Source organism: Ochotona curzoniae, unplaced genomic scaffold (genome assembly GCF_017591425.1).
Source record: "Ochotona curzoniae isolate NIBS_2020 unplaced genomic scaffold, NIBS_Ocur_1.0 contig_293, whole genome shotgun sequence".
Lineage (NCBI taxonomy): Eukaryota > Metazoa > Chordata > Mammalia > Lagomorpha > Ochotonidae > Ochotona > Ochotona curzoniae.
Genome location: NW_024465655.1, coordinates 1020784 through 1163257, shown reverse-complemented (window position 1 = coordinate 1163257; position 142474 = coordinate 1020784). Strand labels below are relative to the sequence as shown.

At 48.2% G+C, this 142474-nt stretch overlaps 3 protein-coding genes across 9 annotated transcripts; all 3 read left to right on the top strand.

The window, feature by feature from the left end:
• The first annotated feature begins 77605 nt into the window (after positions 1 to 77605).
• Positions 77606 to 104902, top strand: SLC30A5 (solute carrier family 30 member 5). 2 transcript variants are annotated; one of them, XM_040979068.1, is made up of 16 exons: positions 77608 to 77874; positions 85712 to 85834; positions 86823 to 86889; positions 88427 to 88512; positions 90154 to 90241; positions 92067 to 92154; positions 94053 to 94129; positions 94974 to 95144; positions 95649 to 95937; positions 96049 to 96257; positions 97670 to 97827; positions 98543 to 98672; positions 100797 to 101013; positions 101930 to 102156; positions 103452 to 103580; positions 104122 to 104902. In XM_040979068.1, exons 1-16 carry the CDS (start codon positions 77792 to 77794, stop codon positions 104290 to 104292), a joined length of 2313 nt encoding a protein of 770 aa, XP_040835002.1. In that variant the 5' UTR covers positions 77608 to 77791; the 3' UTR covers positions 104293 to 104902. The 2 variants fall into 2 exon arrangements, with proteins under 2 accessions (XP_040835004.1, XP_040835002.1); XM_040979070.1 differs by lacking the exon at positions 94974 to 95144 and having other exon boundaries at positions 77606 to 77874.
• A 7295-nt stretch (positions 104903 to 112197) lies between these two features.
• Positions 112198 to 118033, top strand: CCNB1 (cyclin B1). Of its 3 annotated transcripts, XM_040979089.1 has the most exons (9): positions 112198 to 112314; positions 112818 to 112988; positions 113088 to 113276; positions 114125 to 114310; positions 115562 to 115720; positions 115882 to 116118; positions 116319 to 116459; positions 116880 to 116990; positions 117087 to 118033. In XM_040979089.1, the coding sequence occupies exons 1-9, from the start codon at positions 112294 to 112296 to the stop codon at positions 117192 to 117194; spliced, it is 1323 nt and encodes a 440-aa protein (XP_040835023.1). In that variant the 5' UTR covers positions 112198 to 112293; the 3' UTR covers positions 117195 to 118033. The 3 variants fall into 3 exon arrangements, with proteins under 3 accessions (XP_040835023.1, XP_040835022.1, XP_040835021.1); XM_040979088.1 differs by lacking the exon at positions 115562 to 115720; XM_040979087.1 differs by lacking the exon at positions 116880 to 116990.
• A 4760-nt stretch (positions 118034 to 122793) lies between these two features.
• Positions 122794 to 138894, top strand: CENPH (centromere protein H). 4 transcript variants are annotated; one of them, XM_040979065.1, is made up of 9 exons: positions 122794 to 122949; positions 123520 to 123575; positions 126036 to 126081; positions 126708 to 126782; positions 127630 to 127686; positions 133135 to 133198; positions 133511 to 133562; positions 134189 to 134352; positions 138407 to 138894. In XM_040979065.1, exons 1-9 carry the CDS (start codon positions 122837 to 122839, stop codon positions 138497 to 138499), a joined length of 720 nt encoding a protein of 239 aa, XP_040834999.1. In that variant the 5' UTR covers positions 122794 to 122836; the 3' UTR covers positions 138500 to 138894. The 4 variants fall into 4 exon arrangements, with proteins under 4 accessions (XP_040834999.1, XP_040835001.1, XP_040834998.1 ...); XM_040979064.1 differs by lacking the exon at positions 122794 to 122949 and having other exon boundaries at positions 122978 to 123575; XM_040979067.1 differs by lacking the exons at positions 122794 to 122949; positions 138407 to 138894 and having other exon boundaries at positions 122964 to 123575; positions 134117 to 134226.
• The last annotated feature ends 3580 nt before the right edge of the window (positions 138895 to 142474 follow it).

Here is a 142474-nt window from a genome sequence, read left to right as displayed (position 1 = left end):
AACGTCTGTAATCAGTACGCAGCGCCAGCTCCTGCCTCCAGCTCACTGCTAAGGCAGGCCCTGGAAGGCAGCACTAACACTGCAGATGATGGGTCCCTGTTGCCCTCTCGGGAGAGCCGGATTAGCTGGATTAGATTTCCCTGCTGCCAGGATTTGGGCCCCGGACTAGCCCCTACCAATGCAGGGAAGCATTTGGAGTGTTCACCAGGGTAAAGAAATGTTCTCTCAATCCCTCTCTCTCTCTCTCTCATTTTGCTTTCCAGTTTTTTTTTTAAAGACTCTTGTAGGCCCCTGAGTCCAGCCCTCAACTTGAGCCCCATCATTCAGTGTCCTTCTACAACCCATGTGGGGCTTTTCCCTGCAGACCTGGGAACAATTTATAGGAAATGCTGGAGGGACCAAGTGGATCCCACACAATAAGGCTGAAAATCATATCCCTGACAGCCACAGGGAAGAGGCTCCAGGGCCATAGGCTAGCTGGAGCAAGGCAGACACAGCAATGCATGGCATGGTTTCCCTTCTATGTGGCAAGTATTCAAGGAGGGAGACAGGAAGGATGGATGGCAGGCAGGGAAACGCACAGAAGCAGGTTACAGGGATGGGAGAGACAGGATAAAGGCTGCTGGCTGTGACAACACAGGGCTACAGACAGCCTCTAGATCTAACGCACAGCTCGAGGAGGGTAGTTAATAATAATACTGTGTGCCAGAAACTTGTTAAGACAGATTTTGAGATACTTTGATCACGTGTTTCACATTGACACCAGTTTGATTCAACGTTGTCAGGCAGAGAAAGGGGGTGGAGGGTTTGCTGACTGCAGTTGCCATTGGCCTTACACAGGCGAGAGCTGATTGTTTGGCAGCCTGTGATTGGCTGAAGCTCAACTGCCGTGATTGGCTGCCTTGCTTGGTTACAAGCATATACTCTTAAGTTAGGTTATCGCTTCTTCATACTTCAAGCTAGGTTGCAGTTCACTATATCCAGAGGCCAAATTTACCATTCCAGTATGGAGGCTGGTTTAGGCCAAACTTATCTTAGCTGATTAGATGTGCATACACGCATACACACACACACACACACACACACACACACACACACACACACACACAGAGGAAACTATATAAGACGATGGGTGTGCCCATTTTCTTGACTGTAATGTATCAAAATATGAATCTGGATAGCCCAGAGTTCTACAATTGAGAAAAAAAGAATAAATGTGGCAGTAGGGCCAATACCATGGCTCAACAGACTAATCCTCCACCCTGTGGTGCTAGCATCCCATATGAGCACCAGCTCATGTCCCAGCTGCTCCAGTTCTGACCCAGCTCCCTGTGTGTGGCCTGGAAAAGCAGAGGAGGACAGCCCAAGCCCTTGAAACCCCACAGCCACATGGGAGACCTGGAAGAGGCTCCTGGCTTCATATCAACTCAACTCCAGTCATTGTGACCTTATATGGATAGAAGTCGTGCTACTGTTCAGGCAGGAACTAAGCCTCTTAGACTAAGTCACCTGCGAGGCCAGGCAGGAAGATGGCAAGGGTGATTGGTTTTCCAATTCTCAGCCGGCACAGGCTGGTCAACTGAAACAGAGTGATGGCTTGTTCTTCTGTAAGTCTTATCTGGCTGTCCCCCGTTGTCTTAGAATAAGGCTTCAGGAGGCTTAGTCACTACCAGAAGTGGAAAAGGGGAAAGTCACCTAACCACCCCCCCAGGATGAGCTGGGACAGCAGGATGGGTGATGTGCTTTGTGCCAAAGGAGTGCACCCTGCACGCCAGAAGCAGCACAGCCAAGGTTCCGAGTCGTCCCTGTCCCCAACCCTGCGCCCAACTTCAAGGCAACAGAGAAACCACTTGCAGAGCACAGCCTGGAGGAAACTGCACAGAGAAACCACTTGCAGAGCACAGCCTGGAGGAAACTGCGAGAGACTCTGAGCTGCGGGAACCTGACAGAAGGATGAGCAGCCCGCGAATGGTTAACAAACAGGGCACTCCTGCCACCCAGTGCCCAGTGTCCTCATCTTTCCTCCCTCCGGGCCAGCTGCCCTGTGTCCTAACCCTACAGGAACGAGCCCTGGCTTTCCCAGGGCAGCACCTAGCTAATCTAATAGGACCTAATCTAGAGGAGTCCGTGTGCATTACTGGATGAATGCACTAACGCTCCTAGATAATACAGCTTACCTTCTGGAGACAGGCAGCCTGGAACCAAAGGGGCAGGAATTTCCTTTAGCCTGGCAGACCGGGAAGGAAGATAACTTTGCAAGGGCTTGGAATTCCATGGCCACATTGGAGAACATGCAACACGCCCGCCTGTTCCTACAGCAGGAAAGTTTTACATTTCTTTTTTTTTTTCTGGCCCACCACCCTACAGCTCTATCCATACCCCTTTTTCTAACCCCTCCCTCTGTCCCCATGCTGTTGAGTTCCAAGGCTAGGAGCCTTCTTGGGATCCCAGGTAGAAATAATGGTTGATCATGCCAGAGCTATATTTCATTAGCAGATTTTTTATGTAACAATAATACGACCTCCCTAGTTATTTAAAAGTAGCCATGCCCTACATTTAGGTCTTTCTGTTCTGGTAAATCTAATAAGCCACTTCAAAGATAAGCAAGACTTCTCAAAAGAGTTACTATTTATTATGTATATGTCCTATATATCAGTATAGATTCATATGTGTTAACCAGGTATACACAAGAGATCATGAAATTAAAAGAAAATGCATATTTAAAAACTGAGAGAATCTCTAAAATAATTTGTACCAAGTACATCTACCTTTAAAAAATGATTTATGGGCTCAGTGTGGTAGCCTAGCAGCAAAGGTCCTCACTGTGCATGTGCTGGTATCCCATATGGGCACCAGTTCTAATCCCGGAAGCCCCTCTTTCCAGCCAGCTCCCTGCTTGTGGCCTGGGAAAGCAGTCGAGGACGGCCCAAAGCATTGGGACCCTGCACCCACGTGGGAGACCCAGAAGAAGTTCCTGGCTTCAGATAGGTACAGCTCCAGCCATTGCAGCTGCTTGGGGAATGAATCATTGGACGGAAGATCTTCCTCTCTATCTCTCATCCTCTCTGTATATCTGACATTCCAATAAAAGTATTTTTAATGACTTATTTGTTTGAAAGTCAGAAGTAAAAAGGTAGAGGTAGAAGAGAGAAGTTGAAGCAAAGAACAATCCTCTATTGGTTTGTTCATCCCCAAATGAGCAGCATAGCCAGGGCTGGGTTGACCCAAACCAGGAGCCAGGAGCTTCTATCAGGTCTCTTCACTTATGCCCCCCTCCGCTGCTTTCCCAGGCCGTTGGCAGGGAGCTGGATGGGAAGTAGGCAGTCAGGTCCCAAATCGATGCCTATGTGGGATGCTGGCAATCGCAGGTGGCCATCCATGGGCTACACCACGGTGTTGGCCCCCTAAACCTTTCTTTTCATTCCATTTTTTCACAAACTACTAAGCAAGTCTATGCACTGAAAGTTAGTCTTTCCATTTTTCAGATGAGAAAATGGAGGTGCTGCAAAGTTCAACAAATCTAGCCAAGCTCACATAGCTGAAAGTGTTCGAGAAAGAATCCAGATACAACCCTTGCTCCTCCAGAGCCTGCTCCAACACTGCCTTCTCCGACCCGCCAAGGAGAGAAGCAACAGCATTTCTGCTATCTTAAGCTTGTCCATCTTTTTTTTCCTGACAATAGCTAAGTCATCCTCAAAGTGTGGTCCCTACGGCAGTAGCAGCAGCAACCCCCAGGAAGCTCGTTGAAAATTACAAAATTCCAGGTAGACACTGGGCACAGCTGTTAAGATTTCACTCACGTCGCCTGCAACCCTATCACAGGCGTGGGATTGGTTCCTGCCTCTGCACCCGAGTCCAGCTTCCTGCTGATGTATACCCTGGGAGGCAGCAGAGCAGGACTCACATAGGAGACCCTCTGCCGTCCACAAGGACGACATGGTTGACATCTGATCTCCCGGCTTCTACTTGGCCCAGCAGCAGCTATTGTGGGCACTTGGGGATGAACCAGCAAATGAACAAATTCGTTCTTTCTCTCATAAATGAAATAAATCTTCACAATTTCCATAAAATGGCAAAAGGCAGGGCCACCCCAATCTTGGAGACTTTGAAATGTTGTAGTTAGTGCCCAGCATTTTGTGTTTACGCAAGTCCTCTAAGTGATTCATTTGATTAATGCATTTTTGAAAATCAACGGACTGGGGCCGCTGAGGTGGCATATCAGAGTAAGCTTCCACCCTGCAGCGTCAGCATCCTACATGGGTGCCAGTTCAAGTCCAGGCTTCTCCACTTCTAATAAGCTCCCTGCCTATGTCCTGGGGAAAAAAGCCAACCCAAGTCTTTGAGTCCATGCACCTATGTGGCAGACTTAAAGGAAACAGCTTCTGGTTCCTGGCTGTGGACCAACCCAGCTCCAGATGTTGTGGCCAGCTGAGGAGTAAAACAGCATTTGGAAGATACCTCTCTCTCCTTCTTTCCCTGTAACTCTGCTTTTCCAATAAAGATAAAGAAATCTAAAAAGAAGGAAAGAAAGAGAGAAACAGAGAGGGAGCAAGAGGAATAGGTAAGAAGGAAGAAAAGAAAGAAGAAGAAAAAAAGAAAGCAGGGAAGGAAGGAAGGAAGGAAGCCAATTAGGTAAACATGGATTCTTAGCGTCTGGGGAGTGGGTCGGCATAAGTCCTTCTTAGTATTCATTTCTGTCCTCCTCATCTCCCTTGCACACCAAAGGATAAAAAAGCTCCTGATGCCCCAGGAATTCTTCAGGAATGTCATAGAGCTGAAGATCAAGTACCTGAGAAAGAATTTGACCCCCAAAATGTTTTGCAAGACAAGGAATAAACTTACTTATTTGAAAAGCTAAGCACTATCACAGGATTTATAGGTGGCAATGAGATGCCAGTGGCTAGCAAGGCAAGTAAAGCTAGCAACCCCAAACTGGCACTTGTCATCGGGATGGGAGGTGTCAAGTGGAATGAGCGGCAAGGTTGGTCAGCAAGGTGTTGCAGCATTTGGCAGCTCTCCAACAGCACGTTCGTGAGGCTCAGCAAGGCTCCAGTTAACGTGCTGAGAATCGTGGAACCAGAGATCGGATGGGGCACCCAAACCTGAAATCAATCAATGCACCAACACAGGAGTGTACTGTCAACACCATGAATTGCTGGCGCAGCCGAATCTGATCGGCTCTCTGCTGCTAAGCAAGGCACCAACTGCAAGAAGGATCGGATGGATGACGTCCACACTGTTGGAAATGCTTCAAGAAGCAGGTTAACTTCCATGTGTCCATCTTATAGAAGATTGAGGTGATGGGTGCAAGGAAGAAAAGATCAACAAGCTTAACAGAAGGATGAACAAAAGTGTCTATCATGGCATTTTGTAGGCTGGCACATTAATAAACAGCAGCTGCTCTCAAACCAAAAAAGAGGTAGTGTTGTGGCATAGCCAGCAAAGGCATAGCCTGTGATGTTGGCGTCCCATACAGATGCAGTGTGCCGGCTGCTCCACTTCTGATCCGGCTCGCTGCTATTGGCCTGGGAAAGTAGCAGAGGATGGTCCACATGGGAGACCTGAGAAAGCTACTGGCTTCAGACGTGCCCAGCTCCAGCCGTTGCAGCTATCTGCGGGATGAGCTAGATGGAAAATCTTTGTCTATCTCTTCCTCTGGAACTCTGCTTTTCAAAAAATAAAATAAATCTTTTATTTAAAAGACATCTAGTCCCTGAATGATTCCTTTTCAGTTAGAAACATGCACATTATTTTCGTTATCACTCCACAGAGATACGGAAATGGCTGACGCATGCTTGACAGGTGTGTAGCACTAAATGAAAATGAAGTGATCGATGCAAAAAAAAAATTCTCAAAATCCTACAAAGAGTTTATTAAGACTAAATTCAAAAACAGAATAACAAATGTTTTTGAGTTTAAAAAGGAAGGGAAAGGTTATCTAAGACATATTTTCCTAATCCCTTCCCATTAGTCTACTCCCTGTTTGTGCAAACCTTGACAGAACACCTTAGAGCACCTGCAGGGTTCATTCGACTAACATCCAAGTAGCATGCTTCGGCTTTGTTCCTCATGCCGCACTGCTGTTTCCTTAACTTCACTTGAGAGTCTGAGAGCTCTTGTCTTCTGGCTTGCTCCCAAAATGTCCTCCACCTCCCCAGCGGGGGCCACAGCAAGGAGTCAGATCAGGAATTCGAGCGAGATCTGCCGTGTGGGTGGCAGGGAGCCAGGCTCTTGAATATCATCGATGCCCATAGGGCCTGCACCAGCGAGAAGGTGGGTGTTGAGCCCAGGCCCACCGTGGAGGGACGCAGGCATCCTACCCACAAGGCTGGGTACTTGTCGTGTCTCCCTGGCCAACCAGAATAAGGCAAGGCACTCAGTTCTGGCCTGACTCCCGCTCAGCATGGCAGGGCCTCCCCCACGGGCTGGCTGCTGGCCCTCTGAGCAGAGGGCAAGAAGAGCTCCGTGGGCAGCAAAGTTGTGCACCTGCCCTTGTGACAGAACAGGCCACTCCGCAGGAAGCAGGTTCTGCACGTAGTTTCTTGAACCTTCTTGTCTCCCGTTTCCTGAGTTCGCTCAGTAGCAGCAAAGGAGTACAAGCAGAAATCCGGGGCCATCGTTCTCTTCATTTAAAAAAGAAATAGGATTTGGGTTGTTTCTCAGACCGGACCAGATGTCAGCAACGAGAGGAAACATCCTCACCAAGACCAGTAGAGTCAGGGACCTTGACCTTGTCAGACCAGGACTGAACCCTTCGCACCCAACCAGGAGGGTCCTCTTCTGGTTGAAAACAGCCTGAACCTGGGAATCATGTTGGCCTGTGGTGTCAACCCCGCCCCAGCACGGGGGTGGCTCCCAGGCCATAGTTGCTGCCCCTGTGACTTGGGGCAGCCTGCTGCGCCTGGTACAGAAGCAGTGGGCAGCAGGCTCGTTCCTCTTTGAAAGGAGAACAGCCAGCAGGGGGACTGGTTATATAAACAGGGGCCTGCAAAGACGCCGAGGTGAAAGAGTCTGTTCCCAGGTCACAGAGTATGTCCCCACGGAGCCTGTCTTTGTAATCCTGAAACACGGGGCCAGACTGGGGTGCCTGGCATCCTAAGGAAGGGAAAATCTGGAACCCCTCGTCTGAATCAGACCACAAGCCTTCTCCTGAAATCCCTAGGACGTGCTGGAGTTCCTCCACCTCACAGCTTCCGGACAGAAAGCACATGCAAATGCAAGTTCAGGGTAACCACGCGTGGACCAACCGCACACACATCCCGCACCCCTCAGCTTAAAGCCTCTCCCAGAAATGCTGTTTCCCAAAAGGAGGGCGCCCTCTACTGGTGGATCTGCGCTCTGTCGGACCTGCTTCTGGACTGTCCATAGCGGAACGTGGCCCTGCCGGCCACTCTTAAGCCTTTACTGTCAGCTGACTGCGTTTCAGCCGTGGTCGCTCCAGAGGACAGGATGAACCACAACGGCTGATAATGTAAAACCCACAATCAAGTTTCTGCTGACTACAGGTGACTGCAGCAAGCACAGGGCAGAGAACAGAGGAAGCCGTTTCCTTTCCTGTCCTTTCCTGCATGGGCCGTGGACCATCTCCTGGGAGGGCCTCGTGCAGGGGGCTTTGCCCTGTCTGTAGGCTGCAAAGACACCAGGCAGTTTCAAAAAATATTCCAAGCAATCCACGCACCCACCCGGAGGAGACGAGCAGAGAATGTATGGGGTAGCCAAACATTGGAATACTCTTGACCTTAAAACAATTGAAAAAGAGAGAGAATTAAATAAAACAAATATGCAGTTCATTCTGAACTCAATCTCCACCTCTTCAATGATGCAGCAAGTTAAGCCCTCAGTGGGGATTTCACTCCCATGTCAGTGCCAGTTCGCTCCAGTCCAACTCCCTAATGACAGAGCTGGGAAGCAGCCGACGATGGCCCAAGTACTGCCTCTCTGCCAACCGCATGGGAGACCCAGATGGGTTCCTTGGCTCTAGGCTTCAGCCTGGGCCAACCCAAGCTGTTGCAGCGCTTTGTGGAGCACTGGTTCAGAAGCTGCTCTGCTTCCCATCCTGCTCCCTGCTTGTGGCCTGGGAAAGCAGTCGAGGACGGCCCAAAGCCTTGGGACCCTGCACCCACGTGGGAGACTCAGAAGAGACTCCTGGCTCCTGGCTTCGAAACGGCACAGCACCAGCCATTGTGGTCACTTGGGGAGTGAATCATTGGATGGAAGATCTCCCTCTCTGTCTCTCCTCCTCTCTGTATATCTAACTTTGCAATAAAAGTAAATAATTAAAAGAAGGAAAAGATAAAGCCTAGAAAGAAGGAAAGGAATATCCCTAAAGTTCTATGATTAAAAGAAATTGAAATCCATGCAGTTTTTTTTTTTTAATGCTCACTTTGTAGGAAGTTTCTGAAGACCTCCTCATGTCCTGACCTTAAATATGAGCATTTTCAATGGGTCAGAACCACAAGGATATGGTTTCTTAAAGGACAGCCAGGATGGGTGTCTGGTTTGCCCTTGCCGGTTGACCTTGTCAATGGTGAACTTTTACTTAGCACTCGTAATGCGTACTGATCCATGTACTCAACAACACCTGTCAAGATTAGAACTACCCTTGCCACCCACGTTCTAGAAACAAACTAAGGGGCAGATATGTTCATTGGCTGGTCCACAGCCTCCAGAATTCAGAGTGGTCCATGAACTCTACCGCCCCCCCGAGTTTCTCTAATAAAGCTGACGTATCAGGGAAAGTAGTGAGTTAAAAGCCCAGGAAACCTAACCACCAGTTGGAAGAAGACCTTCATCAATGGCCTGAAACATGAGATTTCCTTTAAGCAAACATCCCTTACACGCACTCACAGGAACACAGCCATATATTCTCACACAGTCTCTTCCAGAGCCCCCTGTCTTTGCAGTCATGGGGTGCCCATATTTCTCTCCCCGCAGCCCCTTAATACCTCCTAAACATGCCCCGCACTTTTCAATTCAATCATTAGTTTACTCTCATGTCCTCGGGGCCCGAAAAGACAAAATTGCTTTTGCATTCTACTTCTGCTTCCAGCTCCTCCGTTTGCACAGGGAATGAAGAATCCTGTGCAATTTTGATTTTTCACAAGAAAGAGACACAACCTTCCCCTTCTCTAACAAGACACACAGCCTGCCAGAACCAGCGTGAACTCATATTCTCCCTAGCACGAGAGGACATCACACCACCCTAAGACCAACCTGCTGTGCTGCCAGCAAGCCATGGAGTGTCCCGGCAGCACTGAGCTGCAGGCGCTCTAGATGCAAGATGATCTTAAAGCGAGAATGCAATAGAGCCTGTGACGTGTTCCTTCCATTCCCTGTTGGGTTCACCTTCACCTTGGAACGTAACAGTCTTGAACATTTTCCTGCCGTCCCAGAACCCCCTGCTACTCTTGCCGTTTCGGATGCTGGAGACCAAAGGCTCTTTGTATCTAGGCATTGCTTTACTTTGTCAGCATTTGACTGTGAATCAAAATACCAGGCTCCATTTATACTAATTAACGGACCATCAAAATGGCTCCACATTCCTTGTGCCATTTCTTCTTGGAGTCACTGATTCTATTAGAATTCCCATTTTACAGTTGAGAAAACTGGAATCACAAAAGGGGAAGTGACTGGACCATGTCCATATTGCCTATAATTAGCAGAGCCAGGAACTGAAGACGGATCTATGTCACCTGTCCCTTGGCGCCTGACCCAAGCAACCTTAGGAGCCCAGTTCACACATAGCCAGATGTGGCAATCAACACCCTGGAAGGGCTCTCTCCACAGCATGCCACCATGGGCTACTGCTTATTTCCAATGGTTCGGAGGTTTGGGGGGGGGGGAGGTTGCATTGCACTGTGCTACCCATAACATTCATCGCATGGTGAGAGCCTTGCACTCCAAGAACGCATCTCCATCTTTGGACCATGCACTTAGAAGACTCTTGCCTAGCTAGATGATTCCTAGATCATCTTGGAATAGCAATAACTTTCCGCCTCTCGGGGCTTAAAATCTCCACCCAGACCAAGCTTTCCAGTCTGTGAAGATATGATACACACATGTCTCAATTGATGGTTAAACAAGCTACAAGATATCTGCAGGAAGCAATGTTACGCAACTCTGAGAAATCATGTTTTCAGAAGCTACAGAACAACACAGGGAAATGTTTGCCAAATATGCTTTTTCGTATCTATAGCAAAAAGGGGGAAAAAAGGCTTATAGAAAATGCATCAAATTGTCAGCATTTGTTATCTCTGAAAGAGGAGGCAAGACCCAGAAAACTTTTCTCTCTTCTTTTGGGACATTCACTGCTTTCCCAGTAACCCCCAGGGTCCTTGGTTCAGTCTTGTAAGCTTCATTTTCCCATCTATAAAAACAGTAGTCATGCTGGTTGCCTCACAAGGCTTACAAGTAGCTCACATTTTTCCAATAAGAAGCGGTTTGTAAATGGAAAATGATGACATTAGATTATACAATGTAATCTTTGAGCCATTTTCCAAACAAAGGCTGTGGGGTGGCATGGGGCCCTGTCCACTAACATGGGAGGTTTAATGGAATTTGTTTTTGTAAATGCCACAAATCTGACTGGGGGACATTACGTTAAGTGAATAAGCCAGACATACAAAGACAAATGCCACATATTCTTGCTCCTAGGCGAGAGCTAAAGAAGTTAGCAGAAGAAGCAGGGAGTGAAAAACAGTGATGGGAGGCAAGAAGGAATGAGCAAGAGAGGAACTAGAGCAAAACTGGCTAACCAAGGGTAAATTCTAGTATTGTTCAGCACAGCAGCTTAACTATAATTCACAAAAATGTATTACATATTTTACAAAGAAATGATGTGTTCTAAGGAGACGAGGATTCTAACAACCCCGTGTTATGAACAGAGCAGGTTTGTCTCCTCCAAAACGCATGCAGCTGTTTAAACACTGATGTCTTCATGGTTGGCTGGTTGAGGGTGAAGAGTCGATCTAACTGTGACATCTAGGAGATGGAGCCCATTAGAGCTCTTTGGCCATTGGAGGCATGCCCTTGGAAGCTGTTTCTCATGAAAGACTTGATTTTTAAGATCTCTCTCTCTCTTTTTTTTAATCTAAAAAAAACCAGATTTACAGAAAGGACAGACAGAATGGGAAAGATCTTCCATCCGCTGGGTCACTCCCGAAATGGTCACAATGAAAGGAGCAGGGCTTGTCCACAAAGACAGAGGGGAAAAGAGAGAGAATGAATCATCTACTGGTTCTCTCCCCAGAACTCCATAACGGCCAGGGCTGGGCCAAACTAAAGCCAGGAGTTTCATCTGGATCTCCCATATGGGTGCAAGGGCCCAAACATTCAGCCCAACCTTTCCCAGGTGCATTAACAGGGAGCTGGAACAGAAGTGAAGCACCTTGGGCTTGAACCAGTGTTCATATGGGATGCAGACAAAACAAGCAGTGAATTACCCTGAGGCAACACAGCACCAGTCCCTGTTCTATTCTTTTAAGCAGCAAAAACGCTAGGACAGTTCAGTTTTGCCTGGTTTCACTTTTGAGGGGCAGAAAAAGAGCTCCCACCTACTGGCTTGCTCTCTAAGTGCTGGAACAACCAGGACGGGGCCAGGCTGAAACCAGGAACTAGGGACTCAACCCAGGCCTCCCCTGTAGGCGGCAGGTACCAAAGTACTGGGGCCACGACCTGCTCCCTCCCATCTTGTAGGAAGCCTGAACTGAACATGAAGACCAAGGTGCAAAGCCAGGAACTCCAGTGTAGGATGTGACCATCCTAAGCACTGAGCTCAAGGCCACCCCTCAACTTTCAGTGCAAACCCACCCACTGCGAAATGTACTCTTTGTTTTCTTAAACAGATCACACTGGATTTAGTACCTTCTTGTTGGCTCATTTCATTGCTTTGTCTTCTAGCTGGCCAATTGCTCCACATTTGCAAATATTTGTCCACCCTCTATGCCTAACTGTAATTAGAGGATTAAAAAGAAAATAGTACACAATGGAAAACTCGGAAGATTCATCTTGAGCTGAGGTAATCAACGTGGAAAAAGATGATTCAGAACCCATTTGGTCACTTTGACCTAAACACATGGTATTTTTTTGTTTTGGTTTTGGGGGGAGCGTTTGTTTGTTTGGTTTGTTTAGTTCAGGGACTAACTAGCACAGGAAGGCATGTTGCTATGACTTATACCTCTGGATAGTTTCACAAAAATCTTTTCTTAGTGACAAAGTTGTATCTCCAAGTGGTCTCCTTAAGGTCTTCAGATTTTTCGTTCCACTCACCTTATCAGATCCCCAGGTGGTACTTTATCCACCTGACACCAGGCATGATACTGATGCCCATCTGTGATGCTGGCATTTGCAGACAATGGCTGAGCTCACTGCAACCCAATGCCACCCTCAGTCTCTGGACTGTTGCTGTTGGAATCCTTTCTAACAAGGGGCTTGAGGGTGTGGGCTTACAGGGGACTGAGGAGTGGCACCGGCGGGGACATGGGAGGACCTGGGACTCACGTCCAGGCAGATGGAGCAAGCCTGGAGATTTCCTCACGCATGGGCGGTGGATAGGGAAGCTCTAGGTTAGCACGCTAGCAAGGAGTGATGGTGGACGGGGCTTGGGGAAATCTGAATGTACTTGGATCTTGAGTGAGCTGAGGGGTAGGACCCCAGGTCAGCACGCATGCCAGGAGCTTGGGATCCTAGTGGGTGGGCAGAGCTCCAGGCCAACACACCACTCCACTGGAAGCCTGAGCTTGGTAAGACCAGGCTGAGGAAACTAAGCGTTCCTGGGTGCAGGGACTGTGGCTCGCTCGGGGAAGGGTAGTAAGGAGATGTGTGGGTGGGAGTATGTTGTAGAGTGAGGAATGACTTCTGAAGACTTCCATCGACAGGTAAGCAAGGGGGCTGAAACCAAGCAGTTTGGAGTGAGGAAGCTGGAGGACCTTTCTGGATCAAACTGATGCACCAGCCCACATGGGAGATCTGAGCTGGACTATTTAGTATCAACCACCACCAACGACCACACTAAAACTAGGGGTTGGGGACCTACCTGGCAGGGCTAGATCACACTACTCACTTCTGAGTGTCGGAACAGGGGACTTGTCACATTAGGCTGGGTGTGACACTAACCAGCATGCAACAGAATCAGATATTTGGGGCAGATTCTGTGGGGCATTATTTGGGTCATCCCTGTGGAACTGCAATTTCTGCTGGTTTGCTCAAGAACTGGGGTTAGTGAAGGGCTGAGCTAGGCATGACCATGGAATCCTTCAACATTCATGGGTATTGGGGTTGGGGACAGGCTGAGCTGGTATAGGCTGCAGCACCTGTAGATACAGCCAAAGAGAGGATGTGGGGCAGGCCAGGCTGCAACATTCACCAGCCCATACAAAGGCTGAGACAGAGGGAGAAGGCTATGCCAGGTAAGGGCCTAACACCTGCTGATACATTTAAGATCTGAGTCTGTGAGTGGGCCTGGTCAGGAACTTGGAAAACTCCCCTGGTGGGCTGTAGCTCCCACAAGTCAGTCCCCTGTGATTCATGCCTGAATGTTGGTCAGGAAGGACCAACACTTCCTGGGCAAGGAAGCTCCACTTGTCAGCAAGTCGTGTGTGTGTGTGTGTGTGTGTGTGTGTGTGTGTGTGTGCGTGTGTGCGTGTGATGTGCAGAAGCCAGGCTGGAGTACAGGTCGTGCTGGTCTAGGCTATGACATCTACCAGTTTTCATGAGCCAGGGAAGGGGGCAAACTGCTCAGGGCTAGGATGCAATACACACCAGCAAGAGCTGGGACTGGGGGTGTGCCAGGCCAGGTCAGGCTGCAGCATCTGATGGTAAAGGCCAAGACAAGGGATGGGCTATGCCAGGTTGGATCAGAGCAACCCTGGCACACACAAAATTTATGGCTGGTAATAGGCCTAGTTGGGGAGCTAAGTGGATGCCCCAGCTGGATTGTAGTTCCCACTTGTGCACGTGAGAACTGGAATGGAGATGGCGACCTGGGCTGAACATAACTGCAGTGTCCCTCAGCTTGGATGTGCACTGGGTCTGAGGTGTCCCAGACTCGGCAAGGCATCAACACCCGCTGGTGCTCATAAGAGCCAGGAATGGTGTAGTGCAAGCTGGACGAGATCTCAGTACCCACTGAACCACTTGAATGTTGTGTCCAGGCATGGACCAGACAGGGCTGAGCTGTAGCACCCAGCAATAAGAACCAGAATGGGTATGGGCCAATCAGGGAAGGCCACTGTTCCTACCAGGACATGAAGTGGACTAAGTCAAGCTGGGCCAAGGACCCACCAGTGTGTGAGAGATCTGCCACAGGGAGGAAATCTGATAGAGGAGCTTGGGGAACTCCTCTGTAAAGACACAGTCCCTGCAGATGAACACAAGAACCAAGGCTGGGAGCAGCCCAGATCAGGCCAGGTTACAGTAGCCACAGGCATACGTGTGAGTCAGGACTGGAGGCAGGTCAGGCTGGAACAGTACATAACACCCACTGGCAGATGTGAAAAACAGGATAGGGTGCAGGACAGGCTGGGTTGGACCAAACACCAGCCAGTTCACAGTAGGGCCTGGGGGCCATTCAAGCTGGTCTAGGTTGCAGCACCCCCTAACTTGAGCTGGAAGTAGGAGCAGACTGGACTGGGCCAGGTTACAGCACCCAGCAGCAAATACCAAGATGAGACAGGTCATGCCAGATTGGGCCACAGCATCCACCAGCATACCTAAGACCTGGTGGTTGCGAGGTGGAGATTTGGGGGTTAAGCCCTGTAGAGGGCAGTGAGGACTCCCCTGCAGGACCACTGCTCCCACTGGTGACTGGGACTGAGGGTAGACCAGGACAGGCCTGACTGCAACACCCATTGGCCTGCAAGGAAGCAAGTTTAGGGGAGATCCAGGCTGAGCTAAACAACCATACTCACTCTTGCATGCAGGAGCCAGAATGGGGTCAGGCTGGTCGAACTTTGCCACAGCATCAGCTGACAAGTGCTCGGAAAATGGGCAAATCTTGTCAAGCCAGACTACAGAACCACCTAGAAAGTGCAAGATACAGGACTGGGAGTGGCCTTGTGGGGAAACTGTGGGCACCTCCCTGATGGGTTGCAGCTCATGTCCACCACTGAACATGAGAACCCAGGTTGGGGGTGAACCAGGATGGACAAGCAGTAGTATCCGTCAGCATAAGTGCAGGCCAGTGGTGGCGTGGCCTAGCGGCTAAAGTCCTCACCTTGAACGCACCAGGATCCCATCTGGCGCTGGTTCTAATCCCAGTGGTTCCACTTCCCATCCAGCTCCCTGCTTGTGGCCTGGAAAGCAGTAGAAGACGGCCCAAAGCCTTGGGACCCTACACCCGCATGGGAGACCTAGAAGAAGCTCCTAACTCCTGGCTGGATAGGAAATGGAGCAGACAGGACACAAACTGACACCCACATGGGATCCTGGTGCTTACAAGGTGACAGGTCACTGAGCCATCGTACCAGGCCCCCCAGAAAAGAAAAGAATCGGATGAATCATCAGACCAGTGCAATCCAAATGCTGACACCAAACCCAGAAGCAGACAGCAAAGCTCAAGAACAGTCTTAAAACCTTACTGGAGGGGAAATACACAAAACCTAAAAGAGAGTAACAGTGGTACTGACTGTAGACGCCTTGTAGTAAAGGCAGATATTAGAAGTTAATGAAATAACGCCTTGAGAGTGCAGAGAAGTGATGATGTAAGATGTTAAGGAGTGAGGAATACACAAAACGTTCCATATGATCTTTGCTTCTTTTCTGTAAATCTAAATTAGTTCCCAACATAGCTTCTTTTTCATGCAATGAAAAGAGAAAAATGTGTTAAGTTGGAATTGTATAGCCTGCTAATCCACCTGTCAACAATATGAATGTCATCATTAAGGATATTCCTCAGCAAGAAGTACATCAAACACAAAGTCGAAAGTTGCAGGATCACAAAAAGCCGATGAACCCAGAAACGGGCCATGTCTCTCCTTTCCTCCTTCCCACCCACCATCTTTGGTTTATGAATAATTCAGTCCCAAATCCATTAGGTGGGATGAAGGAAGGTGAGGCTGTGGGGAGCGAAGCAGCAGCAGCCGCTCAGCATGGGGTTTGAGCTGCAGCAAAATGAGATCATCCGCGTGGCTTCCTAGTGGCTGTTAAGGCTGGAACAAAGCAAGAGCTTGTCTACTCAGAGCAGAGTCCGTCACAGCCCAGCACAAAGACCAGGCATGGTGAAGGAGACCATTCGGGTGTGCTGCGGGGGACACTGCTGTGGAGAAAGTCTGGTTGTAACAAACGTATGTACTGAGAAAATAGAAGCCAGCTTTTCATTATATCAGAGTCACAAGCAAAAGGGGAAAGCTAGAATGAACTCTGTGATGCTGGTGTGTAATTGGAGGCATTGTTGTAAACTCACAGCTCTGTGTGTATGTGTGTGTATTCTTTTCCCCCTATAACTTTTAAATAAATAGTTCAGCTGATTGAATTATCCCTTTTCCTGAAGAAAAATAAAGGGCAAAAAAAGCTCATAAAAAGATGTTCAACTTATCGGTCATTAGAGAAATACAAAGCAGAACTACAGTAAGATACTATTTCACACTCACAGGCGTGAAAAGGAGGTGGCGGGAGAGGGGGGTTGTTTAGCCCAGCTGTTAAGATGCCATGCTTCATTTCAGGGTACCTGGGTTTGATCCCCAGCCCTGGATTCCAGCCCCAACGTCCTGCCAATGTAGACGCCAAAGGCAGCAGCAATGGCCCAGGCAGTTGGGTTCCTCTCTAGCACTTGGGAAACCTGGGTAGCGTTCTGGTTCCTAGTTCCAACCCAACCCTTTGGGGCATGAACCAGCATATGCAGGATGTCTGTCGCTCCCTCCCTCTGTTTCTCTGCCGCTCCAAGTGTGGTGGAAGGCCAGCGAAGAGGTAAAGAAATTACAACTCTCACGTAATGCTAGTGAAGACACGGCACAATCACTGTGGAGATGTTCAAAGATGCCTCAACACAGTAAGTACAGAATCATCAAGGGATCCAGCAACTTTGTTTCTGTAATTAGAGTTGCAGATACAGACGCATACCAAAATACTTGGAAACAAGTTTTCAAACAAAAGCCTTCCTGTGAGTCTTCATAGCAACAGGAAACTCCTGGCTCCTGGCTTCACCCCAGCCCATCTCTGGCTGACTGCAGCCATTTGGAGAGAGAACCAGTGGATGAAAGATTCTCTCTCTCTCCTCTCTCTCCCTATTCCCATAACTGGGAATTTATTCCCAAACGAATAAAATGAATCTCTTAAAAAGAAGTAAGTATAACCTAATGAAAAAAATAGAAGTCAGTGAGTTCAAACCAACTGGAGTCCAAATGAAGAATAACAAGCCTTCCTTATGGTAAAATTCTAATTAATCTTTATAGAAGGAAGGATGGAATTAGAAAACATCATTTGCAGGCATCAGACTGAAACTAATTCAGTCGAGGCAGTCCGGCATTGCAGCTGAGAGCCACCTGTAACGCCTGCAGTTCACACCACAACTTCAGGTTGGAGTCCCAGCTCCACTTCTGCTTCCGGCTTTCTGCTGACGTGCCATCGGAGGGGTGCAGCAGGTGATGGATCAAATACCTGAGTTCTGTATTTATACTGAGATCTGGATTTGAGTTCTGGGCACCCAGATTCAACCAGGCATACCGTTGGCCATTCTGGACCCTTGGGGAATGAAAGAGATTGCAGAAGATCTTTGTGTGTGTGTGTGTGTGTGTGCGCGTGCGCGCGCGCATGCCCTACAAATAGAAATAAAAAAGTAACTTCCTTATAAAAGTTTAATTCTACCCAGACTCATCAGTGGACAATAGTCAATAAGTTTTGATGAGAAAAGAAATATGTAGCTGACCTAAAGAATCTCCCCCATAACAATAATTACAAAAGAAAAAGGAATAGTTTTGTAGGAGAAAAAAAGAAGGAATGAAGGAGAAAAGAAAGCAGACAACAAAGAGAAAGAGAGAGAGAGACAAGAAAGAAAGTTGTCAGAGTGAACCTCACCACTTTGGATGAGGATTCTGTGACACCTGACACGGTATTGAGAACAGCGTGTCTGTGCCATTCATTAGATGCAGGAACTTGGCTAAATAGCTTAACTCTTTACACCTCTGTTCCCTCAGCTGAAAAAGGAAAGGCAGTTAAATACACAAAATCTAATTTCTGATCCAGCTATAAACTCCAACTATTATAGTACTCGTCTGAATATACATCACCATCTCTGGGTGTTGGCAGGGGAGAAGTAGACGCTTTTGTCTTCGTTTGAAGTGTAAGGGTAGGAAGAATGCCGTTTAGTTAGACAGGAAAGAATGGTTCTACACAAATACTCAACCCCTCATAAGAAAGTCAAATGATCAGCAAGCTCATAGACAAATTAAGTCACATCAGAATTCAACCAGCAGCCCATCAAAAACAGAAGTCTGAACTGGTCTCATATCATTTGGCTTTAGCTATTGGCTTTTATGAGAATAGAAACACATCAATTGGTTGATCAGTAGCAACCTTTCAAAGTTAGAACAGCCAAATCACTTTAATACTAAATTTTGTCTGTTTTGTCAAGATACAAAACAAAGTATATAAATTAAAATGATCAGAGTGACTAACAGTTCTGGTCAAGAAAGAGTTACTAGCTTATAGATTTTTTAAATTATTCTTCCTTCCTACAATAAAAACATAATAATAATACCCTTGAGTCTTATCTCTCCCTCACCACCTACATTCAACCAGACACAGTATTCTGGCCAATCCTCCACTCCCACGTCCATCCTTAGGCCAGATCTGTAACATACAATTCTCGGATTAAGACAGGAGATTTCTAACTACAGCACTTCTTTGGGTTTTCCAGGTTTTCCAAAATCTGCCAAGCAATTTGATATGATAACTCTCTCCATCTTTGCATCACAGCAAATGCAATCAAACTTCTTTTATTCAAGAGGTTTTTAACTAGATTCATGACCAGAGTCCAGAGCTGAGGTCCTCTCTTACAGTGCTGCTTCAGGCTCCCACTAGTCCATTTGGCACTATAGCACTATGGTACACATGATCCCAGCCCATCCACCTGCCCTGCTAGCCAGCCACATCCTTCTGGATCCCATTCTTCCATGATAACTGGTCCTGATAAACTGTTTGCTAAAACCCCCGTAACCTGCATCTTCCCATATTTCTTCCCATGAGGAATTCTTGGGTTTCATTTGCTGACATCCTTTTCCTCTGCTAGTCCTCTAAAAGATGGAGTACTCTCGACTCAGTCCAAACCTTTCTCCTCCTATTTTCATTCCATCCGTAGATGATCTCATCCAGTCCCATAAATATCTTTATACTGACAACTCCCAGATTTATACCTTTAGCTTGGTCTCTTTCTTATGCTCCAAACTCAAATATCCAACTCTACCCTCATTTTCCTGGGCACATCAAATATAGCCCGTTTAAAGGCTTCCCCATCCCAGTAAACAATACAACCTTTCACCCTCAAGACTCCAATCAAAAATTTGGATTCACTTGCTTCTCTAGACCCAATACAATCATATATCCTTCTTTCTCCCCAAAATGTATCCCAAACACAACCTCTGCAACCACCTCTTTCACTGCCATCCTGATCCTGCGTCACTGAGTTAGATTCCACACTGGAGTGGGGAGGGCCCATCACTCACTCACAATGAAAGAACTTCTTCAAAAAGCAAGATCATTTAGAGCACTGACAGTGTGGTGAGAGTTAAGCCTCGGCCTGGGAAACCAGCACCTCCGCTTTCCTCCTCTTCTTCCCAATCTCTCGTTTCTCTCTCTTGTCCATGCTGTTATCCTAACTAGCAGCAAACACACTATATTGTAGCAACACATTAGCAGTTAACCAGAAGTAGAGAAATTTCTCCTGTGGGACGCCACGGTCGGAGAGGGCAAACGTCATGTCAGTTTATGTTGCTGACCCTCAGGTCTCTCTATGTACCAAATAAAGAAACGCCACTGGGCGGTCTCTAAGGCCCCTTAAAGATCCAGAAATCTATTCAAGTTATTTACTGCGTAAAGTACAGTGCCCTCTGTTCTTAAAAGTAAGGAAATTCTGTATTTTAGAGTTCCCAGAGGGGAAGGAAAAAAAAAGCAAATTAGGTTGTTGTTTTTCTTTTTTTCTTTTTCTTTTTTTTTTTTTGGCAAGGTCTTCAATTGATCCCTTTCTATTAGGGTCAGTGGTTCTCAATGGGGAAAAAAAAAAGCTTTACTTCTCCCTTGACACAGCCTGAATGTTCAATACCTCTCTAGCTACTTCTGTCTGGGGCTCATCTTGGGATGAGGAGCTTCCAAGAAGAGGCCGATAGGTCACTTACCATAAGAGCTATCATTTATTCGGCATTTACTATAGACCTAGCTCTGTGCTAAGAGCTCTTTTTTCATCTCTTCCTCGAGATAAGTCTACCTAGGGACAGGATTATGTTATCATGCATGCTTTATAGGGGAAGCAGCTAAGATATAAAGAAGTGTTCCTAAGAGGCTGCAGTCAATGGATGATGATGCCAAAATCTGAATCCAGATCTGTTTGACTTCAAAGCTTGTGCAGTGCAAGATTCTCCTATGCGACGTACACCCTATGAGCCTCAACCCCAGAATCTACCTTACGAGGAAATACGTGCTGTCCGGGACAACGTGCCTTAGCCACTGCCGGCTTCGCTACACATGTTTTAGAAGCAGACTCGGGATGTTCATGCTCTCTGGTACCAGCCACAGGGGAACTCAGTAAGTGCTGCCGACCAAGGAAAGCCATGCCAAGAATCAACTTACAGAACCAGACCTGGCTAACGCAGAGGCTGGGGCTGTAAAGCAGAGGCTCAGGGTAGACAGACGGATAGAGCTGGGAGGCAGGCAGGCTGCCCATAAAAGCTAGTTTCTATAATCTTAGTACAAAAAAGAGCTACTGACACCCTGAAAGAATCCCTTCAGAAAAAGCAGAAAATTTGATTTAATTAAGACTGGTGAAACATCAGGTCAGCTTATTTAGGGAAGAATTCTTTCCAACATACTTCAAAAGCTCTTCAGAAGTAGAATTCAGTTTTCATCATCATTTCCTGAGCAACATCAAGACAGACTCAGCTCTCTGAGCATTTCAGAACCCTGAGGAATGTAGGGATTCCCTGGCCAAGAGGACTGGTTGGCAAAGTCCCCAACACTCTGCCCCCGGAAAAGGTCTCATCAAAGTGTCTTTAGACACAAGAAAATTCTCCCTGAAATACGAGACGACTCAAGGACCCAGATGTTCTCCGCGGAACCACTCCGTGTAGCCAGCCCAGTCTCGGGGTTCGTTGTGTAAAGCGGTTAAGTCAGTTGTAGCAGCACATGGGAAGCGACTAGGTTCCCAGGGCGGGCGGGGGTGGGGGCCTCTTCACTGAGACAACAGTAGCAGCGGTGAGGAAAGAGAGTGAGCGGATCAGCACACACAACCAAGCAAGGTCAGCATGTTGGTGGGTGTGAACTCCCCGCTGAGACCACCCATCCTCAAACCACGAAAGCAGCCTTGCTAACAGTGCACCAGATGAATGAGTGGTGGAGAGCCTGTGGGCACTTCCTGTGCGTCAAGCAGGACGAGATCAAAGAAAGGAGAAAGGCTTAGAAGGTGGACAAGGAAGGGAGGCGTAGAATCGTCCTGGTTCTGGCTAGAAAGAAGTGATGGAGACAGCAACGGCGCCCATCGCCCTGGCTCAGCCGTCTCAGCCTGGTCCCTCGGCAGGATGCCATCTGCACACAGGGAGGCCAGTGGCAGCATTACATCTGCAGACAGCCCATCGCTTCCTCTGACCATGAAAGTGGTGGCACCAATTGAGTCTGCTTCTGATTTCTTTTATCTAGCCAACTTCAATACACTGCTAAAATTAAAATATTCTACACCTTCCAAAACAAAAAGAATAACCATAAAACAACATACGGGTAACAAATGCACTGCTTCTTGCTTTCCAAAGGTGAAACCAATGGCTCTAACCACCAAAAAGACTACGAAGCACATTACCCACCCCGCAGAACTCATTCTCTTTTCTTCCTTATTTCCAAGACAAACTTTGCACCTCTGTCTTTTTGACAGTTTATCAAGACGTGACATCCCAAGCAGTCAATGGGAAGTATCAAGGAAAGAAAATTATTCCCACTAACTCCATGGATACACAAGACAGGCTTAAAAACCTCATAGAAGGGGCCAATTGTGCTGGAAGGCTGCTCTGCAGGGTATTTGTCAAAAGGATACAGAAAATACACTGCAGTGCCTCTTTGAAAAGAAAATCACCTCCTGGAATAATGAAAAATCGTGCAACCAGTAGACAACATCACATGAGGTGCAGAGTGGAGATAAAATGATGAAGCACATTTTCCACGAGGCCAGCCTGGCACAGACACACAGAGCAACCACAAGAGCATGCACACACACACAGCACCACACGAGGATGCACACACAGAGCACCACACGAGCATGCACACAAACACACGAGGATGCACACACACAGAGCACACACACAGAGCACCACACGAGGATGCACACACACAGAGCACCCACACGAGGATGCACACACACAGAGGATGCACACACACAGAGGATGCACACACACAGAGCACCACACAAGGATGCACACACACAGAGCACCACACGAGGATGCACACACACACAGAGCACCACACGAGGATGCACACACACAGAGCACCCACACGAGGATGCACACACACAGAGGATGCACACACACAGAGGATGCACACACACAGAGCACCACACGAGGATGCACACACACAGAGCACCCACACGAGGATGCACACACACAGAGCACCCACACGAGGATGCACACACACAGAGCACCACACGAGGATGCACACACACAGAGCACCCACACGAGGATGCACACACACAGAGCACCCACATGAGGATGCACACACACACAGCATCCTAAATTCTGACAACATCCACATCCCTGGAAAGCTCAGAAATGCAGCTCTCCCATGAGAAAAGCCCATTTTGCTCCTGACCTCACAGTTCAAAGTGAAATTACCATGGGAAGCTGAAATATGTTTATTCTTATTTTTCAGGGTTTTTAAAATGTATATAAAACACCCTTCCTCTTGTTTCCTTCTTAATTTTTTTTTAATTCTTGCAATGACATCCTTCCCATTTGCTTTGAAATAATCACATCATAAAGAATTTAAAGGTAGAAAAACATTGTTCCTCAGGAATATAGACTGTAAGTAATAATAAAATCTCAAAATCAATTCCACCTACATCTGCTACGTTTTTATGCTCTATATGTCAGAGGGAAAAGATATGCTCTTTGCTTTGGAGGCCTGGCTTATTTCACTAGGCATAGTGATATCCAATTGCAACCAATTTGTATAAAAGATGGGATTTCATTGTTTTTATGCCTGAGTAGTATTCCACTGCGTTTATCTGCCTCTGTTTCTTAATTCACTCAGTTGATGGTCATCCAGATTGACCCTATGTTAGCTACCGTGAGTTGAGCTGCGATCAATGTGGGTGTGCAGATAGCTTCTTCGTATGCTTATTTCACTTCCTTTGAATACATTCCCAGGAGTGGGATGACTGGGTAATCAGGTTTCTGGGAGCTCCTGGCTTTCTTCCAAAGTGAATGAACCCTTTCCAATCCCACCAACAGGATCCTAGGATACTTTTGTCCTGTATCTTTGCCAGCATTCGTTACTGTTTAATTTTTGGATGATAGCCGTTCTGCCTGGTGCAAGGTGAAATCTCACTGTGGTTTTTATTTCTACTGCCCTGATGGTTGGCGATTCCTGAGCGGCTTTGTCCTGTGTCTGTTCATTGTATTTCAGCCTTTGAAACTATCCATAACCCACTCCTGAACTGGCTAGTTTGCTATTGTTGTGTTACTTGAGCTCCTTGTGTATTCCAAATACTAATCCTCTATCAGACGTACAGCTTGTACATTTTCTCGCGTTCTATCAGTTTTCTCCTTACTTAGTTTAGTGTTTCCGTTTTTGTCAAGAAGCTGCTTTGCGTGAAGTCACCCCATTTGTCTGCTTTGGCCTTTAATGACTGCGCTTCTGAGGTCTTATCCAAGAAACGGATGCCTCCATCAATGCACACAGGGTTCACATAGATTCCCATTTGTGACTCTTTGGTTCCTCTGTTCATGTCTAATGACTCTGGCTAACATTTCCAGAACTGTGCTGAGTAATAATGGTGAGAATCTTGTCTAGCTCTGAATCTTAGTGGAAATGCTTCCAGCTTTGGTGGATTCAATATGATGCCGACTGTGTGTTTCTCATATATTGCCTCGGTTGTGTTGAGGTATGTTCCTTCTTCTTTTTAAGATTTATTTATTTTTCTTGCAAAGACATATTTACAGAGGAAAAAGAGATACAGAAAGATCTATCCACTGGTTCACTCCCTAAGTGGTCGCAACAGCTAGAGCTGAGCTGATCTAAAACCAGGAGCCAGGAGCTTCTGGGTCTCCCACACAGGTGCAGGGTTCCAAAGCTTTGGGCCATCCTCTACTGCTTTTCCAGGCCACAAACAGGGAACTGGAAGGAAAGTGAGAAAGCCGGTACACGAACTGGTGCCCGTATGGGATTCTGTCATTTGAAAGAAGAGAATTTAGCCATTGAGCCATCACGCAGGGTCCAAGGTATATTCCTACTATACCCAACATGTTTAAAGTTTTTACTCATGAGACTGTTTCGTTTTTTATAAAATGCTTACTCTTCATCTATTGAGAGTATCATATTTCTTCTTCTTCAATTTGTTAACATATATCATATTTGCTGATTTGCAAATGTTGAACCACCCGTTAATCTCAGATACAAATCCCATTTGGACTGAGTGGATGATCTTTTCAATTTGTTGTTGGATTCAACTGGTTCAGGACTTTCACATCTTTGATCATAAAAAATTTTGGTCTGTAATACTCTTTCTTTTTTGTATCTTAACCTAGCTTTGGAAATAAGGTGATGTCAAACTTGTAGAAAAAGCTTGGGAGTATTTCCCTACCTTTTATTTGTTTTTTATAGTTTAAGAAGAATTGAGAATATTTTATTTTATTTTATTTTAATAATGTTTACGCAGTTAAGAAGGATGCACGCCCACGTGGAGCACCATTTAGAGTGGAGAGGGTCAAGAAATGGGAGAAAGTGAATGAGAAAACTGCTTTCAATCTCCTTTTTTCTTCTGGTATCTGCGGAAAGTGGGGGAAGAAGGGGGGAGAGCCACTCCCAGCAGCCCAACTGCTTTAGTACCTAGGAATGGGAGATGGCCACCCAATGTCACCCCGGAGTCCCTGATGTGGAGCATGTTCCAAGTGTACTGATCAAGTGGTTTAGACAGCTCTGAGATATTGATGATTTCATTGACCCAAGGATGAGAAAAGCTTCCAAGGTACATTGGCTGACATAGTCTACTTTAGAGTCACCACTCATCCAGAAACTCACTGTCAAACTGTGGCCAGGAGAATTATCCAATTTGTTCTGCCTTCCATGATTCTAGACATCCTCTGCAGGTCTCAATAAACTCATTGTTCCATCTCCCATGAGCATATGGGAGTGGCGTCTGCTGCACAAACTTCGACAACCAAGGAGACCCAGTTCTGATATGTGCACTCCACAATCCTATGATTTTCACCGTGTTTGGAGTTACAAGTCCGATGATCCAGTTGGGAACATCCCCAAAGAAACTTCACCACAGGTGATCCAGGACCTAATTCCTGTGTGTGCCAGATGGTACAGGGTATGGCTCAATCCATCTCTCTCTCTCTCACACACACACACACACACACGGTTGCAGTTGTTCTGTCAGTTCTGTCCCCAGCCCTAGTTTATATGCCATCCCTGCCCATCACATTTTTTGCCCTTGTGCACACCAGTGGGAACTGTAGCCTAGACAGACTAACCCCCAATAACCCTTACTAGGCTTGCCCCTAGCCCCAGTTCCTGTGAATAACAGTGTATGTAGCAAAATGGTCCAGTCTGTCCCACATTCCATTCAGCTCTTATACACATCAATGGGTTTTAATGCCCAGCTCAGCCTGACCAACCCCACACTCTAGCCCACACTCATGTCAGTGGGTGTCATCGCCTGGTCCATCCAGGCCTGCCCCCAGTCCTAGTTCTCATGCTCACTGGTGAGAGCTGCAGACTAACAGAGATGTATCCACAGTTTCCCTTATAGGCTCAGTCCAAGCCCCAGATCTTACATTTGCCAGGGGGTTCTGGACTTAGCTCAGCCTAAGCTAAGCTAGCTACCCACTAGTACAACTGCTTAGCCAATGCTGTGGTAAAATCCAACCAGCCTGCACTTACTCTGGCTCATGCAAGCACCAGTGGATATGGTCATTTAGTACAGCCTGGATATCCCCCTATCCCTACTCACATGCAGGCCAAGGGGTTTTGTAATGCTGCATATTCTGATCTCCCACCAGTCCTGGCTCTCAGGCTCACCAGTGGGAGCAGCAACCCAGCAGAGGAATCCTCACAGCCCCTCTAACTGGCTCACCACTTCCCCCAGGTCTTACGTGTGCTGGTGGATGCTGTGGCCCAATCTGGCAGGTCTTGCCTCACCTCAGCATTTGTTGCTGGGTGTTGTAGCCTGGCTTGGCCCAGCCCGACCCCAGTCCCAGCCCATGCTGGTGGCTGCTACTGCCTAGCCCAGCCTGGACTGCCCCCAGTCCCGGCACTACTGTGAACTGGATGGTGTCGTGGCCCAACCTGGCCTGTCCAACACTCTGTCCTGGATCTCACATCTGCCAGTGGGTGTTATAAACTGGCCCACCCTGGCCTGCCTCCAGTCCTGACCCACACGTATGCCTGTGGCTACTGTAATCTGCCTGGTCAGGACTGCTCCCAGGCTTGATTCTTGTGCTCACCTACAGAGACTGTGTCCTGATAGAGGAGTTCCCTAAGCTCCTCTATCTGGTCAACTCCCAGTGGCAGATCTTTGACATACCAGTGGGTACTTGGCACAGCCTGAATTGGCTCACATCCTGTTCAAGCAGGTATAGTGACCTTGCCTGACCAATCCACACTCATTGAGACCTAGCTCAGCCTACTGTACACCCACACTGGCTCTTGTGAGCACCAGTGGGTGCTGATGCCTTGCCCAGTCTGGGACACCTCAGACCCAGTCCACACCCATGCCAAAGGGGCTACAACCATGTCCAACCCAGTTCCCCACCCCCATTTTAGCTGCCACACTCACTAGCGAGAACCACAGCCCACACAGGGCATCCCCTTAGCTCCCTAACCAGGCTTGTTCCCAGCCACAGGTCTTACGCATGCCTATGGTTACTCCAACCCAGCCTGGCATAACCCATCACCCAGCTTGTCCTTTGCCATCAGAGCTACAGCCTGATCTGGCCTGGCCTTGCCCCATCTAACTTTCGCTGGTAAATGTTGTAGCCTAGCCCTGCCCAGCCTGTCCTTATCCCTGACTTTTATGCAAACCAGTAGGTGTGATAACCTAGCCTAGCATGACATGTCCCACTTCCCATCCTGGTTCCTGCACATGCCAGAATGCTACAGTATGGCCTAACCCTGCCCAGTCTACCCCCAAGAGCCAATCCACACACCCACTGACAAGTGAAACAACCCTGCTCAGCCTGACCAACACCCAGCCAACCCACATTCTATGGCCACCAGAGGAGTTCCCTAAGTTCTCCCACCAGGCCCACACTCTGACCCAGATCTCTTGTGTGCCAGCATATGTTAGGCCATTACCTGGCACAGTCCATGCTTCCCCCACCCCAGTGTTAACCTTTTTGTGTGCTGACAGATGTTGTAGCGGGCCCACTGTACATCCGATTCTTGGATGCGCCTGAGGGGTACTACAGCCTGGACCTGCCAAACCTATTCCCAACTTCAGCACCCATGAGTGTTAGTGAGATCCATGGTCATGCCCAGCTCGGGCCATCAACACTCCCAGGCTTTAAGCAAACCAGCTGATGTGGTAGTCCCACAGGGGTGAGCCCACAAATCCCCCTCAGAATCTGCTCCTACACCTGTCTCTCTCACATGCTGGCTAGTACGGCCCAGCCTGACATGGTCTATTCCCTGCCTTGACACTCACTGGCAGGTACTGTGGTCAAGCCCTGTCTTTTGTGTGCGCCATTAAGCAGTGGTTGATACCAACAAACCCAGCTCAGGACTCCCATGCAGGTGGATGTATTGGTCTATCCCTGAAATGTTCTCCAGTTTCCCTCCTCCAAACCACTTGATCTCAGCCCCTTTGTTTACTTCAAGTACTCCAGCCTGGTTTGTGGAAGTTCCTCAGAAATCACTCCTCACCTATCACATTCTCCCTCAGTAATCCTTCCCCCCACACATCCCCAGAACCTGCTCCCCATTCCCACCAGTGCACAGATCCCCAAGCCTAGTCCTGCAGCAGTGAGCCAGACAAGCCTGGAGCCCTGCCCTCCTGCTTGGGTCCCACACACATTAAGTCATGGGTCTGCAGACCCTATCTGCTGGCATCCCAGCTTGTGTCCCACGGAATAGGAAACTATGCTGGCACACTGCTATAGTTCACACAAATTTGGCATTAACCAGGCCCAGAATCCCTACCAGCTATTAACTGCTTTTCTCCCAGCAATGTAACACTTGCTTAGGTACAATGCAACCTAGACCGTTGCCTACCACTGGGCAAGGGGAGGTGGGCAGGGCAGGGTCTGTATTTCTGACTGAATCATCATCTTGGTTTTTGATCCGTGTAAGTGTTCAATGTCTCCGAAACTCCACTTGGCAAATTTTATGTGTCCAAGAATGTATCCATTCCTCTGTATCTTTCAGTAGTCATTCCTGAAGAACAATTCCACATTTTCTTTAAAATGAAGCCGGACTCTTTACACTGGAACATATCTCTAAGTGACAAGCCAGCGTGTGCAGTATCATCCCATTTCCTTTTTATTTATCTTTTTTTTTTTTGCAAACTTGCACATATGTGTATATTAGATGTGAAAAGTGTGCATACAAAGGAAACAAGCAATTGTCACCTCTTGGGAGGGGAGGAAAGCTCAGAAGGGAGGAAGTTCTGAGATGTTTATCTTTTTTTTTTCTTATTTTCTTGTTTGATCCATTTGCAACCAGGCTAAAATGGAGGCAGGGCAAACTTTGTAAAAAGAAACACCCCCCCTCCAAAATCATCCATACCTCTCATTCCTCATGGCCTCTGGAATTCCTTACAATTTATGCCTAGTTATGCCATATACTGATATTTCCTTTAATCCATAAATTGTCTTCAGTCTTGGTCCGCCCCAGGCCATGTGAGTCCATCGGGGGCCATGCCCAGCCTCTTCTGTACTGCAGGGAACCTCCGCTCTCAGCAACTGCAGCCTCACAGGAGGCGGGAGACTGGCACGGCACCCAAGAACACCCTGTGTCCTATTTATGCCACTTATTCCCTTCTCCTTGAGGAGTTTTCAGAGGAAACCACGATTCTGTAGAAGCAGGCAATGTTCGGTGACAGGTCTATATTCGGTTGTGAATGACATGACATTGCCTCATCATTGAGCATGCGGGCTGTGAGACATGTGAGTATCTGAGGATGTGCTCATAACCAAGTTGGAACCAGATCACTTCTTCTAGAGGTCAGGGTGGCCAACTAACATGAGTGCCTCTGTGTGCCAGGAACTGGATGCTTCCTTCATCTCTGGCTTTCCAGGGACAAGCAGGATCAAAGAGATCGGAATCCTTGCCCTCCCCTCTGCCATTGCCATGCTATGCTGTGACTCTGAGGGTCCATTTTATTGGCAGTCTTTGTAATGCCCAATGAAGCGACATTCTTCTGGACCACCCCAGCCCTTTTTCTATTAATGCTGAAGCCTTCTGAGATTTGAGTACACAGGGGCAGGTGTTCAGTGCAACAGTCAGATGTTTCTTGGCTTAGCATAGCCCATGTCACCTGGGTTTGAATCCTGGCCCCATTTCCCATTCAGGCACATTACTAATGCACACCCCAGAGGGCAGCAGGTGATGGCTTAAGTAGTGGGGTCCCTGCCACCTACATGGGAAACCTGGATTGAGTTCCTAGCTCCAAGGCATTCTCAGCATCAACCAATAGATGGAAGATTTATTCCCTTCTCTCTCTCTTTCTTTCCAGTTGTACCTTTTAAATAAATCTTTTTTTTAAAAGATGAGTGGTGTATATGCAGCTACCACCTGCAGCACCAGCATCCCATATGGGCGGAGGTTCAAGTCCCAGCTAATCCACTTCTGATCCAGCTCCCCAGCTAATACACTGAGAAAGCAGCTGAAGATGGTCTAAGTGTTTGCGGGCATGCCACCCACACAGGAAACCCGGATGAAGCTCCTGACTCCTGTCTTCAGCCTCACCCAGACTTGGCTATTGCAGTTATTTGGGAAGTGAACCAGTGGATTTAAGATCTCTCCCTGGAAGCCAGTGCCATGTCATAATAGGCTAAACCTCCACCTGCGGGAGCAGAATCCCCAGTGGGTGCTGGTCTGATCCTGGCTGCTCCACTTCCCATCCAGCTCCCTGCTTATGGGCTGAGAAAAACACCAGAAGATGGCTCAAGTCCCTGGACCCCTGCACCTACATGGGAGACTTGGAAGAAGCCCCTGCTTCCTGTTTTGGATCCATTCCCCTGCCATTACAGCCGTCTGGGGAGTGAACCAATAGATGGAAGATTTCTTTCTCTGCCTCTCCTTCTCTCTGTGACTCTGTCTTCCAAATAAAAATAAAATAAAATTTTTGAAATATAACTCTCTATGCCTCTCTCTCAATAATTCTTTTTAAAATAAGCTTTTTTTAAATGAACATTAAAAAAAACAAAATATGCTTTACATAAGCAGTGTAGTATTACAATAATACATGGAAGGAGGGCTACCTCTGCATTATAACACATCTCTGTGTTATAATGGGAAAAACAGACATAGATTTCTGGAAGTCACAGCAGCATGAACTGGGAAATATTTCCAAGCTTGTTTTCCCTTGTTTCATGTGCAAAATCATTGGCAGTGCACGGCTCCGGCACACTCCCATCCATGGTCATTGCCCCAGCCAGACACAGGCTCCAGGCAGTCCCTGCACAGAAGCTGAGGCTCTCACCAAGATGCCCAGGGGGTGCTGGCAGCATGCAACTGGCGCCTCAGGTGAGGATGAATGGATACGCCAAGGTTTTCACTTGGCTTCCCTTCCAGTCCCAAATCCCACCCCCACTCCCCAAACCCAATCAGGGCATCCAGGCAAGCAGAAGGACCCCATGTCATATTTCATTTCAGTTGAGCAGTTTGTTTTCTTGGCCCACCCCAGAAGCACAGCTGACCCCTCCCCTGCCAAGAGGTTCCTGTGAGGAAGAGGAGCACTCAGCATCCTATTTCCCATGCTGCAGGGTTCACTGATCCCAGCGGGATTTACACGCTGGGGATCCATTTTGCCAGATTCAGCCTCGTGTGCCTTGCCTTGTAGAAGCAGGTGCCCATATGTCATCCTAAGTAATGCACCCACATACCACAGATTTTAATGAATCCTAGAGGGGAAATTGCTGTCAGCGTAAATGATATGCCATTCTTTGCAAAATTAGTTGACCATTCGTCTGAAGACCAACAGAGTCAGCCTCTACTGAACCATGAAAGAGAGTGGAAAGTACCAAATACTTACAAGGACATTCTATAATTAGGGGTAGGGAAAGAACTACAAAGGAATTCTGTCTCTGGCATGGAACCTGCAGATCTCCAGAGGTCTTTTAGTCCCACGTCTGCCTCAGCCTGCTGCAGGCTCCAGAGATCCATTAGCCTGGCCCAACAGAAAGAAAAAGATAGACATCAAGAAATGTGTGCTTTGTTGCACACTTGACAGGGATATTTTCCTAGGGCTACTCCTCTGGAAACAGAACAAGATGTCAAGAATAACTTCACAGGGCCCGGCGCAGTGGCGCAGTGGTTAAGGTCCTCGCCTTGCACGCCCAGGATCCCATATGAGCGCCGGTTCTAATCCTGGCAGCCCCACTTCCCTTCCAGCTTCCTGCCTGTGGCCCAGGAAAGCAGTGGAGGACGGCCCAAGGCTTTGGGGACCCTGCACCTGCGTGGGAGACCCAGAAGAGGCTCCTGGCTTCGGATCAGCATAGCATCGGCCGTTGCGCTCACTTGGGGAGTGAATCGTCGGACGGAAGTTCTTCCTCTCTGTCTCTCCTCTCTGTATATCCACCTTTCCAATATAAAAAATAATAACTTCACAGAAGATAAGGGAAAAAAAACTCTATCCTAAGGATACATATAGAAGTTGAGAAGTCTAGGCACAAGTAAAACCAGCAGGAAAAAGATGGAAGGCTCTCACTCAGAGAGCTCAGACCTCCTGTCACCCATCTAAGCAGTGCAGGCCACCTGGCCCACTGATTCCGACGCAAATCAAAGTAAGAAGAGCTTTAGATTGTTGGTTCCTTCCAACATGGCTCAATGGTGACTAGGCCAAAGCTAAGGTCTGTTATAAATCTGAGTCCATTCTGCTCACTGGGTTGAATATGGAAGTAAATTCGTTTAGGCTCTCTCTCCATTCATGAGGTCTCACTGCTCAGTTACACGTGGTAATATGGGCGCTTCCTCCTTTCACTGCTCACCCAGCCCTACCCCGGCCGAGCCCTAATCACCGATTCAGCTGGCTGACCCCATCCATGTTTCTCAGCTCGGATTCCCCAGAGTGTCAAGAGGTAATTACTTTTTAATCAAAATTTGTTTATTTTTATTGGAAAGGCAATTTTTTTTTACCAGCCATTAGTTCACTCCCCAAATGACTACAACAGCCAGTGTTGGGCCAGTCTGAAACTAGGAACCAGAAGCTTCTTCTGGGTCTCCCACATTGGGAGGGACCCAAGGACATGGGCCATCCTCTGCTGCTTTCCCAGTTGCATTAGCAGGAAGTTGGACTGGAAGTAGAGTAGGGACTCTTACTGCCACCACAGGTGGAGGCTTAACCTACTATGCCATGGCTCTGGTCCCAAGATAATTACTGAACTTCCATTGGTCAGCACTTTCCTATCAGTCCACCCTATAACCTAGTGGACAGCCTATGTACCAACTGCCCTTTCATCCGGTGGCTGCCTCTGGTTCAATCAGCAGATGACCTTCATACAAAACATACTTCTGGAGAACATTCTTCACCCAGGGGCTATGGCCAAGACAGCTATCAGTTAGAAAAGAATGATGACGTCTCAAGCACGTGTTTGCATCAAGCATCCACCAGGTGCGTCAGTAAAGTCCCTCATTTGGAGACAGGCATTATCCTAGGAGCAGAAGCTTCGGGAGCTTGGCATCTGTGCTGTTGCACAGGAGCCCTGCCCTTACAAGAGCTCACCCTTGGTTTAGTGCTATACCAAAGCCATCTTGAAATCCTCATGCTTTCAACAAACGTGTTTTTGTTTCACAGAGAGGCTTGCAAAGCATGTGACTGTTCCTGTGTGGAGCTTATTATCCTATGATAAAAACAGAATGGAATTTCATAGAATCAAATACTCTTGATTTCATAGGAGCAAATAAACTTGGAGCCAAGGATTTTGCTGAGATTATCTACTGCAAATATTCATTGGACAAACACAAAAACTGGAGTCAAAGAAAGGATAGCTGGCTTACTCAAGAGCCTACAGTGAGGACAGACAATGCTGGACTGGAAACAAATCCTTACTACTCAGAAGCCAGGCTTCTCATTCCCCTCTTGGCAGGCTTCCTCCTGGCCAGAATATTCGATAAACTACTTAGAAATCTCATAAAGTGAAAGCTGGTATAAAAGCACAGACGCCAATCTTCCCCTCGATCCATCTTAATGTCTGACCACTCCAGAATAAATTCCACTGAAAATCCCAAGAATCTAAAATAAAATCTGAGGCAGGGGGATGGTGTGAATATGATAGAATCTCCATGAAAGATCATTTGGTAACAGATATCAAAATTATAATGTCCATAGCCCTCATTCCCACGGTTCTATGTCTAAACAGAGTTCCACATACACATAAACACACATGCCCAACACCATGCATTGCAGTGTTGGTTGCAATAGCAAAGATTAGAAAAAGTTAAGTATGCATCAACAGGAGACTACTCTAACAAAAACAAAAAAGATAACACCATGTTGATGCAACATAATAGTATGTAGCTCTTGGGGAAAGAGAAGTTCATTATATTTATTAGCACAGTATATTGTTTTATATAAAAGAGTAAAGTATAAGAAAGTATAGACCTTGCTTCTGTTTGTAGCGGGTAAGCAACATACCGATCCACATCCTATAATTATACATACACAGTGGGTGCTTTATGAAGAGGATTCATCAGTCTGGAAGGATACCCAAAGCCAGCACACATCTCTGAGGAAAGGATATGAGGAACTCAAGAATAAGAGTGTGATGGGAGAGGGCAGCGGCATTGTGGCATAGTGGCTTAAGCTTCAGCCTGCAATGCCAGCATCTCCTGTTGGTACCCATTTCGGGTCCCAGGTGCTCCACTTCCGATCCAGCTCCCTGCTTGTGTGTCTGGCAAAGCAGCAAAGGATGGCCTAAATGCTTGGGCTCCTGCACCCACATGAAAGACTTGGAGGAAGCCATTGTCTTCCGGCTTCACCCAGGCCTGATCCCAGCTCTTGTAGCCATTTGGGAAGTGAACCAGAAGGTGGAAGACCCTCTCTCTCTTTTTGTATCTCTGCCTTTGAAACAAAAAAACCAAAAATAAATGTTTAAAATAAAAGAAAGTGACATAGTCTTATTCTGCATCCTATTCATCTCATAAAATCTGTGCTATGTGCTATCATCTTTTCAAAGTTGATCAGTCCCTTCAATTAGTTCTTTCAAGGGGTGCTATGACACTGTCAGTATTACACCACAGCTATAATAATGAGTAACACACTATTGTAATTTTATTAAAATATTGATGGGATCATGAATACTAAATTGAATGAGATTGAATGCAGTGAAATGGGACAGAAAGCATCCTTCTCTCAGACAACCCTATAACCCACTGAACAGCCAATACACTGATTGCCCTTGAATCAGGTGTTTGCCTCTGGTCCAATCAACGGGTGACCCTCCTGCAAGACAGACCTCCAAAGAGCATCCTTTGGCCAGGGGCTGCCCTGTCCTACACAGAAATGAAAACTCTGTAAAGGTCCCCAAATCTGCACAACTCATTCCCTGTCTAGTCATGGGCACAACTATGCGACCTAGTGGAGAAAGAGGAATGTTCCAGACTCTTCGTTTGGAAACATGTTGATAGCATCCCCAAAGCGCACTTCTGGTATGTTTTTGCCAGTGTGCTTGTCATCGGAGCTTTCATCACACAAGGCTCGGCTTTGGAACCACAGCCAGAGGAAGGACCTCAACCACGGCATTCCCTTGGCTTGGCAGAACACTCTTCTTGGGTGACAGCAAAAGGAAGCTCAGCTCCGCCGACGCCCCCACTTCCCTTAGGAAATTGGGACTGCCTGTGACGATAGAAAGTCAGGGGAGGCTTTCCCCACACATCCTCTGAGCCGCTCTGCCTCCAGGTTTTCTGTATTTGTACATCACACCCCCCCCCATGGGTGGGGCAAAGAGCCACAAACTCTCTGACTCATCTCCTGTGGCAGAGAGATCTTGGATCCAGGCTGCCTGTTGGACCAGGGGAATGTGACAGAACTGGTGCTGTACCAACTCCAAACCCATCTGTGAGAGAACTGGCAGAGCTCTGCCTAAAAACACCTGGAACCACTCTAAGACTTCGTGGAGAGGGCAAGGACCACAGAGCCGCTCTGATGAAAAGGTGGTTGTTTTAAGACACTCAGTTCAGGGGTGGTATGTTCTATAGCAATACACAACCAAGACACTGCACTACCAGATGTTAAAAACCTGCAAACTTTTTGTGCTCAAAACTTATTCCTCTTAAATTACTTTAAAATAACAATAATGCTATCTCCTGCTACTAAAAAAAGGAACCAGGTGCAAGGGAAGAGAGAATTCCTCCAACACTTGCTTCCCAGGGGGCCAGTGATAAGTCTACCTCGGCTCAGGTGGCCATCCCTGCCACCCAGGACTCTGGCCAGAGAACTTGGAGTTAGCCGGCTCATACGAAGAAACCAGTAGCTCAGGGAGTGTCCTTGGGCCAACCCCAAACACCCCAGCACTCCACCCATGTCCATTCACTGAACGAAGGTCTGTTAGTACCATGTCCATCAGCTCTTGGGGGTTCCACTAGAGAAAATTTTGGGAATCCAGCAAGAATAATACAGTCTATTCCAGCCTTGGCCCCTTTAGGCTGATCTGAGAGAAGAGCTAAGTCTTGGAAAGAGATATTCCTGGACAAACTTCCCCCACCCACAACGACTGGCAGTTGCCACCCACTGCAGCCCATGCGCCTGTTCTCACCCACCTACAGGGTTGCCAAGGCCTGAGGGAGGTAGAACTGGCAGAAGCCATAATTAGGGATTTCATCATAGACTTTAGCTCCCAGAGAACAAATTCTTCCTTATGACATCTAACTCCATTGTTCAACTTTCCAACTAACTTTCAAACGTAGTTGGGAACTCATCAGAGACAAAACTCAAACATGACCTCTTCACGTAGACCTGTCCTTGAAATTCGGAAAAGGGAATTTCCAGGAAGGCAGTAAGGACAGAAGATTGGGAAAGCAGCTGATGATGGAGAGAAGTCTGTGGATGTGGCTCAGCAAGGTCACAGCACACCCAGGCAGGCACAGACGGCAGAGGGAGTCTGTACTCCTTGGATCCCCGGCTCCAAAGAAGTGAGCTGCCATGTAAGTTGAGAGCAGGACACTCCCCTTGCCTGGGTAGACAGACTGGAGGGCCAAGCATTTCGAATAACCTAGGGCTGACACATCAAGCCTGCTTGTGGCTGGGGAAGTAGTTTGGGGGAAGCTTTTTTCTTAAAGGCTAAAGGAACACATTTTAGGATGTTCCCAAATTATCTCAATACTTTTCGACTCTCACTTGAGACAAAATATTTAGGGAGAAATTATTTCCATGGTATTCGTGGGTCAGGACTAAACTCCCAGAGCGAGAGAAGCAAGGGGAAGGGTGGAGGGGGAGGGGAGAGCCACCCACACTACCGGCCTGACTGGCTAGCCCGGTCCTGTTTCACTAAGAATCACAAGCTCCTTCATTCGTGCTGCTTTGTTCACCTGACCTTTTGCAATCTCTTTTGCCTTTCTCCATTACCCTAAGAGTCATCTAGCTATTATGGCTTCCTTTTGCATGCAAAATGTAACAGTTCCTTTTTTTTTTTCTTCTCCCTCCTCTTGCAGATAAAGGCAGGCTCCGGAGAGCCAGAGCGCAGCGCCTGGCTTCTTCAAATTAGCTCTGAAATCAAAGTCGCTGCCAGATGTTATATAAAAGGTGACGTAATCCGAAAGTACTTCATTACATATGCAGCTCAGCTCTGCAGCCCAGAAGGAGTTTATTACATTTTGTCCATCCCATTTTCTATACCCACATCATTTTTACATAATTTTTCCTGCCTGACAGACATCTTCACATTTGCGCAGCAACCCATCAAGCTAGCGTTCCAGCAGCCCGGGGAACCAGGTTCGCAGTTTACAAATTAGCAGTGCTAATAAGTCAGATCTGTCCCTGAGTTACAAATCAAGGCTAAATGGTCTATGCATGCGTGTGAGAAGCACATCTATTTCAGAAATAATAGGGAAGAAAGCGGAGCACCATTTCGGCTGACGCCGTGTTCTTTCCGAACGCGTACCAAATCTAATCTACAAGTAGGAAAAGCGGGGGCGTGCCAATTGCAACAGATCCTTGCAAATTCAGTTTGTTTTCCTAATAAATCCCCGGCCCGTCATGAAATCGATAGCCATGGCAAATGCAGCAGGCTCAAACTTACTGCCTTTTTGGACGGGCACAAGATTTAGAAGAACGCACACACCGTTTGTACCAATCAAATATCCAGCGACAGAGATGCGGGAAGCGCCAACACAGAGACGTTTCCTCCCACCCGCCAGGTGCTCAGCGCGCTCCTTCCCGGCTGCTCAGGGCACCCACTGCCCTCTCTCGGTGAAGAGCAGACGTGCAGGATGGAGCCTCCTCGAGGGTTAAGCTGGGCCGAGTGTGAAAGGCCAGCCAGCTTCACTCACTTCTCAGTCACCAGTCAGAAACGCACTGAGCTGACACAGAAAGGAGCGTGCTTGTGAGCGCCCCCCAAGCGCAAGGCGACGTGCACGCCTATGGCTGCATCCCTCCCGAGTCCAGGAGCAGAGTGTTCTCCACAACCCAACTACGCCCCAAAACAAGCGCCCCAGCTTCTTGCTTTTCCTCACTCAGTGCAGGCCTCCGTTCGCAAGCAATTTGCTTCACAGGTTCCTATTGGCTTCTTCCTAAAGCAGTTTTTCCTTCACGGCAAAGCGATTCGAGCACATTCTTTGCAGTCAAGCAGTTCTGCAAGTCTTGTTTTGAAACAACAGCCATCCACACAGCCTCTCCCCCCTGCTCTCTGCTCCCAGGAGGCGGCTTTTCTCCAACTCTGTCAGCTCCATCCATCCTTTTTGGTTTGCCTTTCTGGCTCTAAACAACCTGTTCTTATTATTGATGCTTCTTGGTTTTCCAGTGGAAGTATCAAAGATGGGCTTACACTATGGAAGCACGCATACAGAAAGAACTCAAGTTCACAGAAAATTGAATTAAAAGCTTATTGAAGTGTGAACATTTTTTTTTGCAAGCCCTGTGTAGCTTCTTCCTAATCCGTACATGGCCCATGAACATGTTTCATGCCTCTTATATGCACAGATTTCAAAAATGTTCTCAAAAAAGTAAACTTGATATCTTAACTCTATTTTCCATGAAATTTCTGAAGAAACCTCCTACACTCCTCCAGGGTGATTTTGGCTAGAAAAATAATCAATAGTTATGGTCTTATGAATATTAAATTCTTTTTTTAATTGGAAAATCAAATATACAAAGAGGAGGAGAGACAGAGAGGAAGATCTTCCATCTGTTGATCCACTCCCCGAGCAGCCACAACGACCAGAGCTGAGTCGATCCAAAGCCAGGAGCCAGGAGCCTCTTCTGGGTCTCCCACACACAGGCTTCGGGCCATCCTCGACTGCTTTCCCAGGCCACAAGCAGAGAGCTGGATGGGAAGTAGGGCCCCCGGAATACAAACCAGAGCCCATATGGGATCCCAGCAGGTGCAAAGTGAGGACTTTAGCCACTAGGCTACCGTGCCAGGCCCTCCTGGACAATTTCTATTTTCCCTAGAATTAAATAGAAATGTCCTTTTCGTTCACATGTTCAGTTTTCTAGCTAGTTCATTCTTTCCTAGAACTGCCCTAACAAGGGACTACGAACTGGGCTGCTGTATACTCCAGCAGCCCTTGTCTGGTGGTTTGGGAGATTCGCGTCTTTGTTTACAGCATCTCTGCACCACTATGATCTAAGGGCTCTTCCGGGTTTGTCATCAGCCCTTGGCTGGTGGCTGCATCACTCCAGGCCTCCTGCAAGACCTGAGTGACCATCAGGTGGACAGCCTCGTCACACCTGCAGAGGGCCCGCACCCACCCCCCAGTGCCAAGGACCAGGCCTCTAACACAGCTGTGAGGGGAGTCAGGAGGGAGTCACAACTGGCCCACCCCAGTGGTCTTTATCCACCTCTGCCCGTCTCTGCCTCATTGTCCAAACCTCCATGTCAGTCCACTCTCAAATGGGCTTTGCTTTGTGCTTCCCCCAGCCTCCTCCTGCTTCCTGGCAAGACAAGAAGTGGGGTGTGCCTCCCTCTCAACAGCCTATGGGGATTAAGAGGATCACATGGTGCCTCATTAGAAGTAGAAGAGGGACCTGCACAGTGACATGCAGGCTAATCCTCTGCCTGCAGTGCTGCCGTTCCCTATGGGTATTGGTTCATGTCCCAGCTGCTCTACCTCCAACCCTGTTAATGACCTACAAAATGGAGTGTGGCTCAGATCCTTGGGGCCTGTACCTACGTGGGAGACCCGGCTCCTGGCTTCAGATCAGCTCAGCTTCAGATGCTGTGGCCATTTGGAGAGTGAACCAACCGATGAAAGATCTCTCTCTCTCTCTCTGTCTCTCTCTCCTTCTCTCTGTGACTCTGCCTTTCCAATTAAAGTAAGATAAGCATGAGGAAGCCGCAGGATGAGGAGAGCTCCAAGCACACCTCAGCTTAAGCCCGGTCACAGGGTACATTGTGCTATGAGAGCCGGCGTGGACCAGCTTTGCCTTCAGCCCAGGGCTGGGGAAGAGCAAGAGACGACACTGGGCATCACACACAACTTGCAGGCCCGGCTACAGCCTCTTAGGAAACGCTGCAAGAGGGGCCGGTTCTCCTGCTCCCGGGCACAGTACGGGGATGTTTGTGCCTTTCAGAGAATTTCATCATCTGTTCGTGCCAAGAAACTTAGGAAAACAAAAAGACATTGAACAGAAATACACAGACATCTACACTGCAGCCTTTTCTTGCTTGCATCAACGATGAAACTGGCAATACCCAAGGGAAAAGGTATGTCACTTCCCCCCCCCCCACCAGCATCCTAAAACATTTGACCATGCAAAATGAAAGGAAATTTTCTCAGGTAAAAGTTCCATGATTTGAAATAGAATGATGCAGAGCATTGCAACCAGGCAGGCAATGACCATGCTGTTGCTAAATCTCACACACACACACACACACACACACACACACACGCACACGTCCTCCTGCTGGGAATCCATGAGGCATTTGCATCTAAAGAAAGCTCGCACTGCAGTCTAGAGGTCTGACGTCATCTGTGGGACTTTGGGGGATGGAAGTCCCCTGTCCCCTCCAACAGACAGCCTCCACCTCTGGGAAGAGGTTCAGAAAGGGTGAACTTTCAATTTCCTTTTCTCCGATTTCCTACTAAATTTTTTCCCTGCTTTTTGATCTAATTTATTGTGGGGGCTTTTTGTAGAGGCTTTTTTTTTTCAGATGTATTTATAATTTTATCAGAAAGTCAGATTTACAGAGAGAAGGAGAGACAGAGAGAAAAATCTTCCATCTGCTGATTCATTCCCCCAGGTGGCCACAACAGCTGGAGCTGAGCCAATCCAAAGCTAGGAACCAGGAGCTTCTTCCAGATCCCAAGGCTTTGGGCCGTGCTTGACTGCCTTCCCAGGCCACAAGCAGGGAGCTTGATGGGAAGTGGAGTAGGCGGGGCAAAGGCATTACCAGGGAAGGAAAGTCATAGATCGGGAAAGGCTGAAAATGTGGGACAGAAGATGTGATGCCACTAGGGTGCCCACCTCCCATTTCGGGGTCTCTGGTGCGAGTGCCAGCCCCAGTCCCATCCCAGGAGGCAGCAGATGATGATGGAGGCATTGGGGTCCTTGACACGCTCCTGCACTTAAGTTCCAGCCTCCTGACTTCAGCCTGGCCCAGTCCCAGCTGTCACTGCGGAAATACACAACTGGACAGGATCCTTCTCCCTATCCCCTTTTTCAAATAAATTATATTTTTAAAGAAATAAAATAGGGGCCAGCACTGTGACATAGTGGGCAAAGCCACACTGCCCACAGGCACCAGCTGCTCCACTTCCCATCCAGCTTCTTGCTTAAGGCACCTGGGAAAGCAGCAGAAGATGGCCCCGCCCCACAGACCCCCCAACTGTCAAATAGATCAATAAATCTTTAAAAAACAAGGAAAGAGAACAGAAAGGGCACAGCCCACCTCTGCACCTCTCTGCTCCCCAGCCCCTCTCTCCCTCACAGAGCCCACTGCTCCAACAGGCCTCTCACGTCCTCCACCGGCAACACGCTGCCATCCTGCCTCCAACCCTGCGACATTAACTCTCCTGTGACGGTGCCTACCTGGGAGGGTAGTCGTGGTCACCTGGTGAGGCTGACCAGCAGGCAGCTGGCTGCAGGGCTCATGGTTAAGTGCAGCCTCCCGACGACCCTCTGCGATGTGGAGGAAGGGTCCCCCGGGGACGTGGGCTCGACCTCCTGACATCCAATCCCCCGAACCCACCACCTTACCTACAAGGTGGGTTAATGCTTTAAATAAATAAATAAATTTATTTTTAAAATCTTTTTTTTGTGTGAAACTTCAGAAACAATTTTTTAATTGGTCCCGTCCCCGTCCCCAACCCAGGTGATTTCATTATGAGGCCAGTCAGGGAGCCTACCTGCTCGGGGACCACCGGGTTTCCCTGCCGACTCTAAGCAGCAGGGAAGCCTCTGACACACCTGTTTTACATTCCCCGTATTTTAAAGCCAGAATTGGTAACAGAAGGGATCCACCCACATCCGCCGTGGAGGGTTTGTATTTTGGTCTGGTTGCTGTCGCCCCCAGAGAGCCTGTAACCGGTACAGACATCCCCCCAGGCAAGCAGCAGTCCTAGCACAGTTAAGAAAACCACAAACTCTTGCTACACAGGAGCCCTGCCGAGCTCTGGTGGGACTCACACAGCCGGGCCCAAGCCTGGCGGGTTGGATCAGAGACCATCAGGGCCACACCGTGTGGCGTCCTAACACGTTCTTCTGTGACGCCTCAGCTCTGGCCGGCAGAGGGATACAGACCGAGTCCATATGCTCCCGAAAAGCAAAGTTTCTACAACATTCCAAAAAGTCTGTCTCTCCATGGAGTTTGAAAGAGCTCTAGCTCTCTGTTTTTATCACTAGATCACAGTTTATTTTACAGGTCTTTTTTTTTTTAAGGTATATATATATATATATATTTTTTTTTTTTTTAATTTCAAGGCCAAGTTTCAGAGAGCAGGAGAGACAGAAATCTTCCATCTACTGATTTACTTCCCAAATGATGGCTAGAACTGAGTTAATCTGAAACCAGAAGCCAGGAGCTTCTTCCCAGTGTCCTAAGTGGGTGCAGGACCCCAGGGATTTGGGCCATCCTCTGCTGGTCTCCCAGGCACATTAGCAGAGAGCTGGATCAGAAATGGAGCAGCTTGGATGCAAACTGGTGCCCATAGGCGATGCCACCGCAGTTGGAGACCTCATTTTAGCACACCACAGCAACGGCCCCTGTTGTAAAGGTTTAAAGGAAATGATCCAGCTGCTATGACCATTCGTTTTTGCTTTGTGAAATCGAACTATAATAACCTCACCATAGTCCCTTGCATGTTTATCCCTGATAAAATGGCAGACACTCAGATGTCAGTCACCTGTCATCTAGAGCATCCCTAACCCGTGGGAGAACCCTGCACAACAATCGCAAGCTTCACAAGGTTACAGGTGAGGGGCCTTCCAGCCAGGAACTGTTAGAGCTGAGGCTGAATCCTTTTACAATGTTCGCTGTCCACAAAAAAAGTCAGTAACTGTCATGTACAACAGAGTAATGTTTGCATAGCAAAAGATACAATCACCCCAAAGTTCCCTCCCGCCCTGAACCATGCAGCAAAAATCTGACTTTGAAGCCAAGTCTTTAATGCAGTCAAGTTCTCTGAGAATGGAAATACTTCCTAATGAATGTGTGGACTTGTTAGAAGGTCACTACCAAACCACGGCATAACCAGATCCTACAGACATTTCATGATCAAGAAGAACAGGGGTCTGGCATGGTAGCCCAGTGGCTCAAGTCCTTGCCCTACATGCGCTGGGATCCTATTTGTGCACCAATTCATATCTTAGCTACTCCTCCACTTCCCCTATCTCTGCTACTCTACTTTCCATCCAACTCCCTGCTTGCAACCTGGAAAGCAATAGAGAATGGCCCAAAGTCTTGGGACCCAGCACCCTCATGGGAGACCCAGAAGAAGCTCCTGGCTCCTGGCTTTGGATCAGCTCAGCTCCAGCCATTACGGTCACTTGGGGAGTGAATCAGTGGGTGGAATATCTTTCTCTCTCTCTCTCTCCTTCCTTCTGTAAATCTGACTTTTCAATGAAAATAAATAAATCTTTACCAAAAAATAACAGCAGAACAGGAATCAAAGGTCCAAGAGCCAGTGGGACATCTTTTGTAGGAAAGTAGGAGAAACTATCTCCAGGTCAGGCTCCTCAAGAGAGAGAGAAAGAATTTGGGGCAAAAATCGGGAATCCTTATCCAACCATATTGAAAACATGCACACCCTCAGTCCCAGCCCTTGCAAGACTTCTAACATAGTGCAGTTATTATCCAAGTGTTACATTAGTCAACTTTGTTACTATAATGAAAACACTTGACATAAGCTACTTATGAAGGGAAGAGGTTTTTCTTAGCTCCTTACTTTGGGGCTTCACAGCCTAAGATGGAGTAGGCCTCCCTAGTTAGGTGTCTGGTGGAACCGAGGGTGGACATGGTAGGACAAATGCAGAGGAGAGATCAGCTAGTAAACCAGGAGGCAGAGCAAGTGGCCAAGCTCAGCTCAGGCTTCTTTTTATTCTGAGTCAGAGACAATGACAAATCCTCCATCTGCTGGTTTACTTCCCAAATGCCCACAATGGCTGGACCAGGAGTCAGACCACAGCCAGCAGCTGGGAACTCAGCACCTTGCACCATCACCTGCTACTGCCCAGGGTGCCCAGCGACAGGGAAATGGAATAGGAAGTGGAGCTAGGACTCAAATCCAGACACTACAATCCGAGTTGCAAGCGTCCCAGCCAGGCTGTTAACCACTGGACCCCTGCCCTCCAACTCGGGCCTTGGTTGTTTTAAAGATTTATCTACAGAAAGCCAGAATTACAAAGAAGGAGGAACAGACAGAAAGAGACAGATATTATCCCTCCACTAGTTCACTCCCCAAATAGCCACAATAGCTAGAGCTGGAATGCCACAAAGCCAGCAGCCTGGAGCTTCATCTGGGTCTTCCGCATGAGTGCAGGCGCACAAGAATGTGGGCCATCTCCTGCTGCTTTCCCAGGTGCATTAGCAGGGAGCTGGATAGGAAGTGGAGCAGCTGAGCCTCAAAACAGCAGTTTAAATCACTACACTACAAGACTGGCACCATTCCCCTCCACATACAGACTGTTATAACCAGCCCTGTGCCAAGAACTGCCTCCAAGGGCATGCCTCCAATGATCATGAATCACTTCCCACTAGGCTCACTTCCCAAACACAGTTGGACTAATCCTCTGCCCCCTTAATGCCATTGAAAGAGTTTAAAGTATAGATATTTGCATGAAATCCAAGTGCTATATCCTACTGAAGCCAAAGAAGCCATAATTGTGTAAACATGATTATGTAAGAAGTGCTAAAGAGAAAAGGAACGGAGTTCTCTAATAACATATGACAGGACACCTGATCTAACTGGGGGCAGATGGGTGGAAGGCACAGTGGACAACCTTCCCTGCAGGACTTTCTATTTTTCCAGCCAGAATATTGTTGCCAAGTGAGCTGAGGTTACGTTCTGAGCTGAATAGCAATGACAGATATGAGCCTCTGTCCAACCTGGATCTTCAAAGTCGTCAACTAAACTCAGAAGGTAGCAGATATGAGCCACCTTGTCAGCACCTTCTGCTTCTCCTGGCCTTCCCCACTTCCACTGTTGGGATGTCTTGGTTTTAGTCCCCATAGCACAAATCCAACCCCCTCCCTTTTCTTCTCCAAATGTTCTCTTCCTCCCTCCTTCTTTACTCCCAGTCCAGGGACTTCACATACCCATGGACTTGTAGCAGTTCTTCTATCTCTTCAAAGGCATGGAAATTAGGCTCCTGGGTGACCTTTTTGAAACGAAGAACATTGCCCCCAGCTCCGCATAGGCCAAGTGAATTCCTTATGTGCCTACAATGTTTGATCTGCCACATTCATCCACATTTGTCTTCATTCACCAGAAAAAGTTGCACCTCGATGCACCTGCTGGTCCCTCACTTGGTAGGCCTTACATTAGTGGGGAAAAGGTCAGATTCTGAAGATTTAGATTTGGATGGAGTTGTCCCTTCTTTCTCGAGAGCTGGTTCAGACGTAAAGCAGGGCTCTCACTAGCCCTCTCTTCTCAGCTTTTGGTAGGCAGTAACTGCCTCGCCATCCCTTCCATGAGGCTATTATCCACCTCATGGATTTAGCGAAGCAAAAAGAAGTTTGATTTCTTTTCAGATAAAAGAGAAGATGCAAATGAGGATTTTATCTTGCATGGAGGAGTGACAAAGGAGGAGAATGAATCCTTCTTGATTATAATCTTCCATCATTCTGATTTTATAATTACTGAATGGAATCAATCAGCTTTCAATTGTTACCTTGGTGAAAGATTAAAGCATCATTACTTGTCCTACATATTTCACACTTTAGCAAATTTTAATAAACTGAATGCATGAGAAATGGTTATATTATCTCTCATGATATTGGGATGCTAATGACATTTCTATTGATCCTAATTCACATTTGTTGGTCAGAATGCAGTGAAGCATGACATCTTCTAATCAACAGTAACAAATGAAGACCACTGAACGCTGAAATAGCCCAAATGAAATCATTCATCAGAAATATCGTAAAATGATTGCCCAAAAACCGGGGAGGTCTGATCTGCTAACGAACATCATTTACAGTATATTGGTTCATTTGTAACTTTTGCACACTGGTGATTTGTCTATTAAACTTTTTTTCTTAAATAAGTAGGTCGAAAACACTTCCAAATAGCCAAACGGGGAAGGGGAACACACGAATTCATCCTCGGAGGAGATCGTGAGCACCTTCCCAAGAAGGTGGGAATGACTGCAGGTGACACCCTTCCTTGACGACACACAGGACCCACAGTGTGAGCAGCTGAAGCAGTGTAGCTTTGTAGTTGCACTTCACAGCTCACATGACTCAGGCGAATTTGCACCTTGGAGCCTCAGTCATCAAACAGGTGTATAATGATACCACCCACTTCAGAGTAAAAGATAATTCTAATTCATACTACTCCAAGCTGTGTATTCTCATGGTTAGAAACAGTACTAAATTCCACATGTGTGAAACTCTGGTATTGGGGCTCCAAATTCTTTGTTTACCTTTTTTTTTTTTTCCAGCATTTGTTCTCTTCATTAAGCAGTAAACCAGAGGACACCGCCCTCCCCCCCCCCCCCCCCCAGGGTCAGATAGTCTGGAAGGAGTCTTCTTCGCCAAGTTCAGACGTGCAGGAGGTGAGAGCAGAGTGGAAAAGAAGATAAGAAGGTACCACTGTTCAATGTCCTGCAGAGTGCATACATTCCCCCACAGCCCCTGCCTTTAACAGGGCTATAAAAACCGTGATAAATGCTTTCCACTGGGTTCAATTTCTTGTAAAAGGTGGAAAAGGCAGAGCTTGTTTCAAGAGGATATAAAAGATAAACTACAGATGACCCTGAAAGACCTGAGCATGGAGCCCACAGATCCCAGTGTGATAGGAGCAAGAATGGACCCAGAGCAGCAGGAAGGTACAAAGGGCTGAGCTGAACTGGCTTGAATCCCTAAGACACCAGGGCAGAGGAATGGAAATAGAAGTCCCAGGTGATGCCACTGAAGATTTCAGTGGGAAATCCACTTGCAAAAGACCCTCTTTCTCCATTTAAAATTTATTAAATAAAGCCAGCACCATGCTATAGTAGGTTAAGCCTCTGCCTGTGGTGCTGACATCCCATACAGGCTCCAGTTCAAGCCCTGGCTGTTTCACTTCTGCTCCAGCTCCCTGATAACACGCTGGGAAAGCAGCAGAAGATGGTCCACGTCCTTGGGCCCCTGCACGCACAAGGGAGACCCAGAAGAAGCTCCTGGCTCCTGGCTTCAAACCAGGCCAGACCTGGCCATTACAGCCATTTGAGGAGTGAACCAATGCATGGAAAATCTCTCTCTCTCTCTCTCTCTCTCTCTCTCTCTCATTCTTTCTCTGTCTCTCCTTTTCTCTCTGTAATTTTGCCTTTCAAGTAAAAATAAATAAACCTCTTTCAAAAAGAGATTCATTAAAGTTCTTTGGATTTTGTAAGAACCTCATGACACCAATTCAGCATACTACCCCTAAAGTTTCAGTTAAAGCTATTTTTGCCATCTTTTTAGTCAACTTATTATTTCCACATAATCCTTTACAGTTATTTAAAATTTTTTAATCATGTAACATTGAGGTCTTTCTCTAATCAAATCACTAGAACATAGACCCCCTTGTATCTGATGTGGAAAAAATAATAATAAAATAACCCATCCATGCCTAGAGCCCAATGCTAACAAAACCAGCCATTGTTTCTGGAGAGCAAACCACGAGCCAGGCCTCGCGCAAATCACTTCACCTACGTGAATGCATTTAGTCCCACGACAGCCTGATGAAGTAGGCTCTGTTAGAGATGAAGAAACTGGAAAGAAATGGTTTATCTTAGGTCAGGTCATCAAGTTAGTGGTGAAACCTATATTGGTTCATTCTTTCAACAATCCTACAACAAGGGTATAACACTTTAAATATGCCACATTTCATCTAGATTAAAGAAAAGAGACATGCAATTGTTTTTGAAACATATCTATTCACAAGAACTATGAAAGTAAATTGAGAACAATCACAAATAAGTGGAGTGCTTCATTGCAAGGACCTTGGGGTAAATGTCCTTTTTTTAACTTTTTTTTAAGATTTTTTTTTTTTTTTTTTTTAGTTGGGAAGTCAGATTTGCTGAGAGAAGGAGAGACAGAGAGAAAAATCTTCCATCTGCTAATTCACTCCCAAGTGATCACATCAGCTGGAGCTGAGCCGATCCAACGCCAGAAACCAGGAGCTTCTTCCAGGTCTCCCATATGGGTGCAGGGTTCCAACACTTTGGGCTGTCCTCCACTGCTTTCCCAGGTCACAAGCAGGGAGCTGGAAGGGAAACTGGACAGCAGCCAGGAAATGAACCAGGGCCCATATGAGATCCCAGCACATGCTCGGCTAGGACTTTAGCCATTAGGCTACCACGCTGGGCCCAGGTAGATGTCATTTTTTAACACTAGCCACACCATCCCTCCCAACTTACATGCCATCAACATGATTTCAGCTCTACTGACATTAAGATATAGTGTTCTAGTTCCTCTCCCTTAAACCCAGCCGGACTTACGACTTTGGAGAAAACGGCACTGTGTATTTCCAAAAATGGTTTATAACAGATTCACAGCTTCTGCCTTGTTCTCTTAGGATGCTGCTCCTGGGCCCCACTACCAGCCTCCAAGGAAGCTCAACAATCAAGAGGCCGGCTCCAGGTGTTGCAGCTGCGGCCCAGCTAAGGTCTCAGCCAACAGTGAGCATCAACTTGCAGACACATTGAGTGAAAGATTTTGGATGGTTTCAGACCACATCACACTAACCCCCAGTCTTCTTGCCTTTCCAGCTGAAACCCCAGAGATAAGATATGGCTATAGTGCTAAATTCCTGATCTACAGCATCTGTGAGTAGCATAAAATGATTGCTGATTTATGAGTTTCAAAGATACTCTACACAGCAACCAATGATGAAACAGTGCTCACCCAACATCATTGGTGCTTGCTCATCCAGCACCCAAGCACAGAAACAACCAAATGCAAACAGCCTGCATAATTAAGTAGACCTCTTCCTCAACTTATCCAGGAAGATCACCTCTAAGTTCTTCCCAAAAAAGACTCTAAAGCCTAATGGAGCATTTCCAAGGTGTTCTTTTAAAAGATTATAGTGGATTTCCCTGAAGTACAAGTAAAAGCTTTCTGATAGTTAGTAAATCAAAGTAAAACAGGACACCAATTCTTAATGTACGTTATGATTGCTCTAGCTGAAGGATGTAAATTAACATGGAAAAAAAAGTCAAGAAGTCAAAGTGCAAATCACAAACTATCCTGATATTGGGGGCTGGCATTGTGGCACATAGGGTTAAGCTTCCACCTGCAGTGCTGGCATGCTATATGGGTTCCAGTTCAAATCCTGACTGCTCCACTTTTGATCCAGCTTCCTGCTAATGTGCTGGGAAAGAAGCAGATGATTCAAATAGGTAGAATCCTGCATCCATGTGGGAGCTGTAAATGGAGCTCCTGGCTGCTGCAGCCATGTGGAAATTAAACCAGCAGATGGACTCTCTCTCTCTCAACTCTGCCTTTCAAATAAATATATTTTCCAAAGTCTAGTGCATTTTTTTTCTCCCAACTGGCATAATAATGTCTATGTTGCAACTGAAAATAAAGTCACAGTGAAAGAAATTGGGTAAATTTTCACTCCTCTCCTAGAAACTGATTCATCTGATGATTCTGTGCATCACTTTTCTTTCCTACAAAATCATGGCCCCTATTTCAGAGTGTTGTGAGAAGTGAATGAGTGAGTTAATTTGGTAAAGCCATTAACAGAACTTGACATAAAATCAGTGAGTGTTAACTTTCATCATTACTCAGAAAAAATCCTACTAGTAAATCCTGCCTTTAACTCCCAACCCCACTGCTCACAGGCACAAAAGGACTAGGCTAGGAGTTGGGAGATCTCTATGTCAATTAAAGAAAGGAGCCATGAGACCTTGGCCATGTCTGTTGGCTTCCATTTCTACACATGGACGATGATGCTGAGATCTATGTTTCCAAGCACCCAACTGATGTCAGTGCCTAAACAAAGGCTTCATCACAGTGCAAAACCAACATTGCTTGTGCAGCTTCTCATTTTCCTAGTTGTATCTGTCTGTGAAGGCTGGGGAAAAAAAAAAAAAAAAAAAAACATGCCAGCAGCTGAGCTCTTAAAGCCTCGTGGTGAAGGTGTGGCTGGCAGGGACAGTACGCTCTGAGGTCTGTGAGGGAGTAATTAGTTCTGTCCTCCTGGTCTGCTGGCCATCTCTGACCATCCCCTGTTCAAACTGTCTTACCATTGCCACTGTGTGTATGCCTGTGTCCAAATATCCCTTTATTTCATAGACAGCAAATGAACACTGTCAAATGAACACTCACACAATGACTTCACATGAACTTGATGACCTCTGTAATGACCTTCTTTCCTTATAAGGTCACGTTCTAAAGTCCTAGGGGCTAGGACTTCAACACATGAATTCAGGGAGGAATACAATGCCTAACATCAGTGAAGACATAACACACCAAAACTGGCAGTGAGGTTATCTAGGGAGAATAGGACATGAACTCGCAGAGTATGATAACTGGCTTCAGGTGTAGAGAAAAACGTGAGAAGCACTGAAAATCCCAGACTCAGCGACTCTGGCTAGATCACTTTACGAACCTCAAACTGGGCTCAGATTCATAAATGCTGAAAGAAAACCCAAGCCATTTTGGGGGTTTCTGACAAACTCCAAAAGGTTGAATGGATCAGACAGTATTCCACTTGGTGTTTAGGATTATGGAGTCTAACTTGAAACTTAACGCACATTGACAGAACACAGACTCCTTACAAATCGTAAGGAAGTGAATACAAAGGGCCCCTGAGCCATCTGGAATGCACATGCTGAACACTGAGGCTTTCCCATTGCAGTCACATAAGCAACAGGGAGGGCCAAACCGGCATGATCTCACCACCGGCAATTGTGTAATAAGGTACATTTACATCTCATATGAACGTTAATTATTTCAATCATACAATACATACAAAGTTGTGAGATTAAACTCTCACGCCGAGCAAGATTTAAAACAAAATGAAACTCCTTAAATGGGAGCATTTGTCAAAATTTCAGTTTGAGAGGCTGAGACCTTTGCCAGTGGCGTTTTTATTCATACACTACAAGTCACTATAACTGGTCCTCTGCCACCCTCGGTCAGTCCCTATGCATGTGAACCCAGACTTTGGCCAGCAGTCTTAGTACCTGTTGTGCTCTCATTGTTGATAGTTGTTCAGGATTAAAATCTGCTGATAAGTCTAGAATAGAGTCATCTATGTGTTGGTGAAAGGGGATGACCCTGTTGTTGAAAAAGATGCCAGAAGGTCAAGAGCTTTAGATTAGGGTTTAAATGTAATGGGAAAAAATAAGTTACAAGAGAAGTCAGACAACAGCCTCAACAGACTCTGTTATTAAATGAGGAGAAGGCAGTGTGTCGAAGACGTGGGGTTGGGACCATGGCTGTGGCACAGCAAATTCAGGCCTGCAGTGCCAGCATCCCATGAGGATGTCAGTTGAAGTCCTGGCTGCTCCACTTCTGATCCAGCTCCCTGCCAAAGGCCCAGGCAAGCAACAGAGGATCATCCCAGTCCTCAGGCCCCTTTACCTATGTGGGAGATCTGAAAAAGGGACCTGGCTTCAGAGTCTAGGTCCAGCTCTTGCCATTGCAGCCATTTGGGGAGTAAATCAGAAGATGGAAGATCTCTGTGTGTGTGTGTGTGCTTGTCTCTCTCCTCATATCTTTCTCTCTCTCTCTGCAACTCTGCCTTTCAAATGAAAATAAATAAATATTTTTCAAATAAAATTTAAAAAAGAATAAAGGTACAAGGCTGTGAAGACGAAAGGCAGTTAAGGCAAAATAGGCCACCGTAGGTTTGGGGTTCGGCATTTTGAGAATACATCCCCTGTACTTTACATTTATTCCTATGGGAAAAAAAAAATCTTAAATCATGAAAAATCTGAGTTAGACAAGGTCTTCGGGAACATGCCTTTTGAAGTAAAGGCCACCATCCCGCACTTTCTTAGCAGCTTCATTGAAACATAATCGACGTGTCATAAGATTCACACTTCCTAAGTATACCATCTAACAACTAAACTCACTGAATTGCATAACCAGCTACATTAACAGCAGTTGAAGAGCGTTTTCATCACCTCAGAAAAAGCTCTCATTTCCCTGTATGACTGTCATTCTTACTTCCAGCCCAGGTGGCTACAAATCACCTTTTGGTCCTCTTAGAGTTGGCTCCTCCAGACATTCCTGACACACGGATACCTATATTACTACAAGCATATAGTCTTTTCTGTCTGTCCATGCATCAGGATTTTTTTTTCTTTTATTAGCAATACAGCTTCGTGAATTCTCTAGTTGATTGCAGCCTTAAATGAGGATGGCCCCAAGACAAAGCCACGTCATACTGTGCAAGCCAGATGTAACCACGAACATAGGTAGAGACTACCACACTATGGTCCCCAGCCATCCTTCCCCGCCTTGCACACACTCCTTCTGTGGATAGGAAAGTCTGTTTCTTCTTCCTTCCACTCTGAGCTGGCCCTGTCACCCTGCAGGACACAGAAACGGTGACAATGTGAGGCTCCTAAGCCCTGAACTTACGAGAACTGGAAACTTTTCCTTCCTTCTGGAAACTAGACGTCGTGCTGCAAAGATGCTAGGTCTAGACTACTGGATGGTGAGCCATCACAAGGGGAAAGTTACAGCCATCTCAGTCATTCCAGTTCCAGCCACGCTCTCACTTGAATCACTTGAATACAGCTGCAAAGATCACCAATGCTAAGTCACATGTAGCTGAGAAACTACCCAGTTTAGCCCAGTCAACCCACCACCAGAAGAAAGGACACACTTTGGGGTTTCAAACCATTCAATCCTGGGCTGCATGGACAGCCTTAAGTAACTGAAACCCCGATTTAACTGCAGTCTTTCCCTTCCTTTTCAATTCTATTGAATGTTGTTCTTTTTCAGTTTTTCTAGTTATATTCTACCTCCAGAGATTTCTAATAGGTCCTGATGTAATATCACTCCTTTGCTGTTTGTGTAATTGAAAAGTTTTGCGGCATCCAATCTATTTTCTGAAATGAGTATAAAAATATTTGAGACAACCAAGAGGATTACCTGAGGGAATTAATGAGAATGGATTCTCCATCCTCCCCTCCATTGCCTCATCATGACGGATAAGAAATTCACATTCAAATGCTCCCACAACAGTGTACAAGTTAATTTAATAATCTCACCAGGAAAATCATTTCAGAAATTCAATTAAGCAGTTCCTGATTACTGATTAGAGGAAAATTGGCATGCTAGACTACACAGAAGGACAACTATTTATATAATCCTTACTCTTAAAAATTTGAATTCAGTTGCCAAAAGAGCAAAAAGCAAGATTAGGGTAACATTCAGTCAGCCTTCCCCCCAAGTTACACAAATCCAGAGGTTACCATTCACTAAGATTACAATGGGAACGCGTCTCCCTGACCCACTTACCAGGCTGCATTTGAGCATCAAGGTGGTCAGGGCCATGGCTCTTCCTTCAAGAGCCGGAATCTTGTGGCTCATCTTTGTTGAGCCATATTCTCCCACCCAGCATCTGGCACCATACAGAGACTGAATAGAATTAATTCAGTGACCACCACACTGAATGACAAAATCGCTATGAGCAGTGGTCATCAAGGAAGACCACCATTAAAGAAGGAGACTGAGAACCAATGCTGTGGCACAGCCAGTAAAGCTGCCACCTGCAACTGGCATCCTATATAAGTGCATTGGAGATCTGGACTGGATTCCAGTCCAGCTTCATGATGACACACCTGTGAAAGCAGCAGAGGATGGCCCAAGTGCTTGGGCCCCTGCACCCATATGGGAGACCCAGAAGCTCTTGGCCCAGCATCAGGTGCTGCGGCCATTTGGGGAGAAAACAAATAAATGAAAGATTTTCTCTCTGTCTCTCTCTCTCTCTCTCTCTCTCACTATGCCTTTCAAATAAATCTTTCAAAATAAATAAAGGGCGGGGGGGGGGGGGAGACTGAAGTCAGACCTTAGGAAAAGGAGTCTGTGGAAAAGGCAGGCACTGTAGAAGTTAAATGTGCCTAATCAAGTGTCTCCTGTCAATTAGGAAGAAATCCTTAAAGTGGAGTTAGATGACCATGCAGGTCAGCACATCCCACTGGATTCATGTTTGTAGTCCATGTGTCTTAAAAACCGCCCTCCTTAACTCCCATCACCCATGTGCACCTGCGATAAATTATAAACGTAAAGAAGACCCCATACCCCAGGCTCCACATTCCATACGACAGGGCCTGGCTCCTGCCTCAAGGGACTCAACTATCCAAAACCACAGAGAAAGGGAACCCAAACACTTTATAGATGGCACCTTAAACGGGAGTAGCAAGAACCACAGAGCCCCAACACTGCTTCTCCGTAGTCATGCTCGACCTGAATAAAGCAGGAATGAAGATTCCCTCCTAGCAGACAACTCTTGATTTCTTCTCAACTTCTGAGATCTTCAGGGTCTTCAGATTCCGAAGGGGTCAGCAGACTGAGAAACTGAGAGAGGCCCGAAGAAGCTGTATGCTAAAGGCAGGAAGAGTCCCCCTCAAATGATCACAGTTTTATCAGGAATCCCCTGACATCTAGAGGTGAAACACATCTCCTCTTGCTGGCTTGGAGGGCTTCTCAGGCGTAGGTCAGAAGGAAGACGTATTTCATGAAAACAGATGAATTTGAAGATCAAACTTATTTCATGACATGAGACTCTGTGTGCAGATTCATGGGCCCCTTGCCAGGTCAGGTCAGAGCACAAGGTTTGGAGGAAGATCCAAAGGGAAATACAGGACTACTCCTCAGAGACCAAGGAGTTCCCACAAAGGAAACATGTGCTGAACTTTTCTTGATCTGGGATGAAGCACAGCTCAGCCACGAATGCTATGGGGCAGTTTCCACGATGTTAGTGAGAAGTACATACAGTGGGTGGCAGAGAGTAGACCCCTTGCACTTTGGGTTATTCACAAACATGAGGCAGGCCTGTCTATCCTACAAAGATGAGGCCAGACTTTCAGCCTTGTCTTTTAACTGCACATAGTTAAAAGAAATCGTGTTAGCAGGCATAGAGATGGTGACAAGCAAAACCATGGAACGGATGAAATGGGAAGACAAACCAAGCAAGTCGAGTTAAACCTTTGCTGGACCCTAGATCTTTCTTTCACATCATACCTTCCCTGGAACCCTACACCTCTTCTACCCACAGCGGGTTGCTGCCCTATTGAGCTACACCACATCTGCCCGAAGTCTCTGAGTAAGGAGAGTTCGATTCCCCACTTAGCCGTAATAAAAAAGAGACTCTGAACTCCTCATCCATCTGGGTGCTAGCACCTAGAAAGAGAAGCAGTGTTTGGGTGCCTTCCTAAACCCCCAAAACAGCACCCTCCGCCTCCCCAACCTTCTGAGTAAGGATCTGGCTTTGTCCCACCCAGCTTTGGGAAACTCTTGTCGTCATCTCACTGTCAGGTGAGACAGACAACTGCGGGAGTTCAAGAGAGGTCCAATCCATTTGCACGAGTAAGAACTCATCTTCAAAGTGGAGCTGTGAAAGCCAGGAGACATCAGAGAGCTACAGCTCGCCAGAAAGAGGCCGAGGAGGAGTAAGGGTGGGGAGGGCCCCTTTGCCAAGGGAAGCTCTAAAGATGGCGTTCAGTGGCCTTCCTGCTTACCCTTCTGCTTCCCCTTCAAGAGGCATCTGTCTTGACTGGCATACATCGCTTTTCAGGGTGATTTTTTTTTAAAAAACAAGGCTTAAGTTTCTTTTGGACGTGACAGGAGACTGAGACCGGCCTATAGGCAGTCCAGTGTCACCCAAGTTTCAGAACCGTGAGACCAGCCGAACACAACGGAGTTGCGGATGAACACTTGCCAACATGTCTGGCAGGTGAGACACAGGACAGGGAGGGGAGACTGCCAGAAAGTCACACAGACTTTGGAACTCCACTTATGACAGCGCTGTTTTAACTTCAGCTTCAGTTACAAGTGACCTGTTTGGGGGCCAGGGCTGTGGTGCAAGGGTCAAACCTCCACTTGCAACATTAGCAACTAAAATGGGAGCGCACTGGAGTCCTGGCTACCCCACTTCTGATCCAACTCCCAGATAATGGCCTGGGAAAACAGCAGAAGATGCCCCAAGTGCTTGGGCCCTGTCACCAGGATAGTAAACCCAGATGAAGCTCCAGGTTCCTTCACCGGACCCAGCCCCCGGCCACTGCAACCGTCTGGAGAGTGAACCAGCAGGTGGAAGATCTGGAGGCAGGGAGGGTGTCTCCCTCTCTGTGAAATCTACCTTTCAGATGCATACAAATAAATAAGCACAGCAAAAAATGTTAAATATTCAACTGTTTTAACCAAGAAGAATTTCCATCATGAAACCTGGACCATCCTCTGATGCTTTCCCATGCCATTAGCAGCGAGATAGAGCAGAAACAGAACATTGGGGCTTGAACAGGTGCCCATAGGGAACTCCCAGCATTGCAATGACTCAACCAGCTGTGCCACAGCACCACCCCAAACATCACAGCTCTAAATAAGGAAGAGAGAGATGGCCGGAACAAAAACACAGAGACAAATGGTCATCCAGAACATTTCACAGTGACCAAGCAAACAGGGCACAACGAGATGCGAAAGAAATTAGGCAAACCAGTCTTAAGATGAAGCCAGAACCAGAGAAGACCATTTGAATTTGTGTCAGGGTAGAGTCTAAAAGCTAGGGTGTTTTCCAGAAACCCAGAAATATAGGCAGCTAAACTCTCTCTCTCTCTCTCACTCTCTCTCTCTCTCTCCTATTCTGCTCTTGAAACATCAGCTCCTGGGACGCCTTTGTTCTTGATTTCCCATTTTATTCCTTGCTTAAGTGTCAGGATTCAGATGACTTGGATTCTAACCTTGAATGAAATTTTTTGGATTAGGTCATCTTGCTAAGACCTGTTGTTTATTCTGATCCTGGTATTGATACCCCAACTGAGATTAGAAAAAAATTTTTGAATGCCCCCTCTTTTCCCCTGTGGAGGAGCAACCCCGCCCCAGCTCATGTGCTCAGTGCAAGTGTCACTGTCTCCTGTAATTCATCCAAGTAAAATATGTACTGGGAAAGACAGATGGGGAGCTATCAAGGAAAGCTGACGGTTCAACATCTCCTTCAAGGCACGCTGAAAGCAAGCACTGTCCTGCACTTTTCCATTCTGTGAGACAAAATGCAGAGACATCCACACCTTCTAGTACTTAAACCGTGTCCAGGGGCTGGCGCTGTAGCGTACCAAGCTAAGCCTCTGCCTGCAACTCAGCATCCCATATGGACTTCTCTTCCTGGCTGCTCCACATCTAATCCAGCTCCCTGTGTCTGATCTGAGAAAGCAGCAGAGGATGGCCCAAGTGGCTTGGGCTCCTGCAACCACAGGGGAGCCCTAGACTAAGCTCCAGGAGTCAGCCATTTGGGGAATGAGTCAGCAAATAAAAGACTCTCTGGGTGTCTCTCCTCCTGTCTCTCTGTAGTTCTGAAATAAATAAATCCTTTAGAAAACTTAAATTAAAAAAAAAAAAAAGCAGTTTCAGCTTCTGGCACTTGTAACCCCACTTTCTCAGAAGCGTGCTTTTTACCAGTAGAATGAGGATCCCTGCAATTAGGCTACCGTGGGTTCTGTCTTGGAAAGTATGCTGCCTATTCAAGTATCAAGTATTATTCCTACTTATTTCTTTTCTGTTCCTGCCAGGATTCCTCACATTCTAATGCCTTTAAACAAAAAATATAAAATGGAGTGGTACACCCAAAGAACATTTTCATTACCTGATATTTCAGCTCTCGGATCTCAGCTGTTTTACAGAATTTTTTTTTTTTTTACATAATAGAATTCTTTGAAACCAGAGCAGCAAAGTTCTGTTTCAATGAACCACTTGTTCCCTGGGCCTCCAAAATAGCCTCTTGCCAATAAATCCTATATTTTATTTTAAAAAGAGCGAGGGAGCTAGCATTGGTGAAGACCTCGTTTATCTGCGCTAGATGCGAACATGCTTTGGAAATGAAATTGCCTTGTGACTACATTGCTAATGTTGAATACATTCTCGTTCCTGCTAATTAGTGAAAGCCTGAGTACCTTCCGGGCCTTGATCTCGGGACCTTATTGCTCCAAAAAGGCTTTGCCATGCAAGCAGCCGGCAAGGGAAGGTTTTGATCTTTACTCAAACAGTAGATGTTCTTTTTCTTCATCAACTGCTCATTTACTTCTGCAAATCTCGTCTGTCCTGCATTTCTGCCTCTCCCTTCTCTTCAGACTCCTGAATCCAACTTCAAAATCTGATTCTTTGGCTTAACCCATCTGCAATATTTATTCCTCACAGCCATGCCCAGTGCCTTCACAGAAAGTCATCTGTTTCCACGGACATTCGATGACAAGGAGACAGGTGCTGTAGTGCCACTCTGAAAAACTGGCAAACAGAAGCAATGGTTGGAGGCATAAATGTTACCTCCATGAAGTGGCTACTTAAAAGAAAAAAATCTTGGCCAGTGCTGTGCCGTGGCAGATAAAGACCCAGCCTGCAATGCCAGCATCCAATAGGGCACCAGTTCAAGTCCTGGTTGATTCACTTCTGATCCAGTTGGGAAGGCACAGAAGACGACCCAAGTGTTTGAGTTGCCGCTGCTCATGGGGAAGACCCAGAAGAAGCTCCTGGCTTTGGCTTAGCTCAGCCCCTGCCAGTGTGGCCATACAGGGAGTGAGTCAACAGGCGGAAGATGTTCTTTGCGTCTCTGTGTGTATCCCTCTCTCTCTTCCTGGAACTCTTTCAAATAAATAGGTAAATTAAAAAAAAAAAAATTCAAAAGTCAGTGTTGTGGTTGTGACGCTGAATACAGCATGTTGAGAGCTGTGCTCGGGACACCCACATTCTACAAGGGAGTTCTGGTTCCCACGTCCCAGCTACTCTGCTCCCATCTCAGCCGCCCGCCAAAGCACCTGGGAAGGCAGCGGAAGACGGCCCAAGTGCTTGAACCCTTGCGCCCATGTGAGACACTCTGACTTGGCCCAACCATGACTGTTGTGGCCATATGGTGACAAAACTAGTGGATGGAAACTCTGAGTGTGTGTGTGTGTGTGTGCGTGCGCGTGCGTGTGTCTATCAGTCTCTGTCTTGCTATTGCTGTGCCTTTCAAATAAATACATAAATAAATTTCTTTTTAAAAATCAAAGTAACAACTTATTACTGCCCCCATGCTGCCCAGAACTGATATTCACAAACTGCGCCTCCCCAGGAAGAAGCCACTGCAGGAAGGGGTGAGCGCGTAAGCATCAAAGGCAATGACATCACCTCTTCATGTCCCAACAGAACCTGAAAACCCTCCTATCAACCTGTGGAATCAAAGGAGGTGGGTTTAACAGATAAAAACATTTTATTTGCCAGCACATATTTGTTAAGATTAATTTGAACGACAAAGTGAAAGAGAGAGAAAGAAAAAGAGTGATCTGCTCTCTGTTGACTCACCCCCCCAAATAGCCAGGGCCGGACCAGGCCAGAGCCAGGATCCCACACCTGCTTTCTGGTCTTCCGTGTGGGCCACAAGGGATCTAGTCGTTGGGTCATTTTCCAGTGCTCTCCCAGGCGTGTTAGCAGGAGACTGGATTGAAAGCAGAGTAACCCAGTTGGGAACCAACACTCCAATGTGAGATCAGGCTGTACCCCAGTGGCAGCTTTACCGAGTATGCCAAAAAGCATTCCCATTGGCATTTTCATGGCTTCTTTCCGTTGCTTAGGGGGTCTGGGTTTGAGCCCTTGCTGCACTCTCCATCCCAACTTTCTGCTAATGTGTACCCTGGGACACAGCAGGCAACAGCTGTCACCCACACGGAAGAGCCAGTTGAATTCCTGACTCCTAGCACTGCCTGGCCCAGCCCTAGCTAACTGTGGATACTTGGTGAGTGAACAAGAAGATGGGAGATAACTCTGTGTCTTTCTCTCTCATTCTCTCTCTGACTCTAATCTGCTCTGTCTCTGCCATTCAAATAAGGAAGACTAAATTAACGTTTTTGATGTGTCCTTTAAAGGTTAAAATCAATTCCATCATCCCTGTGTATACTGTGGTGGCAATCCAGCCAATAGCCAGTAAGCTTAGCCTCTTTACAAACATAATCCAAAACGACCTGACAATTAAGTAGAGACCTCACATAAGAAAAAATATATACAGCACAGACTGGCTATGTTCCCAGCTACCCCGGCTGCAAATTTTACTTTCCATTTTTCATCTTTCTACCCAGCTTTGCCCAGCGTGCTTTCCTGGTAATTCTTTCTCCAGCCCTGATGGACTGATTGGTACTTGGGCTGGCAGATACAACAGCAAGCAATGATGTCACCTTTTATCCAAATTGCACTATTATTCCAGAACCGCATGTACTCTCATCCATTTATCTCTGCTGACACCGCTCCGTAGGAAGGCTTTCTAGGGCAGACGCGCGCTCCCCTGGCAACGAACGTAGTGAAGAGTGCACATCCGTTTTAAAATCCCGAGAGGTCAAGTCCAGTAGATTCGGACTTTTTTGTCAATGTATTGTGAATAAAAGACAGCAGACTTTATCCTTAAGCCTGTGCTGATTAAAAGCCTCAAAGACATGGAGAGTCAAACAGCCCTAACTTCAGATTTATTCTGATTATAAAATTACTTCCTGGGCACAGCACGGTAGCCTAGTGGATAAAATTCTCACCTTGCATGCACCGGGATCCCATATGAGCACCAGTTCTAATCCTGGCTACCTTGCTTCCCATCCAGCTCCCTGCTCGTGGCCTGGGAAAGCAGTCGAGGACAGCCCAAAGCCTTAGGACCCTGCACTCGCATGGGAGACCCAGAAGAGGCTCCCAGCTCCTGGCTTCTGATCAACTCGACTCCAGCCATTGCAGCCACTTGGGAAGTGAATCAACAAAAGGAAGATCTTCCTCTCTTTCTCTCTTGCCTTTCCAATAAAAATAAATAATCTTTTAAAAATGATTTTCTTCATTTCAAGACCAGCTTATGACTTCCCCCCCAAAAAGTCTTACATCAGTCAATGGGGTGCATCTTCCAATTCTATGTATGTATGTGCTTAGAAATGACATTACGTTTAGCATTTATGTGGTGAGGAGTGGGAGGCTGGGGGATTACTACAAGATCATGAGGCAGGATCTGTCCAAGTGTGATAAAAATCACTTCAAAATCAAATGCAGGCACAAAAGAGACAAAACGGGCTTTTTTTCCTGAGAAATAGTATAAGTCAGAAAAAAAAAAAAAAACCAGCCTAAGCTATGGGATGAAGAGAAAACCAGAAAAAAATTTTTAAAAACAGGCTCTTGTGAAAGCACACCTCCTCCTCCACCTCCTCCCACGGCCACATTTTCTCCTCCTCTTTCTTTCTTCCTTGATTCTTATGAGAAACAGTGATGCTTTTCAATACATTTTTTTAAATCTTTTTGGAACAAAAACAATGCACAAAACAGAAATCCCAATAATACAAAAGGATATGCAGAAATAGACAAATTTTTTTCCCACCCTGATCCCAACTCCCTACAGTCCCCCAAAACAAGTACTGGTACCCTACTTATAGCCTTTTACTTCTCCGTGTATTCCACAAGACACTTCGCTGATGGAGAGCAGAGCAGAACAGTGTGGGACTGGTCCTGCGGCATCAAGCGTAAGGCCGCTGCCTGCAGGGTGGGTACCCCATGTGGGTGCTTTTTCACTTCTGATCCAACTCTCTGCTGATGCACCTGGGAGAGCAGTGGAAGACGGCCCTGGAGCTTGGGCCCCTGCACCCACAGAGGGGGCCCACATGAAGCTCCTGGCTCCTGGCTTGATCCAGAACAGCTCTGGCTATTGTCGCCATTTGGGAAGTGAACTGACCAATGTGAGAGCTTGCTGTCTCTTGTCTCCCTGTCTCTCTCTCTCTCTAACCCTACCTTCAAGTAATAAAATAATAAGAAGAACTATCACTGTGCTAGCACTCATTACTACAACAGAGAACCTGAGACCAGCTGCCCCGGAAGGAAAGACACTGAGATTGGCTCACAGTTTTGAAGGTTTGCAACCTTAGACCATCGGTCCGACTGCCTTGCTGGCAGAATCCCAAGTTGGCACAGACCCTCAGGTGACTGAAGGGAATGCACTTTGCTTCTCTGTCGATGTGGCTTACAAAGCCACGAGGATCCAATCCCAAGGGTTGCACGTTCGTGATCCAATCCAGTCACGTTCCAAAAGTCCCAGCTCCACACACCCCAATCAGATTCCGTTCCCACGCTCCCACTGCTATCAACATAGGACTTTGGAAATCCTTTCTTAACACGCAGGCCTTTGGGGAGCAGTCAGCATCCAACCCATAACCTATGATACTGTATTATGAGTCTATGCACAAAGCCCTTGCAGATCCACGGCCTCTGGGGCAACAGCTGCTCGTAAAGCTCCCATGCACCTGCTGGCATCTACGTTTCCTTTCCCACAATGGCCAGTGAGCCTTCGGCAGTGGATGCTGTGGCAGCTCTGCCCACACCACACCGGTCCTGCTGCCGCTGCTGCTGCTGTGAAAGTGTGTGACACATGGCTTACAGCTCCCTCCTCTGGAGTAAACACCCTACTCTATGACTCACCGCAGTCGACACAGGAGTAAAAACAGCTCCACGGCTCCGTGGGGCACTGCCTGCTACAGGCGAAATCAGGCGAAAACTGGTGTCTGTTGAGAATGTCTCCTGGCTGAGCTCCTTGCTCAGCTCTACCCTTTTCTCTCTCCTCTTCTGGGAACTAACGTTCGCAAAAGCACCACAATTCCTCGCATCAGGACCAGCATCAGGACTGAGCACTGTTTCTGAGGCCAGCATCCCACACAGGCATTCCTAGTTCGAGCCCTTGCTGCCGAGCTGTCGATCCAGTCTGCTGACAACGTGCCTGAGAAAGCAGCGGAAGATGACCTGAGGGCTTGGACCCCTGCGCCCACATGAGAGACCCGGATGGAGTGCAGGCTCCTGCCTTCTGTCTGGCCCAGCCTCAAGTCTTACAGCCATTTGCAGATCACATCTTCAGAGGGAAGATATTTTCTTTCTCTGTTTTCTTCTCCATCTCTCTCTTTCTGTAACTCTGTCTTTCAAATAAACAAATCTTTTTGGAGGAGACAGAGGAAGGATGAAAAGACGGAAAGAAGGAAGGGACTCTGTAAGTTTTTGCTCCTTAAGATCGCGAATTGAGACTCTTCCCTGGATTTTTCTGTGTATTGATTTCTTTTTTTTTTTTTTTAAGATTCATCTTATATCTTATTTTTATTTAGAAAGCAGTCAGAAGGAGAGACAGAAAGATTCTCCATCCACTGGTTCACTCCACAAAATGGCAGCCAGAGCCGGGCTCATCCAAAGCCCCATGTGGGTCCAGGGTCCCCTGAACTTTGGCCCGTCTTCTGCTGCTTTCCCAGGCCACAAGCAGGTAGCTGGATCAGAAGTGGAGCAGCCAGGACCCAAACCAGTGTCCATATGGGATGCCAATACCACAGGCGGAGGTTTAGCCTTTTAAACTACAGTGCCAAGCCCTTGTGTGCTGGTTTTGGGGAAAGGTTTTTCATGCGTGGACTTACGATCTGCCACATTCTTTGGGCAACCACATGCCTCTGCATTAAATAGATTTACCGTAACTAACATGGCACATCCCCAGCACAGACATTTCCAGTATTTCCTCTCTGGAAACTTACTAATCTAATTCTTACATATTTATATGCAATTACTGCCTTGCCACATTTTAAGCACCCAGTTAGCTGCTGGGATCCTGGCCTTCATTTTGTGAGCTACAAATTCTTAGCACTTTGCTGGTTTTTTGGCCTAAGGCTTTCTCTTCAAAGCAAGCTGACTCTGCACCTGACAAACTAGATACACCCAGCTGGTGGCTGGTTGCATGCAGGCTGAGCCCAGCACCTCCAGCGGATTCATAACCTTGGCTCTGCCCCTGGGGGAACCAGCCAGTCCTCCACCCATGGTCCTGGAACCGCGGAAGCTTCCACGGAGGCCTCCCTGCCTGCGGGAGGAGCATCCAGGCAGCTGCTGGCGCTCTTGCTATTTTACACATGCGCTCTGAAGGGCCAACAGGAGCAGCCCAGTGTAAAACCGTACTAGGAAAGGGGCCCGCCGCCTCTCTGCGCGGAAAAGCAGCTTCTCCTTGTAGGACTCATTTTGTTCGGTTTTGTGTTTTTAAGATTTATGCTAGCTGATCGAAAGAGTGACGGAGAGGGAAAGAAGGGAGACAGATCTCAACAGGGCGCCAGCCCCGCTCCAGCATAAATCTCCCACGGCTGAAGCTCGACTCCTTCACAGACCCAGGCAGTGTCCCCTGCCCTGCCTTACCGCGGCTCGGCTCCAGCCAGCAATCAATCCAGCCCGGCCCAAACTTGCTGGAGGCGGGAGCTGCCGCCGCTGTAGGGAACCCACGTTTAGGTCACAGCAGGGGAGAGCTGAAACTGCTCGGTGGGACAGTGGGGTCTCCGCCGGCTGCCTGTGCTGGCATTGGCCTCTGCGTGCTGGAAGGACGCAGGCCCAGCACCTACTCCACATTCGGATCTCTCCCCACGGGTGCTGCCCTGCTCCACCGCCCGTGCATGGTGGCTAACATGGGGGACGCTCCCACCCCTGTCAGAGCCCTGGGCTCCAGCCCCAGCTCTGCTCCCAGCCCCAGCTCTGTGTGCCTTAGGAAGCCGCATGCGATGGGTGCTTGTCTCCCACCTGGGAAACCAGGATTGGATTCCTATGCCTTGCTTTGGCCTGACCCAACTCTGGCTACTTCCATCAATTGGAGCCTAAATCAGCAAGTGAAAGACATACCTTTCTCTCTCTCTCCCCTCCTTTTTTTTTTTTTTTTTAATTTTCATTGGAAAGTCAGATATATAGAGAGAGGAGGAGAGACAGAGATGCGGCTTCCGTCCTATGATTCACTCCCGAAGCAGCTGCCAACGGCCAGAGCTGTGCCAATCCAAAGCCAGGAGCCCAGAGCCTCTTCCAGGTCTCCCACATGGGTACAGGGTGCCAAGGCTTTGGGCCGTCGTCCACTGCTTTCCCAGGCCACAGGCAGGGAGCTGGATGGGAACTGGGGCTGCTGGGATTAGAACAGACGCCCATATGGGATTCTGGTGCCTGTAAGCCATGGACTTTAGCACTAGGCTACCATGTTGGACCCTCTCTCATCTTCTTTGTAAACAAAATAAATATTTTTAATTAAATTAATGCCAAATAAATCAAGAAACATCATGTTCTACTGTCCCAGCACCATAGTTGGGAATGTCGGAAGAACCCCCCTGGAGAACGTAGGAAAATGTGGTGACCGTGGGAGCGTAAAACAGAACAAACTCTGCAAATACAACATGACAATACCTTCAGGTCTCACGTGGGAAACTCTGACCAGCATGGTCACTCGCAGGAGTCTACGCTGCAGACCAGAGACAGGCCAACCACTCCCTAAGGGCACAAACCACTGCAGACGCCGTGGTGTCGCTGGTTAGCCTGCCACCTGAGAGGTCCTTCCTGGAACACTGGCCTGAGTTGGCTGCCATGTTTCCAACCCACGTTGAGCGAATTCATCCTGGGAGGCAGCAAATGACTGCTCCACTGTGTAGGCCCCGGCCCCTCAGCAGGCTGACTGGAATTGAGCAACCAGCCCCTGGCTTCCGCCCGGCCCACCCCTAGCTTCCGCCCGGCCGAACCCCTGGCTTCCGCCCGGCCCACCCCCTGGCTTCCGCCAGGCCCACCTCCTGTTTTCCGCCCGGCCCACCCCCTGGCTTCCGCCCGGCCCACCCCCTGGCTTCCGCCCGGCCCAACTCCTGGCTTCCGCCATGCCCACCCCCTGTTTAACGCCCGGCCCACCCCCTGGCTTCCGCCCGGCCCACCCCCTGGCTTCCGCCAGGCCCACCTCCTGTTTTCCGCCCGGCCCAACCCCTGGCTTCCGCCCGGCCCACCCCCTGGCTTCCGCCATGCCCACCTCCTGGCTTCCGCCAGGCCCACCTCCTGTTTAACGCCCGGCCCACCTCCTGGCTTCCGCCAGGCCCAACCCCTGGCTTCCGCCCGGCCCACCCCCTGGTTTCCGCCCGGCCCACCCCCTGGCTTCCGCCAGGCCCACCTCCTGTTTTCCGCCCGGCCCAACCCCTGGCTTCCGCCCGGCCCACCCCCTGGCTTCCGCCATGCCCACCTCCTGGCTTCCGCCAGGCCCAACCCCTGGCTTCCGCCCGGCCCACCCCCTGGCTTCCTGCCCAGCCCACCCCCTGGCTTCCGCCCGGCCCAACTCCTGGCTTCCGCCCGGCCCACCCCCTGGCTTCCGGCCCACCCCCTGGCTTCCGCCCGGCCCACCCCCTGGCTTCCGGCCCACCCCCTGGCTTCCGCCCGGCCCACCCCCTGGCTTCCGCCATGCCCACCCCCCTGGCTTCCGCCCGGCCCACCCCCCTGGCTTCCGCCCGGCCCACCCCCTGGCTTCCGCCCGGCCCACCCCCTGGCTTCCGCCATGCCCACCCCCTGGCTTCCGCCCGGCCCACCCCCTGGCTTCCGCCCGGCCCACCTCCTGTTTCCGCCAGGCCCACCCCCTGGCTTCCACCGCATATGGGCACAGGTTCTAATCCCAGCTGCTCCGCTTCCCATCCAGCTCCCTGCTTGTGGCCCGGGAAAGCAGACGAGGACGGCCCAAAGCCTTGGGACTCTGCATCCGTGTGGGAGACCCGGAAGAGGCTCCTGGCTCCAGGCTTTGGATTGGCACAGCTCTGGCTGTTGGCAGCTGCTTGGGGAGTGAATCATCAGACTGCAGCCGCATCTCTCTCTCCTCCTCTCTGAATATTAGACTTTCCAATTAAAAAAAACAATCTTTTTTAAAAATACCCAAAAATAGTTTTGAAAATATATAAATTAATAATTGCTAAAAAAAAAAAAAATCAACTGCTTTGGCAGGACCCACCACCACCATGCCAGCAAATGTTCCTGCGAGAACGCGCCAGGGCAGCCTCGCTACCCACCCCCCCAAGGCACTGCAAAAACTAGCCAAACACGGAGGGAACACACGAGTGCGAAGACAGAAAGCGGCGCCCCCCGACCCAAGCCTCACGTTCTGATGTCGCAGGGAGTCAACTGCAGGCCAACAATATTAAATGGAAAAATCCCGCTTTAAAATCGCATGCGGTTCTGAGTCACACCCCAGATAGGCTCCTTGTCGGAGGTGTGCTTGCCCTCGCTGAAGATGGGGAGCAGAGCTGGACGGACAGCCACCAGCCAACGCCTCGGGAACGCGATGCCAGCCTGGGGTGGGGGTCCGGCTCCCAGGACCTGAGCGCCTGCAGCTTCCAGGTAATTCCCAGCAGGATCCCAGAGACGACGCTGAGGTTGGCGCTGACACCAAGTTCCCTGGCTGTTTATCACCTGCCTAAACCCGCAGATTCTGAACGCCAGGTGTAATAGCTCCAGCGTTCTGCGACCTCTAATTTGCCCGGCTTCTCAGCTCCTGTCTTCTGCCTCCTTCCTGCTTCGGCTGTGGCATTCGGCTTCAGTGTAGTTGGTCCTTCTTGGACAGTGAAATCCAGCAAACGCCAGAACACCTGCTCCCAGCTGTCCAGAAACGAATCCCCTTGACCCCAGGGCTCCGTCCACAGGTGTCATCACCCTTGATTTGAAAAATAACATTTTTTTTAACTTATTGGAACAGCACTATGGCATTAAAAAATAAAACTTTTTTTTTTTTCTTTTAGTTTTGGCATTAGACCAGTTTCTCAAACAGGACTGTCTCTGGCCCGCCTTCCTTTCCCATGCCTAAAGAATGAGCATTTTTTTTTTCTCTTAAAACTTATTTATGGGGCCTGGCACGGAAGCCTAGTAGATAAAATCTTTGCCTTGCATGCACCGGGATCCCATATGGGCACTGCTTTGTGTCCCAGCAGCCCTGCTTCCCTTCCAGCTCCCTGCTTCTGGCCTGGGAAAGCAGTCGAGGACAGCCCAAAACCTTGGAACCCTGGACCGACATAGGAGACCCAAAAAAAGCTCCTGGCTCCTGGCTTTGGACTGGCTCAGCTTTGGTGTTTCAGCCACTTGAATCAGTGGAACATCTTCCTCTCTGTCTCTCTTCCTCCATGTTTCTGACTATTCAACAAATTTTTTTTTTTTAGTTTTTTTAAAGATTTATTTATTTTTATTGGAAAGGCAGATATACAGAGAGGAGGAGAGACAGAGAGGAAGATCTTCCGTCGGATGATTCACTCCCCAAGTGGTAGCCACGGCTAGAGCTGAGCCAATCCGAAGCAGCAGGGGTGACTCCTCCTGGATGAGATCGAGGTAATGAGCCCGAGCCCTGCCTCTCCGCTGTTTACTCCGGTGTCAATGAGAAGCCAAGATTCAGATTTGATGGGCCCAGCGGCGTGGCTCAGCGGCTAAAGTCCTCACCTTGAACGCACCAGGATCCCATATGGGTGCCGGTTTTAATCCCAGCTGCTCCACTTCCCTTCCAGCTCCCTGCCTATGGCCTGGGAAAGCAGGCAAGGACGGCCCAAAGCCTTGGGACCCTGCACCTGCGTGGGAGACCCGGAAAGAAGTTGCTGAATCCTGGCTTCAGATCGGCATAGCATCTGCCCGTTGCTCTCACTTGGGGAGTGAATCATCAGACGGAAGATCTTCCTCTCTGTCTCTCCTCTTTATATATCTGACTTTCCATAAATAAATAAATCTTTAAAAAAAAAAAGATTCAGCTTTGATGTATTCTGATTTGCACAACCTTTTCCCAGCTCACACACCCGATACTGGAGCGATTTACACACAGTGCACACCACATGAGACTGGTTGAGCATTTTAGACATTGTGGTTTCGAGACAGCCGGAGACACGGGAGACGCTATGATGAATTGCACGCGGGTTTCAGAAGAGCAACAATCTTGATTGTGCCAGTCATCCTGGGGCAGCTCCAGAGCCTGGCACATGGCTCCCAGTACCAGCAGGTGCTACGGCAGCGGAGTGACGGGGGAACCCAGGTGGCCCCCAGTACCAGCAGGTGCTAGGGCAGCAGCAATGAGGGAACCCAGGTGAGTGGGCTGATATTGCAGCAGCTGTGTCCCTTACCTGACGCCAGCATGGGCGTCATACTGCCGTCGCTCACCACCGCCCCAGTCACACACACACAGCTTCTGCTGGTTCACTGTTGCCATGCCACCGCCCGCCTCTGAAGAGCTTCGATCTGCATGCATCCCCAATCACCCACTTCTTTCCTCCATGTGCAAACTCCTGAAAGAGAAAAGCAGACTGATTCGATAAGGAGCGAGGCCTCCCTAGTTCAGTGGCTCTCAGACTTGAACTCACAGTACCTGGGAAGCTTACTAAAACGCAGACCACAGCCTGCACCCCACAGTCACTGACTCTGAAGGTGTCCACCGTGTCTAAGAAACCTCCAGGCCATGACAGTGTTTTGCGACCTTGAGAGCACTCGTCTCTAGCCAGTGGGAGGATGGTCTTCCAGGAAGGCGAGCTTCAGCCGCACACAGGGAGTGATGCGATTTAGAACAAGGCCACCTGTCAATAGAGAATGTCCAAGCTCCATTTCTCTCAGCTTCTTCAGGTCTCCCACGCGCCTGCAGGGACCCAAGGACTGAGGCCTTCCTCCATTGCTTTCCTGGGTGCATCAGCAGGGAGCTGGATCCTAAGCAAAGCAGCCAGGACTCAAACCTGCACACAAAGGGGATGCCGGCACCGCGGGCAGAGGCTTAGCATACTGCACCATGGTACCAACCCCAAGACATAAAACTCTCAAGATGGTCTGTGCAGGGCCCGGCGCGGTGGCGCAAGTGGTTAAGTCCTCGCCTTGCACGCCCGGGATCCCATATGGGCGCCGGTTCTAATCCTGGCAGCCCCGCTTCCCTTCCAGCTCCCTGCCTGTGGCCTGGGAAAGCAGCCGAGGACGGCCCAAAAGCTTTGGGACCCTGCACCCCTGTGGGAGACCCAGAAGAGGCTCCTGGCTTCGGATCGGCATAGCATCGGCCGTTGCGCTCACTTGGGGAGTGAATCATCGGACGGAAGATCTTCCTCTCTGTATCTCCTCTCTGTATATCCGCCTTTCCAATAAAAAAAAAAAAAAAGATGGTCTGTGCATAGGCAAGCCACAACCCCACACTTTCCCTGCCCAGTCTTTTCCTAAGTAGGGTTCATCAGGGATTGTTCAGACGCCACCTATGTGCTATGCCTTCCTTATGCTAAGTACTGGCCATAGAAAACTGCACCACTTAACTCACAATACACTGGGACTTGCTGATCAACTTGGAAAAGCAGCAGAGGACAGTCCAAAGCCTTGGGGCCCTGCACCGCATGGGAGACCCAGAAGAGGCTCCTCACTCCTGGCTGTGGATCAGCTCAGCTCTGGCCATTGTGACCATTTGGAGAGTGAACCAGCAAATAGGAGATCTTTCTGTCTCTCCTTCTCTCCATAAATCTGCCTTTCCAATACAAATAAATAAACCCTTTTTTTAAAAAAAAGAACACAAAAGCCAAGATAAATGTTTTGCTTCCTTTTTGCATAGGAATGTACATCGAAAGAAAACTATGAAAAAGTCGAGAAGTCTCCACTCCTCGCTTTGCGCTGCAAGCAGAAGTTGAAACTAAGGAGAACCGACAGTTTGGTTACAAACCACTCCAGCACGAGTGCCAGCACGAGCAGGCTGGAACGCATCGGGTTGAGAACAGACCAGCCTCTGCGTTCTCGAATCCAGCTCCGTGCACAAAGACAACGTGAGCCAGCGAGTTGCTCAGCAGAGCGGCCACGGGCAGGAACCAGGCCAGACGCGCACGAGGCGGGTCCGGGTTGACGGCTGGATAGAATCGGCCTTTAAGACAGGTGCTGCGAGGAATGTGAGGTGCTTTTACCTGCAGCGTGGAAGGGCAGAAAGCAGAAGCTCCGGCTAAAAACCTCAAGTCCCTCACCCCTTCCTTTCCCGAGTTTTGGTAGCCCGCGTGCGCCCTAAGGGCGTGCGCCGTAGGTTGTGTTATGTCGTCCTCTAGTGGTTCCAAAACGCCTCTTCCTCTTCCCTTCCGGGCGGCGTTGGTGGCACGCACGGGATGTTGGTAGGGTCTGTGGACAGGAATGCCCTCTCATTGTCTATTTGAAAGGCAGAGCCACAGGGATGGGGAGCCGGCTGTTGCTCGGCCCGGAAGACCGCACTTTTCAGAATCAACATCCCACATCATAGATCCTGCGGTAACATTGCTTAAGGCAAATTGCTGACGACTTCAAACTTACAAAAGAACACCAAAGGATTCTGTAACAAAATGTTAGCCCACGGGAAGTGAGTTCTCTTTCGCATATACACACTGGATGTCCAAGTTTGGTGAAGCCCCTTCCTGAAACACTGGCATCCTGTATTGAAGTGACTGCTTCGTTCCGGTCCCCCACACCTCTGTTCTGACCCACGCCCTGCTAACACGTCCCGGACACAGTGAATGATGGCCCGAGCGCCTGGCCCTCCGTCACCCTGGGGCAGAAGCAGGTGGAGCTCCTGGCTCTGGGCGTTGGCTCCTGGCTACCGCCGGCATCTGGGGCGTGCACAGGCAGGTGGAAGATCCTATTCGTCCGTCTCTCCCCATGCTGTTCAGGTTTCCAAGTAGATGGAAATAAGTCTTATTTTAAAATATATATATATATATATATGCATTGTGGTTCATTACGGCTTTCATGGGAATTTCCCTGGTTGTTAATGAAGACGGACAGCTTCTCAGGCTTTGGCTAAGATCAAGCGAATAACAAAAACTATACATCTTTTTACATACATCTCTAGCCAGTCAAGATTTTCTCTTGGCTACAATAGCAGTTCTTTTTGTTAGCTCATTGCTGTTTGTGGGTGTTTTTTTTAAATTTATTTATTTATTTAAGCTTGCATCAACATCACAATAATTTTTTTAATTTAATTTTTTTTAAGATTTATTTATTTATTTTTTTATCACAAAGTCAGATATACAGAGAGGAGGAGAGAGAGAGAGAGGAAGATCTTCCATCATCCGATGCAGGCCACAAGCAGGGAGCTGGATGGGAAGTGGAGCTGCCAGGATTAGAACCGGCGCCCATATGGGATCCTGGCACCGCTAGGCCACGCCGCCGGGCCCAACATCACAATCATTTTGAGATGCAGATCCAATTGGTTTGTACGATTTTAGAACCAGGCAACATGTCATCTCATTGAACGCAGTGTGTTCTGCGGAGTGAGCAGAGGTGGGGCAGGGGTGGGGCGGGGGAGCAGCCGCTGAAAGCAGAAAAGGGCTTAAAAAAAAAAAGCAAAATCGGGGAGCAGGGAGTAGGCCGTGGTGCTGCTTACTTTCCTCGTAGGGCTAAAGCAGGCAAGAGTCCTTGTCACGCGTGGGCAGATCTGCCAGGATCTCCTGCTTTTCCGGAAGCTCAGCTGCACTCTGCAACAGGAAGCTCGCTCTGCTTTGCTGCCACCTGCTGCTAGACCAGCCCAGAATAACGCCCTCCCGCTCACACTGGCTAATAGTTAACACTGTCCTCTGTTAGGACATGTTAGGGGGAAACAATGGGCAGTACTTTGGGGGAAATTCATTACGTATAGTTACATTGCACTTATGAGCAAAGCAGTTGCCATGTTACAATGGAAGACAAATTACAAACCACACACACACACACACAAAGATACAGCACGGGTTCAGTTTCTTGATTATCAAGCAAATTGCAAGTATATCATTGTGGAGTTGGTGCCTGTGGCATAGTGAGCTAACCCTCTCCCTGTGGAGCCAGCATCTTATCTGGGTGCCGAGTCCCAGCTGCCTCACTTCCCATCCAGCTCACCTGACAGCAGTGGAGGATGGCCCAAGCCCTGCGGCCCCCGCACCCGCACGGGAGACCTAAAAGAAAGAATCCTGACTCCTGACTTCAGACCAACCCAGCTCTGGCCACTGTGGCCATTTGGGGAGCGAACCAATGGATGAAGGCTCTCTTTCTCTCTTTATAACTGCCTTTCAAATGAAAATACATCTTAAAAATTACAAGAAAAGCAAGAAAGAATGAGGGGGACTGGGTGTGAGAGAGTTTGTTCCCTTTATATAAGTTTTTCAAAAGAAAAGTGGTACATGAGGCCAACTTAGTGATGTGACAAGTTCAGCTTGTGACGGAGCCCTGACACAAGTGCCAGTTACAGCTCAGCTGCTCCGCTTCCAGTCCAGCTTCCTGCTCCTGGCCTGGAATGGCAGCAGACCCAACAAGGAGACCCGGATGGAGAGGCTGAGTCCTAGCTGTGGCTGACCCAGTCCTGGCTGTTGGAACCCTCTGGAATGTGACAGAAGCATTCTCTCTCACGCACACATACCTGCATCTCTCTGTTTCTCTGTGCTTGACATTCTGCTTTTCAAAAACTAAAGCTTAGAAAAGGAAAAAGGTGGAGGAGGGGGGACGGTGCAGTAGCCTAGTGGTTGAATCCTCGCTCCTCGCCCTGCATGCGCCAGGATCCCATAGGCATACCAGTTCATATCCCAGCTGCCGCACTTCCCATCCAGCTCCCTGCCTGTGGCCTGGCTAGGGAATGGGGGACAGCCCAAAGCCTGTGCCTGCATGGTAGATCCAGAAGAGGCTCCTGGCTTCGGATCGGCTCAGCTCCGGCCGCTGCAGCCACTTGGGGAGTGAGCGAGCAGATGGAGGCTCTGTCTCTGCTTCTCTTTGTGTATCTTAAAGAGGTTGAAAATAACTACGGAATCAGTGTATGTGTAGTTTAGAAGCAGAGTTTTTGTTTAATGGCTATTTCCTGCATTTTTTCCCATTTTGATCAAACAGTTGAGGTTATGTACCCAGCTACCACACAAAACAAACGTGTTTGCAAGGTCACCCTGGACACCCCTGGAGCTGTCCTGTCCCTCCAAGTCCAGCAGGATCTCGGAAAGCTGCCGGGCTGCAGTTTCTGCGGCTGACCACCAGATGGAGCATCACCATTCCGTGAGCAGCACCCGGGACGGAGGCCAAAGGAGGGAAGCAGGTGTGCGCACACACACAAACACGCACTCACAAACACGCACTCACACAAACACGCACTCACACCCGCGTATGTGCACACTTCACGTGACACGCCCCGCGCGCAAACACACACACACCTCGTATACACATACTCACACCCCGCATGTACACACACCCCGTGTATACAAAGACACACTCACACCCGCGTATATGCACTCCTCAGGTACACACGCCCCGCGTATGCACACTCACAGCCCGCATTACACACCCCATGTACACACCCTGTGTTCACACACACACACACTCACACCCTGTGTGTACACACACACTCACACCCCGCATTACACACCCCATGTACACACCCTGTGTTTACACACACACACACTCACACCCCTGCGACGGACCGGCTCGGCCGGGAGCAATCAGTCCAACGGAAACAGGACCCCGGGAATGGTGGACAAGGATTCGGCGAGTGACAAACAGACACGACAACTCAAGGAAGTTGTATCTGAGTGTATTTTGCAAAAGCAAGGCATCAGCTTATATAAAATAGATTATTGCAAAAGGACATTTTCCTTGTTTATACATGTGGTTATATTTCTACAAGCAATTATTCTAGGGAGGTAAGCAGGTGTGTTGAGAAAAGATTGTTCTATAACACACTGGTGACAGCCTGCAGTTGCTATTTCTTGTGGACGCAGTTTGGCACCAGTTGCAGTTTTAATCATTAAGCAGTTAGCTCTCATTGTGTTTTGTGCCTCACACTGGTTTTAATATTAACTTGCCTATATTTCTAGTTTTTCTTCCTGTATGGCTTTTTAAGCTGTAGATCTCTACTATAATCTTCTTTTTAGGAATGCTCAAAAATAGTCCCAAGTAGGTTCATTAAAGCTAGTAACTTGATAGTTTTTATCTCAGACTGCTTGCTGTCCTTGTCCAGTCTCCTGTCAGAAGGCTTCATAGAACTATAAAGGAACATTGAGCTTTTGCGCACATAAACAGTATTTTCCAGCCATAAAGACAAGAGCAAAGAGAGTACAGCCAGGAACGCCAAGACCACTAGAGATGCAGCCAAGTCCAGGAGGCATCCTTCCTTGAAGCTCCCGCCTCGGCCCGGTGATTTCTCACGCAGGCTCCACTGGAGATGGCGTGACACACCCTGCATTACACACCCCATGTACACACCCTGTGTTTACACACACACACACACTCACACCCTGTGTGTACACATCCCCATGTACACAACCTGTGTTTACACACACACACACATACAGACACACCTCGTGTACACACACCCCATATTCACACACACACTGTGTATATACACCCCCACACACACACACACACACATGCACACCGCATACAGGCATCCCATATACACACACCACGTACCCACACATACCCCAGGTACACACACACCGTATACACACACACACACACACACAGGTGCCCCCCATGGTGCAGATCATCGCAGAGTCAGACACCATGCAAATTGTCACAATCTCCTTCCCTTGTCGTGCCCGCCTGTGTCGTTGGAATCACCCGAGCTCAATGCGCGTGCAACGAGCCTCCATCACGCACACCGTGCAGGCGGGGCAGGGGCCGAGCCTGCTCTAGCAGGGAAAGTGTTCCGGATACACAACCTCACGCACACCCCTCGTTCTTCTCGGGCAGCCAATGCTTCCGCGTGTGTGGTGGCAGACAGACAGTGGGTCCTTCCATGCCTGCTTCCTGCGGATCTACCTGTCAGATAAACACAAGATTTCTGAAGAGGAAGAGCAGAGGCGCTGGGGACTCGGAGCAGGGAGGGCACCCCTGCTCTGTGTGAGGCTCCCAGCAGGCCTGCCGGAGAAGCACCAGGAGGGGCGGCCAGCGGCCAGCAGCGCAAGGGATCCAGGGCTCTCGCACGGTGGCATACCCTGTGCAGTGCCAGCGTCTCGTCTAGCTCTCCCCTAACACGCCTGGGAATGCGGCAGAGCATCATGCCTTCATAATGACCTGGAGGCACTGGTAGCATCAGGAGCAGGGGCGTAAATGAATATTCAGGAGGAAGGGAGCTGGGGGTGGGGCTTCCGTGCAGCCCATCCCCCCCCTCAGGTATAGAAGAAGGGAGTAGGAGTTTCAGTCATGGCTATTTTATTAAAGATTAATTTTTTTTTTATTGGAAAGGCAGATACAGAGAAGGAGAGGCAGAGAGGAAGATATTCCCAACTGACCACAATGGCCGTAGCTGAGCTGATCCAAAACCAGGAACCAGGAGCCTCCTCTGGGTCTCCCACGGTCCCAAAAGTTTGGGCCTGTCCTCGACTGCTTTCCCAGGCCACAAGGAGGGAGCTGGATGGGAAGTGGAGCAGCTGGGATATGAACAGGCGTCCATGTGGGATCCTGAACAGGATAGGTGAGGACTTCAGTTACTAGGCTATTGTGCCGGGCCCCATGGCTATTTTATTAAGATGACCTTACAACCGGCTAAAGGCAGGAAGGAAATCCACAGCCTTGGGGTTCGTGTTTAGCAGCGCCAGGTTCGCACAAAGGATTTAGAAGGAGCAGCCTCGTGCTCGCCACTCCTCCGTGCCTGTGACAGCTGGAGTTTACAAAGGTGTGTGAACGAAGCAGCACAGTTGGGCTGTCAAAAACAACCCCTCAAAACGCGGGCAGAGCATCGCTCACAGCAGCCCTGAACCACTGCTTCTGCAATGTGCTGTCCTCACGCGGTGCGGCAAATCCGAGGTCTCCGTCTAGTGGTCACTCCTGCTCCCCAATCAGGTTAAAAAATATTAAATAATAATTTTTTAAAAAGCCGTCACTGCTCTGCATTGTCATTCAGTACAGACGGCCCTTGGGGGTGAAAGGCTCATATATGGTCGTATAGGATTTTCTATCGTAACTCAGAATATAACTAGTGGGCTCTGGCTTAGTTGTTTATTCCTTTGAAAAGCACAGTCGGGAACACCGTGCAGGTGCAACAAACTCGGGTCCTGCCGGAAGCCGGCCTTGCACAGGAAGGCGGTTCTCCATCTCGGGCTCCCACGCAGCAGCGATGCCCGGCGAGGACCCTTCCTGAGGGCCGGGCGCTCACACCCGCCCAGCTCCTCTGCAGGCGGGAACCCGGTAAACGAACCCTGCCCGGAAACGCCGCCAGCCACGTGGAGGGCGGGGGCGGGGCTCGCGCCGTAACGCCGAGAGGGCGGGGCCTGCCCCGCGCACGCGCACTCCCGCCAGTGAGGGCTGCTGGGCCGGATGACGTGGCCTGGCGGCGTCCCCGCCGGTACTGTCCTCCCGGGAACCCGGGCGCAGCGGCCGGAACGGGCCGGGGCCTAAGTCCCGACGGCGACGCTCGTGGCTGCCTGGACGCGGGAGCTGGGGAGGCGCGGCCAGCCGGCATGCGGGGCCCGGGCGGCGCCGCTGCCCTGCGGGAGTGATCCGAGACATGAGGAGCCGGCGCGGCCGGGGCAGCGGCGGCGGCTCGTGAGCCCGGAATGGAGGACCGATACGGCGGGGACGTGCTGGCCGGCCCGGGCGGCGGCGGCGGCCTGGGGCCGGTGGACGTGCCCAGCGCCCGGTAAGCAGAGGCCGGCGCCCGGGCCCGGCTCCCGCTCGTGGGGCCGCGATCTCCCCGGAGGGACAGCCGGGAGCCGCTCGCTTCACCTTTCTGACAAATGGCTGTGGGCGGGGAGACCAGGTGTGGCGGCCCGCGAGTGCGGGTTGAACTTGACCGCCCAGCAGGTCCAAGGGCTCAGACTCAACATCTGGTTTGGGGTTTTCTTGGGGATGCGTGGGGGGTGCTCGTTAGCAAAAGATGCAAGCTGCACAGAGTGAAAAAAAAAAAAAAAAGACAGGGTGCGGGGACCAGAGTCTGGTCCAGGGAGCGACCGCTTTGCCACCCTGGCCCACCTGGCAGGTGGGGTCAGACCTACACAAAGTACAGCCCAGTGACGCGGTGGCCTCTGTAATGTTATGAAAGGTGATTTTTGATAAGTTCTTCAGCCATAGCATGATTAACCAAACTTGTTCTTGTGGAAAGAATAGTACGGACTGCTGCAGCACCGCTTCCAAGCACCTGCGCTTGGAGTTTAAATGGAGTTTAAATGGAGTTTAAATGCTGCAGCCGTAGCAGCTCGCTAGGTCGGTAACAGCCCATCTGATGTTTATTATGGAAACGTGCTGTCTGAATGCAGTAAGCGATTCTGGTCTGGATGGGGGGATGATGCTGGGAAAACTGCTGTGCACGGTGTCACGAGGTCTCTTGGCGACGTTGGACTGTGGACCGCAGATTTAACCGATAAATTTCCCGAGGTTGGTAATAACTGCAGGTTTTACAGGGAAACATCCGTGTTCATAGAAAATGCAAGTTTTAGAAGTGAAGAACCATAATGTGTGTGTGTGTGTGTGTGTGTGTGTGTGTGTGTGTGTAAAACTTAATCTTAAAAATTTCAGGGTGAGAACATGCTTAGTGTATATCCAGAGTGCATGAACAGGTAGGGGCTGACGTGGTGACATAGCAGAGTAAGCCACCGCTTGCCTCACTGGGCCACCTCAGTCCTCGGCTGTTCCACTTCCGAGCCAGCTCTGTGCTAACCTGGGAAAGCAGAAGAGGGCCCACGAACTTGGCCCTTGACACCCACGTGGGAGGCTCACGTGAGGGTCAGACTGCGGGCTTTGGCCTAGCCCAGCCCCAGTGTCTCAGCCCTTCGGGGAGTGAGGCAGCAGGTGGAAGATCAGCTTCTCTTATTGCCTTCAGTAGAAGTGAATGTTGGTTAAGGCGTTAGTTACTTCTTTCAAAGTTGGAGTTAGACAGAGAGATCGTCTATCCACTTGTCCACTCTGGCCAGATCCAGGCTAGAACCAAGCCAGGAGCCAGGAGCTTTTTCCTGGTCTCCCACACGGGTGCAGGCTTCCAGGCACTTGGACCATCCCGGGCTGCTTTCTTCAGTCCTTTAACAGTGAGCTGGCTGGGAAGTGGAGCAACTGGGTCTTGAAGCCACACCTGTACGGAATGCCAGCCTTGGGCAGCGTTACTTGCTCTGTCACAACACCGGTCCCAATTGTGGGTATTCTTCTACCTGAGGCTCATAGGTGTGGACCCGAGTCCAGCGGTCAGCGTGGCCAGGCTCACACGAGCAGAGTGTGCCAGGCTTTGGCATCAGTAACGCTTTTGCAGGGATAGTAGCCATAGCTGACTGCCTGCTGGTGGGGGGCTGGTGCGTCCCGGAAGGCCAGTGCCCTCAGTGAAGCACCTGCTCCCCTCCCCCCATCCTTGGCAAGGAAGCTGCTGCGTGCATCCTTGCGTAACGCAAACGTTGAAGTCTCCAGAGTGTGTGGTTTAGCTGCTGTAGCAGGTGCTTCGGCTGCTGCAGTCGGGAGGACTTCCCCAACTGGAACTTTAAAAATCGAAGAATCCAACTTTTGGTTAAATTGTTTTAAAACAAAAGTTTCCATAATTAAATATTGTTAGAAAAAGATCTAGTAAATGGAAAATCACATAGAGTACTACAGTATGTGCAGTTGGGAAGGTGTGGGTGGCTGTAAAGCAATATTTGTGTACATACATGGAAATGGTTTGGAGGTAAACCTGCTAGCTTACCCTAAAGGAGGAAATCGAGCATGGTGTTATACAAACTTTTGCAACCAACCATTGGAGAATTTTACAATTAAGATTTTAACTTTTTTTAATTTCTTTTTTTTTTTAATTTTTTAAAAAAGATTTATTTTTATTACTTATTTGTTGGAAAGGCAGATATACAGAGAGGAGAGACAGAGAGGAAGATCCTCCGTCTGATGATTCACCCCCCAAGTGAGCGCAACGGCCGATACGCGGGTGCAGGGTCCCAAAGCCCTGGGCCGTCCTGGACCGCCCTCCCGGGCCACAGGCAGGGAGCCGGAAGGGAAGCAGGGCTGCCGGGATAGAACTGGCGCCCACATGGGATCCCGGGCGTGCAAGGAGAGGACCGTAACCACTGCGCCACTGCGCCGGGCCCTATTTTTTTTATTTCTTATGTGGAAGGCAGAGAGATAAGAAAGAGCTTCCATCGATCAGTTCGCTCCCCCAGTGTATGCAACATCCCGTCCTGTGCCAAGTCAAGGCCAGGAGCTTCATCTAGGTGTCCCTCCTAGGTGGCAGAGTCCCGAGCCCTTTGCCGGCGTGTACGGCCTCCCAGGACACAACAGCAGGGAGCTGAAATGGAAAAGGAGCCAGGTCTGAACCCAAGCACGCCTGTTTGGGTGCAGGTGTTCAAGGAGTGTGTTAAACGCTGGGCCCAGCACCCACTCCTACTCCTTAACTTAAAGTGGGAATAGAGTGTCAGACCATCAGAGTAATACATTATCAAGAAGTATATTGTGGGGAGCCGGTGGGTGAGGCCACGCCTGTGGCTCTGGCTTCCCATTGGGGCACCGCTTTTTAAGTTTTGTTAATACTTTAGAAAGTATTTGTGTATTACTCCCCTGAAAGCCAAAATAGTCAGTGTAACCGAACCTCTTTGGTTTCTGGCAGTCAGGTGGTGACCTAAGTACCATGATGTCCCCTCGGAGGTTTCCTGCAGGTGCTGGTGCTTCGTGTACCTGTTGTGTGTTTTGAGAGGTCCCTCCCTTTATTTGATCATTCCTAACTTGCTCACCTCTCACTCTGTAGAGGTGCCCATTCCTTCCCCAGTCGTAAGCGGAAGTCTGCCAAAGGCATGCGGCCCTGTCCTTCCCAGCCAAGCACCAGCTCCTTCAGGCCGGGGTCTCTGCTGCAGTCTTGGATAGCACCTGCAGTGGCTGAGTTGTGAGGAAGCAGAGCGGCCGCCTTTGACGCCGCTGTTCCAGCCCTACTTCTCTGCCTCCGCTCCAGCCCCCTGCTGGGGTACCGGGCAGGTAGCAAAGAACGGGCTCCTGCCACCCACATGGAGAGCCTCACGGGAGGTCAGGGCCCCGGCTAGGGAGGCCATTTGGGAAGTGAACCAGCAGGTGGAAGTCCTGTCTCTTCCTCTCTCACATTCTTCCTTTTACATAAATAAAATAAATCTTTAGCAATCTGAGCATTGTGATGTAGTGGGTTAAGGCGCCATTCTAACTCGTGTCCAGGTCAGCGTGTTCCTCTGCTTCCTGACCACTGCACCTGCAGTCCAGCTCCTTGCTAACGCACCTGCCGAGGAGTGGACGGGGGGCCGGAGTCACTGGCTCCCTGTCCCCCACGTGGGAGACTACAGAGCAGTTCCTGGCTCTGGCTTCAGCTTGGCCCATCCCTGGCTGGCGAGGCCATTTGGGAAGTAAGCTAGCAAATGGAAGCTCTCTCTGTCTTTCTCTGTCACTCTGCCTTTCAAATAAATACATCTTTTCAAAAAGAACTAAGAATTCGGGGCCAGGCTCAATGGCTCGGTTTTGGCTAATCCTCCCCTTGCTGGTGCTAGGATCCCATTTGGGCACCAGTTTGTGGCCTAGGAAAGAGCAGAGAGTGGCCCAAAGCCTTGGGGTCCTGCACCCACATGGAGATCCGGAAGAGGCTTCTGGCTCTTAGTTTCAGATCAGCTCAGTCCTGGTTGTTTGAACCAGTGGTATTGAACCCTGGGGATTGAACCGTGGATGGAAGATTTTTTTCTTTCTCCTTCTCTATGCAAATCTGCCTTTGCAATAAAAATAAGTAAATGTTAAAAATTAAGAATGTATTACATTTAGGGTCCGCTGCGATAGCGTAGTAGTTAGAGTCCTTGCCTTGCAAGCACCAGGATCCCTTATGGACGTCAGTTCTAATCCCGGCGACCCTGCTTCCCATCCAGCTTCCTGCCTGTGGCCTGGGGAAGCAGTCGAGGACGGCCCACAGCCTTGGGTCCCTGCACCAGCGTGGGAGACCCAGAGGAGGCTCCCGGCTCCTGGCTTCTGATTGGCTCAGCTCCAGCCATTGCGGCCGCTTGGGGAGTGAGCCATCGGATGGAAGATCTTCCTCTCTGTCTCTCCTTCTCTCTGTATATTTGCCTTTCCAATAAAAATAAATAAATCTTTAAAAAAGAAAGAAAGAAAGAATGTGTTATGTTTATAGAAAGCGGAGGTTGCTGGTATTAGGAATCCTCAGTGAGGCGGTCTGGGACCTAAACTGTATGTACTTGACACTCTGCCATATTCAGCTCACTATAAAGCAGCTATGGCAGCTTTTGATTTTTATTTCTTAAAATGTAGTTTAGGTAAACTTTAGATTGAAATGCTCCGTTTAGGCAAGAATAAGTTGGAAGTAGCTGCAGGTACTTCTTGCCTTCCTCTCAGGGCGGGAGCCCCTGGCACTCCGACCCCAGGGCAGGCTGTGCCCCGCCCCCCAGCCCCTCGAGCTCCGACCCCAGGGCAGGCTGCGCCCGGGAGCCCCTCACACTCCGACTAGGTGGCTGTATGGCCCGGTGACGCCCAGGCAGGATTCCTGGCAGAACTGGAATCCCCGGACTGCTCTGTGTCGCACGCACCTCCGTCCGTGTTGTGTTTCCGAATCTTGTTCCTTGAGTGCTGGTTGCTGTGCTGCTGCCTTGTTCAAACACCTGGTTAAGTGTATCGGGAGCTGCGACCTTTCTCGTTTCACTCTGAATTCTGTCTGGGTCCCTGACAGTTGAAGTTGCCAGAAGCTTGGTTGCCACCTGTGTGCCGCGTCCCGCTGCTGTGGGTGCTGCCTGAGGATCAGTGTCACAGTGACATTGTAGAGGTGGCCGTCTTTCCTTTGGTAGACATTTCCTGAGCACATGTTATACTAGTCCCTGTGATAAGAACTGGGTAAACTAGGGCTTCCCAGCTCCGCTATTATTTTTGTGAGCTGATTATTAAATGCTGCCAGAAACAGAAGCATTAGTCTTAATATAGTTAATGTACTTCTGCTTATGAATTCTTGTCCAGCTTAAGTAAGCCAAAGTCCTAATTAATCTTAGTTTCATAGGTATCATGTTTTTCATCCTTGTTTGGCGCAGCAGCTGCGAGCATCCCGCTTGGGCCTCGCCTTAACTCCCTGCTCTCTGCTGACGCCGTCCTCTAGGAGGCGCGGACATTGCTCACAGCATCGCGTTCCTGCCGGCATGTGCAAGACCTGGATTAAGTCCTGAGCTCCTGGCTCCTGCCCCGCCCCGGTTACAGCCGCTGTGGATGTCTGGGGAGTAAACCGACAGATCAGGGCATACTCTCTGCCTCTCAAATAAGTTGTTTAAAAATATTTTAGTGTTCTGCAGGGCACAGTGTGCATGTGCCCCTGGCAGCAGCTGATAGATATGCACCCTTAAGAGGCGTGGCTTCACCCTCCCTGGCTCGGAGTCTTCGGGATGGCCGACGTTGAGCCCGGGGGATGTCCGATGTTTCTCACCTCCTCCACGCGAGTGCCGTCTTGGTTTTCTAGTACGTGTGTGTTTGCTTTCATACCTGGATAATTGCTAGGGATTTGATGGGTTTTCCAGAAGTGTTCTCTGGGCTGCTAGGATTTGGGAGTTAAGTGAGAAGAAGAGCTGAGAGAAACTTGCTTTTCTCATCTCCGTGGTTTTTGCCCAGCACTCATCCGCGCGTGTGTCTGCATGGCTCTGCGGCCCACAGCTCCTGAGGTGCTTGGCAGCTGTGCCTGGCAGGAGCCTGGGGGTTTGCTTGTGTTGACTGTCCTATTCCAAAGCAGACTTCTAAATAATCCAGACATTTCAGTTAACCAAGAATGTTTTTTTTTAGTTTGACACTGTAGGATTGATTGATTTATGTGAAAAGTGGAGCTACCAAGGAGATGGATCTTCCATCTGCTGGTTCACTCCCCAAATGGCCTGCAGTAGCCACGCTGTCCCAGAGCAAGATGAAGGACCAAGAGTTCCATCTTGATCCCTGAGACGGAAGGCAGGGACCCAAGGACTCGGACCAGAGCGCGGCAGCCAGCACTCAAACTGGCGCTCCAGTGAGCCCAGTCTTTAAGTGGCACCTTAACCCACTATACCATAAAGCCTGCTTCACCTCTCTCTCTCTCTCTCTCTCTCCTTTCTCTCTCTCTTTTTTTAAAACTCTAACATTTACCTATCTACTTGCAAGAACAGGGGCAAGACAAGAAAGTGGTACTTTTGCTTCTTTAAGTTTTATTTTTATTAGAAAGGCAGATTTACAGAGAGAAGATACAGAAAGTTCTTCCATCTGCTGGTTCACTCCTCAAGTGGATGCAATGACCAGAGCCGAGCCAATCCAAAGCCACAAGCTTCTTCTGGGGCATGCAAGGCAAGGACTTTAGCCACTACGCTGCTGTGCCAGGCCCAAGAAAGTGGCACTTTTTAAAAATAGACTCCATCGGGCCCAGTGCGATGGCACAGTGGTTAAGGTCCTCGCCCAGGAGCCCATATGGGCGCCGGTTCTAATCCTGGCAGCCGCACTTCCCATCCAGCTCCCTGCTTGTGGCCGGGGAAAGCAGTCGAGGACGGCCCAAAGCCTTGCGACCCTGCACCCGCGTGGGAGACCCGGAAGAGGCTCCTGGCTTCGGATCAGCATAGCATCGGCTGTTGCGCTCACTTGGGGAGTGAATCATCAGATGGAAGATCTTCCTCTCTGTCTCTCCTCTCTGTATATCCGCCTTTCCAATAAAAATTTAAAAAATAATAATAAATAAATAAATCTTTAAAAAAATAGACTCCATCATCAAGTCTCAGGTCACCCCAGGCTAGATCCCCAACTACATCACTGAACTCAAACTCTAGCCATAGCGAAAATCACAAGATATGTAGTCCAGCCTCGGAGCACATGCATCAGGACCAGACCTCCTCCGTTGCTGATGCCCGGGCAGCGAACTGCGTGCCCAGATGCACAGGGAGGACGTGCCGGCCGACTCATTTAGGCCACCAGAGGACAGCGAGTGCCTTGTCAGTGGATGGAAAGCACAACAGGTTTGGTCACTGTCCTGGCCTAGCTTTGCAGCAGGTGCCTGGGTCTGTGGATGTAGCAAGGTGGACTCGGTCAACCAACAGACCTCACAAAGGTTTTCTCAGCCCTGGCGCGACAGAGCCACTGACGTCTCAGAACTATCAGAACCACTCAGATAACACCCTCAGAACACCCTTCGCACTCTGAGGTGTCAGCAAATGACCACCCCCCATCCCCGGCGCTGGTGTAGTTTGACAGCAAGGACTCCCACCCACCCTCTTCACCCTAAGTGGAGGCCCGCGTGGGTCCGCAGCCCTCTCAATTGTGTACAAAATGTTAAAAATACAAGAGATTGCCTATAAATAATTGCTGCTGTGCATTGGAAAGGGATCACAGAAACAGGCCAGCAGGTCGGAGGGGACCACGCGGGTGGGGCGCAGTCTGCCACGTCGCTTCCTTCATGTCAGTATTTCCGTGGTTTCTGTAATCACCTGTGCTGTGTGATCATAACAAAGGACATCACTGCGGCCCTTGTGACGTCAGAGATCCTGAAGTTTGTTTCCGCTTTTGTTTTTCAGGCTAACGAAATATATTATATTACTATGCTTCACTAAAGTTTTGAAGGCTGTGGGACTTTTTGAATCATATGATCTCTTAAAAGTAGTTCACATTGTTCAGTTCATTTTTATATTAAAACTTGGGTAAGTGTCTCCAGGTTTCTTCATAATTTTTCTTTCTTTGAGGATTTCAGTCTCTGTGGAAACCTTTATATGTAGATTATTTGGTGTAATTCATTTCTCCTTAAAAGTGCTTGCTTTATTTGTTTGTTTTTAGCATGTAGAAGAATACCTAAGATTGAAAGTACATAAAATGAAGAAAAAACAATGTTGTACTCTGATCACTTTCCGAAACACAGACTTGCTTTTGTTTGTGTTCGATGCTTGCCAAGTTTTACCACTTGGGTTAATCCAAGACAGAGGGTCTTGTCAGCCCCAGCTCTCCGTCTTGCATTTCCTCGGTCATCTAGCTTCTGAAACACTCCACTGGAAAGAGCAGGTGCTGTCTTGGTGCTTCTGGAAAGCCCGTTTGAGCCCGGCAGACTCCCAGCTCATAGCATCAGCTCCTGTGTGAGTCTGCTTAGCTAGCCAGGTCTTCAGGCTCGCTTGTTGTATTCAGTCAAAGCCTGCCGGTAGGCGGTCACCCTTCCTGCAGTCCAAGCTTCCTGCTACTCTGTACGGTTGTCATAGTAACATGGCCACTCTCCGTGATAACAAGAATCCAGTAAAATGAGAACATACTTTTAGGAGTCTGGAGGAATATCGGCTAGGAAATTATAGGCTGCAGTTGTTGCATTTTCCAATTTTGTTATTGCTGAACTTTAGACATGATAGGAGTTATTATTTTCTCTCTGGCATTTCAAGTTACCCCCCCCCCCAAAAAAAAACCAGACCCCTTTACCTTGGTGGTTTATGAACTGGTACCGAAGACGGTTCAAGAAGGTTCCAGTGAGAGCCTGGTGGGCGTGCACTCTGCAGGATGATTTCTGTGCAGCGCAGAGCACCTTTCAACTCTAGGGCGGTTAACTAGGGTGGTTAACTAGAGTGGTTAACTAGGGTGGTTTAACTAGGGAAGTTAAAATTACCACGTGGAAACCATGGCTCCTGTTTTATGTTGATTCCTTTCTTACAGAACTGCAGTTTTTATGGTTTTGTTTCAAAAACCATTTTCTTCTGGGAAAACCATTACCAAACACCAGGTGAGTTTTTTTTTTTTTTTCAGATTATTTTATTTCGTTATCTTATTCCTGGAAACTTCCCTTTCGGCGGGACAGGACACGGTGCTCATTCTCTCTTCCCTTCCTTATGCACTTGGAAGGTGGAATGGCAGAGGACGGGAGGATCTTCTATTTGCTGGTTCCTTATCCAGATGCCCGCAGCAGCCACGTGTGGGCCAGGCTGAAGCCAGGAAGGGGCAGAGAACTCTGTCCGAGTCTGCTGTGTGGGTGGCAGGGGGGGCCCGAGCCTTGGGGCATCATCTTCCGCCTCACGAAGCTGGGTCAGAGCGAGAGGAACTGAGCCCAGGCACCCCAGACAGGCCCAGTGCCACGAGGCCCAGCGCTCGCTTCAGTCCCCGGCGGAGCGTGGTCCAGTGGGACTTGTCCTTGGCTCTGGGTTTGTCTTTTCCAGCTCAGCCTTCAAGATGAGCTGTAGTGCCAAGGCAGAGGAATGTGGGAAGACGTAGCAAAGGGTAGGCGGCGTTCTTGTGAGTGCTGCTGGCCAGGGAGGTGTGTGCAGGCTCCCAGCGTTAGCATCCCTGCAGGCTGCAGGGCCTGGCGGCTAACAGGAAGCGCTCTGTAATTACGCAGGCTCATGTTCTGTCTTGTTTAGAGCTTTTAGCTTTGGGCAAGTTATTTTAATTTCTCTCTCATTTGCTCAGCTGTAAAACAAAATCAACACTGTCTTGATAAAGGAATAAAGTAATCTATTTAAAGTTCCTATAAACTATAAATAATTTATGTAAAGTTCTTAATGTGCCTGACACGTGTATATGCCGTGTTATTAGGTGCAATCCACAGCTCTTGTCTTCATTGCCATGATTGCCCTTAAATAGGATAAATATTTGAAACTGCATCTTCTCTCTCTCTCTCTTTTTTTTTTTTTTTCAAATAATTGGATCACTGAAAATTCCTGATGAAGAATTTTAAGATCAAAACTAGGGAAGGTGTTGTGGTCTAGTGAACTAAGCCACTGCTTGAGGCGCGCACACTGCATGCCAGGGTGGCCGGTTCCAGTCCCACACACTTCTCATCCAGCTTCCTGCTCACACACTTGGTGGGGCGGCCAGTAATGGCACAGCTCTTGTGTTCCCACCAGCCACATGGGTAAGCCCAGTGGAGTTCCCGGCTGCAGCCTGGCCTGTCCCTGGCTCTTTGGGAATATTTGGAGAGACAACCAACAGGAAAAAAAAAATATGTGATTCTTTTCCTTTCAAATAAATCAATCTTAAAAATAGATGTTCCTAGGAAAGTAGTGAGAAAACAGAAAACTGTACTCTGTAGGATTCAAGATCTGAGCAGGCTAGAATCTAGCCGACGGAAAGCAGTGCTAACTTGAACACCGAGAATTAGCCACGGGTTCCTAGCATTTTCTAGTTAACTTCAAAATATGAATCTTTTAATCTTGAAAATACTTGTGTTGCCATTGTGTGTTTCCTTGCGTGTTTTACTGTCAGGGTTGCGACACTTCGCAAAACGTATGTAACTCAAATCTCTGATGTTTGGTTTCTATTTGCAGTGGATCACAATATTCAAACACGCAGTGTCTGGGTGTATCATATCACTCTTGTGGTTTTTTGGCCTCACGCTTTGTGGACCACTAAGGTAAATGAGAATTAATATTTCTATGAGTTTGTTGCCTTATTCTGAATAGTAATTTTGTCATTCTGTGAATGTCGTCAGTGTATTTGCTCATGACCTGTGGTAGGTATTTTACTCGTTAGAATCTGAGGAAGAGCTTCATAAAGTTTATAGCATAAGTAGAGTTTTTTTGAATCATTCATTAGTGGTCTTTTTTATAAGCTAATCTAGATATGAAATAGTAAAATTAAGCAGTAAGGAAAGTTAAAAAAAAAATTCTTTTTAAGATTTATTGTACTTGAAAGAATAACAGACAAGGTGTGACAGAGAAAGCTCCAGAGTTTTCATCTGTTTCACTGCCCGGATGGCTGCAGTGATCAGGGCTGAAACCAGGACTGAGCAACTCCCAGCAGGGTCCCTGAGCACGTGGCCACTGCTCTCACTGTCCGTCAGGGTCCCCAACTCCCGGCAGGGTCCCTGAGCTCACTGTCCATCAGGGTCCCTAACCCCGTGGCAGAGAGCCGAGCATGTGACCGCTGCGCTTACTGTCCAGGCTTGTTGTCAAGGAGCCGGGATAGAAGGTGGGCAGCTGGGACTTGAGCTTGTGTTCCACTATGGGATGCTTGATCCCACAGCGTGGGCCCTGGGAAAACAAAAACATTTAAAAAGCAGTTATGTGTGCTTTTTTGTTTGTGTTGACAACTCTGCAAGTAGCCCTGTAAACCAGTATTTGAGGATTAGGGTAGCCACATCAGACTAAAATGTAGCAGGTTAAGACTGTGGTTAGTTCGTATTCCCCCAGATCTGTAGCATGAATGGTTTTGTGCAGATCAGCCAATTTCAGGCAAATGTTTGCGGGGTGCTTACGGGGGATAACGGGCAGATGATGGTACCTCCGTGGAGATGCCACTTGGGATGGCCAGCCCCTCTCAGTGCCTGCGTTTGAGTCCCAGCCCCAGTTCTGATCCAGCCCCCTTCTGATGGGCATCCAGCATCCTAAGCCTTTTGGTCATTGTTGAGTTGCTGTTTCCATTCCTTTGGTTTTCTATAAATTTCACCACATATTTCTCTTTTTTTTATATTTAACTTTGCAAACCTTTTGCTTTATTAATATAGTTGCATTGCGTGTATTTTTTCTGCAACATGGCTTCTTCCATTCAGTGCTTGTTTACATTTGATACTTACAGATCATATTTTTTATCATGACAGCAAATACTTACTGAGAGCTATATAATTCATTTCTAAGCAGTTTTTAAAACTATAATTCATGTGTCTAAAAATTTACCCTTTAAATGATATATTTTAATATTTGCTTGTGTGTTCATAGAGTCTCTTTCATTCTTGTTGCTGTATAATACTGTTTTATTCAGTCTGTTATTAGTTCCTATGTAACTTGTTTTCACATTTTTGCCCGTTGCTCGCAGTACTGCTGTGTGCAGTATTGTGTACTGTAACCCTGGAATGGTAATGGGTGCGTTCAGCTTTGCGGGGTAGATATGTCACAGAATGCCCAAGCCGTCCCTCCTGCTCGTCACGTTGTCTTCTAAAGTCCAGGCGCAGTGTTTATTTTCTTTTCCCTTACTCTGGCTGAATTTGCGCTTTATTTATTATGTATGCATTATGTTATGCGTGTACTTGTAAAGGTATTATGTCCTGTTTCCGTAGGACTTTGCTGCTATTTGAACACAGTGACATTGTTGTCATCTCGCTGCTGAGTGTTTTATTCACTAGCTCTGGAGGAGGACCAGCAAAGGTAGACTTCTCCCCTACCAGTTATTAAATTGAAATTGTAACATAAGACGTCACCGGGGGGCATTAAAGTCACATCTGTTACCACTGAGAAGAGTGTGGGGACTTTCTTTACTTTCTATCTTGGAGTGGGTTGTAAGAGTCCTAGGAAGTTGTCAGGGCTAGAGAGGTCCCTGGAGCCCTCCCCCAGTGTGCTCCAAAGGGACCTGCTTCTCCAGCACAAGTGTCAGAACCAGGAAGTTGCACATCAGTGCACTTCAGCCCACATCAGTGCACTTCAGCCCCGGTAAATCACTTTTGGAAAAAAGCTAAGAACTTATTATATAAATTGTCTGGTGAAAATTTGCATTTTGCCAACCAAGCATCCCTCTTCCTCTTAAGTCATTCTGGTGTCATCTGTGGTTAGTGTGTTGCCAATCTGTAACTCAAAATGGTTAGCTCCCGTGCTGTTTCTGTTTTACCAGAGTAAGTGATTCCTGAAGCAGGATGGGTCACCCGCACCCTAGAGAAGGCAACTGCAAAAATTCAGCCAGGGTTCTCATTCCGAGTGGGCCTGCCCAGAGCTGCACTCGCCAGGCTGGGCATCTGGTTTCAGCACGAGAATGATACAGACTCCACTGAAAGTTGGGCTAGGTAGTCAGATTATCCGAAATAACCCCCCTCTGAAAAGCCACAGAACAAAATTTTACAAAACTGAGGGGAGAAGAAAAGACTCTTGCACCTAGCGCTTTATTCTAGACAAAAGGGAAAGCAAAAATAAAGACAAAGAAGGTGTAATGCTCCTTATTCTGAAAAAAGAATTTCCTGATAACAGAGGCAGGCAGAAAGGGTCAGGTAGAGCAGAGTAAGAGAGGGTAGGGTGTAGCCTGTGGCTTTGAAACCGGGTCATTATCATTTAAGCAAAGGCCACGACCTCGTGCTTTTCTCAGACTTAAAGACTGTTTCCAAGTAAATTTGAAGCGGATTGATAACTTTGTGGGTTTAAAAAATTGTTTTTTTTTTTTTTTTTGAAACATAAAATAAAATCATAAATAGGCAAGAGGAACTTATAAAAGCAACAGAAGAAATTTCAAGAGGAAAATTCACTACAGTTGACTTCATAATGATTCTAGATTACAGAGCAGAAATCATTGCTGTTATATGTATGTGGAATATAGTTAAATATTACATGTCATAAATAGCCATACTACACAGGAAGCATTATACCTATAAGTTTGAAAATACAAAATATGTAGTAATGTTAGATTGTCTTTATAGTTAGCATCTTAAAACGTTTATAAATGAAGCCGATAGCACCTTTCTATTTTATTTTGTCAGAATCCTTTAGAATGGGAACATGACGGTAAAGGCCTACTGAGCTACGACCTACTTTACACCTTAACTGGCTCTTGGAAATGGCGGATAATTTTATTAACATGCCTGGGTTGTTTTTCCTACAGGCGAATCTTAAATAAGTCTCTATTAGTTACTCTTTAGCTGGGTGGGCTTTTCAGCCCAAGGTGAAGTGACATTTAGGGAAGTTAACTCTGTGAATGGTAACAGTTCGTTTGTAGTGACCCTTCCAGCCACGTCAGCAAGGTCACGGAAGCTGTTGACCTTACGTGGCTGACAGAGCCCTACTCTCATCCCGACCACTGACTGCATCTCCTCGCATTTGTATTTTACTGCTAATACTGTAAGCTGATGGTTATGTAAGAACTTCAATGTCTAGATGTTCTTCTTTCTTTAAATGCTTATTTGGGGGAAAAAAAAAAAAGATGTTCTTTATCATTTGTATGCTTGCCTTACAATCACCCCTTGGAAAAGCTATCTTTGTATTCATTTCTCAGACTAGAGGAGCTGCTTTCTTCATTATTGCTGTGATCTGCTTACTGCTTTTCGACAATGATGATCTCATGGCGAAAATAGCTGAACACCGTATCCTTTCCGAATGCTCTGAAATGCCGATCCGTCATGAGTAAAACTTGCATAGTTTTTCTGGTTGTTGTTGTTTTAAGATTTTTATTCTTATTTTTATTGGAAAGTCAGATTTACAGAGAGAAAGATCTTCCATCTTCTGGTTCACTGCTTAAGTGGCCGCATCACCTGGAGCTGAGCTGAGCTGAAGCCAGGAGCCAGGAGCCTCTTCCAGGTCTCCCACGCCAGTGTAGAGTCCCAAGGCTCTGGGCCGTTCTCTACTGCTTTCCCAAGCCACAAGCAGGGAGCTGGATGGGAAGTGGAGCAGCTGGGACACAAACTGACGCCCATATGGGATCCCAGCACATGCAAGGCAAGTACTTTAGCCACTAGGCTACCACACCAGGCCCCAAATTTCCATAGTTTAATGCAGATATCCTAAATCAGTATTCAAATAATGAACAAATTCGTTGTAAGTTAAATATTTGATGGCATCTTAGCACCTTCTACAATATCGTAATTAACATAAAGTTGGGACATTGAAGAAAGATTTAAACTGTCCTAGTACTTAAAAAAAAAAAATAGAAGCAGGAGGAGTGTTACACAGTGGAGAACTTGTTGCATTCAGCCCAGCTTCCTGCCAGTGGGCTTGGGGAGACAAAGGGTGATGGCCCAGTGCTTGGGGCCTGACAGCCAGGTGGGAAACCCAGCCGGATTTCCGGCTTCGGCATACCCCAGCCCTGGCTGTGGGGGCCATCGGGGAGTGTACCCGCGGGTAACACGTCTCCTCCCTCCGGTCTTCTCTCCTTTCCCTTCTTTCCTTCCCCCACTGCCCTCTGTAACTCTGCCTTTCAGATACATATTTTTCTGATAGATGGTCTGCCACTTGGCAAGTCCAGCCTGGTTTTAGGAATCGGTGGCAGTTATCAAGTATAAACCTTTGATAGTGAGTGAAAAATCTCTAACATGTTGCCTGGGCGAAAACATTTAGACCCCAGTACTTGGTATTTACTTTCTTGCTCTAAATTCTTACTTTCTCCTGAGTCCCCACTCTTCTCTTGTAGAAACCCAAGTTTCCAGTCAAATGTCCACTCATCTCACTCAACATTCACCCCTTCCTCTTTCTTACCCATAGGCCTTTGCCCACTGCATTCCATAGAACTTAAGATACAGATGCTCTCAAATCCGTTAGTAAATTGATAACCATGTTGTTGAGATGCAAGAGGGACCGTGACTAAAGAGAATCCAAGCTGTAGTATTCTCTTCTCCACCCCACCAGCTTGTTATTGGCCGTGCTGGCTCTTACGTGACCGGTGACTTGGGTTCGGAACCGGTACCCCTTTAGAAGGGCAGCCTCTGGGACTGGCACTGTGGTACAGCAGGCTTAGCCTCTGTGACACACCAACAGCCCATATGGACAGCGGTTCCTGCCCTGGCTGCTCCACTTCGCATCCAGTTCTCTCCTTGTGGCCTGGGAAAGCAGCAGAGAATGGCTCAAGTCTTGAAAGAGGCTTCTGGCTCCTAGCTTCAGATCAGCTCATTTCCAGCTGTTGTGGCCATTTGGAAAGTGAACCAGCGGATGGAAAATCTCTCTCTCTGTAACTCCGCCTTTGAAATAAAAATTAGTGATAATAGATGAGGGGCAGGGGGCTCACCTGTTAATCCTGTAGTGGTCCAAGGAGATTGCTTGTTCATGGCTTTATGTCAATTTATACTTTGCATATGAGTGGAGGCTTAATATGAAAATTTATCAACTGTTTCTTACGTACTCTGGCAGTTGCTCTGCAGACAGCAGAAGCAGTAACAATCCGTTCTAATATGTAAGTCTTTTCCCAGAATTCAATTTTGGATTGCGTGTAGGGAAGAGTGTTGTGGAGGGGAGCCATTGGGAATTGCTTCCTTGACTGCAGCCCACCTAGCTGAGGGGCACCACGACAGCGCACTCACTCACATGCTCTACACGGCCATCTCCTTCCTAGGGGTGGCGGACCACAAGGTGGGTGCTTTGCTTCTTCCAGTGGGACCAAAAGGTTACAACGACTTTAAATACACATCTAAAGGGAGTTCTCAGAGTTCAGCTTTGGCCCCAGTGGTTAAGAAGCTTTTTTGACTGCCTGCATCCCTCTCAGAGTGTGTGGGGTAGTGTCCCAGAGTCCCCTTCAGGCTGAAATATCTCCAGGAAGGCAGCCTAGGGTGGCTCCAGTCAGAATCCCTTCCTGCTGAGGCGTCCCGGGAAGGCAGTCTGGGGTGGCTCCAGTCGGTCCCCTTCCTGCTGAGGCGTCCTGGGAAGGCAGTCTGGGGTGGCCCCAGTCGGTCCCCTTCCTGCTGAGGCGTCCCGGGAAGGCAGTCTGGGGTGGCTCCAGTCGGTCCCCTTCCTGCTGAGGCGTCCCGGGAAGGCAGTCTGGGGTGGCTCCAGTCGGTCCCCTTCCTGCTGAGGCGTCCCGGGAAGGCAGTCTGGGGTGGCTCCAGTCGGTCCCCTTCCTGCTGAGGCGTCCTGGGAAGGCAGTCTGGGGTGGCTCCAGTCGGTCCCCTTCCTGCTGAGGCGTCCCGGGAAGGCATTCTGGGGTGGCGGCAGTCTGGGCTGGCTCCAGCGCTTAGCTCACAGGCTCAGCTCACAGCACGCACAAACGCGACACCCTGATTGAAGCCCCTGGCTCCTGACTTCCCATGAAGGGGAAGTAACTAGCATGTAGGAGTTTCTCCATCTTGTCCTCTCTTCCTCTACTCTCAAATGAGTAAAAAGATGAGTAATTAAGTAATTGTTAAGTAACTTAGAATATGGAAAAAAAAAAAAACCATGGTGTGTGTTTCTAATGAGACCTATGTAACTTTATTCATAGGGTGGAGTATTGTTGCTAGTACTGGCTTTGTGTTGTAAAGTTGGTTTTCACACAGCTTCCAGAAAGCTCTCCATAGATGTTGGAGGAGCCAAGCGTCTTCAAGCCTTATCGCATCTTGCTTCTGTCCTTCTGCTGTGCCCCTGGGTCATTGTTCTTTCTCTGACGACCGAGGTAGGAGCAAGCATTTATTGGTAATAAGTAAAATGAATTGGCAACACCTGTAAATGTTAGTTTAGCACACTGCATTTAGTTTTGATCGGAGGTTGAAAATTGCTTAAAATTATCCCTTTGTAGTTTTAAACTGTTGGGGAGGGGACTAAACTCATGTTCTACAGAAGATGCAATTAAAATACTATTGCATTTACATGTCCCTTGCGTTCATGTGGCCCAAAGGAATCAGTCAAGCAATAGCTAGGCATCGTGTCTTAGGCTCATGGTTCACGACTTGTTTAGCGTTTATGAAATTGTCAAATAATAACGGGTCCATTTTCCCCTGATCCCTGGGAGAACCCTGAATACGTGCCAGAACCCTGCAGGTCTTGCGCATTGGCACTTAGCAGTGTTAGTGACTCATGAGGCTGTGTCTTTCTACAAAAAAGGAATAACGAAAGCATCTAAGTGAACATTGCACCTGTGTGGTATTGACAGCTTGTTCTGTTTTGTTTTAATTTCTAGAGTAAAGTTGAGTCTTGGTTTTCTCTCATTATGCCTTTCACGATGGTTATTTTTTTTGTCATGATCCTGGATTTCTATGTGGATTCCATTTGTTCAGTCAAAATGGAAGTTGCCAAATGTGCCCGCTATGGATCCTTGCCCATTTTCATTACTGCTCTCCTTTTTGGAAATTTTTGGACCCATCCCATAACAGACCAGCTTCGGGCCATGAGCCGAGCGGCACACCAGGGGAGCACGGAGCACGTTCTGTCTGGAGGAGTGGTCGTGAGCGCCGCGTTCTTCATGCTCTGTAAGCATCTGCCCACTTAGTGTCTGGCCCAGGGTCTCTAGGGTTCGGATGATCCAATCATTTGTTTGATCTGGAAAATTGTTTATGATCTTCTATTTTCGCTTGTTATAGCGGCCAACATCTTATCGTCCCCTTCTAAGCGAGGGCAGAAAGGCACTCTGATTGGATATTCCCCCGAAGGAACACCACTGTACAACCTCATGGGGGATGCGTTTCAGCACAGCTCCCAGTCCGTCCCTCGGTTCATTAAGGAATCGTTGAAACAGATTCTCGAGGAGAGTGACTCGAGGCAGATCTTTTACTTCTTGTGCTTGAATCTGGTAAGATTTTTCCTAATTTAAATATTTGTTTCGATATTTACATTTCTAAAGTTTATTTTGAAAGGATTCTGTAGAGAGCGAGAGTCAGAAAGAGCTTCCATCTACAGTTCACTCCCCTGCTGACGACAGCCACCTGCCCTGGGCCAGGCCAAAGCCAGGAGTCTCATCCAGGTCTCTGACTTGGGTTTCAGAGGTCCAAACACTTGGGCGATTTTCCACTGCTTTCCTGGGCCAGCAGCAGGAAGCTGGGTCCAAAGTGGAGCAGGCGGGACTCGAACCATTGGTGTGGGTGCTGGCAGTAGCTTTACCAACTGCACCACAGCACCAGCTCCAAAATGTTTAAATATCCTTTTTTTTTTTTAAACTCTGCCTTGATGTTTTTTAGTTTTTATTATTTTTTTAAAAACTGAGATTGTGGGCCCGGCATGATGGCGCAGTGGTTAAGGTCCTCGCCTTGCACACCCAGGATCCCATATGGGCGCTGGTTCTAATCCTGGCAGCCCCGCTTCCCATCCAGCTCCCTGCCTGTGGCCTGAGAAAGCAGCCAAGGACGGCCCAAAGCTTTGGGACCCTGCACCCGCGTGGAAGACCCAGAAGAGGCTCCTGGCTTTGGATCGGCATAGCATTGGCCGTTGCGCTCACTTGAGGAGTGAATCAGTGAACGGAAGATCTTCCTCTCTGTCTCTCCTCTCTATATATCTGCCTTTCCAATAAAAATAAAATAAATCTTTAAAAAAAAATAAAAGACATATTGTTTCAAAGACAGAGAAAGAGAGCATGCTCTTTCATGTGGTAGGTCAGTCTCCAAATAACCAAAGTAGTTGGGTCAAGGCCAGGCCAGAGCCAGGAGCGCTGTCCCAGTCTCCCATGGGGTGCCAGGTGTCCAAGCACTTAGGCTGTCATCCACTGTTTGCCCCAGCCTGTAAGCAGGGAGCTGGATGGGAAGCAGAGCAGCCAGGACTCAGAGCAGCACTGCACAATGGCAGTGGCTAAACTTCACCAACCAGCCCAGGCAGACAATCTTGGAGGCGTTCTTGGAAGTACTGATTGAGTGGACTATTTCAGATTGGTATGCAGAGCAACTTTTAAGGAAACTTTTCTTATTTTTAGTCTCTTATTTTTACTATTTTAGTCTCATTACATGATTGCCAACATTTTACAATCATTTATTGATTTTTAGATTTATAAAATAAGACTTTTAAATAGTTTACGAAAGAAATGGATCTGATGTAGCTCAGTTTGCTACAATTGGGTGAAATGAGTTTTCTGGTCTGAACACGTAGTAGTTCAATCAAGAAGTTTGAGTAATTACAGCTGAAGGTCCTCACCATGGCATTCTGATAGATCTTCACTATTTACTAAAGTGCTTCCCAACATCTGACTCCCGTGTTCTTTTTAAACTCTGTCTTTAGCTGTTCACGTTTGTGGAGTTATTCTATGGCGTGCTGACCAACAGCCTGGGCCTGATCTCCGACGGCTTCCACATGCTGTTCGACTGCTCTGCCCTGGTGATGGGTCTTTTTGCCGCCTTGATGAGCAGGTGGAAGGCGACTCGGATCTTCTCATACGGGTAAGTGCGCCAGCAGGGCGAGGCCATCTGAGCGCAGTCCATCGTAGGAAACAAGCCCTCATTGCTTCAGTGCGACTTGTTTTCAGATCTTCAGTTTCCCCTGTTTGAAGTAGATGAAAGGAAAAATACCAAATTGCAGCCAGCTCCTTGACAGAATTTAAATAAAGGTTGGTGTTTTGTTTTGCCACATTACAGGTCTACATGTGTAGGGGTTCAGCCCCCCTCCTCTCTTCCTCACGGTGTCCCCTTCCTGTTTTCTGTCCCCAAGTTGTTGCAGTGTGGGGTCCTTCACTGCACCGTTACAGGCTTGACTTCATGAGATACGGCAGGAAAAGGGAGAAATAAAAGTCATGGCATGTAAAAACATAATCCAAAGCAAAAGGGGGCAATCCTTAGAAACAGTGGAATATGCAAGATCACTCCCATCTTCGCTGTTCAAAAGGATATTCAAAATATGAAGCTTATATATGTGAAAATCTCCTTGAAGCAAATGATTTCATTGAATAAATAATTGAATCCCTTTTTGGACGAGGTATTTTGTACAACCTGCTGTGAAGTAATACATTCAGCTCTTATTTTCCAACTGTTCAAATTGGAAAGTAGATGAGCTGGCAAAAAAGAAGAACAATTGCATCTGGCTTGTTTCCTCATTTACAAAGCCATAATGTTTACATTTTTTTAAACCGTTTGTCATTTTCCTTTTCTTTGTCTTTAGGTATGGCCGAATCGAAATTCTTTCTGGATTTATCAATGCACTTTTTCTAATAGTAATAGCATTTTTCGTGTTTATGGAGTCAGTGGCTAGATTGATTGATCCTCCGGAGTTAGACACACACATGTTAACAGTAAGTCTTCCTACTTAACTGTTTGTAGTTGTTGATAGATGGAGGCTTTTTAAGATTTAAATCAACGTAGCTTCTTTTTCTGCTACAGTCATCCCCCCCACCCATGATTTCACAATTCAGATCCAGGTACCCAGTCAACTGTAGTCTTATTGATAGGAGGTGAAAATTCCAGAAATTAACACTTGAAACTTTGAAATAATCTGTATTACATTATACTATGGTTCTGTTTTATTATGAACTATTAATGCTAAGTTCATGCTGCATTTATACATTAAACTTTATCATTGGTATGAATAGGAAAAAGCAGTACAGGGGATCAGTGCTATGTGCATTTTCAGCCATCCACTGGAAGAACTAAGATATACAACCCCTGGCTACGGAGGGACCCCCTGGCTATGAAGGAACCCCTGGCTAAGGAGGGACCCCCCTGGCCACGGAGGGACCCCCTGACTATGAAGGGACCCCTGGCTAAAGAGGAACCTCTTGCTAACAGTGCTGACTCACTGATCAGAAGACTGGATGACATTGTACAGCACACTGGTTCCTTTTTGACTTAATAAATGTTTTTATATAAAGATTTGTTTTTAAATATTTACAGAAATTTGCAGTGTTAGAGAAGCTGAGACAGAGAGATCTTACATTTGCTGGCTCATTCTCCAAATGGGCTCATTGACCAGAGCTACACCAGGCCAAACCCAGGCGCTTCATCCAGCTCTCCCTCATGGGTACAGGGCCCCAAGGACTCATGGGTACAGGGCCCCAAGGACTCATGGGTACAGGGCCCCAAGGACTTGGGCCATCTCCTGCTATTTTCCTAGATACAATAGCATAGAGCTGGATCAGAAGTGGAGCAGCTAGGACCTGAACCTATATTGGGGTTTTAGCCTATATGGGATGGTAGCATTGTGGGCAGTAGCTTAACTTACTACACCACAATGCTAGTCCCCAAGACATGGATTGTCTATGTGTATACTAATACTTATACAGTTTTAAAAATCAGTATTATATTTTGTAACCTTTTTGAGATTTATTTATTTTTATCGAAAAGGGAAATTTACAAGGAGGAGACAGAAAGATCTTCCATCTGTTGGTTCACTCCCCAAGTGGCCACAGTGGCCAGAGCTGAGTCAACCTGAAGCCAGGAGTCAGGAGCCAGGAGCTTCTTCTGGGTCACCCACATGGGTGCAGGGTCCCAAGGACCTGAGCCGTGCTCCACTGCTTTCCCAGACCACAAGCAGGGAGCTGGATGGGAAGTGAGGCTGCCAGGATTAGAGCCGGTGCCCCTATAAGGCGCTGGTGCTTGAAGGTGGATTAGCCTGTTGAGCCATAGCACCAGCTCCCTATTCTGTAATTCTTCTCTAACTCTGACTTTAAAATAAAACAAATGAACCTTTGAAAGAAAAGATACACTGCTGCTAGGGATAGCTGATTCCTGGCAGTGGGATGGGTCAGGGCTTTTGCTCTGCGCATGGCTTTCCTGATGGACCATTTCTGCACAGAGCAGGAGTGCTTAGGGATGGTGGGGTTTCGGCGGGCGGTGTTGGTCAAACTCCTCCACCATCTCCAGGCTGACAAAGCTAGCTGAGGTGTTGAAATCTGGCACAGAGTCTAAAGCACCCGAAGAGGCAGAGAGGAACCACACACGTTCGCTAAAGAAAATCTCTGTGTAACAGAGAATAATCAAAAGTATTTTTTTAATCCTTTGAATGTTATTTGGGCACACTTACTGAAGATAATTTCATTAGCTTTGTTTTTGAAAAGTGAGAGATTACTATGTTTTTCTCATTTTTTTTTTCCTTTTGGAAGATTTTACTATGTTTAGAGTGCAATAAAGATTGTATTTACTTGTAATCCAGTAGTTGATGAGTTATCATTGTTATATGTGGAAATTTACCTTGTAATACAAACAGTATTTCAGATGTAGATCTGGCCTCACAAGGAATGTTTTCAATCTCAATTTAAATTTAAAAGCCATTACTCTACACTGTTTATGAATTTACTGAACTTAGGTTTTACTGTGAATATTTTCAAAACCACAAAACACTTAAATTTTTTTTTAAAACTATATAATTTAAAAAAATTTTTTTAATAATAAACTTACAGGTTTTCCCTTCTCTTTGTTAGCCAGTATCAGTCGGAGGGCTGATAGTAAACCTCATTGGTGTCTGTGCCTTCAGCCACGCCCACAGTCACGCCCACAGCCACGCCCACGGAGCTTCGCCAGGAAGCTGTCACTCCGATCACAGCCACTCACACCATGCCCACGGACACAGCGACCACGGGCATGGGCACGGGCACAGCCACGGGTCCCCGGGCGGGGGCATGAATGCCAACATGAGGGGTGAGTCCTCCTTCCAGCTGTGTGCCGCGCGGATGCTCTGTGTGTATTTGTGTTGAACACTGGGCTTCTGGCAGTTTTACTTTTAGAAAGTATTCCGTTGCTAAAAAGGGACCCCGAGATCACCTGATACAGGAAATGCATTTGCTTATGCGTAAACTGTAGTGTTCATCTCATAAAAAGAAAGATTTTTGTAATATGCAGCAGCATGAATGAACCTGGAGAGTATTATCCCAAATGAAATAAGCCAGTTATTTAAAAAGAAAAAGGGGTGGGGGAATGAAGATTAACCAGCAAGCTTGAAGCTTCATAAACAGTAGGGTGTTGGTGACGTGCTTACAACCCTGTGCTTAGAACATAACATATTACACACTTAGAATTTTGAGTAGATGGGGCTATGTTAATATCATAATAAAAATGTTTAATGAAAATATATTTGTCGCTAATTGTCAGTTATAAACTATTAACAATTAAGTAATCCTTTTCATAGTCGTGAGTGAGTGAATATTAGTTTTAAGATGAACACTGAGTATGCCATTTTCGACTTGGCTATGAAGCAGCACATTATTTTATTGTAGTAAAAACGAGAGAATTAAGATTACTTATGTGGAATATTCTGATTGTTTAATATATATTAGGATCATGTCAGCACTTTTCTCCAGCATGGTTGATGGGACACCTCCTCACGGAAGTCCTCCCGCTGGGCCTTAGTGGCCGGCTCCTGAGCTTCTCGCTGGACTTGGAATGCGCTAAGCACACTGACGTGTTTTAGTCATTTTAAAGTGCGTGGTGTAAATCAAAGGGCCATGGTAATGTTTGCAGTAGATAAGAGAGCCAAGTCGGACATGCTGTGACGTGGGACATGCCGTGACGTGGGACATGCCGTGACGTGTAATGCTCTCCCGTATCTTGTCTGTAGGTGTGTTCCTCCATGTTCTGGCAGACACGCTTGGCAGTATCGGTGTGATCGTGTCCACAATCCTGATAGAGCAGTTTGGATGGTTCATTGCTGATCCCCTCTGTTCGCTTTTTATTGCCGTATTAATATTCCTCAGTGTTATCCCACTGATTAAAGATGCCTGTCAGGTTCTACTTCTGAGACTACCACCAGAATATGAAAAAGAACTGCATATTGCTTTAGAAAAGGTATGCTATTACCATTTCTTCCTTTTTTGTTTTTTAACCTTTTAAAGTAACATTTAACATCAAATAAATTAACCTAACAAGACGTGAATGTAGGAAATGCATTTACTTAAACCATGAGAAATAGCTGAAGTCACAGACATTTTTTGTTGTTGCTTAAGATTAATTTCTTTTGGGGCCCGGCGCGGTGGCGCAGTGGTTAAAGATCCTCACCTTGCACACCTGGGATCCCATATGGGCGCCGGTTCTATCCCGGCAGCCCCACTTCCCTTCCAGCTCCCCGCCTGTGGCCCGGGAAAGCAGTCGAGGACGGCCCAAAGCCTTGGGACCCTGCATCCGCATGGGAGACCCAGAAGAGGCTCCTGGCTTCGGATCGGCATAGCATCGGCCGTTGCGCTCACTTGGGGAGTCAATCAGTGGACGGAAGATCTTCCTCTCTGTCTCTCCTCTCTGTACATCTGCCTTTCCAATAAAAATTTTAAAAATAAATCTTTTAAAAATAATTAATTTATTTTTATTGGAAAGGCGGATTTACAGAGAGGAGAGACAGAGAGGAAGAACTTTCCATCCGCTGGTTGACTCCCCAAGTGGCCGCAGTGCCCAGAGCTGAGTCAACCTGAAGCCAGGAACCAAAAGCTTCTTCCAGGTCTCCCACCTGAGTACAGGGTCCCAAGACTTTGAGGCATCCTCTACTGTTTTGCAGGCCATAAGCACAGAGCTGGAAGGGAAGGGAAGCAGCCAGGACATGAACCATTGCCCAAATGGAATCCCATAGCATGCAAGACAAGGACTTTAGCCAGTAGGCCATAGCACTGGTCCCTGGAGAGGCAGATTTACAGAGAGACAGATCTTTCATCCACTGGTTCATTTCCCAAAATGGCCACAATGGCCAGAGTTGAGCTGATCCAAAGCCAGGAGTCTCTTCAGGTCTCCAGCACGGGCACAGGGTCCCAAGGCCTTGGGCCATCCTCTTCTGATTTCCCAGGCCACGGGCAGGAAGTGAGATTGTAGGTGGAGCAGCCGGGACATGAACTGATGCCTGTTTGAGATCCCATCCTTGCATGCGAAGTGTCCATATTGTGCTAGGTAAATTAGCCTTTGAAAAAGCCATGTACTAGGTGTCTCTCCCTCTCTCCTTTCGAGGGGCACCCCATCTCCCAGCTCTCTTGGGAGGTGCTTTCCGCTTCCTCTTCTTTCCCCGCTCACCTCATCATTCACAAATAAACCTCCTGTCTGTAAAAAGTAGAAAAGGAAAGGAAAAGCCATTCATTTATATCACCTGGTCTCTTGCTTGACAGATACAAAAAATTGAAGGATTGATATCATACCGAGATCCTCATTTCTGGCGCCATTCTGCCAGTATTGTGGCAGGAACAATTCATATCCAGGTGACGTCCGATGTGCTGGAACAAAGAATAGTACAGCAGGTAATACAGATTTTGTTTTTGTAATTTCAGCTGAGGGCATTCATACCATAAAATTATTTCACATGTCATAAGTTACACAGCTCAAGCAGTCACTGACTGATCAAAAGTACCATTCTTTCACCAGGTAATATAACATTTTTTTGTATCTAGATTTGTTTTATATACAAAAAAAATCAAACTTTAGAGGTTAATGTAGAAAAGTATAGTTGTAATGGATTTCGATTACTGGTAGATTATTAAGAAATAAACTATTGTAGATTTAGCCGTAGATTAATAATAATAACAGCCAAGTTTGCAGGATGTGTGCTGTGTTTGGAATTAGGTATCAAAACCTTACCATCAAACATTTAATTCTACATGCATCAAATTAAATTCCAGCTCTATAATTTACTGACCATCTACATTTTTACTAAATAGAAAACATTACAATGACGATGTATCTAGGATAACCCGTGACTGTAAAAACTGTGATAGGAATTATGTAAGACGTACTCACTGTGTTGCTCTAAGTGCTTCAAGCTGTCTGTATTTTTAATAACAGGTCACAGGAATACTAAAAGATGCAGGGGTTAACAATTTAACAATTCAAGTAGAAAAAGAGGCATACTTTCAACATATGTCTGGCCTGAGTACTGGATTTCATGAGGTTCTGGCTATGACCAAGCAAATGGAGTCCATGAAATACTGCAGAGATGGTACTTACATCATGTGAGAGAATTCAAGAAGGACGCCTAGGGTGTGTGCAAACCACCAAGATCCAGTGGCTCAGGGCTGGTGGTACCGCAAGGACAGAGACTTTAAAGCTCCCTCGTATTGGATGAAGGACTCTCTCCTACAGGAAATTTAACTATTGATTGAAGCATTGATTGCACAAGGAACGTGGTGATTTGAATTACGTGTTTGAAGCGAATCTAGAGATTGAGTGAACATGATGTGTCATATCATCTTCAGAAATGGACACAATGATGGATCTGGTGAAGACCAAAATGACTTCTGCGTTTCCTTTCTATCAGAAAGCATCTCCATTGTACATATGTACTTATGTGTTCATTATGCAAATCCAAATGAAAAATTTTTAGTCGATTTTTGCATAGCCTCAAGATAAAATAGGAATAAAAGTTCTATATTTATGGATATTCTGTATATAAAATTGGTTTCTAATTATAAGCTAAGACCATTAAGTAGAATCTGTATTGTCACTTCAAAAGTAAACTGTTATTGGGGGAAGCTTCGGCCACTGATAGGACATCAACAGTGAGGGCAGGAAGTACATGACACTGCAGTTTTTGATGTTATTAAAACCAACCACTCTGTAAAATAAATTTTTTACTTTTGTTAATTTTTGCCAGCGAATAATTTATTAGCATGCAGAACTTTGACCAAGTGTGTCCAGTCTCTCGCTTGACATCTTCCGCCCTAGGAGAAGGCTCTGTCTCCTGATACACATTAGCCGTTGCAAGCTGCTTGTCACGCTGGGGTACAGCACTCGGCTTCTCATTCGCTCCTGTGTTCTAGAACAGCCATCCAGAATCACTGGTGTCAACTCAGAGTTGAGCCTTTGCCTGTGATTGTGGCTTTGAGCTAACTTCTGGAACACTGGGATAGATGCATAGGAAACATCAGCAAATCGGTACTTATCTCAAGGTTGTTCGGTACAACTTGTCCGTAAGGATCTGAGTATCATGAAGCAGAACTACTTTCTACAGGGGTAATCATGCTTTTTCATTTATGACTTTGAGTGTATGTGTGTAGTATGGTAGACATAGCATATACACAGTTTTATCAACACCAAAGAATGTTGTCCAAGGGCCCAGTGCCATGGCCTAGCGGCTAAAGTCCTCACTTTGAACATGCCAAGATCCCATATGGGCACCAGTTCTAATCCCCACAGCCCCACTTCCCATCCAGCTCCCTGCCTGTGGCCTGGGAAAGCAGTCGAGGACGGCCCAGAGCCTTGGGACCCTGCACCGGCGTGGGAGACCCGGAAGAGCTCCTGGCTTCTGGCTTTGGATTAGCATAGCACCGGCCTTTGTACTCACTTGGGGAGTGAATCATCGGATGGAAGATCTTCCTCTCTGTCTCTCCTCTCTATGTATATCTGACTTTGCAATAAAAGTAAATAAATCTTAAAAAAAAAAAAAAAAAGAATGCTGTCCAAAATAAACTTCATAGTAACTGTGTTTACAAGCATCTAAACATTTTCATTCTTTCTTTTGATAGGTAGCATAAATTTATTATGAGGGCTACTTTCTTATTTAGCCATAATAGCAAATATGTATTATAAATCATATTTTTATCTTTCTGATTTTAATATGTGAGGGATTTCAGATATTTATTATAAATAATTTGATATTCCTTGTCTTTGCACATTTTTTTTGGTACAGAATCTTAGCACATATTAAATGTGAGTGGTAGAAAAACTGTTGCAAATTAATGTGGGTTTTTTGTTTTTGCAAATTGATGTTTTAATACAGTTTTTTATACATCAAAATGCTTTAAGCAGATAATGAGGTACAATACAATATTGCACTAATGTTAAAAAATTGTCATTTCCCATGGAAGGAATAGAAATAGCAAAAAGCTAATAAGAGTAAATAAATTTGAGGACTTGCCATTTTAAGCCTGACTTCAAAACCAGCTTTTCCTGTCTGTGTTTCTGTCTGCATCGGCATCCTCAGTGACTGTGTTAAGTGTACAAAGTAAGTTCAGGTGGATCCAGAGGAGAAGCCTGTGAATTCATTCATTTGCCCAGAGAAAGCGGGTCATCGTTCACCGTTCCCTTAGATCGCGGTTCATGTCCCCTCGAATGGGCTACTGCTCCAACAGTGGAAACAGTTGCTTCAATGTGATAACCAATCAAACCAGCACAACCGTGAAGCTGCACACTTAGACATCTTGCCCAAAGATCGTGGTGTCACTTCAAGCGATCCTCCGCTCAGGGAAATGTGTTCTTCCTAGCTGACACTTCTGTGGGCCAAACCTCCAGAATACTCAGCTCCTGCCGTGTCCTTCCCAGCACAGAAGACACACACAGGCAGAAATGTGCGTGTACTTGTCATCTTAAATGACTGCATAATCGAAGCATTAAAAAAACATTCTCACCCGGAAGAAGCTCCTGGCTCCTAGCTTCGGATTGGCGCAGCACTGGCCGTTGCGGCCGCTTGGGGACGGAGGTTCTTCCTCTCTGTTTCTCCTCCTGTTTCTATATCTGCCTTTCCACAAAAGGTGAGTGAATCTTAAAAAAAAAAAAAAGAATATTCTCTCTGTAGCTGCTTAATCTCTTTAGCATTCCCAGTCTCACTTTAGAACCATAATATGATTCTAATATTCGGGTGTTGTGTAGAATGCTGCCATCAACAGCCTTGCACATTTTAGGGGTCAGCGTCGTGTTAACAGTCAATTAAAACTGCCATTTGTGACACTGATGACCCATGTCAGAGCTCTGGTTGAATTCCAGCTGCTCCTCTTCCCATCCAGCTCCCTGCCGATGTGCTGGCGAAGGCAGCGGGATGGCCCAAACGCCTGGGCCCCGCACCCCTGTGGAAGAACCCGCTGGAGTTCCTGCTGTGTGTCACACCCATCTGGGGAGTGAACCAGCAGAAACAAGGCCTGTCACTCTGCCTTTCAAAGAAGTCCTTTCTTAAAATCACAAGTGGAGTTTCAGATTCAAAGGATTTAGAACATTTATAAATTTAATATTGCTGAATTGTACTCTACAGATGTTTTAACATTGTATCACTGCAATGCGAATAGGCGGAAATTTCCTACTGCCTCACTTGGTATGCAGCTAAATGTGCAGCAAGATGATATTAAAATTCATCTCAATATTAGAATGACTTCAGAATGAAAAGCGTCCTGGTAATAAACGGATGCAATTCAATTAGAATGGTGGAATTTTTAATTCAGACTATCTTGTTCCTTGTATCTATAGCATGGTTTCTTTCACAGATGCTCAAATTTTTCTATTTAGTGCAACTGAAAATACTGTTCTGTAACATTTTTCTCTTCCAATACTCTCACTGAGGCATAGATAACAAAATACACAGCTCTTAAATGTTCAGCTCAGTGAATTGATAAGGAGTTGCAGCACCTGGAATTCACACACTAAGGTTAACCATGCATCCACTTGGGACCTGGCAGTTCCACTCTGGAGTGTTTACCCAAGATAAATGGAAATATGTCCATAAAAAGGCTTATATGACAAGTACTGTTCTCGGCACAGTAGCCTTGTAGATAAATCCTCACGTTTCATGCATGCACTGGGATCCCATAAGAGCACCTGTTTATATCCTGGCTGGTCCACTTCCTGTTCAGCTTCCTGCTGTGGCCAATAAACAGAAGATCTGTCTCTCTATAAATCTGACTTTCCAATAAAAATAAATCTTTTTTAAAAAGTACTACTCGGGCCCAGCGGCATGGCCTAGTGGCTAAAGTCCTCACTTTGAACGCACCAGGATCCCATATGGGTGCCGTTTCTAATCCCGGCAGCTCCATTTCCCATCCAGCTCCCTGCTTGTGGCCTGGGAAAGCAATTGAGGACAGCCCAAAGCCTTGGGACCCTGCACCCATGTGGGGGACCCAGAAGAAGTTCCTGGCTCCTGGCTTCGGATCGGCATAGCATCATCCGTTGCGCTCACTTGGGAAGTGAATCATCGGACGAAGATCTTCCTCTCTGTCTTTCCTCCTCTCTGTATATCTGACTTTCCAATAAATAAATAAATCTTAAAAAAAAAAAAAGTACTATTCATAGTCTAAACCTAAGCAGGGTCCTACGTTGTGGCATAATGGGTTAAGCTGCCACATACAATGCTAGCTTCATGTGGGTGCTAGTTAAAGTCCCAGCTGCTCCATTTCCAATCTTGCTCCCTTCTAACGTGCCAGGGAAAGCAGCTGAGCATGGCACAAGTGCTTGAGAGACCTGGGTGGAGTCCCTGGCTCCTGGTTTCAGCTTGGCTCACCCCTGGCTGTTAGGGCCACTTGAGGAGTGAACCAGCTGATGGAAGATCTCACTCAATTTCTGCCTTTCTTTCTGTAACCCAGACTTTCAAATAAAGTTAAACTAGAAATGGTCTAAAATGTCCATCAATAAAGCAACGGATAAACTCATCTATTCATAGTGGATTATTAATGCTCAGCAGTAGGAAAGTAAGATTAAAGGAAATATAGATGAATTTTTAAAATTATAAAGAAGTCAGACACAAAAGAGTTGGTACTGGATGACTGCCTTTCCAGGAAGTTCAACAACACGCGTCCTAACCAGTCTGTAAACAGCAGAGCACAGGATCATTTGTGCAGGTTTCCTGGTGCTGCAATTACACAAACGTAGGGACTTAACGCCGAATGTATCATCTCCAAGTGCTGGGACTTGGAGCAGATCCAGTGTGGGTCTGACACGCCCAAGTCCAGGTGCAGTAGGACTGCCCACTTCCCGAGCTTAGGGGAGAAGTCATTTGCTGCATCAGTCAGGTGGTTGGCTGAACTCAGACCTCTGGACCAAGGATGCAGGCCCGTTTGCTTTGCCAGTGCTCAGCACGCACATTCATTCCCCTCTCCATGCCCCATGCCCAGGCTTCTACTGCCATCTCTGAGCTGCTCTACTGCAATCCTCTCCTAAGCACAGGACTCGGGTATCCCCGCAGGGCCCACCCACTCCAGCCGGGATGTTTTCCGCTTCTCAGGGGGCCACATAAAGGTAACATTCACAGGTTCCAGGCTCAGATCCAGGTTCATGAGCCCCAGGGGTGGAGATTCAGCAGTGTTTGGGACACCTGGCCCAGCTACTTGAACTCGCCTGCAAGCACATGCCCTACTTAATGAAAAAGGTGGAGCAGTGGACACAGGCCCACTTGTAAAAGGAGAATATGGCAGCGCATTTGGTACAGAACAGAACTAGCTGGACAACAACCCCAAACAAGCAATGATAGCAAAAAATTTCGGTGAATGAAGCCAATGGACATTGGGGGCGGTGGTGACATCATCCTTAGAGCAGTGAAATTGGCAGCATTTCAGAAGTATCCATGCCACTTGGACAGAACCCTCAGAATATGTACACATGGAGACTCTGGGTTGATAGGAGGTGGCAGTTCCTCATCCCTGGGTACTGGGGCATGTGGAAAGGCATGGGTGGTTTTCCCCTTTGTCTCTCCTATTAGCCCAGGAACAAGAAGAAATAGCAAATTTGGAATCAATGAAATCCCTCAATTTTCCCCAAACCACGATCCTTCCCATGCTAATCAACCATGTAATCATTGTTTTAAAATAATTATTTATTTTTTTAAAAATAAAGTGCTTTGAAGAAGCAAAACTAAATTTAAAAACATCAAAATCCAAGATAAATAAGTAAGCAATATGGCAAAATAAATAAGTAAGTAAGTAAGTCTTTAAAAAATATATTTAGGGCCCGGCGAGATTGCCTAGTGGCTAAAGTCCTTGCCTTGAATGCGCCAGGATCCCATATAGGTGCCGGTTCTAATCCCGACAGCTCCACTTCCCATCCAGCTCCCTGCTTGTGATCTGTGGGGAAGCAGTGGAGAACAGCCCAAACCTTGAGACTCTGCCCTCAGGAGACTTGGAGGGAGCTCTGGCTCCTGGCTTCGGATCAGTGCAGCTCTGATCATTGCAGCCATTTGGAGCGTGACCCTAAGAGTTGGAAACCTTTCTCTGCCTTTCCTACTTTCCATGGATCTGATCTTCCTTCCCAATAAAAATGGTTACAAAGAAACAGGGAGAGATAGAGAAAGAGAGACATTGCACCTGTTAGCTCATTCCCCAAGTGGTCTCAAAAGCCAAGGCTGAGGCAGGCTGAAGCCGGCAGCCAGGGCCTCACACAGGTCTCCCACTTGCCTGGCGGAGCCCACACACTTGGGCTAGGTGCTGTTACTTGCCCCCAGCCATTAGCAGGGAGCTGGATAAGAAGTATACAGCTAGGGCCTAAAGTCCTCGCCTTGAACGCCCCAGGATCCCATATGAGTGCTGGTTCTAATCCTGGCAGCTCCACTTCCCATCCATCTCCCTGCTTGTGGCCTGGGAAAGCAGTCGAGGACGGCCCAAAGCCTTGGGACCCTGCACCCGTGTGGGATACCTGGAAAGAAGTTCCTGGATCCTGGCTTCGGATTGGCATAGCATCAGCCGTTGCACTTACTTGGGAAGTGAATCATCGGACGGACAGAAGATCTTCCTCTCTTTCTCTCCTCTTCTCTGTATATCTAACTTTCCAATAAATAAATAAATCTTAAAAAAAAAAATAAAAGAGGTGGTCCTGGGCCCAACAGTGCAGTAGCCTAGTGGCTAAAGTCCTTGCCTTACACGCCTGGGATCCCACTTGGGCCCGGTTCTGATCCAGCTCCTTGCTTGTCGCCTGGGACAGCAGTCAAGAACAACCCAAAGCCTTGGGATCCTGCACCTGCATGGGAGACCTAGAGGAGGCTCCTGGCTTCGGAGCAGCTCAGCTCCACTTGAGGAGTGAATCAGCAGTCGGAAGGTCTTCCTCCCCATCTCTCCTCCTCTCTGTATATTTGACTTTCCAATAAAAATGAAATAAATCTTAAAAAAAAAAAAAAAAAAAAAAACGTGGTCCTGGGACTCCTCAACTCCGAGAATCGCTGAAGGCAGACACGTGAGCTGACAATTTGGCCGTTTGCGGGGGAATGTTCGCTGGGTAGGGCCAAGCCCCTCTGGCAGGCACTCTGGGGGAGAAGAAAATGACAATGATTTCCCAAATAAAAACTGTTGGCTTCGGGAAACTGATCAAGCTTGAAATATCGAAGTAATCAGAGGCAATATGGCAAGAAGCTGGTGTCCTTAAGAAAAACGATTTCTTGGAAAGGCAGAGCTACACTGAGCGGGAGACACAGGAGTTCAAGCCCAGTCTCCCGCAGGTGTTTGGACCCAGCCTGGGATCCATCCTCTGGGAAACTGGATGGGAATCAGGGCAGAACCCCAACACTGGCTCAGCAGATATGGGGGTGCAAGCTTCCTCAAGGCTGTACCACAACACACCCGTTCCGGAAGTAGGCACGCATAACAGGCAATCAGGGTTGTGCAAAAAAAAAAAAAAAAATCACGGATCCAAAGACACAGGGATTTAAAAAAAGCGCTTAGGTTCAGTCCCAGGGCAGGCCTTGGGGAGCCTTCCACAACAGGGACCTGTGGGAATGGCAGCCTTTCCTCAGGCCTAAGGTGCTGTGGCTGCTACTGTGGGAGTGGATCGCGTGAAACACTACGTAGGACCAGAGGCAAGGCTGCTTCCCTCGCTTCTAAGGCTGCGGCCACCCGCTCCAGCCGCTCTGCCAGAGCCTTAGGGTCTCTGAGGCGGGTAGGGCGGCGACTGGCACCTCACGGGCAGAATCTCTTCGTCCCGAGCGCCCGCGGCCGCAGCCCGAGCACGCAGGCGCGGAGCCCGGTCACGTGACAGCCGAGAGCCGCCACGCAGCCACGCTCTGGGCCCGCCCCTTCTCGAACGTCTCCGCGAGGTCGCCTTGGAAACGCATTCTCCGGGAACCGACGTCCGCCAATGGGGAGGGAGCGAGTGCCACGAACAGGCCAATGAGGAGGGAGCGCTGCGGGGTTTAAACCGGAGCAGGGCCCGGCTCCTCCCGGCGTGCTGCGCAGGAACGGCTGGCTGTTGGGCTGCGGAGGATCCAGGTGCCCGACTGGTCGGGGCCTCCGGTGTGCTGCTCGTCCCCGCTGCCCGCCTCCCGCTCAGGAGGAAGCCATGGCGCTCCGCGTCACCAGGGTGAGTCCAGGTGAACCTGCGCCTGCCATCACCTGCGAGGTTCCCGGGAGCCGGGGAGCCGGCCGGCGGGCCGGAGGGTTCCCGGGGGGCCAGCGCTGCGATGGTGGGCAGCGGGAGCTTGAGGGGTCGGCCAGAGGGAGGAAGGGAGTTGGCGAGATCCCGGGGTTGTTGAAGCCGCGGAAAAGCTTTTACAGAATTGATGGAAGGGGGTCCAGGCGAGAGCTGGAAATGTCGCCCACCCCCTCCAGCAAAAGCTTTTTCTTTTTTTCCTTTCACATGCAAATTCGGTGTTTGTGAGCTGGCGGGGACTTCACTGGGAATGCAGTGGGTAAACTGGAGCTTCTAGGAGCTGGCGGCCTCGTTAGGGCCGTGAGGCAGAACCCTGAGCCCGTTTCCCAGAGGCCTGCCCTCCGGAGAACCGCTCCTGGGACCCATTTGGGGGGTAGACCCGATCTTCCCTGGCTGGCTGGGCAGGATCTCAAGAGTGGTTTTGCTTCTTTCAGAACACGAAAATTAGTGCTGAAAATAAAGGGAAGATCACCATGGCAGGCGCCAAGCGCGTGCCTGTGGCCACGGTGGCCGCCTCCAAGCCGGGCCTGAGGCCCAGAACGGCCCTTGGAGACATTGGGAACAAAGTCAGTGAGCAGCTGCAGGCCAAAGGGCCTCTTAAGAAGGTAACTGCCCCCTCCCCTTCGCCCGCCCGCCTTCTCCGAGGAAGGACACTGGAAGCTGGTGACCCTGGGTGCACAACCTTCTCACTGTTACATCCGTAGGAAGCCAAAACTTTGCCTACTGGAAAAGTCCCTGCTAAGAAACCAATAAAACCTTCGGAAAGGGTGGTTGTGCCTGCATCTGTGCCCGAGCCAGAGCCCGAACCACAGCCACAGCCCGAGCCCGAGCCCGAGCCCGAGCCCAAGCTGGAGCCTGTGAATGGGGAGAAGCAATCGCCTGAACCTATTCTGGTAAGTGTATTCTCCTTCTAGAAGCCGTTGATTGCATTGGCTAGCAGTTGACATGTGGGTGCGCCGCCAAGGAATTCTGCTGTACAGAGTCCCACATCTTTACGCTTCAGGGATTACAGGAACCTCGAAGCCAGGGTCACAGAGTGGGAAATACACAGGGAGTTCAAGTCCAGGATCTTGTTTCCCCCTCTTGGTTCACAGCGTTAAGTCGTAGATGGCTAACCCAATGGCCTTGATGTCCCAGGACGAGCATCTCTGGCCGGGCTTTATTACTGAAATACAGCATTCCTTTGGTTCCTTTTTCATTCTCTGGGGTAGCCACGAAATGACCAGAGTCTGTCAGTTTGCAGTGAGAGGAAGATGTTCCCTTGCAGAGAAGTGGCTGGAGGTGACAGCCTCGAAAACCAAGGGCTTGGAATTAGCGGAGAAGTCGATCTGTCTGGTCTGGGTGAGGGAGGACAGGTCAGGTAGAGGAAGTTGCTGAAGTCCAGGTGGAGTGCGTTCTGAAGCTCTGACCTTCAAAGCTCGCTTAGAAACAGTTGGGAACACAGCTAGCTTCTTAGATCAAGGGTGACACAGCCCGGGCTGTTCCAGGCCGGCGCAGGAAACCTGCGGCGGCGCTGGCACTGCCTGAGGCTTTCCTGAGACTCCATGTTGATGGCCTCGCTTGGCCTTACCACTTGTCGGCACCCTCCCACCAGCTCAGCCATGCCATCACTGAATGAAAAGGTGATTGTCCTCGCTCCGCAGAGTGGTTTCTTGACCTGGTGCAAGCCGTGTGACCTTCATGCCCCGCCACGGTGTGTGCTGCGGGGGGGCTGTGGGCTCAGGACGGATCTGTGCTGCAGGTGGACACGCCCGCCGCCAGCCCGATGGAGACATCCGTGTGCGAGCCACCTGCGGAGGAGTACCTGTGTCAGGCCTTCTCCGACGTCATCCTCGCCGTGAGCGACGTGGACGCCGAGGACGGAGCTGATCCAAACCTTTGCAGTGAATACGTGAAAGACATCTATGCTTACCTAAGACAGCTTGAGGTCGGTATTCGCAGAAGGCTTGTTGGGTCTTTTTTTGCCAAAGGTATAGGGACTCTTTCCTATCACCAGTTTGCAATAATTGGATGAAGGTAGCATTTCTTTCTGTTCTTTTAGAGACAGACCTTCATCTGCTGATTCACTCCCCAAACACCTGGCACAGCAGGAGCCTGGGATTCAGGAAATGTGGCCTCCATGGCTGGCAGGGCCCCAAGTGCTTGAACCATCATCTGCTGCCTCATGGAGTAAACACTTGGATAGCCAGGACAAGAACCAAGCATCCCCTAAGAAATGGGGGGGGGGGGGGCGGGGGAGGGAGGAGGCCAGCAGCCACTTAACTCCTGTGCCAAATATCCATGCAGGGGTACAGGGTGAGGGCCAGGTCTAAGATGTTAGCAGTGTGGGAAATCCTGGCACTGTATTATCATGTCTGCTTGTGGGCTTGCCCAGTAACGACACCGTTTCTAGCTAGCTGTGTGGCCTGGCATCGTGGTGCCATGTGAGCCACCGGCAGTATCCCATAGCACACAGCGTCCGTTTCAGGTCCGCTTCCGGCTACTGCTGCCTGGAAGGTGGCAGAGAATGAATGGCCCGAGTTCTCAGCACTGCCTCCCAGGTGGTGGTCCTGGTCCCTGGCCCAAAGCTGACTGCCACTTGGGATGAACGACTTCACTCGCTCTGCGCCTGCTGCTCTTTCAAACCATGTATGTGTCTGTACACACATGGTGACCACTTGAGGAATGAACCAGCGGTGCAAAACCTGCTTTTTCTCTAACTCTTCCTTTCAAATCTTTTTTCAAAAAAATTATATATTATATATATGTATGTATAATACAATCTATACTTTTATTTTAAGAAGTGGAGGCTAGTGTTGCGTGTTAAGCTGCCTCCTTGCAACACCAGCATCCCATATGGGCAAGGGCTCCAGTCTTGGTTGCTCCATTTCTGATCCAGCTCACTCCTGATCCCCCTGGGAAAGAAGCAGAGGATGGCCCACGTGCTTGGCCTCCTGCACCCACTTGGAACACCTAGCTGAAGCTCCTGCCTTTGGTTGTTAAGACCTTGTAGCCATGGAGGAATGGATGGAAAATCTATCTTTGACTTTGCCTTTCAAATATTTAAAAAAAAAAAAAATTTTTTTTTTTTTCTTTTTAGGTTGTTAACGCCCCAGTGCAGTTTTATGTGGTAACTAGCTGGTCCTTCTGGAATGACAGAGTCATGCTTCTGAGGATAACTCGGCATTTTCTTTTGCAGGCAGAGCAGTCGGTCAAACCGAAATACCTGCTGGGTCGGGAAGTGACTGGCAACATGAGGGCCATCCTGATTGACTGGCTGGTGCAGGTGCAGATGAAGTTCCGGCTCCTGCAGGAGACCATGTACATGACCGTGGCCATCATCGATCGGTTCATGCAGGTGAGCGCACACTCCGGGGCCCCGGCCGGGTCCTGAAGCTACCAACTTGGCAGCTACCGTTTTCTCATGTCAGAATTCTCTGCCCATGCCCACTTTAGATGGCCCTTGGGCCCGCTTTTCAAGGGCAGGACTTACTCAGCCAGTTGAAATTGCCATTGCAGGACAACTGTGTGCCCAAGAAGATGCTGCAGCTGGTTGGCGTCACTGCCATGTTTATCGCAAGTAAATATGAAGAAATGTACCCTCCAGAAATCGGCGACTTCGCTTTCGTGACTAACAACACTTACACCAAGCACCAGATCAGACAGATGGAAATGAAGATCCTCCGAGCTCTGAACTTCGGCCTGGGTCGCCCTCTCCCCCTGCACTTCCTTCGGCGAGCATCCAAGATCGCAGAGGTACAGGGACCAGGAGGCCCACAGGCTGGAGCGCTGGGAATACCACAGCTGGACTCCCGTTAAGGAACCCGGCTACACGGGGCAGGGGAGGAGGAAGGACGGGCCTTCCCTGGGCAGTCGCGTGCTGTGGGGACATTGCTAGTGACGTGTATTGAGAATGTCCCTGGAAGCAGCTCAGTGCCGGGTGGGTTTTGTTGCAGGTGGATGTTGAGCTGCACACTTTAGCCAAATACCTGATGGAACTGACGATGCTGGACTATGACATGGTGCACTTTGCCCCTTCTCAGATCGCGGCAGGCGCTTTCTGCTTAGCACTGAAAATTCTTGATAATGGCGAATGGGTAAGCCCTATCTCTAATAATGAACATTGCATTGAAAATGCTGTTTGCATAGAAACTATGTTGCAAGAGAACAGGCCTCTCATAGTTCCTAAACTGAGAACTCCTTGGAGTAAAACCCTCCGGTGATGCCTTTTTCATAGAGTGCTTTTCATTTCTAAATTCTGAAAAAGAACGGCTGTTACTAGGACCTAACGAATCTTGCGGCAAATGTGCCAGGCAGTACCCTAACTCCCAAAGCGGAAGGAGAAAGTCAGCTTTGAGCTGCAGAAGGCAGTTACATAATGATGAGGTTTGGGAAGGCACCTGAGGAGTGTGTCTGGGGCTTAACAAAAGTTTCCACTGCAGTTGCTGCTAGTATGTAGAACCTTAGTGAAAGGCCTCCCGCTGAGCGGCCTGGACCTGTTTCTGTTGTTGTCTTAGACCCCAACTCTGCAGCACTACCTCTGCTACACTGAAGAGTCTCTTCTGCCCATCATGCAGCACCTGGCTAAGAACCTGGTCATGGTGAACCGCGGGCTTACCAAGCACATGGTGAGTCTGCCGCAGAGGCCCAGGCAAGGGACGGACATGCGCACCGCACTGATGCAGTGTGCCTTTTTCATGACTTTTTCGACTTTTCTCTTCCAGACCATCAAGAACAAGTATGCCACTTCCAAGCATGCCAAGATCAGCACTCTGAGCCAGCTGAATTCTGCACTGGTTCACGACTTGGCCAAGGCCGTGGCAAAGGTGTAATTTATAAACCCGAGTTTTGAAGTACTATATCCACAAATAAAATTGGCACCATGTGCCACCCTGTATATATTATATACTACGCTCACTTTTAATAAAGGCTGTGACCCTTTTTATAGCTTAACTTTTCTGAATGTGGTAACCTAAAAGGTGTGGTGGGAAATAATTAAAACTGCTTTTCATTTACCTGAGTATCAAATTAACGTGTAAATACTTGGCGTGTGTATGTTCATGTACTTCTTAAATGCAGCTTTTACTTTGCGAACACAAACTCGTGAGCCACTAAAGGTTTCTAAAATGTGGCAAGGCATCATTTGGGAGACTCTTCTTGTTCTGTTCCAAAGTAAAAGTCTGCCAGCTCCTGCCAGTCTCTCTGGAGTCTGGGCTTCAGCTGCTTTTGCTTTCCTGCTAAATGACTCGTGACCATTTGTAGCATTGAAATCCAAGTTACCTTAAACTTTTTCACATTGAAAAGTAAACAAAACCATCATTTACGTTTTAAATTCAGTCCTTTTTTTGTGTGTTTCTTTTTTGCGTATTTGTGTGTAATATCGCATTGTGTGTTGTACAGTCCCTTAAGTTTGTTTCCAGACTCCCACGGTTAATTCTGTATGGAAACCATTTGAAACCATGTGTTTGTTTATGCTAGCTTCCCCAAAGTGTGCATCTTAGGCTGCCACAGGTACAGCAAGGTGAAGTGTTCCATGTCACCATGTGCTGGTTCCTTGGCACCTTTGTTAGAAGCAGCGGGAGCCCGCTTCATCTCTGAATCAGACGGCCAAGAGGATCCTGTGTCACTTCATGTTCTGGTAGTAAATTGAATAAATTGTCTACTAATAATATGAAGGCTTCCCCAGTCTGTCATTTGCCCTTGGTCTAATGTTCTGTTGTTGTTGTTGTGTTTAAGATTTATTTATTCTATTGGGAAGTGAGATACACAGAGAGAAGGCGAGACAGAAGAACCTTCAGTCCACTGGTTCACTCCCCAAGTGGCCGCAATGGCCAAAGCTAAGCTGATCAGGAACCAGGAGCTTCTTCTGGGTCTCCCTGCACCCGTGGGCTGTTCTCAGCTGCTTCCCCGGTCCACAAGCAAGGAGCTGGATAGGAAGCAGGACCACCATGCTGGGCACCCTGTATAGATGTTGATCTGAAAGCAATATGGGTATTTGTTTTTAGGATTCTATTTTATGATACATTTCCGTAGGCCCTGGGATTTTTCTTGCCCCCTCGCCAAGTCCCTCTCCTCCACCGAGTTCCTCTATATCATTACTATAGTATAGTTCTTCATAAACAGTCATGTGTCATCATTGTGTACATGAACGATGGCAGAGTCCAGCATCTATTGCAACTGGGAGTCCATCTTTGATTTGGAAGTAGAGATGGCATACTGCATTGTATTCTCACATCTGGATATGATAGTTTCCATTACGCAATTGCCATACCTCCCCTTAGATGAAAAGCCACAAAATAAATCAACAACAGGAAAAAATACAAATTTACAACACCATGAAGTTCTCATGAGCTTCGTTAATTCAACAGTCCTGAATTGTTGATCCCGCCATTCCAATCACGAGATCTCTCCAAAATCCACTGGCTGCTCTAGTTCGGTAGTCTCCATCTGCCCAGACAGTCAATGCTGCGCCCGGTTGGAATAGTTCATTTGTTCTGTCCTCCGTCTTCTGCCATGGTACCAGGCTCCAATGCACTGCCATAACCTCCACGTGCTGTTAGATATGCCATCCGCTGCTCCGTCAGGCACCGAAGAGGCCCAGCTCTGACACACACTTCACCATGAAACCTGCAGTTCTCTCATGGTTGGGTTTCTGAGTGTAGCAATTCAGCTGATAGGAAATCGCCAAAGAAACCTCATCTAAGGCCATCCCAGGCCTGATTCTTGGGTGTGTTTGCCAATACATGGTCCAGCAGTCATCCAAATCAGCCTACACACACACTGTTGCAATTGTATCCAGCCCCGTCTTTTATGTAAACCAAATGGTGTTGGAGTGCTACAGCCCAGCCAAGCCTGGTCCACACCCACACACAGCTCACATTTGGCTCAGCAGGAGTAGAGACCTAGCCTAACCTGTACTATACCCTCCCTGGTTCCCATGAGCACCAGTTGGTGCTGGAGTCTAGCCCAGTCCGGCGCATCCCAGACCCTGCTCACACCTATGCTAAGGTACCCTGCAGCCATATCCAGACCAGACTGCAGCCCCCTCCCTGGCCCTCGCACTCACCAATGGGAATCACATCATTTGCTCCCCAACAGGCCTATTCCCATCTACAGATCTTGTGCATGCCAGTGGTTGCTCTGACCCAGCCTGGCACAGCCCCTCATCTGTCTTAGCCTTTGCCTTCAGATGCTGCAGCCTAGCCTGGCCTAGCCAGGTTCCAGTCACAACTCTAGCTGGTGGGTATAGCAACCTGACTCTGTTCAGTCTGCTCCCAGGCCTGGCTCATGTAAACCAGTAGGTGTGATACCTTGCCCTGGCATAACCTGTACTCCAGCCTGGTTTCTGCTCTTGCCAGTGGGGTAAAGCTTGCTTGGCCCCACCTGGTTCACCCCATTCCAAAACCAACCCACACACTTGCCAAAGGACGGAGCTACTTTGCCCAGCTTGCCCGACCCCTAGTTCTGCACCATGTGTTCACCAGTGGGAGCTGTGATCCCGTAGGGGAGTTTCTCAGGGTCCCCCACTTGGCCCACTCCCAGACCCAGATCTCACATGCTTCAGCAGGTGCTAGGCCCTTGCCTGGCATAGCCTGCCCCTCCATCCTGGCCTTTGTATGAGCTGGAGGATGTTGCGGGCTGGCCCATCTCACACCCTGCTTTAGGATGCGCATGCAGGTGCTGCAGCTTGGACCTGCCCAGACTATTCTCGGCCCCAGTACCCGGGAGTGTTGGTGGGTTCCACGTTCACACCTAGTTCAGCCAGTCACCATCCCAACTCTTTTTTTTTTTTTATAGATTTATTTATTTATTGGAAAGTCATATACAGAGAGGAGGAGAGACAGAGAGGAAGATCTTCTGTCCGTCCGATGATTCACTCCCCAAGTGAATGCAACGGACGATGCTATGCCAATCCGAAGCCAGGATCCAGGAACTTATTTCCAGGTATCCCACATGGGTGCAGGGTCCCAAGGCTTTGGGCCGTCCTCGACTGCTTTCCCAGGCCACAAGCAGAGTAGGGAGTTGGATGGGAGGTAGAGCTGCCGGGATTAGAACCAGCACCCATGAGTTCCCCAGCGCGTTCAAGGCGAGGACTTTAGGCCCTAGCTAGGCCACGCCGCCGGGCCCCACCATCCCAACTCTTGAGCTAACCAGCGGGACTTGTATTCCACAGGGCCCATTTATCCCCTGCGGATTCTACCCCCAGACCTGGTTCTCTCGCATAATGTGACCTGTGCCCTGTTCCGACACTCAGTCAGGTACTGGGATCCATCTCTGCTAGACACAAGCCCCCAGCCACATCTTTCTTGTGGGGTGGTGTATGATGGTGAGTGATGCCCTGCGCTGACAAGCCCACCTCTGGACTGCCATGAGGGCTGGTGGGTCGGTCATACAATCTTCCTATCTCTCATCTCAAAACCATCAGTTCTCAGTACCCACGCCAACCTGCAAGTACAGTAGCTTTGTCGTTGAGTGTCCCTCATGATTCATTCCTCACACCTACAGTGGCCTTCTCCATGGGTGTCCCTAGGCAGTAATGGATACCCCCTAAGACCCTAGAGCTTGCCAATGAGTGCCAAGCGGGTGGAACCCAGTGCCAAATGGCACACTGGCAACCCATAAGCCCAAGGCCTTGGGCCATCCTCCCCTGCCTTCCCAGGCCATAAGCAGGGAGCTGGATTGGAGTTGGAGCAGCCAGGATACAAATGGCTACTCAGATGGGATGCTCTTGCTTGCCAGTGGAGAATTAGCCAGTTGAACCACTGAGGAGGCCCCTATGGTGAGGCTTTCCCAGAATGCCTCTTGATTTAATGGCCTATGATTCAGGTGCTTGTTCCTTGATCTACTTATTACAAGTCACTGTTTTTGAGTGATAAAACAATAACTTGATGCTACTTTTGATTGAACTGACATTTTGTCTCCAATTACAAATGCACCTGTTAGTCTTTAAAAAGTGATAATATGGGCCGAACACAGTAGCCTAGCAGCTAAAGTCCTTACCTTGCATGTGCCGGAATCCCATATGGGTGCCGGTTCTAACCGTGGCAGCCCCGCTTCCCATCCAGCTCCCTGCTGTGGTCTGGGAAGGCAGTCCAGGATGGCCTGGACAGTGGGAAACCTGGAAGATCCTGGCTTCAGATCAGCCTGGCTCCAGCTGTTGCAGTCACTTGGTGAGTTAATCAGCAGACGGAAGATCTCCCCTCCTCTCTGTATATCTTACTTTCCAATAAAAATAAGTAAATCTTAAAAAAAAAAATGAAAGCACACATGATAGGAGGGGCTGCTGCCATGGCCTAGCTGGTAAAGCTCCTGCCTACGGTGCCAGCATGCTTTATGGGCACCAGTTCAAATCTTGGCTACTCTACCTGTGATCCGGCTCTTTGCCAACAGGCCTGGGAACGCAACACATATCCCAAGTACTTGGACCCCAGCCCCCAGCAGGAGACCCAGAAGAGGCTCCTGCTTTGAGATTATTAGGGCCTTTTGTTGTTAAGATTTACTTATATTTGGGCCTGGCGCGGTAGCATAGTGGTTAAGGTCCTCGCCTTGCACACCCAGGATCCCATATGGGTGCCGGTTCTAATCCCGGCAGCCCTACTTCCCACCCAGCTCCCTGCTTGTGGCCTGGTAAAGCAGTCCAGGACGGCCCAAGACTTTGGGACCCTGCACCCATGTGGGAGATCCAGAAGACGCTCCTCACTCCTGGCTTTGGATTGGCTCAGCTCCCGCAGTTGCGGCTGTTGGGGAGTGAATCAGTAGACAGAAGATCTTCCTCTCTGTCTCTCCTCCTCTCTGTATATCTAACTTTCCAACAAAAATAAATAAATCTTTTAAAATGTTTTACTTATTTTTGAGGAGTTAGTACAATGGCTCAGCTGGCTAATCCTCTGCCTGCTTGTACCAGTTCAAGTCCCAGTTGTTCCACTTCTCATTCAGCTCCTGGGTTGTGGCCTGGGAAAGCAGCTGAGTATGGAAGATCTCTGTAAATTCTTCAAATAAAAAATAATCTTATATACTTTTAAATAATATCTAATGACACCATGCCCTGTGTCTACCCAACAGCCTGAGCGAGAGGAATCCTGGAGGACCCGGTCGCGGAGCCCTGCACGTCCGGCGCTCCACGGGGGCCGAGCAAGGGCTCTGCCTCGTCCAGGTCAAATCCAACTGTCGGAAGCTTGTCTCCCAATGTTTACCTTCTGCCATTTGCCACGTCCGCGCCCGGGGAAGGAGTTCCAGCGCCCGCCAGGCGATGTGCGGCTCCCGGGAGCCCCAAGCTCAGAGCAACGCCGGAGCCCTAAGCTCTCCACTACCGCCTGGTCTTCCAGCACCGGAACCTAAACACGCGAGCCGTCACCACGGCAACCGGAGGCGGAAGGGGCGTGGCGCTGGGCGGAAGGGGCGTGAGCGGCCTTCCTTGCGTGGCGGGAAAAGCGGCTTCCCGAACGTTGGAGGCGTTGGATCCGCGGCTCTGGAGATGGCTTCGCTGCCGGAGGAGCGAGCGGCCCCCGAGCCCGCCGACTCGGGCGGCCCGGCGCAGGGCCCCGGCGGCTTGGCGAGCAGGGAAGAACGCGTGGCGCTGCTGCTCAGGTGGACCCCGGGGAGCGGGGCCGGGAGCCCCCCGGCACCCATGATGGTGTGGTTGGAAAGCTTCAAACGCAAAGAATTTACCATAGGGTTGTAGGAAGTTGTCTAGTGCGCCTTACGTAAAATTGTTCCAAGTCACTTAAGCAGTTTCAGAAGCGACACGATCCACGAAGTGGTTTGTACATATACCTAACTACCCACCACTTCCCGACTTTTACGTGTGGTTTTACAGCACTAAAAAAAAAAAAAAAAAAAACTCTGGTAAATAAGTTGTCTTACGGATTGGTGGTTTCGGTTTGTTTCTGCATTGCGGGAGGAATGTTGCCCTCCGTGTTTGCAACTGATGACGTTGTCTTTGGATTTGCTCACTCCGTGTTTCCCCCTGCAGCCCTTTGCCCGGTCTGGCTGGCGTGGCACTTGTTCATCAGTGCGGTCGCGTCTGCCATTCTGTGCTTTAGCTTCTGTTCGGAAGGCCCGCCTGGGACGCTGGACGCTCGTGCTCTGTGCATTTCTGCACAAGATGTTGGTTTCTCAGCTGGCGTCACTGAGCCGACTTCCGTTCTCTGTGTGCAGGCTGCGAGAGCAGACAAAGCAACAACTCCGGGAATATAAAGCCATGCTTGATGCACGTACGTGTTTTCATTTTCCGTTGACGTTGTTAGGAGTTTGGGGGTGAATGCTATTCCAGGGGAAAGATCAGCTTTAAAAAAAAAATTGTTCATATTGAGTCTGGTGTGTAGCAAAACACCAGAAAATCTTCTGTAGAGAAGATACAGAATAACTGTGGGGGATGCTGAGCGTGTGGCAGCAAATGATGCTGGAAAGGAGTGGAGGCAAGGGGCAGGGCTCCTGCACAGGTGTCTTAGGGCGCAGATCCAATGCATGAGCAAGAACAGCCGGCTAGTGCGAATTCTGACATCTGAAAGCTCCAGGAGACTGCAGTACAGACTTTCGTCTTTAATTTCTTTGGGAGGTAGAGGCACAGAGAGGGAAGAAGAGATCTCAGGCTGGTTCACTTCCTAAAGCCTGCAACAGTCCGAGCTGGGCCAGGCCGAAGGCGCTGGTACTTTCCCAGGCATATCAACAGGGGGCTGGAGTGGAAGTGGAGCAGCTGGGACTTGAACCCGCACCCACATGGGATGATGCAGCACTTTCCCCGATGCTATAGAATTGCTATCCTAAAAAAATATTTATAGCAGGTCAGAAAAAGGGGCGTTGGAATCTTTGAAAGCAGGTACTTATCTAAAATGAATTAGTGTTAAAAAAAAAATGACATTTCATTGGTTAAAGAGTGTTTCTTTTAACAATAAAGGCATCCATTTAAAGGATACAACTCGATGATTTAAAAAAAAAAATTGGGCCTGGTGCGGTAACCTAGCAGCTAGAGTCCTAGCCTTGAACACACCAGGATCCCATATAGGCGCTGGTTCTAATCCCGGCAGCTCCAATTCCCATTCAGCTCCCTGCTTGTGACCTGGGAAAGCAGTCGAGGACAGCCCAAGACTTTGGGACCCTGCACCCATGTGGGAGACCTGGAAGAAGTTCCTGGATCCTGGCTTCGGATTGGCCTAGCATCGTCCGTTGCATTCACTTGGGGAGTGAATCATCGGATGGAAGATCTTCCTCTCTGTTTTTCCTCTCTGTATATCTGACTTTCCAATAAATAAATAAATCTTAAAAAAAAGACATTTATTTTTATTGAAAAGTCAGATTTACAGAGAGGAAAGACCCTCCCTCCACTGAATCAGTCCCCAAATAGCCCCAAGGGCCGGAGCTGAGCCAGGAAGATTTACTTAGGGGCCAGTGCTTGGGCTCAGCTGTGTAGTCCTCCACGTGCAAGTGTTGGCATCCCAAATGGGTGCTGGTTCATGTCCTGGCTGCTCAGCTTCCCAACCAGCTCCCTGCTCGTGGCCTAGGAAAGCAGCGGAGGACGGTCCAAAGTCTTAGGCCCCTGCAGCCATGTGGAGATGTGGGAAACATATAAACATAAATCTTTAAGAAAAAGATTTTACTTTTATTTGAAAGCAGATTTTATGCAGAGAAGGAGAGCGAGATCTTTATTCTCCCCAGATGATACAATGGCTGGAGCTGAACAGCTGTGAAACCAGAAGCCAGATGCTTCTTCTGGGTCTCCCACGCAGGTGCAGGGTCCCAAGACTTCGTGCTGTCCTCAACTGCTTTCCCAGGCCACAAGAAGAGAGCTGGATGGGAAGTGGAGCTGCCAGGATTAGAACCTGCACCCATATGGGATCCCGCGTGTGCAAGGCGAGGACTTTAGCCACTAGGCTAGCACATAGTAGCTACTAGCCACATGTGACTTTTTGTTTGTTTGTTTCAGTAAAATCCGATTATATTTGAAGTAGTCACATGTCAGATGCTCAGGAGCCACATGTTGCTGGCCAGTGGCTACCCTGTTGGACTGCCAGCATCAAGCATTGTCATTCTAGAAGGTTCTGGGCTGCTTGTCTGTTCCTATGGCTGTGTTACACTGTCTTGGTTGCTGTAGCATTATCTTTGTATCAGCTCCTATGAGGCTTCCAGCTCTGTCAACATTGTGTTGGCTGTTCTGGCTCTTTTGTGTGTCTAAATGGCTTATCAGTTTCTATGGAAATAAAGGTCAGATTTCCACTAGGATTTAGTTGGAGGTGGGTCAGCATGGGGAACTTGTTCAGCACAAGTCCATGGTATAGCAGTGCCCTTTCCTGGTGGCGACGTCATTACGTATGTTGGTAAATTTTCCCTTATCCTGTGTCAGTGATCGTGGTAAAATTTTGCCTTCCGGGTGTCTATTGCCACGATATATTTTGACATGAATTGTCTTGTTCGTTTTTTACTCTTTTTAAATTTTCTGTCATTCTGAAACCATTCTGCCCAAGAGGTGACCTCTGATTCCGCGTGACTTTCCAACACTCATGACGTAGTTAGTCGTCACTGAGATGAGCTATAAATGTAAAACGGAGAAAAAAAGAACAGGACATATTTCATTTGTAATGTTTAAGCCTGTTTCATGTTGCAGCCATTTGCCCTTTGCAGCTTGCCTTATATCCCTTTCGGCAGCGCTGTTCTAAGTTGTGACTGTTCATTTGCAGGTGAAGAGAAAACTCCAGAAATCATGCAGGAACATCAAATCGAGGAGTATGTCCATTTTGATTGTTCACTTTTGGATTTGTCCGGGCTTTAATCGTGTTGTCCATATGTAACACTGTCATGCATGTGTAGAAACCCATGACTTGGGATGGAGAGCTGCATGTGTGTGAGTGGTCCTGTTCACACTCTCTGGCCTCCCCTGTTATCACCAGATACTATCAGAGTAGCTCAGGACACATCAGCTTACTGTGCGTTGGTGTGGTGAGTCTACAGAATATATTTTTTTCCAGATTACTTGTTTTGAGAGTTAGGGAGAGGGAAAAGCTCCCATCTGCTGGCTGATTGTCCAGGTGCCCACAACGGGTGCCCCAGGTGGGCCTGGCGCTGGGAGCTGGGAGCTTCTTTAAGTCTCCCAGGTGGGAGGCCACTGCCTTTCAGCGGATCCATTAGCAGGAAGTTGGAGCAGCAGCCGGAGCTGAGAATTGAACCAGCTGCGCCCATGGAACATGGGTGTCTTACCACAGGCTTCATGCCGCACACCGACCCCCTAACCCCCGCAACACTGTGCCAATGTAAAGTGTCTTACTTTTTCTCAAAGGCTCATATTAAACATTTCTTTCATAAATGATGTCTCCCAGTATTGCTGGTTTGTTTTGTTCCTGCTTCTTTAATAGGAAAATCGAAGAACTGGAGAATGAAATTGAAGAGGTCAAGCTTGGTTTGGAAACGCAAAATCTCGCAATAAGCCGGTAATTATTATGTTCTTTTTTTTTTTTTTAAGATATATTTATTTTTATTGCAAAGTCAGATATACGGAGAGGAGGAGAGACAGAGAGGAAGATCTTCCATCCACTGATTCACTCTCCAAGTGACTGCAATGGCCAGTGCTGTGCCAATCTGAAGCCAGGAGCTAAGAGCCTCTTCAAGGTCTCCCATGTAGGTGCAGGGTCCCAAGGCTTTGGGCCGTCCTGCACTGCTTCCCCAGGGCACAAGCAGGGAGCTGGATGGGAAGTGGAGCAGCTGGGACACGAACCAGTGCCTATATGGGATCCCAGCTCATGCAAGGCAAGGATTTAGCCACTGAGCCATCATGCCGAGTCCTATATTATCTGTTTCTGAAAGTCTTTTCCATGCAGTATTGTTGGAAAAAACTATTTATGTTTTATTTTTTTTTAAAGATTTATTTATTTTTATTGCAAAGTTGGATAAATACAGAGAGAGAGACACAGATGAAGGTCTTCCATCCAATGATTCACTCCCTAAGTGGCCGGAGCTCTGCCAATCTGAAAACAGGAGCCAAGAGCCTCTTCTGGGTCTTCCATGCAAGCACAGGGTCCCAAGGCTTTGGGCTGTCCTCGACTGCTTTCCCAGATGGCAGGCAGGGAGCTGACTGGGAAGTGTAGCTGCCGGGATTAGAACTGGCGCCCTTTTGGGATCTCGGTGCATGCAAGTAGAGGACTTTAGCCACTAGGTTACAGCATCAGACTCAGGGGTATCAATCTTAAGGTTGTCCTGTTTTAGAATTTTGTTTTAATGTGCATAAATGTTATCCATATTTTATAATGTGATTCTGTTTTGCTTGTTTTGGTCTCATAGGATACAATGTGCAAATGCACTTAAAAGAAGCCTGGAGAAAACCGATCCCAAGAATAGGTATGAATTTTTTTGTGTGTGTTTAATTTAGTTTCATTTATGGTGAAAGGCAAGAACCATAGCTAGAGATGGACAGACCTCCTCTGTCTGCGGGTTTGCTCCCCAGATGCCCCAACATCCAGGGGTGGGTCAGGATGACTCCAGAGATGAGGAACGCCACCCTGTTCTCCCGTGGGCAAGGTGGTGACCCACGCTTTCGAGCCAGCATCTGCTGTTTGCACACACGTGCATCAGCAGGACCCTGGGTCCGAAGCAGAGGGCGGGCTCAAACCCAGATATTCCAGGAAGGGATGCAGGCATCCCAAAGGAGAGATTTAATCCACTCGGCCGCAGTTCCCGCCTCTGAGCTCTTTAACTATCACCACGAGCCACCTTTATCTGAAGAATAAGAAAAGTGATGGGATTTTAATAGGCTTTCCTCAGAATTACAGCAAATTTCACAGTCTTGTTGACATCTTGTTTCATATAGATCCTGCGATCTGTATGTAACAGTTTAGGGACCAGTGCCAATCTTGCGCTTACAGTGCCAGCATTCCATACAGGCACTGGTTCTGCTCAACAAGCCATCTTCAATGGCTCAATTGCTAAATCTTCGCCTTGCACACACCAGAATCCCATATGGATGCCGGTTTATGCCCCCAGCTGCTCTACTTCCCATCCAGCTCCCTGCCTGTGTCCTTGGAAGGCAGTCGAGGACGGCCCAAAGCCTTGGGACCCTGCACCCTGTGGGTGACCCGCAAGAGGCTCCTGGCTCCTGACTTTGGATCAGTTCAGCTCTGGTCATTGCAGCCACATGGGGAGTAAACCAATGGATGGAAGATCTTTCTCTCTATTTCTTCTGTATAAACCTGCCTTTACAATAAAAAGAAGTAAAATTTTAAAAATAAAGCCTCGGGTAGGCAAGTCAGCTGATAACCAGTCTCAGGAATCTGGCCTGAGATCTGACTTCTTCAGTCTCCGGCAACCTTGTGACAGCCTGAGTCACCCCGGGCACGCCCACGTGCCATGCAGAGTGCCAGTCCAAGTCCCATCTCCATTTTCAGTCCTGCTGTCCTGTTGTGGCATATCCCAGGAGGCAGCAGATGGTGGCGTAGGTCCTTGCATGCCCGCCACCCAGTGGGAGACGCAGGTAAGACAGGAAGCAGGAGGCCCCAGCCTGGCTCCATTCTGGATAGGGGAGACAGCCTCTCTCTCTTTCTCTCTCTTCTGCTTTTCAAATAAGTAAAATTAAATAAATACAGATATTATGATACAGTACTATACCAGAAAAGTTCCGAAATAGATCTGGGCACTTCCTCATTCCTGGGACTTAAGTCAAAGTTCTGTGTATTTCCCCCATATTCCCCAAATTCCAGTAATATCCTACATTCTGAATTTGGAGTCTGTAAACTATTGTTCCACCAGAGCTTTGGGTGTCAGCTCGTCCTCCACTTGCAGCCTCCAGCATCCCATATGGATGCCAGTCCATGTCCCGGCTGCTCCACTTCCCGACCGGCTCTGCTTATGGCCTGGGAAGGCACTGGAGCGTGGCTTGAGGCTTGGGCCGCTCCACCCATGTGGGAGAGCTGACGCAGCTCCTGGCTCCCAGCTTCAGATCAACTGAGCTCTGCCCATTGTTGCCATTTGGAGAGTGAACCAGCCGTGGAAAACCTCTCTCTCTGCCTCTCTCTCCTCTCTGTAAAATCTGCCTTTCAAATAAAAATAGATTAAAAAGTTTAATTCAGCTCTTACTCCTGTAGCTTCCAATATGTTCGCTGCTCCGTGGAATATTTGACGCAGGATGAGGAGGATGGTGTGACAACAGCAGTCACACTGAAGGCCAGGGTCCCAAGGCCGGGGCCGTCCTCAACTGCTTCCCCAGGCCACAAGCAGGGAGCTAGATGGGAAGTGGAGCTGCCGGGATTAGAACCGGCGCCCATATGGGATCCTGGTGTGTTCAAGGTGAGGACTTTAGCCGCTAGGCTACCACGCCAGGCCCTGTGTTTTAATTTTTTAAGATTTTTTGTTGTTGTTATTTTTTAATTGGAAAGTCAGAAATGCAGAGAGGAAGAGTCAAAGAAAGATTTTTTGTTCACTGGTTCACTCCCCAAGTGGCTGCAGTGGTCAGAGCTGAGCCAATCCAAACCCAGAAGAAGCCAGGAACTTCTAGGTCTCCCACGCGGGTGCAGGGTCCCAAGGCTTTGGACCATCCTCCACTGCTTCCCCAGGCCACAAGCAGGGAGCTGGATGGGAAGCGGAGCCACCAGGACACAATCCGGCACCCATATGCAATCCCAGTGTGTGCCTGGTGAAGACTTTAGCCTCTAGGCTACCGCGCTGGGACATAAAGTGATTTTGATAGTTCTGAGATACTATTGATTTTGTTTGTCCCAGGTTGAAGCAATCCACCAAAGTCTCTTAGATGACAGAGTCCATCTTAGAGTTCCCAGTTGTCCCGATGCTTGCTGTCAGAGCTTGGCAGGGAGAGTTGTCCAGTTTGTTCTGCCTCTCGTGGTACTTGACATCCTCTACTGGCCTCATAAACTGGTTGTCATGTCCCCCAGGTGTGCATCTGGGCTTGCTGTCTGCTGCACAGGCTTTAGCAACCAGGGAGCCCCAGTTCTGACACTTGTACTCTATGGCCAGACCACAGATCCTGTGATTATCCCTGTGGTTGGAGCTTTGAGTCCCGCGGTCCAATTCAAGGGTTCCCGAAAGAAACCTCGCCAGAGGTGACCCCAGGTTTTTTGACTCCTGTGTATGCCAGCCAGTGCAGTGTCCAGCTCAGTCTGTCACCCACATTAGCCTACAAATATACTGCTGACTGCAGTCACCTGGTCAGTTCTGCCCCAGCCCCATCTCCTATGCAAACCAGTGGGTACTGCAATGCAGCCCATTCCACACTCTCGGCCCTCACGCACATCACTGGGAACTGCAGCCTGGGCTGAGCAACTCCCCAGTAACCCCCACCAGGCCCACCCCTAGCTCTGGTTCTTACACGTGCCAGTATGTGCAGCAGACCAGTCCAGTCAGTCCCACATCCCACTTGGCTCTCGCACACATCATTGGGTCTTGCAGCCTAGGTCAGCCCGGCTAATCCCACTGTGCAGCCCACACGTCTGAGGGTGTTGCTGCTTCTCCAGCCAGGCCCGCCCCCAGCCCTGGTTCTCATGCTCACCAGCGTGAGCTGCACCCCATCAGAGAGGTGCCCAGGTACCCTAATAGGCCCGTTCCCAGCCCTGGATCTTACACTTTCCAGCTGGTTCTGCAGTCTAGCCTGATGGGCTTTGCTAGCTGTTGCTGCAGTAAAGCCAGACCAGCCTGCACTTATTCTGGCTCATGCAAGTGCCAGTGGATATGGTTGTTCAACCCAGCCTACTAAACCAGCTCACATGCAGGCCAATAGGCTTTGTAGCCTTCACAGCCTGGTCTGTCCCTGGTCCCAGCTCTCACACTCAACAGCTGAAGCACTGGCCCGTAGGGGAGTCCTTGCAGTCCCATTACCTAGCCTGCCCTCTCACCCAAGGTCTCTGAGGCGTGCTGGTAAATGCTGTGGTCCAGTCTGTTATGTGTCACCTCACCTCTGCATTCACTGGTGAGCGCTCTAGTCTGGCTTCTCCTCGACCTGCCCCCAGTTCCAGCTCATACCGATGGGTGCTGCAACCTAGCTCAACCCAGCCAGCCCCCCGTCCTGGTCCTAATGTGGACTGGCTGGACAATCCAGCTTGTCCTGCAGCCCGTCCTGGTTCTCACATCTGCCAGTGGTGTTATGAACTAGTCAAGTCTGGCTTGCCCCCAGATCTGACTCACATATTTTCTGGTGGATACTGTCACCTGACTTGGTCTGGGCTGCTCCCAGCCTTCGTTCTTGCTCTTACCTGCAGGGACTACATCCTAACAGAGTAGTTCTCCAAAATTTTAGGTCACCTCCCAGTGGCGGATCTTGTGCACACCAGTGGGTGCTTGACCCAGCCTGACTTGGTCCACTTTCTGTTCATGCAGATATAGCATCCTTGCCTGGCTGGCCCACACCCATTCCAGCTCTTGCTTTTGGTTGCTATATCCCAGCCTGTTCTAGACCCACCCTGGCTCCTTGCCAGTGGGTGCTGGAGCCTAGCCTAGTCTGGCACAATCCAGACCCAGTCCACACCCATGCCTAGGGACACGCAGGCATGTCCAGCCCAGTCTGCTGCCTCCATTCCAGTTCTCACACCAGTGGGAACCAAAACCCAGCCAGGGCATCGCCTTAGCTCCTTAACCAGCCCCACTGTTTCCCAGGCCACAGGCAGGGAGCTGGACGGGAAGCAGGGCTGCTGGGATTAGAAACCGTGCCCATATGAGATCCCAGCGTGTTCAAGGCAAGCACTTTAACAACTACACTATTGTGCTGGGCCCCAGGTGGTAGATCCTTACCCAGCACAGTCTGTCCCCCACAATTATTGGCCTTTGTGTGTGCTGGTGGATGTTGTGGCTCAGCCTACCCCACACCCAATTCTTGGGTGCGCCTGCAGATGCTGCAGCCTGGACCAGCGCAGTCTGTTCCCAATCCCAGTTCCCCTGAGTTTCAGTGAGTACCATGTTCGTCTAGCTCAGCCCATCACAAGCCCCACCCCTGTAGCAAACCAGCTGGTATGGCAGTCCCACAGGGGTAAGCTGACAAATTTCTCACAGAATCTTTCAGACCTGGTTCTCTCATATGCTGGTTAGTGTCATGCCCAGCGTAACGTGGCCCACCGCCTGCCCCGACATTCACTGGCAGGTACTGTGGTTGAGCCCTGCCAGGCAGGCCCTCCAGCCATGGTTTTTGTGTGTACCATTTAAGCAGTGGTTGGTGCCAACAAGCCCAGGTCAGGATTCCCCATGGGCAGCTGTGTTGGTTAGGCCCTGAAACTTCTTCTGGATTCCCTCCTGCAAACCACCCAGCCCCTCTGGCTGGTTGGTACAAGTTCCTGTCACATCCTCCCTTAGCAGCCCTCCCTCTCACACATCTCCAGCCAGCCTTCCCTGAGCAATCCACAGCCCCCTATGCCCACGAGCACATAAATCCCCGAGCACAGTCCTCCTGTGGTATGTCATGCCAGCCAGGGGCCCTGCGCGCCCGCCTGGGGCCCATGCATGCTTGTGCGTGCGTCTCCAGACCCTGTCTGCTGCCATGCTGGCGTCTCCACAACAGATCTTACCAAAAAAAAATATATATATATATAGGATAGGCAGCTATACTGACACACTGGTATAGTGAACACAGAGCTAGCATTAACCAGACCCAGGATGCCCACCAGCTATGGGCTGCTTTTCTCCCAGCAGTGTAAACCTTGCCTGGGTAGCCGCCTAGGCACCCGCCTGCAGCTGGAGGACAATGAATTTCTGTTGAAGCGTGCAGTGGATTTAGCGGAGGTTGGTATATTAGAAATCAGAACTGCACTGTTTTTAACTAAAGTTAAAACATGTCTCCCCCCCCCCCCTTTTTAGTGGATTCATGGACGACATGAAACATGTGATAAAGCTACAGAAGTTGATAATAACGTCACAGAAGGTAAGCTGTGTGTGTGAGCATTCTGAGTTTCAGGAACGGCTTCTTGCTGGTCACTCAGACACAGTTAAGTTTGACTGGAACTCATGCTGCTTACATTCTCCCTTTGACTTCTTGCTACTTTGTTATTTCTGACTCCGTTACTATTTGCTTCTCATTTAATCTACTGTCATTTCCCGTTCCCTGGGTGGAAACCAAGGAACTGGAACCTGGAGCCTTAGAAAACGTGAACTAATAGATGCAACTCAATGATTTAAGTATTATAATAGTTCATCCGCAAGTAATGTGGTTTAACATTTTTCATTTTAATAACAGGAATCTCGGAGTTTAGAGGAAAAACTACTTGATATTAGAAAGAAGAGATTGGGTATGTGGAAAACTTTTTTTCTTTAATGGTTGAACACATTTCACCCACAGCCAGCTCTCTCAGCCACTGAAAGATTCTCCATTTTTCAAAGTTCTTAAAATTTTCTACCTGATACAGTAAAAAGAGGGCTATTCTTTCTTTCTTACTATTTCTTACCATTTCTTGCTATTGCTTTAGAACTTTAACCCACAAAAGTCTTGGCTCTGGGGATAGCATTGTGGTGTGCTGGGTTAAGCCGCTGACCGCAATGCTGGCATCTGCCATTGGGGCGCCAGTTCTAACCCTGCCCTCTCTGCTTCCAGTCAGACCCCTGCTGATACACTTAGAAAAAGGCAGCAGGAGACAGCTCACCTGCCTCAGCTTCTGCCTCATCCTCTGTGGGGAGCCCGGCTGGGGGCCCTGGCTCCTGGCCTCTGCCTGGCTGGCCGTGGCCACTGTGGCCATTTGAGGAGTGACCCAGTGGATGGAAGGTCACCCTGTTTTCTGTCACTCCCTCTCTCTTTGATTCTGTTTTTCAAATAAGTGAATCATGAATTTTTTTTCTCTCTGAGTAGAATTACCAGGTAACTTCTCATGACCTTTATTGGTGGAGTCTCCATCTGGATTCTTTTGTTTGCACCTGACAGAATTAAAACAGACGTCAGAAAGTAAGCTTTTAGAAATACAGACCGAAAAGAACAAAAAGAAAGAAGATTTGGAACAAGTGGAAAATTCAGAAAAGATACAGATGCTGCGTCAGAACCTGCAGACGGAGCTGCACATCACCACGGTCATCCAGCACGTGTTCCAGGTAACAGAGAGCAGGGAGGGCGACCACGAACGCCTAGGGCACCGACTCGGCAGGGAGGGCGGCCACGGACGCCTAGGGCACCGACTCGGCAGGGAGGGCGGCCACGGACGCCTAGGGCACCGACTCGGCAGGGAGGGCGGCCACGGACGCCTAGGGCACCGACTCGGCAGGGAGGGCGGCCACGGACGCCTAGGGCACCGACTCGGCAGGGAGGGCGGCCACGGACACCTAGGGCACCAACTCGGCAGGGAGGGCGGCCATGGATGCTGTCATGGCACACTCAGCGTCAGAGGGGCAGCCTGAGCCCGATGAAATAATACAGCAGTGAATATTGGTCTGTTTACATATACATGGAGCTCACATGTATTTAATGATTGAGACGTTGTTTTTTCATTATGATTAGACTATTAAAAATTAATCTGGGGCCCAGCATGGTAACGTAGCGGCTAAAGTTGTCACTTTGCATGCGCCAGGATCCCATACGGGCACCAGTTCTAATCCTGGCGGCCCCGCTTCCCATCCAGCTCCTTGTCTGTGGCCTGGGAAAGCAGTCGAGGATGGCCCAGAGCGTTGGGACCCTGCACCTGCGTGGGAGAACCAGAGAGGCTCCTGGTTCCTGGCTTTGGATTGGCTCAGCTCCCACTATGGCAGCTGCTTGGGGAGTGGACCATTGGATGGAAGATCTTCCTCTCTGTCTCTCCTCCTCTCTGTATGTCTGACTTTGCAATCGAAATAAATAAATCTTAAAAAAAAAAAAAAAAGATTTTTTGTATTTGAGAAACAGGGTTACAGAGAGAGAGAATCTTCCATCTTCTGATCTGCTGCCAAGATGGTCACAGCTGGGGCTGTGCCAGGCTGAAGCCCGGCACCAGGAGCTCCTTCCGGGTCTTGCATGTGGTTGGCAGGGATGTGGGCTCCTGGGCGGTCATCTGCACATTCACAGGGGGCTGGATTGCAAGGAGCATCCAGAGCGCAAACAGGGGCCCGAGTTGGATGCTGGTGCCACAAGCAGGAGCCTTATTTGCTGGGCCATCGCACCGAGCCCTGACATTAGACCTTTGTAAATGGAACTTTTTTTTTTTTTTTTTTGCAGCTCTGGGGGCCGTATTTTACTTTTCCTTGAGCCTGGGTTCTTTCACACTGATTTAAGGCCTGTCATTCTTTACTGCTTGATTCTAATGCCAGCCTATAAATGATTAGTCCCGTAGTAGTAATAGCCCAATATTAGTTTTGATTTCCCGAACTCGTTCATGGCCAACTTCAGGAGCTCTGTGCCGGAGATCAGGAGTCGAGTCGTATTTGAAAGCTTACTGCTGCCTGCTGTTACAAATCGCCTGGCTTACTTACAGCAAAGGCGTGCTGAAGGCTGCAGTGTGTGGAGACAGCGTTCAGTAGTCAGATCAGGATAGTTAGCGCATCTCCTCAGTAGTCGTGCGTCATCTGTTTTGCAAACATCTAAAATCCTTTCAGCTGTATTAAAATACTCAGCTGTTGTCAGCCACTGTGATCCTGCTGAGCTGTAGAACATCAGATGGTGTTTCCCCTAAGGGTGGGTTTGGGGGTACACTGGGTTCATTGTTTGGATGCCCACACCCCCAGTTGGAGACTGGGCTATTGCAGGCCTTTGGGGAGCAGCTCATTGGATGAAACATCCCTCTGTCTCACTCACTCTGCCTTTCAAAGAAAAATGAACAAGCTTTGAGTAGTATGGACATTTTCACAGTATTATTTCTTCACATCTATGATCATGAATGCCGTCCCATTTGTAGGTGTGTCCTCTCCAGTTTGTTTTTGTCACCACTGTATTGTCATTGTACATATCACTTTTTCTCAGGTTAAATTTATTCCTAGGATGTTTATTTTAAAGCTGCTGTAAGTGGGATTTCTTTCTCAGCATTTTTGTTAATTGTATATATATAAAAAAAGCTTTTGTGTATTTTAAGATATTTATGAGACAGGTTTTCTAACCTCTTGTTCGGTTGATTCATATCCATTTAGTTCTCTCCCCAAATACTTGCAAACACCAGGGCTGGAAGGCCAGCCTTGTGGCACAACGGATAAAAACACCAGATGGAACACCAGATTCCTCACTAATGTGCCTGGAAAAGCAGAGGAAGATGGCCCTAGTGCCCTGGCCCCTATCACCTGTCACCTTGGCCGGCTTCAGCCTGGCAAGCCCCAGCTGGGCGGCCATTTGGGGACCAAACTGAACGTGGAAGATTTTTCATCTGTCTGCCTGTCCTTCACTTTCTGTCACTCTGCCTTTCAGATAAATAAATCAGTCTTTTTTAAGATTTATTTTTATTGCAAAGTCAGATATGTAGAGCGAGGAGGAGGAGAGACAGAGAGGAAGATCTTCCATCCAATGATTTACTCCCCAAGTGACCGCAACGGCCAGAGCTGAGCCAATCCAAAGCCAGCCAGGAGCCTCTTCCAGGTCTTCCATGTAGGTGCAGGGTCCCAAGGCTCTGGGGCCGTCCTCGACTGCTTTCCCAGGCCACAAGCAGGGAGCTGGATGGGAAGCAGGGCTGCTGGGATTAGAACCAGCACCCATATAAAATTCCGGCACGTTCAAGGCAATGACTTGAGCTGCTAGGATGCCATGCTGGGCCCTAAATCAGTCTTTTAAAAGGGGGGTGGTGGGGGGGTGAGTCTCAGAATTCAGTCCAGGGCTCCCACATGGATTGTAGGAGCCCACACCCTTGAGCCACCACCTGCTACTTCCCACAGTGCACATTAACAGAAAGCTAGATGTGCAGTGGACGAAGCCGTGCCCCCACGGTGCGTTCATCTCTCAACATGTGTCTCTGCCTTGACTGCCTCTCCGGCAACCTCACTGGGTTTGTTAACTGGTGATGGCAGTCTTTGGGGAAGTCGTACCGATTTCTGTGTATGAAATCATTTAACTACAAAAAGGGATCATTTGTTCCCCTCCTTTTCTATTTAGATGTCCTTTCTTTCTCTGGTCTAATAGCTATGGTTAATATTTCCATTGCTGTACTAAGAGTGATAAAAGTGGATTTTTAGGGCCCGGCGCGGTGGCGCAAGTGGTTAAAGGTCCTCGCCTTGCACGCCCGGGATCCCATATGGGCGCCGGTTCTAATCCCGGCAGCCCCGCTTCCCTTCCAGCTCCCTGCCTGTGGCCTGGGAAAGCAGCAGAGGACGGCCCAAAGCTTTGGGAACCTGCCCCCGCGTGGGAGACCCGGAAGAGGCTCCTGGCTTCGGATCGGCATAGTATCGGCCCGTTGCGCTCACTTGGGGAGTGAATCATCGGACGGAAGATCTTCCTCTCTGTCTCTCCTCTGTGTATATCCGCCTTTCCAATGAAAAAATAATAAAAATAAATCTTTAAAAAAAAAAAAAGTGGATTTTTATACCTAACAATAATGTACTCAAATCTGTTTTGGCATTATGCTAGTCAGTAATTGAGTACCACTGAGCCATAGTTTTTCAAAGAGAAAAATCATAATTTTAATTAATAATTTCTCTATTATTTAATGCAAAAAAAAATTATTCACCTGTACAGAATTGTCACCTCCTAAAGAAGTCTGCTATCAATTCTGACGTGTAGTTGCTGTGGCAGATACAGACCAAAGGATTTCCAAAGCACTTAGTTGAATGTTTGCCATATTAAAGGGAAACTTCTAGAAAAACAGCCATCACCACATGCAACTTGGACCAACACCTTAAACCAAATTAACCAAATACTTGCTGAGGAGCAAGTATTTCTTTTGTGTCTTTTGAAGAATGGAGATATTATTGAATTTTTTCACCAAGTAAATGCAAAATGAAATGTGTTCCACACACTGCTAATGCCTGGTCCTCTCACCATGGCTGGCCCTACCAAGGGTCTGGAGTTGGTAAAAAGGTTTCCATGGAAACTGCAGCTGCCCTTGGCAGTTAGTGTCCACATGGTGGAGACCAACGATGACCTTCTGAAAGCAGGCATGAATGCAGCGGGAATGTACATCACAGAGGGGCAGAGCCCTAAGCCAGAGAGGGGTCTATTTTTAAATCTTGTTGGATTTTTCAATGCACTTTGCTTTCATTGCAGAACCTCATCTTGGGGAGCAAAGCTAACTGGGCAGAGGATCCCACTTTGAAAGAAATTGTCCTGCAACTCGAGAACAATCCCAACATGATCTGATGAGGATTTCATTTAGGTTTTTTTGGGTTTTGTCCTTGTATGTCACTTAAAGAGAAGATTTCAAGAGAAGCATGTCTTTGGAACCTTTCTAACTCTGCAACTGTTTTTCTAATTTGAAATATGTTGTTTTAAATATGGTGGCCCAGGGGACGTATTTCCTCCAGAAGAACCCTGAACTGTTGTCCCTGGAAGGGCGACACTCGATCCAGCCTCCTGCTGAGTACATACAATTATCTGGAATGTTCTTATTATGAGTACATCTGTGCATTGTGACATCAAATTATTGGAAAAGTATATCCAGAATAGTAGCAGTTATATTTATTTGTAGTAGTAAATTGTGACTTTAGGTCTTTATTAAGTATGTATGTATGTAAGAATAAAAGGAATAAACGTTACCCTATCATTTGTTTATTTAAAAACAGAACGTGCTTTTTTGCATATGCCCCATTATGTTTAGGGAAAGTTCTGAATTTGACCTCTATTAATTACGTATGAGCTGTTGTTCACTATTCCAAGTAATGTAGTCTTTTCAACATTATTTTTAGAGGATTTTTAAACTTTAGAAAATGCACTACAATAGATAATAGAATTTGAAATCTGTTTATAACAACAGAAACACAGAGATTTGCCTATATTTAAATTATACAGTTTTCTTTGGGATATTTATACTTTAATTTTTAAAGATTTATTAATTTTTATTGGAAAGGCAGTGCCCTTTATTTTTTAAAGATTTTAAAATTTTTAATTGGAATTTTAAAATTTTAATTGGAATAAAAAGTAAATAAATGTTTAAATTTAAGATGTATTTATTTTTATTGAAAGGTATATATACGGAGAGGAAAATCTTGTATCCAATGGTTCGCTCCCCAAGTGACTGCAGTGGCTGAAGGTGAGCCGATCTGAAGCCAGGAGCCAGGAGCTCTTCCTGGTTTCCCACGCAGGTGCAGGGTCCCAAGACCTTGGGCTGTCTTTGACTGCTTTCCCAGGCCACAAGCAGGGAGCTGGATGGAAAGTGGAGCAGCTGGGACACGAACTGGCACCGGGCACTTACAGGTAGAGGCTTAACTGATCCATCATATTGTTCTGATCATTTGTTTTACTCTGTCTCATAAGTTGTCAATATAACTTGTTAGAAAGCAGGTTATATTTTTCTCAAGCCATATTTTGGAAAACCTCCCATCTCCAAAAACACATTATTACATAAATTACAGCTTCACGCTCTATTAATGAATCCGATCCCAAAGATGGCTTTGCGACAGCAAACCACAGCGATGATATCTATGTGGTACTGCGTTGTGCCTTCTGCCTCTCCCAGGGGAACTGAAAACACCTGTCACCCCTGGCACCACTCTCCTGCCTTGCTCATAAGGTGGGGGAGCTCGGCAAAATGCCTGAGCAGGTGACAGTCCAGGAATGCTGTCCCACACGTTCCAGCCCTCGCTCCCGTGTGGCTTATAAAAGGGTAACAGCATGCCTGTCGATGCTGCAGTGAAGAAGCCTTGGCCAGGCTGCGATGGCCACCTGTCCCCTAGGTGGGATTGCACAGGAAACCCCTCATTCCCTGAACGGAGCTTCCCTCTTCACGTTTGGGTCTCGGAGTTCCTACTGTGTTCCATGGACACTCATGGTAGGAACATCAGATTCTGCTGACATTCGCAGTTAGCAACCTTGTCTGAAACACTGCGTTTACCTGGGATTTCGCTGTTCAACTCGGCAACTGTATTAGCTTTTCCTGAAAACATGTCGGGCTAACTACCCCAGAGTTTCACCATAAGCATGCCCTAGCTGATTATTCCTTGGACTCGGGTTAAGAGAGTCACTCTAGGAAACATATTCCCATGGTAGAGGATCAAAGATCACAGAGCCGAAACAAATTCCACAAGCACAATCAGATCTGCTCTCAAAGGTGGTATTGTGGCACGGCTGGCTAAGCTCCTCGTTGCAATTCTGGCACCCAAAGTCATAATGCCAGTTCAAGCACTGGCTGTTCAACTTCTGATGAAGCTACCTGCTAAGAGATCTGGGAAGGCAATGGCTAGAGTATGGGGGTCCTTGTCACCGTGTGGGTCTCCAATTAGGGTGGGGAGGGTCAAGGTATGGAAGAAGATGGATGAGACTGTTTTGTTTTGTTTTTCTATCTCCTATGTCCAAGGTGGGAAGTAGAGGGGCCACTCCTTGCTCTCAAACTACATCTGCACCCAGCCATGGGACACAGTCAGTTGGTGACACCTTAGAGACCTTGACGTGGGGAAGAGTGTTCTGAGGGTGTTAGTTGGGTGGTTCTCATAGCTCTGAGAAGTTCCTGGTTTCATTCCTCCAGGCTTGACAAAATCCAGGCTCTGTGGACTGACAAAGTCCACCTTAGTGTAGCCACAGACCCAGGAACATAAATTTGTCCAGGAGAGTTGTCCAACCTGTTCTGCTTTCCATCGTCTAAGTCAGCCAATATCCCCCGCTGGTCCAGATGAGCCTCCTCGTATCATGTGCCCTGGGTGCATTTGGATATGCTACCCACTACACAGGCGTCGGCAGCTGAGGAGGCCCAGTGCTGATATGTGCACTCCAATGTCGGACCACTTATTTACCACTTATTTTTCCTGTGGCTGGGGTCTGAGTCCAGCGATCTAGTTGGAGTCTTCCAAGAAACCTTGCCTGGGTGACCTCAGATTTAACTGTTGTGTGTGCCAGCCAGTGCAGGGTCAGGTTGAGTCTGTCATCAGCATTAGCCTAGCGAAAGGAGTTCCCCAAACTCTCCTACCAAGCCAACTCTCAGCCTCCATCTCAGGCAAGACAGTGGATGCTGCCTTAGTCTGCCCAAAGTCCCACCCTCTGCAACCTGGGCCCGTCCAGCCTCCTGCCAACCCCAGGCTCCCACGAGTATTAGGTCAGTCCCGGAGTGCAGCCTGGCTCAGCCTGTCACCCCTAGTTCTTACACAAACCACTTGGGTGCTACTGTCTACAGAAGCAAGCCTACAACTCCCCTACAGAATCTGTCCCCCAGGTCCAGTTATCTGCCTTTCCTAACCCAGGTCTCCCACATGGGTAGGGGTCTTGGCCTGACCCAGATGTGCCCCCAAGTTCCCACCTCTAAACCACTTATCCTTAGCTGCTCCCAACCAGCCCAGGGGCTGGGGAGGCGCGGCCTGGTCCAGTATTCCTGCCTTCCCTGTTTTTCTTTTTTAAAAAAAAGCAATTATGCTGGCACACTGGTATAATTAACACAGATTTGGCAGTAGCCAGGCCCAAAATGCCTGCCAGCTATGGGCTACTTTTCTCCCTATAGTGTAAACACTTGCTTAGGGACAAGTCCACCTAGGTGTTGCCTACAGCCGGAGAGAAGATGGAGCTTTTAGCTTCTAACTTTGACCTGGCTGAGCCACAGCTGTTAGAGCCATTTGTGAAAGTCAACCAGCAGCTAGAAGATTCTGTCTCTGTCTCTCCCCTTCACTGTTACTCTTCGACATAAATCAATAAATATATATTTAATAGAATTTCTATCTAGAAAGGGTAGACACCAGAGATTTTCCATCTGCTGGTTTACTCCCCAGGTGGCTGCAATGACCAAATCTGAGCTGATCCAAAGCCAGGAGCCAGATGCTTCTTCAGGGCTCCCGTGCAGGTACAAGGTCCCAGTGCTTTGCACCATCCTCTACTGCTTTGCCAGGCCACAAGCAGAGAGATGGATGGGAGCAAGAGCAACAGGACCCAAACCAGCACCCATTTGGGATCCCGGCTCTGGAAAGGTGAGGACTTAGCAGGGACCCAAGATCTCAGACCATCTTCTTTACCAGGCACATAGGCAGGGATCTGGATGGGAAGTAGTTCAGTGGGATTTGAACCAGCTCTTATATGGGATGTCAGTGTCCCAGGAAGTGACTTTATCTGCTATGCTGTAGTGCCATTCCACGTTTTGTTTATAAAACATTAATTCTCTGGGGCCCGACACATTAGCCTAGTGGCTAGGGTCCTCGCCTT

Coding starts and splice junctions, on each gene's coding strand:
- SLC30A5 (XM_040979068.1), top strand. CDS start 77,792: ATGGAGGACCGATACGGCGGGGACGTGCTGGCCGGCCCGGGCGGCGGC. Junction 90,242..92,066: donor CTGGAGGAGGACCAGCAAAG/GTAGACTTCTCC, acceptor TTCATTTCTCAG/ACTAGAGGAGCTGCTTTCTT. Junction 102,157..103,451: donor TGCATATTGCTTTAGAAAAG/GTATGCTATTAC, acceptor CTTGCTTGACAG/ATACAAAAAATTGAAGGATT.
- CCNB1 (XM_040979089.1), top strand. CDS start 112,294: ATGGCGCTCCGCGTCACCAGG. Junction 112,989..113,087: donor CCAAAGGGCCTCTTAAGAAG/GTAACTGCCCCC, acceptor TTACATCCGTAG/GAAGCCAAAACTTTGCCTAC. Junction 116,119..116,318: donor GAGCATCCAAGATCGCAGAG/GTACAGGGACCA, acceptor GTTTTGTTGCAG/GTGGATGTTGAGCTGCACAC.
- CENPH (XM_040979064.1), top strand. CDS start 123,290: ATGACGTTGTCTTTGGATTTGCTCACTCCGTGTTTCCCCCTGCAGCCC. Junction 126,783..127,629: donor CAAAATCTCGCAATAAGCCG/GTAATTATTATG, acceptor TTGGTCTCATAG/GATACAATGTGCAAATGCAC. Junction 134,353..138,406: donor TCATCCAGCACGTGTTCCAG/GTAACAGAGAGC, acceptor CTTTCATTGCAG/AACCTCATCTTGGGGAGCAA.